The 144,179-nt window shown below is 33.2% G+C and overlaps 2 long non-coding RNA genes across 2 annotated transcripts; one reads left to right on the forward strand and one right to left on the reverse strand.

The window, feature by feature from the left end:
• Window positions 1–13,121: 13,121 nt before the first annotated feature.
• On the reverse strand, window positions 13,122–21,698 carry LOC309625140. Its single transcript, XR_014242347.1, has 2 exons — window positions 15,278–21,698; window positions 13,122–15,244 (listed from the first exon to the last, which is right to left on the reverse strand). It is a non-coding gene; the product is annotated as an uncharacterized lncRNA (long non-coding RNA).
• Window positions 17,131–116,266, forward strand: LOC309625151. The gene is made up of 2 exons (XR_014242358.1): window positions 17,131–17,186; window positions 110,633–116,266. It is a non-coding gene; the product is annotated as an uncharacterized lncRNA (long non-coding RNA).
• Window positions 116,267–144,179: the final 27,913 nt, after the last annotated feature.

Here is a 144,179-nt window from a genome sequence, read left to right on the forward strand (position 1 = left end):
TATCAGATGGAACCAGAATGTGTAGAAATTGAAAGTCAGGGTAAAGAATTTTGAATTTATTCTAAATGTGAACTTTTCTTGTTTGTGTTTGGCTCTATTTGTATTCATCACTCGTATCATTTTTGTCAGCTGCATCTTATACATTCATTTCCATTGTTTAAAAATCCTTTGTTTAAGTAAACAATAATTTATTTATTAATCCATAGACATTTGGATAGTTTCTAGTTTTTTTTTTCCCTTTAAAAAACTATGCTACAAAGAATATTCTTGTACATATCTCAGTTCACATATGGCAGAGATTATATAGTGCATATATCTTGAAGTACAATGCAGTAGCATGTAGTTTCACATGATAATGGTATATAGTTTCCAAAATTGTCATCTCATTTTATTTTTCTGTTAAGAATGAGTCCCATATTTTTCAAAATCCTCACCAACATTAGTTACTGTCAGTAAATTTTTGTCCAACATATATGTGTAATATGGCATTTCATTGGGAGTTTTAATTTGCTTTTCCTTATTACTGATGAAGTTGAACATCTTTTTTCATGTGTTTACCATTTTAAAACGATTTGTTTTCTTCTATGAATTGTCTCTTTTAGTATTTTTCTATTTTTCTATTAGATTATGCTTTTTACCTATAGATTTTCAGGGGTTCTTTATATAATCTGAATACCTATTATTGCCACTTATGTGTCTGTTGCTTGCATTTTGCTTCATTATAGTTTATTCTTATCAACAGAAGTTATTGACTAAATCAAGTGTATTATTCCCTTCTATTACATTCAGTAAACTTAAAAAATTACTTAATAAATATTTTCTTATCCAGAGATTATTAAGCTATTCTTTTATAGTTCTTATGAGTTTTAAGATTTTGTCTTCCAGGTTTAAGACTCTAACTGATCCATTTTGATTTGGGGAGCATGCAATATTTAGTAAAAAATCAAATTTCATGTTGCTTTATAAATATATATATATAACCAATTAATAATAATAATAATAATATTGTTGAATAGATATTTTTCTTTCCAACTCTTTCACATCTAATGTTTTAAATAGAAATAAGTTTATTTCTGCATAATCTATTCTGTTCTATTCTATTTGCCCATTCTTGTGCAAACACCACAGTGTATTAATTGCTGTAGCTCTTACAAAATTTTACTGTTTTGCAGAATGATTTCCCTCACCTTATTTTTATTCAGGAGTGTCTTTGCTCTTTCTTGCCCTTACCCCTTCCACATAAGAAATTAAATTAACTTCTTAAATTAAAAACTTTCAAGAGTCATTACTAAGATAATAGAAAATCGGTACAAAATTCCCAAACTAGTGGAAGAAAAAATAGTAATGAGAAAACTAAAGTTCATTGACAATCCATATGTTTCACATCTTTACCAGCAATTAGTTATTACCTATTTTTTACATGTTAGACCTTCTGCATGGAATTATACTGATATCCATTTCCCTGATGAAGGCTAGTGAAGTTGAGCATCTTTTAATATGTTCACCTGTCCTTTTTTTTTTTTTTTTTTTTGGCCATTCTTTGTGAATTGTCTGCTAAGTTATTTTGATCCTTTAAAAAATTGGAATATATGGCTTTTTCTTATTGGTGCATAGAAGTTTTAAACATATTCTGTGTAAAACTCCTTTTTCAGGTATATTTTGGGCAAACATCTGCTCTGTGGCTTGCCTTTTCACACTTTTCAGTGGATTTTTTGATAAACAGAAGTTCTTCATTTCTTGTGGCCCAATTTATCAATTCTTCTCTTTGTTATTAATGCTTTTGATACCCTGTTTAAGAAATGACTATGGGCAAGGTCATAAAGATATTCTATATATATATAGAATATATATATAGATTGATATATAGATATACATATCTTTTAAAATATTGTTGATTTAGCCTCACACATTTAGATTTACAATTCACTGGGATGTTTCTGTTTATAGTGAGGTTCACAATTAATTTTTTGCATGTGAGAATCCAGTTGATTCAACAACTTCTGTTGAAAATCCCACCCTTTTCCCATATTTGTTCAGCATAAACTTTGTCATAAATCATACAACTGGGTATGAGTCCAGGCTCTACTCTGTTCTATAGGTCTATTGAACTATTTTGGGGCCAGTACCTCACCTTCTTATTTACCATAGGGTGTTAATAAATCTTTACATCTGGTCATATAGTCCTACTGTTCTCTTTCTTCTTCAAGATTAACTTGGCTATTCTCTAAACTTTGCATGTCATGTAAGTTTTGAGATCAACTTATCAATAACCTACCCAAAACCGTTCTTGAAATTTTGATTGTGATTTCAAATAAATCTTATAGATCAGCTTAGAGAGAATTGACCGTTTATAATCATGCTTATGGTCTATTCTTCCATAATTAGTTCCTTAATTTCTCTCAATCATTCATTTTAGTTTTCTAAGTAGAAGTCTCACATACTGTTTGTTGCATTTTTTTCTTGGTTATCTGATTTATTATGCTACTGAAAATGGCTCCCATGTTAAATTATATTTTCTATTACTACTGACATGGAGAAATAGAATGGATTTTTGTTTACTGACCATGCTTCCAGCAAACTCGCTATTAATTTATTAATTCCAATAGTGTGTGCAGATTTTTTTCTATATTCACAACCTTGTCTGGCAAATAATGATAGTTTAAAAAATTTTCAGTCCTTGAACTCTTTATTCCTTTATTGCACTGTCTAGAACCTCCAATTCTCTTATGCTGTGCCTCTCTTACTGCTCCCTTAACTCAATTTCAGAAGACTAGATACACTCCTTGTTAAATGCATTATATTTCTCAGCATTGTTTCTTCATGTCACTTAGCACATTTTGCAATTTTATATCTGCATGACTATTTCATGTCATTTCTCCTCTAATAGATTGACTATAAGCTCCAAGAAGGCAGGGATAGTGTATTATTTTTTTACCATTATGTATATAGCATTTAGCATTGTATCTAGACAAAGTAGACGTTAATAAATATTTATTTATTGGGGGAATGAATGGATGACTGAAAAAATGAGATATATAATATGTATTTTTATTAAAAACCTTAGTAAAACATTTTAATGTGTTTGTAATACTCTGTAAAAAATGAACTCCTTCAACTTTGCTTTCTTCCATTTTAAAAAATTTTTCACAGAGTAAATCTTTATTTATGTTTCTTATTTCCAAAATCATCCTGTAGATTTCAGAAATTGACATTTCTTTGTTGAAAGGACAAACATTTCTTATTGCCTGCTCTCAAATTGCTTTTAAAAAATTTTGCACTAAGATGAACTTTCACCTTTATTATAGCATGTGAAGTAGTAAATTTCTAAATTTTTGTAAAACACTACACATTTTTATGACTTTTGCTGAAATATATATTACTTCCATATTTATGATGCTGCTATGTATTTTTTTATTTTCAAATGAGCTGGACACAATTGAAAAATACTTCAAATAAAAATAAGGTAATAATAATGACAAGCAGCTACTATTTATCAGGTGTGGTTTGGTATACATCAGGGATTACAAACTTTTTCTATAAAGGGTTAGAGATGAAATATCTTAGGCTTCATGGGTCATATCGTCCTTGTTGCAACTACTCAAATCTAGCATAGTATAAAAGTAGACATAAACAATATGGAGCAGGATGGATGGGGCTTTGATCCAATAAAACTTAGATCTATAAAATGTTAGATCTATAGATCTATAACTAGATCTATAAATGTTAATCTCAGTAACTTTTATTTCTAAATCTCTTGATTATTGTTTCTCTTTTTCTTTTTAGAATCATACAATATACGACTATTTCTCATCTTGGTTTATTCCTCTCTGTCCTTGTTAGTCAAGATCTTTATTCATTGTTTTCATCTCTTTTTGCTTTCCCTAATTCTGTGAGCACTTATCAAATTTACTAGTCATTTAATTTATTGAATTTAATGCATTTTTATTTTCTAGCGAATTACAGGGTTTTTAAAATTTTTCCCCTTTTATCTTGCCATTTTTGCTTGTATTTCATATTATTCTAACTTCTAATTTTTTAGCCATATTTAGGAAAAAATATGTCTCTAATTGGGAGTTTGTGATTGACACGTACACACGGCTATATTTAAAATATATTAACCAACATGGACCTACTGTGTAGCCCAGGGAACTCTGCTCAATATTCGTAATAACCTAAATGGGAAAAGAATTTACAAAAGAATAGATACATGTGTATGTATAACTGAATCACTTTGCTGTACACTTGAAACTAATACAACATTTTAAATCAATGATACTTCAATATAAAATTAAAATTTTAAAAACATAAATAAATAAATAAATTTCATTAAGAATTCTCTCCATATTTGAACTATTTCTTCTCAGTCTCTTGACTGAGTAACTTTTAAAGGTACAGCTATTCTCTGCATGTTTAGGATAATTATTTCTTTTTGCCTCAGTATTTTCTCATGAATTCTAATTTTTTCTGTACACTTATTTTGTACTTCTAAAATACTGTCTTTACACTTTATCTTTCCATTCACAGAACCTTAATGACTTCTTATTTTATTGGTATATTGTGTTATTTTCTTTTTTATGTTAACCTTTTTTAATTGAGGTATAATTGACAAACAAAATTGTATTTTTTTGGTCTAAAATAAAAATTTTAATAATAATATTATTATGAAGCAAACAACTGTGTAACTACCCTGTATAGTTGGCTAGCATCTCAGAAGCCCTCTGCCTGCCTCATCCCATTCAAAATTACTCTTTTCCCTAAAAGTAACCTGTATTCTGACTTTTCATGGTACTAACTTTCTGGCTTATGTTTATAATTTAAACACCTAAGTTTGCATACTCCAACAAGATAGTTGAGTTTTTCCTGTGCTTTTTCTTTCTATTTATTGTATGCTTATTTCCTGTCTCATTTATTTCTGCTTTATAAAATTTTATATTTTTAAAGTATACAATGTGATGATTTAATATACATATACAATGTGAAATGATTACCACATCCATCACTTCATTAAATTATCTGATTTATGAGAATGCTTAAATTCTACTCTCTTAGCAAATTTCAAATATACAATGTAATATTATTAACTGTAGTCACCATGCCGTACATTAGATCTTTAGAACTTACTCATCTTATAAATAAAAGTTTGTACACTTTGACCAATAACTCCCCCTTTTTCCTTAGCTGCCACCGTGTCCAGCCCATGGCAACTATCATTTTACTCTTTATTAGTTTGCCTTTTTTTTTAAGATTCCACATGTAAGTGTTATCATACAGTATTTATCTTTCTCTGCCTGGCTTACTTCACTTAGCGTAATGCCCTCTAAGTCCATTCATTAACTGAAAAATTTTTGCATAGCAAGGAAAATAATCCAAAAAAATGAAAAAGCAACCTACAGAATGGGAGAAAATTTTTGCAAACCATATGTATGATAAGGAGTTAATATCTAAAATGCATAAGGAACTCATACGACTTAATAGCAAAAAATGAATAACCTGATTAAAAATAAGCAAAGAACCCGAATAGATATTTTTCTAAAGAAAATATATTAAGACCCACTAGTACATGAAAAGATGCTTAGCATCACTAATCCTCAGGGAAATGCAAATCGAAACCACAGTGAGGTATCACTTCAGACAATTTGAGATGGCTATTAACAAAAAGACAAGAGATAATGAATGTTGGCAAGGGTGTGGATATAAAGGGATCCTTGTACATTATTGGTTGTAGTGCAAACTGCTGCAGCAGGAATGGAAAACAGTATGAAGATTCCTCAAAAAATTAAAAATAAAACTTCCATATGATCCATTAATCCCATTTCTGGGAATATATATGAAAGAAGTGAAATCAGCATCTCAGAGATATTTGCACTCCTATGTTCATTGCAGTATTATTCATAATATGAAGAAGTGGAAGCAACCTAAGTGTCCATCATAGATGAATGGATAAAAAATATTGTACACACACACACACACACACAATGAAATATAATTCAGCCATAAAATGAAGGAAATCCTGCTATTTGCAACAACATGGATGAACCTGGAAAGCATTATGTTAACTTATAAGAATCTTTATAATGAGATCACTCTAGCTATTTCTCCAATTTTATTTCTGTACACATTTCCTATACAAGTAAGTTTATATATTCAGTTGTTAAGGTTTCAACCTTTGTATATCTGCCTCCAAAATTGGCTTTATCTGGATTGCCCTTTTTACTTTTTCAATAATTATATATTTTCTAGAGTGTTTCCCTATGTACAGCTCAAGTTATATCATGTTGGGAAATTTTTCTTTGAGGTTTTAGCCCTTAATATTGCTCTTGATTTCCTGAAGGAATTATTTCCTGTTATCATCCTTCTGAAACATGTATTTATCATAAACCTGCTAAAAGCCAATAATTAACCAAGACCCAGTGAACACAACAGTAGATGCAGATCTTTTGCTCTTCACCTCATACAGTGATGACATCTACCATTATTATTATTTACTGTGGCATGTTTTACATATTTTATTTTATTCCCATTTAGCCTAATTTTACAAATGTGCAATTACAGAATTTGTGAAGTTAGGAAAGTTACCCTTGTCAAGAAGGATTCAAATAAAATTTCAGATTCCAAATTCCTATACTGTTTACCTGGCTATTAATTATTTTCCTACCTACTCATTCAGCCATCCAGTTATCTGATTTTTTCCATGATTTATCCTGTCCCAAACACAATTTTGAGAACAGGCACTGTATCTTTGCGTTATAATATCTTGCAGAATTTGCAGCACATATCAAGACGTAGTAAATGTTTGCTGTTGAGAATGAAAATAATCTATGTTTATGGAAATATGTTTATTGAAAACTTTACATCGCTTAAATTATGTAAACTTTTTGGAAACCAAGCAGGAGAACATCTGTTCTGTTATGGGGCTTATTTAGCATAGTTTCTTTATACTTTCAATTGAAAACTTGCTAAATTACAGACTACTTCTTTGTGAGAGTGATAGCTATTGTTATTAAAAACACTGTTTATTCATGTTCTTGGAAACTCATGTTTAAGCAATATATAACAAGGCATATCTGACAGCTGCAAAGTGCAAACCCAAACATATCCCTACAATAATGCTTAGTAATATGCACAGAGAAAAGGTACATTTCAGCACATGGTTATCCATGCTGAGTGATTAATGGAACCAGCTGTGATAAAAAAAGGGCTTATCATTTATAACTCAAGCTCAGCAGTCTCTCTAAAAACTGTATCTTCAATCAAAAAATGCTTATGAGGCCAATGTAAAAGAAATTCCTTCCATAGATACTACAAAATGCTGGCTATGAAAATTAACATTTTGCAAAATTTTAGAGAAATCTAAAAAATTAAATAGGTCTGTAAACATTTTAAAGCCAATGACATGGCCATGCATTGTGAGAAAGTGCTTCTTGAGAGGCATCTGTCCTCAAGTTTATTAAAGTAAAATGGCTCATTAGGTGTGGATACCATGAATGAAAGTAACAGAATAATTTTATTTTTGGTTTGTTGGTTTTATAAATGCTAATTTGTTTTTTGAGCAAAACCTATTTTAATATTCAGTAAATTACAATCTACCAGTCAATTTTAAAAAGCATATAAAATGTATGTAGTCATTATAAATGGAAGTATAACATAATAGCTAATAGCACATATTCTAGAATCCCAGCTCCATCACCAAGAATGTATGTTCTTGGTTAAGTTACTTAGTTATTTGGTGTCCTGTGCCTCAGTTTCCTCATCTGTAAAACAGGCATGATAATAGAACTTGCCTCAGTAGGGTTGTTATTAGGATTAAATGAGTTAGTATTTTAAAGTGTATTACTCATATATATTATTCATATATATAATCTATCCTCTCAAAAACACCATAAAATAATTTAAAACATAAAAATTTGAGCATATTTCTGTTCATCAATATCTAATGTGATCTGAATTAATTTTTCTCTAAAGTTTTTATTATAAAAGTGACTGATAGTTAAAAAAAGAAAATGCAGAGCAATTTCAAGTAAAGGTAAAATAAACCGTCAATAATTACCTGATAGAGATAATCACTACATAACATTATTGTGTTATTTTCTATTTTTTTCTATGCATATATTATCACATATTTTAAATCATATATGATATACAATCTTGTGTCCTGTTTTTTCTTATGTAATGCTGCATCAAAGGCATTTTATGTTGTTTTGAATATCTTTCATCTTTCATAAACAACATTTAAATGAAAACATACATTTCATAATAAAAATGCATCATGATTTATTTGATTATTCCTATTTTGGGGCATATAAAGTTTTATTCAAATCTATTACATGTAATAAAAGCTTTGTGCCTACATCTTAGTTCAGATATCAGATTATTCCATTAGAATAAATTAGGAGTCAAATACTGATTCAAGTGGTCTTTCTTCAATCTCTTAGTCATAAGTGTAGTCTACTGAGATAAGTCCACTTTTAGTATTCATCTGGTCTACGAATGTGGCAGAAATCCCAAGATTCCCTTGGAGAATGATCGAATTTCAGGAGGAAGCTGGTAAAATGACAAAGTGGTTCCTCAAATGTGCTTGGTTCTTGGATAAGTTGAAGTCCGAAATTAAACTTGTCTCTCTTGATATCTCTTTGTGGTAATTTGGGAACAGAAAGAATTATGTGTCCTAACAAAAAGGAGACTGTCATAACAAGGATCCAGGGTATTTTATAACTGGTGTTCAAACTGGGTTGTTGAATTTGAAAGTGGATTCTAAGGAAATTGGCAGTTATTTTTATAGTACCTTTCTTTTAGATACTGGAAGCAAAATATCTGATTGTACTATCAAAAAATTTCCCCAGTTTACAGCCGTAAAAGATGTGGGGAAACTATCAACTGATCAGTACCAGCATTAAGAACATTTTTACAGCCTGAAAAAATGGTAACAGCCTTTGGAATATACCAGGTAATTATGGGACTTCATTGTCAAGAATGCATCATCTGCCTGGACACTGACTTGTGACAACAAAACTTACCCTACAATGGAAGTGCTGGATGCCCCGAACAGGTCATCATCCCAAACCATCCAAGTCATATTTCAGGCGTGGCATCTACATGGGATCTCAGATTGTTCATGTTGCTTGCAAAGGTACCAAACTGAAGATGGTATGAATTACCATCTTAATAAGATCTAGAAGACAGCCTCCAATTCTTAAAATTTGATGATCTGCCATTTCTGACATGATCCTATCAAGTTCATGCTTGTAGAATATTTCTTAGATTCTATTTCCTTGTGATGCTTGGCTAGTCATTGTATGAGGTAAACTAAAGCTATGGGTGACATCTAGCCAGGGCAGAAGTATAAGGCAAAATCAAAAACTCTTCTCAAGAAGAAAACTGAATAGTATATGCACATCTGTCACAACAGGGTAAATCAATTATGAAAGAAAGGTCCCAGAACTAGGTTTTTCTAGTAGACCATGTACATCTTTAAAAAAATCTGGTTAACTTTTAATTTTTGCCTTCTAATAACTTGTCATTTTACAAATTTATTTCCCATGAATAAAATCATTAAACAAAAAGGGCTACTTTTTAAAAAAAGTGATCCATTTTTAAATGGAGGCTTCTCGTTGAAATTCCTTTGTTGTGAAAAAGATTAAGGGAATACAACATTTTTTAAATGGTACTTTCACATCTGCTGATTTAAAAACTTTTTGACTTATTTTGAGATGAATATTTTTATTAATTTATAAGCATAATGCCATAATTTTAAAAGTTACTGTTTGAAGGCATTAGCATATTTGATTAGCGTTAGCCTAGGGTACCATGTATGATTTGCACAATCCAAGGGGATAGGATCCCATTAATTTATTCCATATATTCCAAGACAGAAATCATGACCCCATAAAATATATAGTACAATTTTTCCATCACAGTATGTGGTAACTCTAGTTAGTTTTAGCCATCAGTAACTCTAAAAGATTCTTAAAAACTCAGTAAAAATATTCTTAATTGCCACTTCCAGTGAGAAATTTTTCTACTCTAGAAAGCGCAAAATATCTACTGATACATTTTTCTGCTCCTTGGACCAATTTAATCAAATCATATTTACTGATCACCACAGGTAAAAATGCTAACCTTTGGTGATACAAAGATAAGATCAACACAGTACCTTCATTGAGGAACTTACAATTTAATGGAAGAATTTTGGTAGAGTGATTAATGCACCAAGAGCTTTATGAATATAGGGCAGTTGTTCTTTGCCTTGAACAAAGAGCTTAGAAGTTTTTCAGGGGGATGAATTTCTGAGAAATCTCAAAGGATGATCCTGGAAAAGAAAAAAAAAAAAAAAAGGATGGCATTTCAAGGAGAAGAAACAGAATGGCAATAAGCAAAGTAACACAATGTTTCACGTAGTGTTATGACACTACAATCAGTTTGATGGTCCTTGAACACAGATGGTGTAGTGGAAGTGGCAGAGATATGCTCATTGTTAAGCAGGAGAAAAGTGGTGGAGGACATTGAAGGGCAAGGCTTGTGCTCCATCTTACATGATAAGTAAGAATTGAAAAGATTTAGGAAGTGAATGAGATTCTATTGCTGGCCTGAAAAAAAAATTGAGAAGAAAAATCAGAGAGAGATAGCAGTCAGGAACCTATTTAATAACCCAGGGAGAATATGATGAAGGCCAGACTGCTAATATGAGGGAAAGTGAGTAGGAGATGAACTTGAGAAATATTTAGGAGGTAAAATTGACAAGGATTTGCATTTGACTGATAGTAGTTTTATAGGGCAGACACAACTCAACAAAATGTAAGTGGAAGGACTTAAAGGAATTAAAAATAATCTAGTCCGATGAAAACATTTGAAGTGTTTCTAGATAAGTAGGTCTCAAACCTGGCTGCACATAAGAATCACCAGGGGAGATTAAAAAAAGATGAAGCTTCATTCCCTCCCAAGACCAATTATATAAGAATCCCCAGTGATGGGATTCAGGCATCTGTATTTTTAAAAAGCTTCTCTAGTGATTCTAATGTGTATGCAGTATTGAGCACCACTGTTGTTTAAGTCATTTTCCAGATGTGCTTTTGACTTACAAAACAAAAAAGAAGTATATGGAAAATGAAAATAGCATTAAGAACCAACTTGTGTCCTATAGTCATTATAGGAAGAATATGAAGCTCAATGCATATTTTATAACCACACTAATCTTATAGGTAGACATTAGTGTCCAAGTGGATTTCTCAAGATCATCCAGGTGTTCGGCAACACAGGCTCGATTTGCACCAGAATTTGTCTGACTCCACATTCCATATACTAAAATTGCCTCTCTACTCTATCTATAGCTAGATAGTAATTGCTTTACTCTACAATTTATTCTTATAATTATTTTTAAAAATTATAGATATTTGAAGTGTTATTCTTTTCCCCACATAAGATTTTGGAAATTCTACGAAAATATTTAATAACTTGTTCCAGCATATTTACAGTAAATAGAAAAGTGGTCTTGGGAGAAACGAAAGTTTGGGTGATAAGGAAGTTAGTAAAAGTGAATACCGGCTCATGGGTTTTTTTGTTCTTTCCAGAAACTAGAAATACTGAGAAGTTCAAAGAAGAACATAGAAAATACCTTGCTCAATTCATCTAGAATTGACTCTGTCACTGACTTGGCACATTCCATGCCGTATTTCCAAAAGAATGAAAGCTCTGTGAAATAAGGGATTTTTTTTTTTTTTTCTGTTTTACTCACTGATTTCTTTATAGTCAAGGAACAATACCTTATATACGACATATCATGTACTGAACATTCTGTATCAAATGTCGCTGGAGCAGAGTGCTTCATATTATCAAAACTCCATTTTAAATACCCCCAATTTAATAGAAATTCCTTTGGAGTATATTGTCGAATAAATCTTTACCATCTGTTGACTTTTCTGCTTCAGAAATACATACTACATTTTATCTTGTTTTTCCTTTGCCTTCTGTATGTATTTCTTTATGTGTAGCTACTTAATCAAATTGTTTTTCATCAGTATTCACTTTGGTTTTTTAAAGCCCTTTTTACAACAATTCAGGTTTCTATACTATTGTATTAATACTTGCTATGTCTAATTAATATATTAAGTCTTTAGTGATGTTTCCTAGGTTCTCAATATGTTTTCTCACGTTGGGAATTTTACTTATTTTTGTGGTTGTTTTGTCATCTCATCTTTAAGATCTTTTGCTTTTATTTCATTGATCTACAGCATTTTGGGGGGGTTCCTTAAAATTTCCTCTTATGGTGGTTTTCTTTGTATATCTTTTGTTTCTTTCTTCTTTTCTTTCACGCTGTAGTGTTTTAAATATTTTCTACTTTATATCTTTCTTGTGCTTGGGTGTTTCTGCCCATATGTAATTTTTCAAAACCTTCAGATTATTTTTCCATTATATCTCAGACCAGTTTGATTTTTTCCCCACAAATATATTGTGAGGGCTAGGAATTTGGCATTCTCTGACATTTCTGTAGGTAAAGAAAATGGTAAAGTTGGAGGGCTTTGTTTAGAGAGGTTGTATTCAGGCTTTGTTACAACACTTGAACTCTGCTCTCTGGTCTTACGAAGTTAATTTTTTTACACAATGGTGGATGGCACAAATTTACTTGTTATATACCATACTCTTATGGTATGGATTGTTTTGCCAAGGAGATTTCATTTCCTTCTTAGAGAATCAAACTCATTATTTGCTTTTCTTGACTTTGCTGTTTTCTCCCCAGCAGCCAGTTTCAATAGTCCAAACATACATAGACTTCCATTTAATTGAAAATTTTGGCATTTTTCTGAAACTTCGCAGATTTGATCATCTCAACAGTGTGGATTCTGGGGAGTCCATGCATGTAGAGGTGAAATCTTTCTCTGGTTCTTTGTGCCAATCCAAAATCCTTTCCTCACTTCTTTGATCTCCACTTTTTGAAGTAAAATAAATTATACTTTGTACTTTTTTTCTTTTCCTTTCTTTCTTTTTGTAAAATTTTGATTTAGTAGCTGTTGATATAGATGTTTTCTATTTCTTTTTAGTCTTTTATTTAACTAACTTTGTTTCATTTGAGGGGAAGGAAATCTGAGACTTCCACTTTTTTAATCTACTTTTTCTTTAGAGACATGAACATATATTACTAATTTTAAGAGAAAGAACTAACTGAAACTGAGAGGTTAAGCTGTTGAAGGCTACAGGAAGCTACAAAAACACTGTATGAGCAGGAGAATAAAATAATATATGTAGACGGGTGTGAAGGTAAGTAAATTTGTGAGGGGGGTCGGAAATATGAGGAATTTCATGCTTAAGCACTACACTTTTTAAAAACTAGAAGGAATTTGGTGAGAAGGAAACTCAGGTTTTAGTAGGTGGTAGAATGAATCGAAGAAAAAGGACCCTGAGAGAAGATAGTGCAAAGTACTCTTTACAGAAAATTTTTTTTTTTTTTTTTTACTTTTTTAATTTATATTGGTGTATAGTTGATTAACAATTACAGAAAATTCTTGACAGAGCTTTTATCTTTCCTTTCTACTCCTATCTATACAGGCTATGCAAACTTTTTTTCCCTTTTTGTTTGTTTGATTGATTGCCTTTCTTTCTCTTTCTTTCTTGCTCTCTTCACTATTAGCACGCTCCATGCTATCTGGGGATTCAGAGTCAACAGCCTCTCTGCAAGGTGAGGTAATCTTAAGTGACAGTGAGGTATTGCACCATAAAGTTAATTATTCAACTGAATGGAGAGGGAAGCATTAGTGCAGTTAAGAAAAAATCATTTGTTTGCTTTCGGCACATGTCTATGATGTTGCTCAATGAAACAGTTATTCTCCAAAGTATGATCTTCCTAGATTTATATAAAACTAATTCTTGTCACCTGGGCATAGGTTCAATAATGGTAAGGGAAGAGTAAAAATAAATTTAATTGTGCTTAGAATTATTAGGAAAGTCAAGTATAAAATATTTCCCTTAAAATATATATCCAGGACATGCTGGAAACCAGATACATTTAGCTTTACATGTTATAAAAGATAGAATTCAAAACTTTAAAAAATGATTTATTAATATAAGGTATATAGCAAAAGGTGCTCTGACCTTGGTAAGCTTTAAGTATTTCTTGTATTTCTCATCATAGGTAAAACTAATGTAATCACTTGCTTTCAATGTTAATGTGTGTGGAGAAGTAAGAATTGCATTTATCTCAACTATATATGTCAGAAACCAGAAGACTGAAAAATGATCAAGTGCATTCATTTCCCTTTACTGTTGTCTAAATTCTGACTTTATCCTACTCTTACAATGATTGAAATTGTGATTAAGAAGAGTGAGGTATCCTTGCTTGGTCTAGTGGCCCTGCATTTTTTAAATACCCTGCAGTGTATCTTTGCACCTAGATTTGTTTTTGGTTTTTTTTCCTATTTGCTTCCATTTATATAAAGTACAAGAACAGGTGAGACTAGTTTCTGCCATTACAGGTCAGGAGGAGGCAGAGAGGGATTCTGGGATGCCTGGTGATGTTCTGTTTCTCAATCTGAGGTTGGTTGCGTGGGTTCCTGATTGTGAAAGTGCATCCAGCTGTACATTTGTGACACGTGCACTTTTCTCGAGGTATATCGCATTTCAATAAAAAGTTTTTTTAAATTTGTAAAGTGCTGATTTCCACAAAGGTGTATTTGTTTTCTACATTTTTATTCTGGCATCTGGATAAGCTGCAAGGCATTTAATGTAATCTCAAATCCATTCATCCATTGAACCCCCCTGTTGTGACATACAGTGAGAAGAGGCAGGTGTTTCTTAAGCTTGAGGCACACATATAAATTACTTGCCCTAAATTTTTTATTTGAGCACAACTTGAATGATTCATTTAAAAATATTTTGTCAATTTAAATTAGTTCCTTGAATCAAATACGAATGGAATCTGCCTTAAAAACACTATATTCCTCAAGCTGTATATACACACAGTATGAAATAACAACAACTCATTTTTGTGGCTGTATGGACACTATGTGAAAATGTACTTCTGAAATCTGCTTAGATGTGCGACGAGAATTGACTGATTATTTGTGGTTGAGATGATTTTGCATGGTGTCAGGCACTATCAATACTTACATTCTTTGTCCAGATACCATGTACACCAATGGCATGAAAAAACAAAGGAATAATTGAAACAGCTTTGCTGAAGATTGGAGGTGAAAAGCTTTATCGGATAAATACAGAGCAAATGCCATTTTTAGTGTATTTATGTATTCTTTTCCCATACCTACATGTGTATTTATGTATTCTTTTTCCATACCTACATATGTGTTTTATGATGGAGGAATATTTTGCAAATATAAGCTTTGTGTGTCGGTTGTATGAAGGAAGTGGTAGAAAATTATTTCGGAGAAGAAACTAGAGAAGGTTATGAAGAGCCTGGAATTATGTGCTACAAAGTTTTATCATTTTTTTTTTTAAGCAAGTGGAGAGTCACTGAAAAGTTTAAAAATAGAAGAGGCACTTATATGGTCAAATTTACATTTTTCATAGCTCTTAAGATGGTAATGTTGAGGACTAATATGCTTGTAGTGAGACAGAAGGTAAAGAAACTATGACATGATTGTAACATTCAAGGTGAAATAATGAGGAGTATAGGCAAGAAGCATTCTGAGAAAAGGATGGTTAAAGAAATAGAATCAAGTGAATCTGTTAATCATTATTTGATTATGACAGACGTGTCTAGAATAACTCCCGAGTTTTTGGTCTATGTATTAAAGAAAACTATTAACTGTTAACCCAGGTGAAAGATGGGAAGGTGCCTATAGACTATCATGTAGAGATACTTCCTGGTTGGTTATATGGGTCTGAAATGTAAGGGCAGATTTTAAGATAGAAACCAGCTTTGATAACCCTTCACCTATGGGTAGTAGCAGTTAAATATTGTGTGTTGTTGAAAGGGCATACAGAGCAAGAAAAAATAAAACTAAATATAGACCCCATTGATAAATGCATCACAAATTGGAACACACACTGGATTTATAAAAATCAGAGTTACTGCTCCCTCCCATTCCATATATCCTTTCCCATTTGTTGCCTGTCATATTGTGTGATTTCCTTCTTTGCCCTCCTTTAAGGACCACATTGCTTGAGTTTCATTTACGAAGGTATTTGTTTCCTTTCATTCTGTAAATAGTGCTTCCTTGGGATCCACTTTATAATTTTGATAAGAAAGGATATTTGTCCCAATGCACTGATTAATATTTCCCCTGATGTGCTTCTCCTGTTCATAAGGTGAGCTATAGTGCTATATGGAGTCTTGTTCAGCACTGTTTAGCAAAAAGTGATACACGATATCATGTAGGCTAAATTATGTTGCTGTAACAAATAACATCCAAATATCAGTGACTTAAAGAGAAAATGTTTATTTCTTGCTCATGCACTGTGCTGATGCCCTGCCCCACATGATCTTCACAGCAGAACCTTGTGATGGCTTTCACACATCATTTCTATTCATTGTTTTTTTAACATCTTTATTTGAGTATAATTGCTTTACAATGGTGTGTTAGTTTCTGCTTTATAACAAAGTGAATCAGTTATACATAGACATATGTTCCCATATCTCTTCCCTCTTGTATCTCCCTCCCTCCCACCCTCCCTATCCCACCCCTCTAGGTGGTCATAAAGCACAGAGCTGATCTCCCTGTGCTATGCGGTTGCTTCCCACTAGCTATTTATTTTACGTTTGGTAGTGTATATATGTCCATGCCACTCTCTCACTTTGTCAACATCTTACCCTTCCCCCTCCCCATATCCTCAAGTCCATTCTCTAGTAGGTCTGTGTCTTCATTTCCGTCTTGCCACTAGGTTCTTCATGACCTTTTTTTTTTTTTTTCCTTAGATTCCATATATATGCATTAGCATACGGTATTTGTTTTTCTCTTTCTGACTTACTTTACTCTGTATGACAGACTTTAGGTCCATCCACCTCATTACAGATAACTCAATTTCGTTCCTTTTTATGGCTGAATAACATTCCATTGTATATATGTGCCACATCTTCTTTATCCATTCATCTGTCGATGGACACTTAGGTTGCTTCCATGTCCTGGCTATTGTAAATAGAGCTGCAATGAACATTTTGGTACATGACTCTTTTTGAATTATGGTTTTCTCAGGGTATATGCCCAGTAGTGGGATTGCTGGGTCGTATGGTAGTTCTATTTTTAGTTTTTATTGTCCAAAGCAAGTCACATAGCTAAGCTTGATGTCAGTGGGCCAGAGAAAGGGGTAACAAATATTTTAAAGAATACAATCTGCAGCTATGCTCTATGCTTATTTATGTTATTACACTGTTAAAACATCTCAACCACCTTCCTGTTTTCTCAGGAATAGCAACATCCAATGAATTTTTTTGAGGGGAGATGCTATTTATAGATGCCTCTCTATCTATGACTCTGTTAGTGGCTTTTTATGCTGGTAATTTCTTCCTTTAACGTAGTTGTAACTAAAGTTTAGAGACCCGGTCTCCTGATGGACATAGCAAACACAGAATCACATCATAAGTTAAATCCCTGGTCTAGTTTCAGCAGTGATTCACTTTAGTTACGTCTGCTTCCAAAAAGGAGTACAATTTCTTTAAGCTAGGGTCTGCTTAACATTTTAAAAGATTATTGTCACAATGCTGGTTCAACTTTTTCACTATTTTGGTTTATTGTGAGATAGTTTTTACTACATATATGGTGGCTAAAATCCTCTGCCAGGTTTAGCATGGAAATAATGATTTATTATTACCCTTTGCTTACATATTTCTTTTTTTTTTAACATCTTTATTGGAGTATAACTGTTTTACAGTGGTGTGTTAGTTTCTGCTTTATAAAAAGTGAATCAGCTATACATATACATATATCCCCATATCTCTTCCTTCTTGTGTCTCTCTCCCTCCCACACCTCTAGGTGGTCACAAAGCACCGAGCTGATCTCCCTGTGCTATGCGGCTGCTTCCATGTGAATGTAGATATACTTTCCACTTTACAGTCTCCTCTTAAATATTAAAATAACATCAGTGTTCAGTTCATATCCTGTTATTAGATAACAGAGAATACCATTGATCAATCAGTCCTATTCCATCATACTAGGAAAATTCTGCATAACATGCTTATGTTTATTTCTCAAGGTAGAAAACACTTAAATTAATTGAAATATTTTAAAAGATATTATTGATCCTGTCTTTCACTAATTCAATAAAATATCCAATTAAGTAGGTATCTATCTATATGCTACCCCAAAAATGATATTGTTGCATCATTACTTTGAATGCAGTCACCTCTTTTTGGTCTAATTTGTACTTTGTCTACTGACAACGAAATGGTCCTCACTCCCTTACAACTTATTTAAAACGGCTTGCCTTCTGCCTTTATACTGTGGAATTCCCAACTGGTTTCCCTTTTACTAAACTTGTCTCTAAACAAAACTGTTTCCTACTTGACTGTAATGAAAGTCATATTTACTATTACAGCACTAAAATAATTCTGTATTTACGGATAACCCCATTCCCTTCAGCCTCATGAATCAAAGTATTCTTATTCCTTTTGAAAGCCTTTAATCTGTGCCATGGTATCAGCCCTTCTGACTCTTGACCTATTCAATCATGTTTTTTGCCCCCAGATATATCTCTTATAGTTCTCCTTCTATTACACTTATACTTTTGCAAACCCACTATTTCTGATGATCCATTATTTTATACTCATCTCCGCTTTCTTAACTTCACCATCAGATCTCCGTGAATGTGAGTCAAATAATCAAAATTGGAAGTTGACAATAAAATATATGCGCTAGAAAATTGCCAGTGTAGTCTTTCAATATAAAGAAATCTTGATAATAGATACTGAAATGCAAGGATAATTAATTCAGATTTTTTGTATATTCTATATTTATATACTTCATAGAAACTACAATCAACATGGTTTCTAAAAACACATGTATTACATTAAATAAACTTCTTTAAAAAATATTCGATTACACTTTGGCAATGATATATTACCAAAGCCATATGGATACAACATTTTGGAAAGCAATTTGGATACAGCAATGCATCCATATATTCTCTAATAATTTAAGGAATTATGAGTATGGTAAAACTTAATAAATGTTCTTCCAAGTGAAGAACAAGTTATATTCTACCTTCAATAGGCAGAATTTTTACATGATTTCCTATTTGAGTTAATTTTTAATAAATATTTATAACTTGGAGTATAATATTATTAACAAAATTTTTATTCCAATTATATAAAATCTACTTTGTTACAAAAATTAAATCGCTGTGCAGTTTAACTATATAAACTCTATTCTTTCTCCAGATTCAATGAAAATATTAAAGCCAAAATATTTGTGGGATTCTGAGTGGTATGGTAACTTGTTATTCATAAATTTCAGATTATTAGGAAAGAAGGGAAATGTTGGGTGACTGAAAAGAGATGTTTTTGTTCACAGGAGTTATAAGTTATTACTTTGAACAAAGGAGAGTTAAAGACATGTTACTTGTTCATTCAGCAACTATTATTCAGATGTTATAAGTGACAGGTGTTGAGGATACAAAAACAGCATCAAATTGTGTAATGCTAGCTACTGTGAGGCAAACTACAAAATCCCAGTGGCTGATACAGTAAAAGTTTATTTCAATTTTTCCCTAGTGAGAAGTCCAAAACTACGTTTCTAGTATACAGGTGGCACCCTCTCTTACCGTGGTGATGCAGGAAACCCACCTTATTCCAGCATTGAAGTTACCATTGTCATGTGCATCAAGCCAGGGGACAGGAAAATGGCACAGAGGACAAGTGGAAACTTTGTATGGATAAGGCTGTAAAAGTATGTATAACACTTCTACCCACACCCCATTGGTTAGAACTTAGAGCTACACTCAGTTACAGGAAAGGCTGAGAAATATTGTCTAATTGCGAGCCCAGGAAGTAGATAAAACAGGTTTTGTGAATGACCAGTCCATCTCTGCCACAAAGATGAAGAATATATAGTATCTTAACTTTAAGGAACTCACAGTCTGTTTGGATAAGCTGGTAGATGAATATGGTACAGAATGAAAATAACTTAGATAAATATATGTAGATGAAGAGGTACAAGAGAGAACAGGTTCAGTTTGTTGCTGGAAGTCCAGAAAGTTTGGCAGCGATGGACTGCATTATTTGAAAGAGGTTGTAGAGAACGTGATTCTTGAACTGAATTTTAGTGAAAAATAAATGTTCACCAATCAAATGTTGCCAGGGACAAGAGAATTTCAAATCAGTGAAAAATTAAGAAAAAGCTTTTGGGAGAATGGCATTGGACATCAGGATCAGTGGAATTGTTTGTATGTTTGGAATAATATACAACACAATTTTCTGCCTTGAATTATTTTTTGTTTGCAAATAATATTGCTGCTGTTGCTTAATTTTGGGGTAAATTCACTTGACATATTTTTGTCATCTTTCATTTTTATTCTATTTAAGTAAAACAGTGATAAACAAAATATTGGAAATTATTGTTTCAATTTAATCTGAAGATTTTCTCTCATGCAGTTGATCAATTACTATAACAAGTACTTGGAAATGTACTTTGTATATTATGCATTCTGATAATTTCCATTTTTATGTTTCATATGAACCAAGTTGAATTTTCTTTTATATTTGCTAGCAATTTAAACAGTGGTGGTTATCTGTAAGCAATCAAATTCATTTCATTTTATATGTATAACTTATCAAAGAACAAAACAAAATTATATCATTTGACTTTCCCTTATATGAGAAACATAATTCAGCCTCCCTTTTATTTTTTATAACCTACAACTCAAGATTCATTAAATTAAAATGGGATTAATGATTAGACATTTAGTTTGGTTAGATATTAACTTTTACTATCAATATGATATTTTAAGGTATTCTCTTTGAGTTTTTAACTTAATTTAAATTTATAATAATCTTTATACAATTTGTTATACCTGTTTCTATATATTAGTGTATTCCTTGTTCATTTTGCCCCATGTATACTTTATTTTCTCGCCCTGTTGTTCCTAACTTTACTTTTCCATCTTTAATATTTTATTTTAGAGCAGCAGTAACATTTAAAATGTTGGTTTGAGTGTACAAAGGTAAAAATTAAAGTTTAATATTCTGTCCTCATTCTGAAAACTTAACAGTTTTCTAGATATTATCTACTTTCCTTCATCCCTTAGTTTTTTTTTTTTCCTTTCACTTTTAGACTGCTCATGTTCAGTGTCTTCTCCAAAATCTATATCATATTGTATCCAATTAAATAACTTTCTTTATTTGAATCATTAATTTCTTTCTTTTTGGATAGCAGCCGTGAATTTACAAACATGAAGCATAGAAAACAGAGGGCAGTGCCTGGGCTAGAGTAGAAAGAAACTCACTAACAGAGGTATGTTTTCTCTTAAAGGTAGTTGTACCGGTCATTAGCCAAAGCTTTATTTATTTATTTTTCATCCTGCTGGGGCTGAGCTTTTGTACATGAAATAAAATGGTGCTGTTGGACACTTTCTTCTGCTATTACCATTTATCTTTTGAACTGAATTTTGTCTCTTTGAACATTCAGTCCAAATTTTCTTCTGGAGACTTTGGTCTGAATATCAATAAGCCCTGTGAGTTTTGTAAGCAAAACTGTAAGTAAAACTGATCTCTTCTTTGATGAACTTCTGATGTGAGGGATTCAGAGATTTCCCCAGGATCAAACACCTCCGCCTTCCCCCCTCCACCCCGGTAAACCTCCTCTTTGGAGATATCCTTCTGAATACAAAATGGCCTTTGCTCACTGGGTTTAAGTACAAACAAATTTGAATCTTTTGAAGACCAAGATATTGTAGCAACATTCTCTGAATTAGGATCAAGTTCACAATTCTAACATTTAATTTTGCACTCTATTCCAATGCACAACTGGGCAGATTCCAATAACAAAGAATATCATTTTCAGCAGTACCAAGAAGATATGTTCTCAGACACATTAATCTCAGACACATTAATCTCCCAAAGCAAAGTTTCCCTATTTTTGCAGCTTATTGACATATGCCTCTCAATGTCATATTTCACTTTTTTTCTCAACTAACAAGTAATCATCTTCCAAGAAACAACAAAGAGTTGCTTGTTATTTGTGGTAACTGCCCATAAAGTCACAGTTCCACCAACAGCATATTCCCATGTATCAGAATCATCTGTTAATATTCACATTTTGAAGTGATAATTTTACTAACTGGAGCAAAGATATGGTTTTAATAATTTTTTTGTGTTACAGAGACAGAAAGATGCGTTATAATCTTTATGTAGCAAATTAAGCTTTGTGTTAAGAAGGGACAGATCACTTGTGTTTTCTTATTATGTGTCCCTGTTTTCATATGCAACTCAAGCTGAATTTCCATTTCTTGCTGTTGTTCCATTATTGCAAGGAAGTACATTGATATCCAAATAAAGCCCTTGTTAGCTCGGTTTGGATCAGTCTAGAAAAGAAAAACTGCAGGCTGTAGGTGTTTTGTTTACTTCCGAGGATTTAATTATTGGATAAATTGTAAAACTATCAAAGATATCCCTGTCTTCCACTATCAGAGTAAGGTATAGAACCAATACCCTGCAGTTAAGACTAAGAGATGGTCAGTGTATCCCCTAAGTGGGAGATAAACTCTCGCTTCTCTGTGGTATCTTGGCACTCTATTGGGTACAAATTTAAAACGGCCACTCATCAGACTGGTGATTCGTGCGGAAAAAGCCAGATCCATGATCCTATCGTGACATGTAAGCAATGTAAACATATGTATGTACGCTTCCTATCAGCATCAGAATTCCTCTAATTATGATATTGGCCATATATATATCACTCAAATAGTCTCTCATAAACAAGAACAAAGAAGGCATGAAATTTATGTCCAATATGAGTGTTTATCAGAATGTTATCTATATAGTCCCACAGTTTAATTTTGAAATCAAAGGAGCAAGTGTACAGTTGTAGATGGTTGTTGGGTTGAGCTGGAATTCAGTTGTGTCTGTGCAATATGTGTACACATTCTTCATAGATATGGCTTTGTTAAAAGGACCCAAGAGACATACCTGAATATTAGCCTTAAGTGACAGAATATTGGCAACCCATGGAAGCCTAAGTTATTTCCTCTGATTCACTTGATAACATCAACAAAGACCCTTTTAGCTATAATCTGCACAGCACCTTACCCCAGCGTTCTGCTTGCTGTCAACCACAAAGAACCACACGAAGGCTTTCATCCGCCACTGTATTTGCTCAGACACATGCATTTCCAATCTTAATTTTGATTTGGTTAATTCATGTGTTGAATAGAGAACACTATTAAATATTTACTCTTTTATTTTGGGAGAAATGGTAGTATAATTTTCTAAAATCTTGTATGTTATTGTTTTTCCTTTGTCTGCTCACAGACACCACAACTTATTTAGGTATAGACTCCTTGGAACCCTTTCTACTCTAAACAAGGTAGATACTGATGATACTGCTTGAATATCTTCTGGAATTTGATGGTGTAGATAAAAATTCTGAAGCTATTATGATTCTACATTTGCATCGTGCATATACTTTTTGAGGTTAGATATGAGATTTTGTTGTTTAGCCCTGAAATCATAATTGTCCAGTGCAGAAAGATTTTCTTCTATTTTTGCTTTGATCATCAAATTTGTTTAAATTATTCTGGCTTTTTCTTTGGGAAAACTATTCAACTTGAATATTTTTTTCTAAACTAATCTGTCTTTTATTCCTCATTATATTTTTAGCACTCTTTGGTCCTTCCTCATATTCTGAGAAATATTCTCAATTTTATAATAGAAAAAATTTTCAATGGTTCAGTTTTCACTTGCCAGCATTTTCTCAAATCAGATTTTAAATTTGCTATTATGATTTTTGTTTTCTGGATTTCCTATTTCAGTCAAATTCTACATTGCATACTTCCTCTTGCCATATTCCTATCGTATAGAGGCCATTACTGTTTTAATTATACTGGGAATACAGGAAAATGAAACAAAAAAAAATTCTTTTAATCTCTATTAACTTAGAGTCATGATTTTCCTTAAAAATTTAGAAAAAATAAGTTTTCATTTTGCTCCCCTTTTTCTCATCAATGGAGAATAATCCTTTTAGAGTCTTCTTCCAACAGACAGAATCATTGACCCTCTTAGTGTTTACCTACATATATGTGGATTTTATATCCTATAAAGGATATAAAGCTGAAGGACAAATTAATGGTCATACACACTAGCTTTTTATCCAGAGACCAGCATCACAGTTATCTTGTGTGACACTATTAACTAAAGTAGAATCTTCAGTTAGAGCTGCCCAGTTCTTTGTGTTTAATGGAAAGAATAGTGCTGTCTACACTTATTCTATGTCCAGAAACAATATACAAAAGGCAGTGCTCTCACACAAGGCATACCCAACACAAACTTTTCTTAGTACTCTTCTTTTGTTTTGTCCCAGTATATGCAATTTTATATCTTAGCTTGTGATGTTTTTCCAACCATCTCTTCTTTATCCTTTCTATGTTGTATGCTGAGAGTTTCAGTCTCTGAATACACATTAAATTAGAAGGTCCACTTGACAACAGGAAGGAAAAAATGACTTTGGACACTTCAGAATAGAATCTGTAGAAACAAAAAAAGGCTACTTAATTATCAATTATTGGAATATCTACATACCCTATCTAGAGATAGATGGTGAAGCAAAATCTAAATCTTTTTTTCCTACATCTTCTTGGTTGGCAGACTTATACTAAATTCAGAGGCCTTTACTGTATTCCTCATTGAACTCTCTAAGAGCTACAAGTTAGTGGACATTGTGCCTGGAGTCTCTGGACTTTGATCTTCTATAGTCTTTAAATCAAGCTTTATATATTTTTAAAAATTTTGTAAGTTTTTAAAAAGAAAATTTGGACAATGATGACAAGTTAATCAATAGCAACTAGCTAACATGACATTATGATTATGCTTTATATGGAAGCATTTGATCCATTTAGCCTATGTTCTTTTGGGAAACACCCATGGAACTTTAAAAATAAGTTTTGTGCAAGTTATCTTAACCTCATTATTTACATGTAGTTGATAAATACATGACTGTATTAATTGAATTTTTCCTCAGTGATTACTTTTCAATGTAATAATCACAAATTACAGAAAATGTAAATTTTATTTTGTCTAGTACATCTTTTAATGATTTATCCCAACATGTTTATTATCTATTCTCTTTTTAATAAGGAAAATATTATTTTGTATTTTACTGAGAAGACAATTTTTTCATGTATGTGTAGTTCATTTATTTCAGAACCATGTTTTCCTCATAAAATTCAGACCATTTTTCATTTTTTCTAGTGCTTTGAATGATATTTATAAGCCATTCTAATTGTCTTGTTAAAAACTCATATTTGAATGAAGACTATTTACAAGCTTAACTTAGACGTGGCTGCATTTTCTTTCTCTCCTTTCTATTACATACAAATACTTGCAGATTCCCTTAGAACCTCTGATAAGATTGATGGATGATATATCCAGCTAAGTTTCTGGTATTTAGCAGTATTGCTAAAAAATCAATAACTCTTTGTACAGGTAAAGATCTATCTAAATCTCCCAAACAAATAAAAGAGTACATTAAGGTTGGGTTTTAAGAAAAGACCCTGTGATTTAATTTCTGCTACAAAGATCAAGTAAACTAAATGTTTTTGCCACTTTAAGGCAAACTTGAAGCACCTCTCGCCCTCTGCTGAGCATTTGCCTGCCTGTTTAGGTCAGTGTTTGCTGTAAGGAACCTGGTCTTATATCCTGACAAACCTAGAAATTGGCCTGCTGTGGGCACCTGGCAATCAATGATAGTAGCCGGAAGGAGGCCGATTCCTCAGAATTCATCTCCTAAAAGTCAATTTCCTGAACGGCTGCTTCATCTTTTGATAAAATCAATTTGCTAAACTTAACTATAGATTCACCAATATTATACCATTAAATATTTATAGGGCAATTTGGATATATGACAACAGCTTCTCTGTCTGCCCTTTGATCTTCAGTCTTTTGGAATCAATACCTATATACTTAAAGAGAAAAAACGTAAGGTCAACTAAAACTTCACAAAAGCCTCCAGTATCCCACTGAATTATTATGTTAATTAATGTGAATTATGGTACACTTTATACTTAATATAAGTAACACAACACCTTATAAATAATTAAAAGTAACAAGTAAGTTAATTGAATTGGCTATTTGGCAGTTGGTTTTCTATGAATTGGCTTTGAATAATTGGGTTTTGCTAAGTTAACTAGATTTAAGAGTGGCTCAGCTCACCAATCCTGAACTCTTCATCATATTGGCAAATCTTTTGTACCAAAATATTAATTGACTAATATATTCTGAAACTGGTGATTGCTGTTAGGCTGGTCGAAAACATTTTGGCATTTTGAAAGGCTGCCTTATATTTGGTACTGTTACCAGGACAACCTCTCACTATTTATGGTCCCTGGAGTTGACAAGTTAATTAACGAAGGAAAAGATCAGAATGGCTTGTTGTAACTTAGGAGATTTCATTATTTCCATAGGTAATGAGCTTCATAGAAAGCAAGCTTCCTGATTTCTTATGCTCATCCCAAAGAAGTACATTTGTTTTTTAAATCCAGAATCAGTAAAATCATACACACAAATACATACAAATGCATACATACACACACATGCAATTCCTTCCATATTTGGTATCTTTTATGCTAAGTTTTAGAAATAGTCTTTGGAAATCCTCTTTGTCTTCTAACATGAGAATTTTCTTTACTGTCTGGTATGTGTGCCGTTCAGTACTATATTAGTCATTATGGCAGCCAGAGCTAAAACAAAATATCATAGACTGGGAGATTTAAACAACAGACTTTTATTTTCTCACAGTTTTGGAGCCTGAAAATCCAAGATTAGAGTGTCAGCAGGGTCAGATTATGGTGAGGGCTCTCTTCCTGGCTCGCAGATGGCCACTTTTTCACAGTATCCTCACATGGTTGAGAAAGAGAGCAAGTTCTCTGGTATCGCTTTTTATAAGAACACTAATCCCATTATGAAGGTCCTATTCTCATAAACTCATCTAACCCTGATTACCTCCCAAAGGCCCCATCTCCAAATATCGGGGATTAGGGCTTTGACGTGAATTTTGGGGATACATACAGTACCATAACAAGTACCTCCTTTAAGTAATACACTATCTAAACTAGACCTGAATAGATAATTCTAGCACCAAATCCTTGTCCATATCATCACTGACCAATAGAACTTATGTGATGATGGAAATGTTCTATATCTGCACTGTCCAAGGGGATAACCACTAACCACATATAGCTACTGAACACTTGGAATGGGGTTACAAAATGAATTTTAATTTTGTGTAATTTAAATCAAATTTACATAGTTTTGTGTAGCTACCCTATTGGATAGTACACTCAATTCATTCTCTGACCAACATCAATATACCAGATATACGTATATATAAATATAGGAATACAGACTAAATATGAAATTTAATATATAAAAAGAGAAAAATTTTAACATTACTTAATGAATTAAAACACCTAATGTGAATAAAAAGAGTATCATAGTAGTAGCAGGATAAATTAATGTAAATATTAATTTTGAAAATACAATTTTAAGTGTTTATGAGATATCAAAAAATACAAATATAAGCTACTAGATACCCTAAAATATATTTTAAAAGCATAAGAAAAATAACCTGCAATAGCAATTATTTTGACTAATTGTTTTTTCACATATATGTATTCATAAGTGTGTGCAAATATTCATTTGTAATTAAATGTAAAGCATAGTTAAAATATCAACTCATTAAACAAGCATGATGATATTTCTACATCTTGGAAAGCTACTCTTTGATTAACTTTGATTCATCCTTTAGTTGAATGATGATCACAACTCTGAAAGATAAAAAAACCAAGAAGTTTATAATAATCCTAAAATTTGTACATATGCATGCACTTTATGCCAATTAAATTATTTTGAAAATATGGAGCAATTTATAAATGTCAGACATGGCATCATCTCCTGAGAATATAAGAAAAAATATGAATTAGTTCTTGGATTAAAAAAAATCATAATTTAGCTGAAATATACATGTAAGAAAGAATTTACAAATATAGAATTGAAATCATAAGGCTATACCCAGTGGGCAGTGGTGGTACAAATGAAGGGAGATTAGTATATTCTATGCATGAGGTATGAGGATGGTTTCCAGAGAGAGAGTTGTATACTTGCTTATTTACCAGTCACTGATCAAGAATTCCTCTTGGCATTTCTCGGCCAAATTAATTGCCCCTATTTTTGTACCCCTGTATTTTAATCATACACTTTGTAGAATAGTTTTCATTTTAGTTTTATTCTGTGCTATGTATTATTGATTATCTGTTTTCTTGTTTGAATAATAAATTCCTTGAGGTAGTATAGGATATCCTTTTTCATTTGTGTACATCCAACACCTAGTTGAGATATATATATATATATATATATACTCACACATATATATTCAATATTTAAGTAAATAATATATATGAACATATTCAGCATGTATACTTAGCAAAATATGTATTTTAGTTTCACAAATATCACTAATTTAGAATAAAGAGAAGACAAAGTATTAAAATATGATTCAAAAATAATTAAATATATTTAAATTGTACTTTTTACATTTTTATTGTTACTTAAAATTTTGAAGCATTTTTCTATTATTTATGAGATTTACTATAGTACAAATTAATGAGACTTTACTAGACTATATTCTGAGGGAAATATTTTTATTCTATTCTCCCCATCAAACAAATGGCTTTTATCTTCATAAAATTAAATATGTAGGTAGTCATTTCTTATCTCATGACAGACTTTAAAATTATGTGAAATAAGGAAGAATGTTCTTCATTAAACATTATGAACATGACTAAGTTTTACAAATGAGAATATACTTATTAAAAGCTTTACATATATGGATGGATCTACAGGAAAAATAAATAAAACAATCATCCCATTAAAAAAATCTTTTTAGAAAATGCATGGAATAACATAGCACCACATATAAAAATAAAGCCAATAAGTGTCATGTGCAGTAAAGTTGTACTCAGTGAAAGCATTATTATCTTCTCAAAATAGGCATATTAATATTAGCATAAAGTATATGTTTAAGCCTAGTACTATGAATTTTTTAAATAATTCTAATATGGACTTGTTTATTCTTCTGTTCTTAATTCAATATTCAAGTGTAACGAGAAGTTGGAGGCCTTATTAATGAGGCAGAAAAGTTGCAACAATGATCCTTGAAATTACCTTTGAATTAAGAAATATCTGTAATCAAGAGCAAGAGTAAAAATATGCAAACTGGTTTTATTCAGTCACTGAATATAAGGAATTGACCATTTAAGATCTCAATATCTCAGCATTTTAATTTTTATCTTTTTATAGAACTATGTAAAGCACATTCTCCCGTCATTAGCTAATAGCCTGAGCAAATTTACAATTGTTCATTCTTAATTATAGGCGCATAAAATACACATCAGATAACACAGTGCAGATGGTCAATATGTAAATATGGAAGGTCCCTTAAATATAAAATTAACACAGAAAACTATAAAACCTTTTTTATACAACCTTTATTCAAGGTAATCAGTTCTTTCTATGCCATGTGCTATGGCAATGAAAAACTTAACTGGTATCTCTTGGCTAGAATCCTAAGAAAAAGGCAGCTGTTCATCAAGAGCATTTTAGTTTTTACCAGAGACTCACTCTCACACAGAATTCATGTGGTACATTGGATCTGTCCATCTGCTGACTGCTGTATTCACAGTTGACTAATCATCTGTAATAGAATTCCTGTCTAGTTGTTTGTGCATAATACCATATTCTAATGACTCCAGATAATCATTTATCCTGTATGGATTTAGAGCAAAACATCATGCTGTTTCCTCTGGAGAAATGCCCTGAAAACAATGTTAAAAAGGAATTTCATTAGAAGCAGAAACAAAACCCTATACATTTAAAAGCATTTCTTTTAGTATTGATCAATTATCAAACTGCTGACATGGACTTATACAACTTCAGATCTATATGAAGTCATAGTATTCCAGAGGTCTTCCAATGCAACTTAATATGGTTGATAATAGATAATGGTAACCCCTAACATTTATTGAGGGCTCAGTATGGGTCAAGGACATTCTAAGAACATATAGGTATCAACTTATGTAAGATTTATAGTACTTTATAGTACTTATAGTTATTTCAGTAGTATTATTGTACTGATTATAAATAATTATACTTATTTAGAACATTAATACTATTATCCTAATTAGTATAGTACTACTATTAAATTTTAAGAGGAAATAGCAATTGGAAAAGAGGTACAGTTTCTTGACCTAACTAATTATTCACTTATTCAGCAAGCATTTAATTTTAGTTCACAGATTGTATATACTAGCCACTTTGATATATGCTTAGATATAAATAATAAACATGTTTAACTTGGGTTCTTTTGCCTTTATGTAGTAAAGCGGATATAATGTGCTAGCAAGAGTAGAAGATATTGTCTATGCACCCAACTGTACTGTACATTTGTTTGTTTTGCTGACTCAGTGTGTCTATTTCTGTTCTTTTGGTAACAACATCTTACTCTGCTTAGGGGAACCACCCTTGTCCTACTTTCAGCCCACATGATTTGAAACACACCTAACCTCCAGCATCACGGATAAACAAGTAAACTATGTCTGGCCGATTCGAACAGTCCATCCTTCTGGTCACAGTAATTAGTTCAGAGGTATAAACCAAGTCAAGCCAAGAAGGCACTCTTTGGATAGTGTGAAAATCAGGAGGAAAGGAAAGTTCATTTTTTCTTTGGATCCGAAAATGAGAGGATAAACCAAGCTGAAATTGCTGGAGTCTATAATACCAAGAGAGCTACAGAGGAGAACAGCCAACACAGAAGAAAGATATGAGCATAACAGGAACAGAGAGACTAGGTCCTGGTAACACTATTGAAGGACTAGATTCAGCTGTGCTTTAAGCCATCTCTGGATCTAAGTGTTTAGTTGTATTACTAGAAAAAAAAAAAAAAACCTTTATTTTACCTGAACCAGTTTAATCTGGTTCTCTGTTTCTTGCAACCAAAAGTCTTGTAATTACACACACACATAGCCAAGGCCTGGAGAATCAGAAAAGACATTGAACCTTATATATGAAAACACATGTAATTAAGCAGATGAAAAAGGCAGGGGGAGGAGTTCAGAGGAAAGGAAGAGCGTGCAAAAAAGAATCACATTTTTGAAACCTCAGATATGAGAAAGAGAATATACTGTAAATACTTGTCAAATCTTTTATAACTGTACAATGCTATTTATGTGCCGAGTTTGCTAGGTGCTGGCTAAAGAATGCTAATCAGGATAAAGAAAGTCCTTATTCTTACAAAGCTCAACTTTTATCAGGTGAGCCTGAAATCATACAATATATTATGAAGATCAAACAATCTAAGTTTCATTATTACTCTAGCTTAGAATTTGAGAGAATAAAGGAAAGAAATCAAGCCAGACACAAATTTCAAATCCTGCAGTGAATGGTTAAGTTCTGTGTTGGTGGTTAGTTGCATGGATCTGATCTTTAGAAGATAGTTATCGGCCACAAACACAATCAGTGACTCAGCCAGACAGAAAACAAGCCTTCTGACTGCCAGTTTTCTTTTCTTCACAACATTCATGAGCATATCAGAATTAATAAACATTATTTACTCTTACAAGCTCCAGAAAATGCCAGCAATAGTTTAGAACCTTATATATTTCATTTTCCTATTGATAATCACCCCCAGATCTCTTCATACTAAATGAACAAAAATGTGGATCCACCTTTTTAATGCTTGTGCTCTCTCTCCCTCTCTCATTTCTCTCTCTGTTTTTCTTTGTCTCTCTCACCTCAAATACATATATTTCTCCTCTACATGTTTCTCCTTTTCCTAATATTTATTCAACTAGCCTAACTTCTTACTTTAAGGTAAACTTTAAAGTATACATTTAAGCCACCCACGGAATTGTGGAACTAGTCATAAAAATATAAAATTGCATATTCTCTTCAGTTGACCTTGATTTTCTGATTATAATAGAGATATCGTTAGTATTAATTGATGACACAGTGACTTACAGTCAGGTGAAAGTCTAAAATAAACTTTAGGAAACTGAGCAAACCTATACTACTAATAATATCTTATTAAGTTATTAAACAAGAGCAGAATTTGTCCCAAGTGACAAGAAATCACTGGGACTTTCAGAAAAAATTTAATTAATCTAGTTAAATTTGTGACAAACCAGCCCAAAAACATAGTTTATAATACTTTAAAATTTTTCGTCATCTTACTCCTCAATATGTTGATTTCTGAGAAAAAAAATGTTTAAAATTTGAACATATTTGCTTTACCAGTAGTTTTCTAGAAATATCCAATAGCGCAAATTGAACCAACCTCTCCTTTATATCCGTACAAGTTTTTATACTTACAATACAGAGGACAGCTTAGTTTTGCCAAGATATTATTTAGCTTTTGTTTTAAAGGATGCTTCAGGATTTTAAAATTTAAGGGAAGATCTAGCTTCATTTTCCAACAATACTTTAGAGGTCCTAGTTTGCTCAACACTGACATTTATTTTTTTAATTTTCCAAAAGTAGTATCCATGAGTACATGTTCACTTATTTCAGTATTTTAGATTACAGATAAAATTTCCTACATGGCATTAATTCACTTCAGTAATTACATTATAGCTATTACATTATTATTATTCTCCTTGCGGGTTTATTTTAATCTACCAGATAAAATATAGTGAAATCCTATAGTTCTGCTCTGGAAGACCTTCTCTTCTCATTCTACAATCTCTCCCTAAGTGATATAATCTCACCAGAGCTTCAGACACCTCCAACTGCCCAACATACTTAAATCTCCAATGTTAGCCTCTCTGCTAAGATAGAGTTGACTATCCAGTCCCCTGTTGGAGTGTTACAAGGCATCCCAAATTTGAAATCTACAAAGTAAACCTTAGGATCTTTCTTCTCTAAACATATTTCTCATCCAAATCGCAGCATCACTCATCTTTTGCATTGCCAGAAATGTAAGAGTTGCCATTGTTATCTATATGTCCCATGCCTGCTCTCAACAATCTTTTCCCACATTTTATTTTATATCCTAAATATCCTCAAATCCAATTATTTTCACCTCTGCTCTTACTATCCTAGACCAAAGGTGCAATCAACCAAGATGACTTCTTGTAATACCCTTTGATCATTGAATATTCTTGTCCCCACAATCCAACCTCTACCCTTCAGGTCTAATTTTGTCTTACTAAGCTACATGGAATTTATTGCTTCCAGGAAAAATAAATCAAAACCTTTACTGAGTGCTGGTGTTGTCTCTACAGTTCTTTCTTTGTTTTTCTTTTCCAGGTACCATGCAAGATTTTACATTCCACAATGGCCAGAACAATATCTCCCATGCCATATGATGGTCTTACAAGGTGATGTATGTTCCTCCCATCCAGAGGTGGCATCTAAGTTTCCTCCCATTGGATCTGGTCAGACCTCTGACCACAATCTTAGCTTTTTAGATTTTGTGGCAGATTCTATTCAATGGCCACAGCCTCTGACCCTGCTTGCCCCGACCCCCCTAGAAAAAATAGTAAATCAAAACTAACATTGCTTCCTGTGGGTTGATGGTAGAGATTACAGCCACCAAGCTAAAAGGATGGAGGTTCTTCTTATGTTTCCTTTTAATTCACCTCTGCAGAAACTGGATGGATCCTAGAGAAGAACTATAAACTATCACAGACTCAGATAAGTAGTGGCCCTGATTGCAGATGCCGTGCTGGACTTGATATTGTTGCTAGAGCAGATTAATAAGGACTTAAGTACATAATGTGCCATTAATTTGGTAAATTTATCATTTCCCATTTGCATTAGAAAAAGTGACCAGAACAGCTTGAACTTATATTAGAACATTAAAATATTTATTTACATGTTTTTCTCAGAGATAAGTTATATCTGCTGCTCTGTCAGAAGTGGATGGTCTGAACATCCCACAGAATATCGCCTTGATGATATCAAGCTGATTGGACAGGACCAACAGGAGGTGGTAAGTACATTGGAGGCCCTGATAAGACACATGCACCCCTGAGATGAGAAAATAAATCTATGAGGATTCAGGGACGTGGCATTTCTGTGAAGTGCCATAGAGATCCATTTGTCAGGAGCCTAAGGGAATATGTCCTTCAAATCAGAAGACAAATGGACGCATCTTGCAAAGTACCATAAAGAAGGCTACTTTGAGCAATTTACTTAAAAATTCGGGTCCATATTAAATTTCTGGCTCTCCAGATTAGTCTCTTGCTACCCAGATTTTACTCTTGTACACGGTACTTCCTACTTTTCTAGCATGCTAAAGAATTTACTTATTTTACTGTCTATTAAATATTGCCTGTTTTCTCCTGCTAGTATGTAAGGTCCACAAGGACGGGGGTCTTCAAAATGTATCCCATATACCTATATCAGTGATTGGAATATAATAAGTGCTTAATAAATATTTTTTGAATGAATTAATTAATTATTTTCATATTTTAATAATTACTATTGTTTGTCTAGGTAAGTAGATTAAAATAACCTAATCTGCCATTGCCAAATTGGAAGTATTTAATTTTCTTTTATCTGTACTAATAAGAATTAGAGAGCTGCATATTTCTTTATAATCAAATTTTAATTTAATATAGTAGAAAAAGTGGATCAATTAAATGTTATTTTTAACTGGCTAATTATATTCTGATATCAGAAGTGTTGATATTATGTTGCTTTTTGACAAAGGTGACAAGTAATATTTCATTAATATTTAAAATTATATTTTCTAACTTTGAACCAAGATGCTCAGATATTAGCGTAAGTATTTCACCAGTGAAATTTTCCAAATCATCCATTAAACATATACTACATTTCCTCTTCCTGGCTACCCTGTGACTTGTCTTGGTTTAGCATTATATACCTCCAAACATCATACCCTTAATCACCAACACCTCGTACTCTACCAATCTCCTTCTTAGCCACCGCTTTTCTTCCTTTCTAAAGTCCCTTATCGTCTATAGACAAATATATTTTCTGGTGAGTACTGGTCATTGTAAAGTTTTTAAGAAAATGAAAATGTTAGTGATCTTTTTCTCATTACGGGCAGGCTGAAGTTAGAAATGAATGAGATATTCTGCACTGGAAAATCGCAAAGTATAACCAAATGGAATCTGTTTTTCTTAAAGATTTTGTCACTTCTCCCAGTCCCAGAAAGGACTTTGCTGCCTCTTATAGTTTTCTTAGGTTAGTCTCAGGCTGAAGAGAAGTCTCCAGCTAAGAACCCATAGCAACACACTCACTTGCCTTTTTCATGATGTGTTTTTTGGGAGGGAAAGTAGCGGTAACATTGTCTTTCACCTGATTCTTAATTTTTCTCTCTGCCACCCTGTTTCTGCTTCTACTTCTCTCTCTCCCCTTTCTCCTCATCTTTTTCTTCATCTAGTCTGCTCCTTAATCTGTAATATTTTTGGCTTAATAACAAAATCTCACTATTGCTTTGCAAAAAAATGTTTCATCGTTGAAAATCATTTGGGAAACAGTTAATTTTATGACATCCCTGAAAAAATTTTTAATTCATTAAAATTGTAAAGCCTTTGAGTTGTGTATTTTTTTTTTAGTAACTCACTGTTTGAAAATACTTGTACTGGTTCCCCATTTTTCACATAATGTATCCTGCATATGTTCATGCATGCAAAATAATACACATCTGTGCCTATTAAAATTCACAGTAGAAATCAGAACATTCCATGCATAATTTTTATTAAGTGCTTTTTGCTCAACATTATTATTTTTCCATGCTAATACATATAATGTAATCAAGATTTTAATTGATCTTCATTATTCATTTAATGCTTCAGAATGATTTAGTTAAGTTAGTTTTAAGTTACCTATATAATATTTACCTACGAAAGGGTGATACCATATACAAATATTATTATTCATACATTTTTGAACATTATTCAAATTATTCCCTAAGGATATATTTATAGTAAATGAATTGATATACATTGTCAGCTACAGCATGACTAAGGAAATAAATAATGAGGATATAATCCTGAAAATAATTTTCTTTGACAAAGTGCAACATTCTAACTTAATTTTTTATTATATAAAATGAATGTTATGAAAAGTAGTTTTATACTTGCTGTAAAGTAAGAGTTGTTGTTAAGGCACCCATGAATCGCCATAATATAGTCTGTACAGTTAATAACACATGAACAGGCATCAACTTAGAGTTGATGATATTTAACATAACCTATGAAAACAGAGGAGTTATAGTGTAAAATGTAGAGGTATGGGATAGAGCAGTTGACAATGTCATTCACATAAAGATAAAATATGTAACCGATACAATATGTATGGCTATAATGTTATTGTATTAGGGTTAAAATTATTTTAGCAGTTCTTGCACTATCTCAGAAATGCACTATTCTGAAGAAAGGTGTTCTAGACAAAATATAAACTAATAAGTGAAAATGTGGCCATAATGTGCCAACAATGAATCCAGTCCTTGTAGTGATCTTTCAAAAGTCAGAGATCTTGCACAATAAATGACCACAAATGTTTTTCTGTACTTGCAAGGCATCTACCAAGTTGATTCAAAGATTTTATATGAACAAAGAGTGAGAGTCAGATATCATCTACTTTTTATCTTACACCCTGTCATGTCTTAACTTCTGTTTCATTTCACTCTGAAATACTTCACCAGAAATAATTCATTCTAGCAGCAACTCATTCCATAATCTCTGAATCTGTACTCTATTTGGATGTGTAATATAAATGTAGACAGGAACACATCCATATGAATAAAATCTGTTAATTGGTTTATAGATCGACCATCCCCAAGTGTATACCACAAATCTGTATGATATTCCCGGATCTACTTTTATATTTAGCTTCAGAACTGGATGAAAGATGGGTATAATTATGTGGAGCCAGATGGCTCTCTTGTGACTACACATTTACGGAAGCTTTTGCAGGTTGTTTATTCCAACAGGATTTGGAATAATTCAACCTCACATGAGGTTTTTCTGATTTTTTAACTGAAAAACATAGGAAATACTTTGTTTACTTAAATAAGACATCTTTGAGAACAGAACATGTATATTTATAGTTATTACGCATCAAATGCCTCTGGAAAATTTTAAGTAGGACTATAGTTTTGTGTACTGATCTTTTTCATTTTTATGATCATTGCTAAGCACATATGAGTTTGTACTATGCAATTAAACTGAAATATCGTTAAGTAGGATCAAGCTATACAGTTTCTGAACGTGTGGTGAAACATGAAGAAGGCATTCACGGTGAGACATACATATTATGGTCAAATCTCAAATACGTTTGCTATTGAAATATATAATTACAAATCAAAATAATCTAAATTTTTTATGTTTTATTCTGGAATGTCTTCTTTAGTGGGAGTTTGGGGTTAAATTTTATTTTTCTGGTTATTTTTTGGATTATGCTTATAATTCAACTATCTTTTAATCATTATATTTGATTACATATGTAACAAGGGTTTCCTTAGCGTTAATGTTACCAGGAGGCAAAGGGGTTGTGAACAGGAATTGTAAAAAGTGCACATGAAAGATATCTTCCTCTAAATCTAATGCTGTTCACTTTCTTTAAGTTCACTCTCATTTAAAAAAAAAAAAAAAGACTAGATTTTGTGTGAATTTTTTTGTAAGTCCTGGCCTTTAGTTTTCCATGTATGAGAATTTGTAGATCAAGTTTCACACTGACAAGAAATATGACTGAAAGATGGGCTGATCTAAAGATTGAACTACATTTTTTCAGTCATTCTTTTGATTTCATCTCACTTAATCTACATTCTCTAGCCATTTTAGCTTTCAGTGGGAGAAAACACTGACTTTGTGAAAGGGGAAGTGAAATATGAAGGTTTATGTTAATCTCAGTGTCCATTGTTGGTGATTCCTATTTCTCTCCTGTGCCAGCTCTTTGAGCTTTTCTTACTGACCAATACAAACCTAACTCAGAAAGGAATATGAATTCTTTTGGTCACAGATTAATTTGGGTATCTGTTTTTTTGGAACAGTTTTCTCTGGTTTATTCCTTTTTATTCCCTCTCATTCCTATATCTTGGACAACTATTTCTCCACTGGTATCATGCCAACCCTCTCTACATATGCAAGCTTATCACATACTAAAGAAACAATATCCTCCATTGCTTCTGAGTTCGCATAATATTACTTCTTTCTTTTTCACTCTAAACTAATGTAGAATGGGAAAGATAATTCTACAGTATTTCTTATTGGGCCTTCCAACATTAGAGTGGAGACAAAATTCCCTTTCTTACTCCTCCATCTTTATGGGTGAGAGCAGGATTATAACTCCCTAGATAAGGAAAAGGAAGCAATATAAATTAAATAAAGCTTCTGCCTCAGGAAAAAAAAATGTGTGTTCCACTCATTCACCCTGAAAAAAAAATGTGTGTTCCACTCATTCACCCTAAGTAAATTTTTGGCAAGAGAAGAAGTAGTATGTTCTTAAATGTGTGTTTGATCTCCCTCCCCTCCTCTGGACCTTCATACTGGTAGTGGTGGAGGTTAGATGGAGGTTAGATAGGTCATGGAGAAAGCTATGAGAAGGACTTTTCCCTTCTTTCTTTTAAAATCTTGGTTTGAGAACCATACAAAAATTAGTGGCAGTAGTTAGGTAAGCAGTGACATAGTGTTCCTGAACAGAATAGCCTAAGGCAGTTCTCCTGGGAACCTACAGCCTGGATGTAATGTGGAAGAGACCCTGAAGTCCCTCCATACCCCAAGGAAGGATACAGGTGGTAGCTAAGAGTCTGACTGACTAGCTTTTCAGTTAATGTAGTAGAAGAACTGCATTGGGAGAAAATGACTTTGAACTTTGAATGTGCTAGGTGATCTGATTGGCCCTGGAGGAGGTGGATTTACTATGAGGCTAATGAAACTGAAACTTAAGAGCCCCTCAGTGTATGGGCTCCTTCAAAGGCCCTAATTTTGTATCCAAAATTATTTTGTTATTTTTCTCTAAAAAATTACCTAAAATTACATAAGCTCTGCAACCACAAAACATGAATCCAACCCTGGGTCCAGGGATTAAATTTGAATCATTACCGGATATTAAGTGTAGGGGTAGGGAGGTCTCTCTCTGTGGGAGACCAAAGCTAAACCACTAAGACACAATTAAGAGAATATATCATTAACTAACTATGGACTACAGCAGTAGACACCAGAATGTTATATATGAACAGGACAAATCAAAATTTATAGGACCAAAGCAAGATGCCCTACTGCAAGGCAGCATAATACCAGAAGTCTTCTCTTCATCCAAATGCCATGATGACTATAAAATTTCTCTATACACACGTGTAATCTCTGTGAAGGGAAGAAGGAGGTTTGAAGATGGAGTTGAAAATTTGAATTAACTGAATATGTACTTAATGTAATATTCATGGATCTAAATGTTTGTTGAGAAAAATGGAATTGCAGTAAAATAAACTGACCAGAGAATTTAAGTTAGATCATTCCAGAATAGGCCCAAAATATAAAATAATACATATACAATGGAATATTACTCAGCCATAAAAAGAAACAAAATTGAGTTATTTGTAGTGAGGTGGATATACCTAAAGTCTGTCACACAGAGTGAAGTAAGTCAGAAAGAGAAAAACAAATACCGTATGCTAACGCATATATATGGAATCTAAAAAAAAAGAAAAAAAAATGGTACTGATGAACCTAGTTGAAGGGCAGGAATAAAGACGTAGACATAGAGAATGGACTTGAGGACACGGGGGGGAGGGGGAAACTGGGGCGAAGTGAGAGTACCATTGACATATACACACTACTGAATGTAAAATAGTTAGCTAGTGGGAAGCAGTAGCATAGCACAGGGAGATCAGCTCGGTGCTTTGCGATGACCTAGAGGGGTGGGATAGGGAGGGTGGGAGGAAGATTCAAGATGGAGGGGATATGGGGACATATGTATGCATATGGCTGATTCACTTTGGTGTACAACAGAAACTGACACAGTATTGTGAAGCAATTATACTCCAATAAAGATCTATTAAAAAAAGAATGTATTTACAAAGAACCTTCCTTTTTGGAAAATGACCAGGGATGCACAAATAAAACTTTCTTCTTTCAATGAAAGCCTCATGTGACTTGGAAATCTATCAATGGGCCGGGAAAATTTTAAAACTTTTGAAGGCACAGCTAACTACCACGTCCTAAACAACTCAGCTGGCCATCAGTTAACTATGGTTGCTGTAATGAATTACCAAAAACTTGGTGGCTTTAAAAAACATCAATTTATTATCTCATAGTTATACAGATCGGACATCCACACATGTCCACCAGGCTAAAATCAAGATAATGGCAGTCTGAATTCCTTCCTGGAGGCTCTGGGGAAGGATCTATCTCTTTGATTTTTTCAGCTTCTTGAGGCCTCTCAACTTTAACCATAGCATTAGGCCTTGGTGGTGGCCAGGCAGGGAACTCCCTGCCTTCAAGTAAAATCATCTTTTGTTTTATCTGCCTAAATAAATAAATTAAATTTAGCACCCCAATTAACATCTTATTTTCTTATTCACTGTAATCATTCATGGATTCAAATCACAGCTACAGCTGAGTTGGGAGTACTTGCAATAACACAGGTACAGTTTCCTGGTACTGAAGTGCCTCCCTGCAGATAAGCCTCACTTCTTGTCACCAAGGGCACCTCATGCAGGATTGTGAGCTAGAAGCTGTGCTGCGACTCTCAGTGAAGATCTTGAGGCTGTAGATGCTGCATGTCCTGTCCTGCATTTTTTCTTAAGTAAACCTAGTGCTAGGATAAACTCATCACATCCTGGAAACTCGTTTGCCAGTGTGAACCTGATTTCACTGTTGGTTGTTGTTTACCATAAGCATGCCATGTTCAAATTGTTATTTCTGTGATATATGTGAATAATTTTACTTTTATTTCTGCTTTACTTAATATCACCTTAATCATTAAACATATTGTATTTCATATTTTCTGTACTCTAAATTTTAATTACTGCTTCTCTTTTAAGAATTACTTGTTAATACAAAGAAACATGTCATTATTACTCACTTCCTAAATTGATTTTTAAACTTTTATTTTCCAGTTTTAACTTTTACACTTTCCCGTAGAAATTTTAGGTGTTATTCTTGTTGATTTCTTGCCACGTATCTGTTTTGCATTAATTTTATTTCAAATTTTACATAATAAATCTCTTGTAATTTAAGCATATTTTATTATTTTATTACTATTGATACATATTGTTTCATATAAGCAGAAACTATTGAAAAAATGGAAAACTCTAGAAAAATATATAGGAAACAAAAATCATCTCTTGTTTCCTACCTCTCTTTTGTCTCTAAGTACAAATATAGTTATGTTCTTTCTCCAAGAAAGAACTGATTTTAAAGTGTACAAACTCTTTAATTTTGTTTTTCTACATATTAAATATTTTTAATGTGATCTTTTATGGGCAAATATTTTAAAATATAGCTTCTACTAATAATAAATTTAATGTTTCACCAAATTTTGGAATTGTATGTCATTTCCAGCTTTTGCTGTTACAGAAATGTTATTATAGTATTTGGTCCAATACAGAAATTATATTGTGTAAAGTAAATTAGTTTCTGAGTATATCTGGATTATTTTCAATCGTCCATAAATTACTGTTTATAAGGTCTCTTCTTTCTCTTAGATTCTGCTAGTGCAAGAGAATCAATCTACCAAATGCCATAATGTCAGAAATGTTAGGTATTTATACGTAAATACCTAAAAGCTTCATGTAGTAAATGAACATGTCTATTTAAAAGCTCAAGTTTGTAATATTTTGTATTTTTAGACTCAGTTACAGATAGACTTTGTGGGAGGATAAAACATAGAGGTTTTGTTCTTATTATTTTTATAAAAAGAATAAAAGGAATTCTATTTTCTTCATTCTTGGAGGGTAGTTAAGCTTTGTGTTCTGAGTCCATCTAAGCTTGGTAAGTGACTAAGAGGGTTTTTTGTTTGGTTTGGTGTTTTAAACTTTAGGACATTCAAACTGAAATTTTTACATACTCAAATGAAAGTTTCCACATTTTTTTGTTGATTTGTTTTGGGTGGTGTTTACCAACGAAAATAAAGTTTTACTGTTGTTGTTTTCAGAATTTTTCCTAATTCTGGGGAACAGATTTTTATTTCTCAGCTTTTCAGTATACTGGAGTACAGAGAACAATCTCTCTGTCCATGCATGGTGCCATGGAAGTAGAAGACTGGAAGTGAGAATGTCTACAAGGCATGACTAGGGAAGCTTGAAATTAGAGTCAGGTTTCACCTAAGCAAAGACCCCGGAGATCTTAAACAAACGTTGACAAAAAATATTTGCCTTTTGAAGATGAGCACAATAGCCGTGGCCAGGGAGGACCAAGACCAGGGTATCTTTTTTGAATAATTATGACAGCTGAGGCTATTGAATAATCCAAGGTAGGAGGAGGTCCCACCATCTCCTGAACCTTGAGATATAATACCCTGTCCACTGGGAAGGTATGACTTCAAAGTAATTTTATTCAATTGAGGTAAATAAATACATGTGCAGTTGAGTGGTAATCACTTTTGATACATCTTCTGATATGGTTTGCATGTGATAACACTGGCAATAATATCCATAGAAAAAGTTGAATTTCTGCTAGCCATACTTGCTGTCCCCATCCAGGGAATTTATGGGAGACCTCCTTGTTAGACTTTTACCCTAAAAATTGAAGCCCTCCCCTTAGTATACCAATAATCTCCCTTCTCAATAGAAAATCCTTACTGCAAAGGAAATTTCAAGAAATAATTACCAGATATGTGAATTTTATCATACTACATAACTATGAATTTCTTTTGAACCTCTGGTATCTATTCTCTTGTTGATATTTATCTTTTTATTCAGTACCATAATAGGCCACTTCCTGAGTCTCCTGGTGTTTGAGGAAACAACACTCTAGCTTACTTGTAGAAGCAAAAGCTTCCTAGTCAATCTCTGGCACCAAAAATATGTTTTCCTAGCTTCCCTGTTTCACTGTGTCAGAAGTTATTCTTCATTTTATCTGAAAAATCTATCAAACTTTTAAAATTTACACTTTTATTGCCTTTGCCTTGATTAGATTCCCTCATTGTATTCTGTTCTTCCCTTATCATTGTAGATCTCTTTGTAGTCAACTCTGTTGGACAGCTATCTTTCATTCCCCTATTGCTTTATTCATTTTATCTCCATTCAGAGAATATCTTTGTGAAGCAACCTGCTTTTCTATTAAATATACATAAGGACCATTAATGTCAATTCAGCAGAAGTTTCGGTCTGCTGGAAAAAGGATGCATATAATTCACATGTAGTTGGGGAGTTGATTATTCATCACATTTCCTGGCACATGATGGTTTTTAATAAATTATGTCTCAACCTTTTAAGTTTGTGGGCTGAGCTTTGCATGAATACACGTTCATAATATCTAGCACCAAGTACCAAAGAAACGGCTATTAGTGACATCACTGAATCACTCACCTCAACAAATCTCTTGTAGTCATATATGTCATGTTTGAAAGTTTTGAGGTTTGGAGGTTTTTCCCCTATGAACGTTTAACTTTTTTTTAAGTTTTTTTTTCGGCAGCAGATGAGACATGTACTTTGAAGAAACATTGTAGCTACTACTTTTCAGAGCCTTGCTCAATGCTAATAGAAGTTTGGAGTAATCCAGTGATAGAGAGGTATATGACACATCAAGGGTAGATACACTCAGATAATACTTTGTTTTGGAAATGAGACTCTGGGTTCTTAACAAAAAGGAAAGTGCAAAACCTTTTTGTCCTTTGATTTAGTTTGTATGTACCCTAAATAAGGAGAAATTGAGAGATAGGTGTCAGGGAAAAGGAATTTAAGGTCTCACTTTATGAAAACATATTATGGGAAAGAATAAGTAAATACCAATCTATCAAATACAGTGGAATGTTATAACTTTATTAGATTGTTTCCTAATGGATTTTATGTTTCAGCCTCTCCATATGCTGTATAGTTTAACTTATTATTTGGATAAGGAGTTCTATTTTTGTTAAATGTTTTATTTAATTTACTATATCTTCATCCTGCAGACAGTGACTGCATGTTAGGCATCAGTCCATGTTGTTAGGAATATAAAGTCAACAAGGCCACAGTCCTGGCTGTTAAAGGTGTTTCCAGTGTAATAAAAGGCAGTGACAAATAAGCCTTTACAACATATTGTAAGTGCTACGACCAAGGAATGCACAGTTTTATTATAATATAGATTTGGGCCTGCAGATCCAAATTTTAGATTGTAGAATACTTCCTGGAAGAGGTGACATTTGGGCTGAATTTTGAAAGATGACAATATTTTAGTTTAACAAATACCTTTTGTATGCAATATAAGTAAAGCACCACCACATTATTACTCTAGCTTGGATATATTCCTATCACTTCTGTCTGGTACCCTGTCTCCTTTTGTGTGCCATAATAAAGTGCCATTGCCTCTTGGTGGACTCTACTTCACACGGTTGGCATGAGGGACATGGGGAAAGTAACTGATTTCAGAGCCTATGATTCATTGATTTAATTTCATTTCAATCCTCAAATTCTTAACTTGTTTCACTTATACAGATAGTGTTGCTTGGTGTGCTCTACATGAATTGTAGTCTAACAAGTTAATTTTTTCCCATTGTTCTTAAAGTTAAATATCCAAGAGACCTAACCAACAACAGTGTCAGGTTACCTTTGATAATAGTTCGGATGTTCTCATTTTAGACCAGGCAGGCCTAGAGATCAACGGGTAAGTAAATGTCAAATAATGATTCCGTGCTTTTGTTACAATTCCCAATGTAAGGAAGATGATTAGCTGGTTTATGAACCAAAGGTTTAATAAATTCCAATATATTGATTGACAGCAATGTCTTTATCTCCTGTCTCCTAACAACAAACAGTGGTTCTTAACGGAGGAGGGGTGAGTTTGTTCTCCTTTTCCTCCCTCCACACTCACTGAGGGACACTTGTTAGTATCTTAAGACATTGCTGGTTTTCGCAACTTGAAATAGGTGTGCTGTTATCACTCAGTGGGTGGAGAGGAGGGATGTTGCTAACCATTGTGCAATGCATAAAATGACCCCTCAGAACAAAGACTTATCTAGTCCCAAACTGTGATAGTTGTAAATTTGAGCAAACTTGCAACAAAGTAATACAGTTTTTCTTCTGTGTTCCAAAAAACAACCTCTCTGCACTTCATCTGGCTCAGATTACATCATTAGCATAAATACATTTACATTCTTTTCATTAGTAAAAATTAAATGTACAAGCTATAACATTTTTAGACTTTGTAAGATGAAAAAGGAAGTTTACAAGAGAAGCCTACAGTACTTTTAAGCTTATGAAAGATGATGTAATCTTAAAGATTCTAATTTTTCCATAACTCAAAGATTTTTGCTACATAGTTTGTAAAACCATGAGACTCTTGGCTGCTTGCCTAGTATGAGATGAGAATGTAGATGCTGCTTTGTGAGCATTTATGTGAGTTCAGATTGTGTAGATAACACTGCGCTCTTTGGCACTATCAGACACAAATAATCTTTGCTGACATGGGTCTTTTTACAAGTCCTCCATACATACATAATGTGTCTTTTCTGCTATCAAAAAAAACAAATAAAATAGTCATTTGAGATCTATCTTGTACAGTAACAATAATTTTCATGGTTGTTTAATTTGAGACTTGTCAAAGAGAAATCACACTGGACACTTTTTAAGCAAGGAAGCCGTTATGCAAGACTATTGCAGTAGGAGTCACAGCTATTCCAACAGAGGAGAGATTGAACTGGATTTTCCTGAAACAAAAAATTGAAGAATTTTTAAATATTTGGAGCGAGTTAATGGAAAAGTACTGACATTAAGAAGGAGGATGGTAAATGGGATTAAGCCATCTGTGTTTGCTAATTGTCACTGAAATTAGGTTACTACCCTCTCACTGAAACTGAAAAATAGAAGTGCTATCCCCTCTGATGACTACATTTCAAAGGGGTGCTCCCAAGTTCTCAAGAAAGATGTTTTCTGGGTTATAGAAGATTTACATCTCAAAGGAGCAGAGAAAGTATTTACAATTGCCAGTTTTCTAAAGTAAATGTTCCAAGAAAAGGGAAGTCTTGGGCCTATAGTCAGGAGGTAAACCTGTCTCAAGTTTAGTTAAGCTGAGGGGAACATGAAGACTATCATGGTTAGACTCTAGTAAAACAAATCATTAGTTAGGAAAGATTGAACTAACAGCATGGAATTCTACTAATTTTATAAACAATGTATTCAAAATTGTATAAAGATGACTTTTAATATGAATACCAATACCTATTTTTGAATGTTTAAAGGCTTAATGTATTTAGAATTTTAAAGTAAGAAGTATGCATTTTATAAAACGAAAAGATATCTATGGAGGGAAATATTAAGTCTTTGATGAAAGATGAAATAAACCTTAATTTGAAAACCAACATCTTCCATTATCTGCATTTGGATATCAGAATTATTTTCATCCTGAATTTATGTTGTTTCACAGATATTACTGAACGTTTTCTTTGTTCCCAGGCTTTTTCTTATTCCAACCTCTTGTAAAATGGAAGGTTGTTTTCTAGTGTGGCAGGCTTCTAAGATGGTCCCCAAGATTCCCATGTCTTGATGTACTCATACTGTAGAATATTCTCCCCGTGAGGCTGGACAGGACCCATGAATATAATAGAACACTTGTTCCCTTGGTTAGGTTACATCATATAGCAAAGGTAATGCAATAGACAATCCCATGATTACATTATATTTTATGTGACTTTGTTGTAGTGAACTGAAGAAAAATTTTCCTACTGGCTTTAATGAAGTTAACTACTTTAAAGTTACATGGCTGGGATCTGAGGGATGGCCTCTGTGAGCTGAAAACCACCCCTGACCAGCCTCCAGCAAGAAACAAGGGACCTCATTCCTATACCACAAGGAGCTAAATTTTGTCAACAACCAATTCCAATTCTGAGCTCACCTTGGAAGAGAACACTGAGCCTCAGGTAAGACCATAGCCACAGTTGACATCTTGATTTCAGTCTGATAAGACCCTGAACAGAGAACCTATGTAACCAATGTTCTGATACACAGAAACTGTGAAATCATAAATTTGTGATGTTTTAAGCAACTAAAATCATGGCAACTTCTATGCAGCAATAGAAAATTAATATATCTAATAGTATATATATATATATATGTATATATTTTTTTGAAGTATAGTTCATTTACAATATTATGACAGTTTCAGGTGTACAGCATGGTGACTCAGTTTTTTTGCAAATTATATTGCATTATAGATTATTAAAAGATATTGGGAGTAATTCCCTGTGCTATACAGTAAATCCTTGCTGCCTATCTATTTTATGTATCCTGGTTTGTATCTATTAATCTCATATCCCTACTTTGTCCCTCCCCTACTCCTCTTCCCTTTGGTAACCTTAAGTTTGTTTTTATGTCTGTGGGTCTGTTTCCGTTTTGTGTATATTTTAGATTCCACATATAAATGATATCATATAGCATATGTCTTTCTCTGACTTATTTCACTAATCATAATATTCTCTAGTTGCATCCATGTTGCTGCAAATGACATTATTTCATTCTTTTTTATAGCTGACTAATATTCCATTAGATATATATAGCACATCTTCTTAAGCCATTCATCTGTTGATGGGCACTTGGGTTGCTCCCAAGTCTTGGCTATTTTAAATAGTGCTGCTCTGAACATCGGAGTCATATGTCTTTTCAAATTAGTGTTTTCATTTTTTCCAGGTATATACCCAGGATTAGAATTGCTGGATCATATGGTAGTTCAATTTTTAGCTTTTTAAGAAACCTCCATACTGTTTTCCATAGTAGCTGCATCAATTTACATTCCCATCAACAGTGTAGCAATGTTTTAACTGCAAATGATTTTTCAGTCTCTGCAGACTGAATATCAGTAATTCAGATTTTAAATATTACCATTTTTATCAGCTGTTTTTCTAACAACAGTTGTTTTCTCCAATGAAGTTCATGAAATACACCTTGCTGTAGTTATAACAAAAGGTAGGGCATTCCTTTCTCTTTTCATGGTCATACTTAATTAGCATTTCTCTCTGTGTGTCTTTGGCCCAGATGATTCTGTTCAGTATTCTAGCCATACTAGTGTGGTGATAGAAGTCTTTATAGATGTGTTGCTCAGACAAGAATAACTTAGACATTGTGGACCAAGCTAAAAATGGATTTTCCTCTTTGGATAGAAACACAGATCCAGTTAAAATTTATATGAAATGCTATTAAATGTTCAATCAGGCATTTTGGTAACTCAAGATTTCCTCATTCAAATAGTTTATGCTAAAATCATGAGCAAAAATAATATAAGTTTCATAAGAAAGGACATGATTTAATATTAAACCAGTTTCATATTTCATATTAGAAAAATGTAGTTTGCATTATTAAAATACTTTCTCTTTCTATCAAAATAGAATGAGAAAATGAGACTGAAATTTTCTTTTTTGGGAAGACAGTCTTCTATTCTCCTGCAATTATGTGAATTACATTAAATTTTCTAGGAAAATAAGGACAGTTAGAAACATAAAAATGATTTGAGAATGGACCAAGGTAAAGAATTTTATCTGATATCCAGAACCACTTGCTGAATAATGCTGAATTTGGTTACTAAACTAAAAAGGAATGCCATTGTCTTAACCACGTGTTACCCTCTTTGTTCCACGTCCATTCTGTTTACTATCCTTTAAGTTTACATTCTATAGAATTAATATCTGACACATTGAGTGAATCAATTTTGTTGACTTGAACTTTGTCCTCAAGGTTTTAATGATATAATCCAGCTCACTCCAGAGAAGCTATTTTTGCACTTTGTAGAGCTATGTAATTTTCTTGTTAGATAATATCTAAATGTAATGTGTTTGAAATGATCCCCATACCTAGAGTAATTTGTATACATGACACTGTTCATTCTCAATTCTTGCTAAGGTGTAAGTAAGTAAGTAAACATAAATATTCTGGTATGTACACATGTAAGACTCATAGGGACATAGATATATACATAAACAAATACATACGTTAGAATACATATAGAGATACACATAAAATTTTTTAAGTGTGAATAAATACACACAGAAATAGTTTGTCTTTAAAAGTAAGTGTAACGACATTTAGATATCCTTCAAATCACTAAAGTTGGGGGAATAGAACATTCGTTCTAAAAATGAAAAACACAGTGTGAGTTAGTAGAAAGTGAAGTAGCTTGGGAATAATTGGATTTAAATTGTCATCTCATTTTTGTCACTAGCTTGCTATATGATTTGGGGTAATTATCTAACTGATTTGAGGTTATTATCTAACTTATCTGGGTCCTAAATATCCCCAATCATAAAATGACAGGGTTGAATAAGACCAGAATATGTCCCTAATGGTTCTTGTGGAACATATATTCTCCTTGAGATAATAATAGTATTCTGCAGGCAAGAAAAAAGTGTCCTGTGGTCAAATAAGTTTGGAAATGCTGAGTTAAACGAAGTAAAAGAGCTTTCTTCAGTGCATGACTTTTTAGAGTCTTTAAAATGCTAATGTGCATTGAAACTCTGTGATGAATTTTACTATTCAGTGATTCTCCCAACTCATTTTACCAACTTATTTTTAATATATTTTTTGCATAAAACCAGATAAAATCCAGTGGGATCAGTGTTTTCTGAAACAAATTTTGGGAAAAATTATTCCAGAAATCTTATTAGTAAAAAGCAAGAGAAATATCATACCCTAAAAATAACCGTAATACTCATATATTACCTACACAGTGAATGAATTTTTGCATGTAAAGTAAATGATAAACTGAGTGTATGCAGAAAATGTTTTAATGTTATTTAATATAAAAGATATCTGCCATGATGACTCTAATTTACTCTTCATTGTGTTTAAATATATCCCTTTTTATTGAGGTAGGATCAAAGCTTTAACATTTCTTAGTTAAAGTAGGATTCTCTAACATTTCTGAGTTCTTTAAATAGTCAATTTATCAGCTAAGCTGTATGCTTTAATTCATCTCTCTCTCTGTCTCTCTCTCTCTGTGCATATACATATATATATATGCATATGTACATTATATACATAAAAGATATGTACATATCTTTTCCATTTAACAAGCACAATTTAACACAATGATTTTCAATCAATGATTGTTTAATCACTGTTTATACTAAAGGACTCATTAGCTTGAAAATTATATAGTTCTTCAAAAATGTGTCTCTTTCAGTAAAGACCTAATTACCTAAGAAATTCTTCTTAAGAAATGTTAACTGATGAAGTAAAAATAAATAAGGAACATTTATAGTAACCTATTTTTTAAATTAGTAGACTTTACTTTTTAGAGCAAGTTCCAGATTTACAGGAATATTAGGCAGAAAGTACAAAGTTCTCACTTGCTCTCTTTCCTGCACCCTGTTTTTCCTTTCATTGATATATTGCATTGGTATGATATGTTGTTACATTTGATGAACCAATACTGATACATTATTATTAACTGAATTACATAGTTTACATTAAGTTTCACTATTTATGCTGTACAGCTTTATGGTTTTGCCAAATGCATAATGCCGTTCATCTTCCATTACACTACCTTTTTAACTCAACACAACCATCAGAGTGAGCCTTTTAAATTGTAAGACAAATCATGTCAGTGCTCTGTTAATAACCCTTCAATGTCTTCCACTTTTATAAAAGTAAAAGTTGAAAGAGATACTTTAGATTCAGTGATACAAATAGGATGAAATTAAAAGTTTGAAAATATGTATACCATGGAAAGACAAAGAGAAAAAAAAACACTGGAACATCTCTTAAAATATACTTTAAGAGGAAAACAGTTTTATTTTGAAGAATAAAAGGAATATAGATAGATAGATCAATATAGATTGATAAAGATATGAATAGGGTTTCAAAATACATGAAGCAAACCTTTACATAATTGAAAGGAGAAATAGGCAATTCAACAGTAATAGTTGGAAGCTTCGATATCCCACTTTTCAACAATGGATAGAACTACCAAGCAATAGATCAAAAGGAAATAGAAGATTTGAATAACACTAAAAACCAACTAGCCCTAACAGACGTTTATAGAACACTTAACCAATAACAGATGAATAAATATTATTACCAAGTCAACACAAAACATTCTTCAAGATAGACCATATGGCCTTCAAGATAGGCCATAACATGTTTTAATAAATGTAAGTGAACTGAACTCATACAAAATATATTCCATGATGACAAAGGAGTTAAATTAGAAGTCAATTATAGAAGAAAATTTGGATAACTCACAAATCTGTGGGAGTTGAACAACACAATTCTAAATATCCAATGATTCAAAGAAGAAATCACTAAAGGAAAAACAGAATGTAGTTTAAGATAAGTAAGAATGAAAGTATAACAAGAAAACGTATGGGATGCAGCTAAAACAGTGCTTAGAAGAGACTTATAGCTGTACATACCAATATTTTAAAAGATATAAAATCAATAAACTAGCATTCCATCTTTTAAAAAAAGAGCAAACTAAACCCAAAGCATGCAGAAGGAAATAAGTAATAAACATTACAGAGGATATAATATTAAAAGAAATAAAGAATAGAAAACCAGTAGAGAAAAACAACAAAATAAAAATTTAGTTTTTAAAATGATCAATAAAATTGGGAAATCTTTAGCTAGACTGATGAAGAAAAAATCAGAGAATACTCAAATTATTAAATCAGTAATGAAAGATGATGCATCACTACCAATTTTAGAGAAATAAAAGGCATTATAGAAAATGCTGTTTAAAAAATATATGTCAGTAAATTAGATAATTAAAGTGAAGTGGATTCCCTTTTCTCCACACCCTCTCCAGCATTTATTGTTTGTAGATTTTTTGATGATGGCCATTCTGACTGGTGTGAGGTGATATCTCGTTGTAGTTTTGATTTGCATTTCTCTAATGATTAATGATGTTGAGCATTGTTAGTGGGAATGTAAATTGATACAGCCACTATGGAGAACAGTATGGAGGTTCCTTAAAACAGTAAAAATAGAACTACCATATGACCCAGCAATCCCACTACTGGGCATATACCCTGAGAAAACCATAATTCAAAAAGAGTCATGTACCACAATGTTCATTGCAGCTCTGTTTACAATAACCAGGACATGGAAGCAACCTAAGTGTCCACTGACAAATGAATGGATAAAGAAAATGTGGCACATATATACAATGGAATATTACTCAGCCATAAAAAGAAACGAAATTGAGCTATTTGTAGTGAGGTGGATGGACCTAGAGTCTGTCCTACAGAGTGAAGTAAAGTCAGAAAGAGAAAAACAAATACCATATGCTAACACATATATATGGAATCTATTAAAAAAAATGGTCAAGAAGAACCTAGGGGTAAGACAGGAATAAAGACGCAGACCTACTAGAGAATGGACTTGAGGACACAGGGAGGGGGAAGGGTAAGCTGTGACAAAGTGAGAGAGTGGTATGGACATATATACACTACCAAATGTAAAATAGATAGCTAGTGGGAAGCAGCTGCATAGCACGGGGAGATCAGCTCGGTGCTTTGTGACCAGCTAGAGGGGTGGGATAGGGAGGGTGGGAGGGAGGGAGATACAAGAGGGGAGAGATATGGGGACATATGTATATGTATAACTGATTCACTTTGTTATAAAGCAGAAACTAACACACCATTGTAAAGCAATTATACTCCAATAAAAACGTTAAAAAAAAAAGAATAGAGCAAGAAAATATTAAAACAACAAAGTGCCATTATAGAACAGACATATAGTAGGATCAAGTTTCAGAATAGTAATATCTGTGAATGTACAATGCACTCCATTTAGAATATGGATGCATATGGTATTGACTTTGTCTAAGGGGTTTTCAGTGTAACACGGTATCTTTTTTAATGGTCAGTGTGCAGTCTAATACTTGATACAAATTAGTTGAAGTGACCCACTCAGGGCTGTTTGGTGCACAAATATAGACTTGGCTTTATTTGTTCCCTCTAACTTCACACTTTTGCTGTACATCAGTGTATACTGTTTGTAGTGAACTCTGAAAATAAATAATGTCCTGAAGGAGGACAGAATCTAATATGGTAGAAAAATATATGTACATAACCATAATCCAGGACAGACTATTTTAAGTGCCTTAAGACACGAAGTGCTATGGTTTTACAAAGAGAATATTGAGAGAAATTCATTCCACCTTTGAAAATATAGTGTGCCTCTGGGCCTCACATAGTAATAAACTTTTGCTGAGAATGACATATGTTTATAGGCCAGTGCTGCTATATTTATTACTAATGGTAAGTTTTATGGTTATAAAATTGCAGTAAACATTTTGAGAATATATTTTAATACTATGATTTTTAAAATAACAAACAAGAATGACTCCATTAATCACTGAAAATTGAACTAATACTATTAATAAATTTTCCTGCTCTAAGTTTAGAAGAAATTGAAGAAAATACAATTTTGCAGTAGTTCTATTGGGAATACATACTGTAACAAATATACAGGTGAAAATAATCCTTAAAAATATTAGAAAATCTTGATTTGTATCCACCATGGTTGTTCTTCTCACCTGAAGAAACTGCTTTATTTAAAGGATTTTAGCTGAGTTTCTTAAACTGTTCTATTTGAAAATTTTGTAACAACTTTGCTGCCTATAGAGGTATTAGCAGAGACAAACTTGTGAAGGCATTACTGGGATTATAACTATGGGTCATTGAGGGGCACCAGTATTTTTCTAGGAGGCAATGTACCTAACGATTTGAAAATGCATGTCCGTGTACATTCTGGAAGTATTACTCCCATTATAGACTGCCCTTAGAATGGCTTGAAATATTCCAGCAAAGGAACTGAAAGCTAGTAGAACCTTATTATTGATGAGTACAGAGGCAAGGGCTCCTCAAGGCTTCCACTACTGCTAGGAAGAGAATCAGACTAGAAGCACTGCAGGAGTTAAACCAAGCTGGTATGTAGAAGTTCATAGAAGAAGGAAACTTTGTTATTTGAGGATTCCAAAAGCCTCACTATCTAATCAGGCAAAAATAAACCTTGCAATGAAGATATAACCTCAAGGGTGACCTTTAAGGTATACATTTATTATTTTGTTTCTTTTTCTCCCAAGTTTCCAACTAGGTTGTAAGAATAACTTTTTTATTGTCTAATTTACTTAATTAGGTATAGAAATCCATACAAGTAGAAATGGGTTTATGTCTACTTGGGACAGATTCAAAGGTAAACTGACCGTAATATTTCACTTGTGAAGTGTTTGTTTGAACATAACTATCTAACATGCCTAATATCATCATATAGAAAATGTATTTATAATTCAAAACAGAAGTATTCTATCAGATGTTTTTACTAACTATAGTATGAAAGGTAACCAACATATGGAAATTACTGCAAAATCAATGTTACTTTAAGTCCATAATATACTTTGTCTCACTTAAACTAGTTCTTCAGTGGAAGTGTTTAGATGTTGATAACAGCGTCCATACTCATGATGTTTTATTTTTAAAATATTATATAACATTTTGTTTGTAAATGATGGATCTTGGACCTGGGCCTTATTTAAAATGTCTGTTGAATTGATAAATAGTTTTGAATGCCCCTCCTTTTTTATGCTAAATTTACAAAGTTGAGAAATATTTGTTCCTTCTCTCAGCTTATAGCTAGGAGGAGAAGGCAAAGGTATACACACATAATTTGCAATTTAGTATGATAAGTACAATAAGAGATGCAAATAGAGGGAGATTTTGGACCAGAGAAGAGGGAACAACTCTATCTGACTTTTGCAGCAAGAAAAGATTTTTTTGAGATAGAGTAGCAATTATTCAGGGCCTTAAGAAATAAGTAGAGGAAAAATGTTTTGTAAGAAATGTCCACAGCATTTATTGAAAATGAGGGGGAACAAGAATGACCATAGCATAAGATTTACATTATAGCAATTCAAAGTATTAATTCAGTGGCCTTGATTACATTCACAATGTTATGGAACTGTCACCAGTATTTCCAAAATTATTTTACCACTCAAAAAATAATTGTATACCCATTAAGCAAAAATTCCCCATTTATTCCTCCTGGGAGGGAGGATCCTGGTAATCTGCTTTGTGTACCAATGCATTTTTTTTCTAGTCTAGATTTTTAATCTGAATGGAATCATCCAATATTTGCAATTTTGTGTCTGGCTTATTTCACTTAGCATAATGTTTTCAAGGTTCATTCATGTCATAGCATGTGTCAGAATTTCATTCCTTTCTAGACTGAATACTATTCCATTGTTTGTATGTACCATATTCATTTATTCATTCATCAGTTGATGCACATTTGGATTGCTTCCACCCTTTGGCTACTGTGAATAATGCTGCTATGAACATTGGTGTACAAATATCTGTTTGAGTCCCTGCTTTAAATTCTTTTGATTTTTACCTAGGAGTGGACTTGCTGGGCCACATGGTAATTCTACTTTCAACATTTTGAAGAGCTCTCAAACTCTTTTCACAGTGGCTGCACCATTTCACATTCCCACTAACAATATATGACATTTCTATTTTCAATACATCTTTGTCAATCCTTTTTTTTTTTCTGCCTTCGTTGTTGTTGTTATAGCCATCCTACTAGGTATAACATGGTATCTCATTGTGGTTTTGATTTGCATTTCCCTAATACTAATAATGTTGAGCATTTTCATGTGCTTATTGGTTGTTTCTTATCTTCTTTGGAGAAATGTTGCAAGTGTTATTAGTCTATAGATTTATTTTGGTAAACTTCTAAATTAGGATTTTTATAAATGCTATAGTAATTCACAAACAATAATCTGGTAGTTTTCCTTCTTTTTTATGCTTAAATAGCATTAAGGTTATCTGCTTTTTAAAGATTTATCAGGGTAAACTCATGACCATATAATTTCTTTAAGGGAGTATATTTTTGAAAATTACTTATTCTATAAAAATTGTCTATTTAGACTTTTTATTAGTTTTTGGTGAACTTTGTTAAATTACATTTTCTAAGACATCTGTTGTTTATACAGATTTTCCTATTTATTTGCATAATGGAGATTATAGTGGAGATCAGAAACAGAAGGTAGTCATCACTGAATATATTTTATGTATTTGAATGGAATTATATAAATATTTTACATAATTTAAAAAACTAAAATAAACTTCTTAAAAACCCTAAGAATGGAAAGCAAACTAAAATTAAAGAATCTTACTTCATATTGAATTGGTGGCACAATATTTTTGTAAATAACTATTCCCAGAGATGTAAAATATACTAACAAACTGTACATAACTATTAGTGGGATATATACTAGAAACAAAGAGATTGCAAAAAAGACTTCACCTATAATTAGTAAAAATGATATTGTCTGTGAGACTGTTGATACTGTTATTTTGAGGCTGTAGTGTATATATTTGGGTATAAAGCTAATGACTAGTTAAGTTAGTGTTGAGAGTAGCATTTTCAGCATGTTTGAGAGGAGATAGGGATTCAAGATTAATGAAGTTAACCAAACATTTTATATAATCCTACTTGTGTAGTGTAAGTCTTGGTATAAACTTATGATATATTTAATCTTCAACAATATATCATAGATCTTTCTAAAAAAGACCTAGAAACAATGATGAACCTGATAGCACTGAGTGCTCAGAGTCTCAAAATACTAGTTTTTACTAAGAGGAACCAGGGCTCCTTGAATAAACTGATAATTACAGGTATGGGGTAGGAAATAAAGAAGATGAGTTTGGATATAATATGTCAAAAAACTATAAAAACTAATAGACATATCAAAAGGATTCAGGAGCCAACTACCGCAAAATTAAACAATGAATATATATATACTTATATTTATATATATAATATCTGTTTATATGTAAATATTTATATATAAAATATGTATTAGTTTTATATAAATATATACACAAATACATGTATACATATATACTATCTCTCTCTCTATATATATATATACATTTAAGTGATTGAAACACATAAAATTAATCCATGATTTAATAATGACACCCTAAAAGGGAGAAAAATGAAAGAAATGAAACTTCATTTGGAAGATTCTAGGGAAACTTTACACAATTCCAAAACTAGTAAAAAAAAAAAAAAAAGGGAAACATATCCCTGCATTTTCTATAAATTGGTACCTGAGATTAAAAGGAAAAAAAATCATAACGAGAAGTTTTTTAATAAAAATAATATGGCCTATAAATGAAGAAGAAATAATAGAATTAGAACATTGGCATATTGAAGCTCCTAATGTTTTAATGTGTCTGGGCAGTATTATATACAGATGGCAATATCATGAAAAGAGAGAGACCACCAGACATTATGGAACTGCTCACAGAAATACACAACATAACATAATAAAGAGACAAACGCATAGAGAAGAGATCAGATTTGTGGTTACCAGAGGCCTGGGCTGGGGAGAGGGGGAACTGAATGAAGGTGGTTAAAAAATACAAACTTGCAGTTAAAAGATAAATAAATACAAGAGATATAATATACAACATGAGTAATATAATTAACATTGCTGTGTTGTAAGAAACTAGTGAACAGAGTAAATCCTGAGTTCTCATCAAAAGGAAATTTTTTTTTCTTTTCTTTTGTATATATATGAGATGATGGATGTTAACCAACCTTACTGCAGTAATCATTTCATGAAGTATGTAAGTCAAATCATTATGCTGTACACCTTAAACTTATATAATGCTGTATGTCAATTATATCTCAATAAGACAGGAAGGAAAAAAAAAGAATCTCACCAAAAGAGAAAAATAAAATTTAAATCTGGTCAAGGCTTTAAGTCTAATTACCTTACCAATTTACAAGAAATACAGGAGATGGATAAATAGGTTAAATCATACTAAGAGGGAGTAATCAGCAAAATCCACATAATGGGAAACTGTATCAGAAAAATAGTCCATTTTCTTCAACAAATACAAAAAAAGAAAAGGGAATTTATAAAATTACGAGAACATTTTTAAAATAAGAGGAAAAAGGAAACAAAATGTCAATGAAACTGAAAGACCAAAGAAATAGACAAAATTACCCAGAGAATGATCAAATATTGAAGAAAGAAGGCATGCATAAATAATATATGTAAAAGGAATATAACTCTTCCTAGAGAAGTGAAATGTTAAAAGCAAATGTTATATAAGAAATTAATGCAAAAATTCTGAATCCTAGACAAATTTATATACTAAATATATGGACTTAAGAGAAAATAGACTATGAAAAGTTTTCTTGTCTACATTTTCCCAGGACAGGATATTTTTAGTTTTTAAGTTACCATGAATTTGATAGGTAAAAATTAGCATTTCATATCTATGTGTATTTTTCTCCTGCAGGAGAGGGAGGCTATTTCCATATATATATGCATCATCTTCTTCTATTTAATATTTTATGACTTGCTTTTTTATATACTTTGCCAAGTTTATTTGTAATAATTCTTTATAGATTAAGGTTGTTAATATTTATTATGTATATTAATAATATTTTATGCCAATTTCTCATTTGTCTTTTTAAAGGACTCATAAATTTAGTAACACTCCAGTTATTTATTCAAAGAAAAATTTACTTAATTCTTGATGGTTTAACTGCTCTTTCTTTGGAGCTAACACAGATAGTATAAAAAATACCTTAACTAAAATTTAATGCAATCACTTAGTACAATGCAATCATTTAATATTCTGTTTAAACAGTGTCTTCATTGTTTAGATTTCTAGCATTGGGCTGAGGATAAGGGATATATGAAACACAATGGGATTACTTTTGGGGCCTTATGAGGGAAAGTATAAACCAAGTCCTTTAACAAAAAAACAAAAAAACACTATTTTATTTATTTTTTTATTTATTTGGCCACAGCCGTGTGGCTTGCAGGATCTCAGTTCCCCAACCAGGGATTGAACCTGGGCCCTGGCAGTGAAAGCCCAGAATCGCAATCACTAGGCCACGAGGGAACTCCCTAAATCAATTCTTATAGCTTCTTTCTTGGTACAGGTCCCTTAGGCTGCTTACAGGGGTTATTCTTGTAATCTTGTGGTGAGGTAGGATGGAAAGGGTTGGGGCTTTTTAGAAAAAGGAGGAAATCTGTGGGTCTGCCTTAAATTGTAAAATCCTTTATGTCTGACACTAAGGTTGACTTGGGAGGTGCAGTGCAGGAGTCTTACCCAGAGGTAGAGGTAGGAGAATTGGGTATTGGTTGAGTGATTCAAATTCCTTTTGGGTGTGCAACAAAATATTAATTAACCTCTTTTTATTTTTAAGTACATGATCAACAGCATTCTAGTTACCTCAGATGTGCAGATGGACTAGGGATAAATGAAATATGTTGTCTAAAATTACCCTAGCTAACTCAGAAACCATTCTGCCATAGCAGCAAATACAGAATGACAGCCAAATCTGCCAGTCTTCGTGAGTAACATTTTTTTGCAAGTAACTATGAAAGACATGAACTAATATAGCTAGTTAATATTACCAACAATATTCGCATCAACTTACAATTTGCAATAATAGTGTTTTTAATTTTCAAGTTATTTGTTGCAAATATAGTGAACATCAATGTTAACATGTAAGATATCCACCTCTATTACAAATATTTGAAATCATGACAGACTTCTTATTTAAAATCTAGACCCCCAAGTACAATTACCCCAAATTTTCCCCTCCTATTTGCTTCCCTCAGAACACGGAGATACATGGATATCCATGACTCTAATTATTTGAAACTGACATAAGATTCTTTGAAACTAGTAGAGTATGAAAAGACTGTGTATAGATTTATGTGTATATGTTGTCTGTGTGACATGCAAGCATAATGTGCATATGTGTGTGCATGATAGCATACCTGCGGGATCTTAATTCCCCAACCAGAGATTGAAGCCATGCTCCCTGCAGTAGAAGCGCAGAGTCTTAACCACTGGACTGTTAGGGAAGTCCCCATACATGCTTTTTGTGCATGTCTGTATAGATGTGTATATTGCTTCAAATCCAGTATCAACTTGGCTGCCTTCAGTGAATATTGTAAACCAACAGAAGCATCTGTTTCCTGTAATCTCTGCTCAAGAGAACCTGAGGCCAAGTTAACAGTTGCTAAAACCAAACTGTATCACAGTTATATGCAAAGATTAATCATCATGTGATATTTAAACCTCAGTGGGGCTGATACACTTTCATCAGCTGCACATGGATGATGTATTTTCAACATGAAATTCTTAGCATATGAAAACAATCTCACAAAAGTCACTTGGTAAATAATCACTAGAAAATAATAGGAGAAAGAAGGTTTTTATTGTTAAAGCATATTAATTTTTAATTTATGTTAACTGACACTTTAATATTTAATTTAAAAAAATTTGTTACTGTTCTGAGACTAAACTGCTAATATCACAGACTAATTGCAGAGTTTTATTTTTACTTGTGTGTCTCATTATACTATGCGGATAAATGCCAGAAAGAAAAATCTGTCCTATGGAAATTATGTTCACTCTGTTCAAGTTTTTCTATTTTAACATCTTTAGATTTATCTAGTTTTCCTATTACAAAATAATCAACTTTACTTGTAGTTCAACCAAAATTATTCTTTACAAATTTAAGGCTTTACTTCTACTTACATAGGCGTATTATTTTTCTAATATTGCTTTTAGAAAGGTAGTTAGATAAATCCTGCTATTCATCTGATGAGAGGTACAAAATATAGGGCTCAGAATGAGCTGCCAGTAACTTAATGTGTGAATTTATCTCAATTTTGGCAAGTATTCTTAAAATATTGAAAGATAGAAGTATATGTTGTTTTGTTGTATAATTATTGATAGCTGTCTTTCAGTGCAGGGAAAATGGCAAACTTTGAATAACGACTAAAAGCTACTTTCCCTAAAACATTAGAACATTAGAATATGCCATATGATACTTTAAAGATATTTTAAAGATATTTTGGGGGCATTTTATAAATTCTAAACTCAAATTTCAAAGTACTATGAGAAAAAGTCTACTGAATTTGTGCAAGCTTTATGTAAAAGGGGAGGGATAAGACTGGAAGAAAGGTATGTAAGTGTTAAGCACCACGGATAAAGTTAAGTGTACCTCCCAGTGTTTAGCAGTTGCTCCCTATGTCATGATGTCTATGACAGTGTACGTTCAGGTTTGTATGTTGAAAGAGATAGTGAACGTATGTTCGTGCATAATTGTGGGAAACTGAAAGCATTTATACTTAAAAACTATTTGCCATGTTCAATATAAACCACAAATGCCCCATATTTGCTTCCCACTCTATATGAACGTGAAGAAAGTCCCAATGGAAGCTCTGCTTTAACAGGAATGCTGGTCAAATGGTTCTTGCAACAGTAAAAAAAAAAAAAAAAAAAAGCCAATAAAAGTGTTATCCACAATATAAATCAGACAGAAGCTTGAGTAAAATTTACCATTGCAACATGTATGCATGTTACCCTACCAGCTTAAGAAATGGATAGCAGCCATTCAAGGGAGGAATGTGGTTCTTTAGGACTTCGCTAGAGCCAACCCTAGACTCCAAGATAATGCTCTGTGGCTAAAAGGCTGAAGGGAGCCTTGCGATCCTAGGAGGACTGTAAAAAAGATGATTTACCAAATAATAATAAGATTTCTCTGCATTTTGTTATTAGTAACTTTGAAACTACTCTTCATATCCTTTACTAATATGTATGTGATGAGTTAGTTCTACTATGGAATATCTTGGTTTAAACAATCTGAATAAGTTGAGCACAAAAAAAATTGTGTCTCTGTCCTATAATGGCACATGTTGAAAATCATGCACAAAATCATGTCTCACAATGTCTTCAAATCATTTGATTCTACAGTTTGAGACATCCTATTAAGAAGAAAAAATCACAAACCGCATGTGATTTTTTTCACTTTTTTTTTTGTTAAGTGGACCACTTGAGTTCATACATTTATTGAATGTTTACTATGTGGCCAAGACTATGTGGTGATTAGGAATGCAATTACAATTATATATAGTCCTGACCTATAGGAAATTACTTTCTAGTGGAACCAACTGGATTTCAACAGAATGTCAAATGTAGAGGTGCTGAAGGATTACAGGGGAGAGAAACATCCAATGAAGTATCTGTGTGGGAGGAGGTTTGAGAGGAGTGGAGGCCAGAAGGGGTAAGAAACTATGTAAATGATGTTTTGCTTAACTTGAGTTTCCTTGGATAAGTCGGAGAGACACAGATTCTGGTTGCGGCTGGCAGTCATGATTTGATGCTAATGAAATGCCAGACTCTTTTGTAAGCCATTTAGTCATGCTTCTTAATGTTATCTAGAAGACACTGACAAAAATGTCCATTTTTATATATTTGTGATTCAATTCTACTCCTATTATTAGTACTACACTGTAGGTATTGTGTGTATTTCATTTAGCATGATGTCCTCAAGTTTCATTGGTGTTGTAGCATATTACAGAATATTCTTTTTCAGGGCTCAATAATATTCCATTATATTTATAAACCATATTTTGCTTATTCATTCATCAGTCAATGGCCTCTTGGGTTGCTTCCATGTTTTATTTATTATGAATAATGCTGATATAAACATGAGTGCACAAATATCTCAAGACCCTGTTTTCAAATCTTCTGGGTGTATACCTAGGAGGAGAATTGCTGGATCATATGGGAATTCTATTTTTAATTTTTGGAAAAACTACCATACTGTTTTTCACAGTGGCTGTACCATTTTACATCCCCACCGACAGTGCAGCATGGGTTTCAATTTCTCCACATCCATACTAAAGCTTGCTGTTTTCTGTTTGTATGTTTGTTTGTTTGATAATAACCTATTATTAGGTTATTAATATTATTATTAATAGGATAACATCCTATTGGGTGTGAAGTGGTATCTCACTGTAGTTTTAATTTGAATTTCTTTAACAGTTAGTGATGTTGAGAACCTTTTCATATATTTATGGCCATTCATATATCATTCTTTAGGGAAATGTTTATTCAAGTTCTTTGCCCATTTTTGAATTAGGTTGTTTTGTTGCTGTTGAGTTTTGGGAGATCATCTGGGATATTAATATATTTTGGATATTAATTCACTCTCAGATATATGATTCATAAATATTTTCTCCCATTCTCTACTTTTTATTCTGTTGATCATCTTTTAATTTTTATGAAGTCCAATTTGTCTATTGTTTCTTTTGTTACCTCTACGTTTGGTGTCATATCAGTGCCAAGTCCAATGTTGTGAAGCTTTCGCCCTATGTTTTTTTCTATAAGTTTTATTGTTTCAGATATTTTATTTAGGTCTTTGATTCATTTTGAGTTAATTTTTGTATATTATGTTAAGTAAGAATCCAACTTTGTTCTTTTGTGTGGATATTCAGTTTTCCTAGCACCATTTGTTAACATTGTCCTTTCTCCCTTGAATAGTCTTGGATTTGAATTCCTTTAGTGCATTTTTTGTTTCAGTTATTGTATGTCTCAGCTCTAGAATTTCACTTTTGTTTTTTTTTTAGATTTTCTATCTCTTTACTGATATTACCATTTTGTTCATACATTATTTTCTTTATTTCTCTACATCTTCCAATAGTTCTTTGAGCATCTTTACAATGGTTGTTTTAAAATTTTGTCTGGTAGATCTCCCATCAGTTCTTTTTCAGAAATAATTTCTGTGAATTTATTTTTTTCATTTGAGTCAGCCATATTATTTTGTTTCTTTATATGCCTTGTGATTTTTTGTTGTTGTTGAAAACTGGGCATTTGACTCTAATAAAGTGGTTACTCTGGAAATCATATTTTCCCCCTTCTCCAGGGTTTTCTGGTTTTGTTTTGTTTAATTGTTGTAGGCTGTCTGAGCCAAGGGTCAGCCTGAGGTGTAAATTTAAGGTCTTCTCAAGTCTTTTCTGAGCCTTTCCCGGGGCATGGACAGTCATTTTCTAATTTTCCCCATATTTGCAGATGTTTTAAAATGTCTTTTCTTCCTTAAAATCTGGTTCTCAAAAGGGGAAAAAGAGAAAAATAAAGTGAAAGGGTGAGAAGAAATACTCCAGCCCCTTAAATCTCCTGGCAGTCTTTCAGCTGGAGGGGGAGATACTTGCAACAGTGGAGGAGGTACAGCAGTAATGGTCGCTAGTTTCTTTGTCTCTACCTCTGCAATCAGAAGCAGGAATCAGCTATCAGATCTCAGATCTCTGCTATTTGGAGGACAGGGTTATTTTTGCCCACTCTGGCTCCTGAAAGTTGTGCGCACGCTGCACCAGGAACCTGTGCTTGGCTGCCTGCTAGGGGTCTGGTGATAGGTAACATGTAGCTGCTTCTGTGCTAAAAGCTGAGATTGACCAAAGTGAACTACAGCTGTCAGTCTTCCCCTGGAAGTTGCAAACCTTCAATAGACTCCAGAGCTCCAAAATAGTTGTATCAGACAGATGATGCCAGTGCAATTGTTGTCTAGGTGTGGAGACAGATCCTGGGTACTTCCTACTCTACCATCCTCCCAGAATCCTCTCTTTCTTCTAATTACTTTTGAATTTTAATTTGAAATTTATTGAAAATCTAACATGTTACTGGCACTGTGATAGGTACTAGAATTAAGGCCTAGTTTAATAGTAGCTCAAGATACAGTGTCTACATGTATGTGGCAAAATGATGGGTATCATGTCATTTATCCACTAAGAATAGTATAATTTAATGAGTTACTACAGTGAATTTAGGACAGACATAATTGTTTCATCTGTTTAGAAAAGGTGGGAGTAACCTGCAGGTGAAAGCAAGCGTGGTGCACAGAAATGAAGAGGATATCTGAGTTGAACCTTCATACACCAAACAAATACTGAATGTCCAAAATATTACAGGCACTGTGCTAGGTGCTAGGCTTACAGGGTTTCTTTAGAAATAAACTCAATCCTTAACGGAGCTTGCTACAGTCTAATAAGCACCTTGAAGGGTAAATTTCTGTACCGTATTGCACTTTGAAAAATCAATTCCAATTCTGACACCAACTAATGATTCTAACACCCATTCTAATATGGAGGGAGGGTGATTTTTTTCCCACATCGCTAATAATTCAGCAGTAGTATCTGGGTGTCCCACAATTTAACTCAATGTTGACCCTATCTACCTGGAGATAACATTAGATCCCACAAAATAAGGACTCAGTTGTAAAAGACTGCCCTCCCCATCCACTTTGGATGCCAATTTCAAGTCCAGGTTGTTACCTGTGTTTCTGAGCCACTGGCTATAGATTGGAGGTTCTAAGACCTCCTCCTTGGGTTCCATTAATTTGCTAAAGCAGCTCACAGAATACAGAGAGACATTTTACTTAGTAGATTACCAATTTATTGTAAAAGGTTATAACTCAGGAACAGCCAGATGGAAGAGATGCATAGGACAAGGTAGAGGGAAAGGCACCTGGAACTTCCATACTTCCAGCACCTCCTTATGTTCACCAATCTGGAAGCTCTCTGAACTCAGTCCTTTGAGTTTTTAATGGAGGCTTCATTACATAGGCATGACTGATAAAATCATTGGCTACTGGTGATTTATTCAGTCTCCACAATCTCCAGCTCCTCTCCCTTCTCAGGAGGTCAGGGGGAAGGAAGGGTAGCAGGGCAGTTGAGAGTTCCAACCCTATAGTCACATGGTTGATTCTCCTAGCAACCAGCCCATCCTTTGGTTACCTGGGGCCTTTCCAAAAGTCACCTCACTTAGGAAATTCCAAGGGTTTTAGGACTAGAAAATGTTTCTGTGCCAGAAAAGGGAGGAAGACCAAAGATACATTTCTTATTATAAATCACAGTATCACAAAGGGCGAGTAAAATTTTATCAAGATTGATACAAATAAAAGAAAGGGAAAGCCTGTCTGGTAAAGAATACTGCTAGTATAAAGGCAAGAAGACTCCAAGTGTCCACTTTTCTCTTATTTATTAACTGACCAGTGTTGATGATGCTGAAGTCTGAAGGCATTAAGCGTTTCATTTAACACCTTTAGCCTTAGGACAAAAATTTCTAATTAGGCCATAGTGGTTGGATGTATATTTATATTTCATTCTGTAGTAAAGAGCATTGCTCTTAAGCCTCTGTAAAGGCCTTTTTAATTTTTCTAAATGATTTGAGATCATTTGAACTAAATTAAAGATACCCACTTTGTGTTCAATAAAAAGCTGAATTGCCTGAGAGTTGTGTTTTCTTTTCTTATTTGCTTCTGCTTCTCTAAAACTCTTTCCCATTTTTATTATTCCAAATGTTTGCAATCACTTGGTGGCCTTTTTTTATTACAGTGTCATAGTTTTTCTGAGCAACTGAAGGAGAGATTCACAAAACAATCGTTTGCACTAATTCTGAAATTAGAATGAAATAAATGAGAAATTAGTAATTTAGAAAAATACATTTAAAGTATTAAAATTACTCATCCCTGAACCATCAGAGAATTCTTCTATAACTACTGAGAAAATTCTTACACTTTACCTATCTTTTGGCATGTATATTTTAGAACTAATTTGCATCAGCAAAAGCTAGGGATTTTACAGATGACTGATGCCTGTGAAAATGAGATTTCTCCCCTGAACTTGCTTTAATTAAAATGCTGTAAGTAAGGGAACATTTTAATGTGCCAATCTCCATGTTTGGTTAGTGCTGACTTTCTAGAAACATGGCTTTAGTTTGCATATCAAAGAGCTCTTTTGCACAGGTTCTGCACTGTTTACACACTGGCTATTTAACACTCCAGGTAATTTCTTATTGAATAGTGTTGCATAAATGATGAGCAAAATGAATGAGGTCTTTAGCTACACACCTTTTGTTCTTGTTTTTTTTGTTGCCTCATTTTTGATATTATATAAAGTACTTAAATTGGTAATGATAAACTTCTACTTATAGGGAACTTTAGGTTGAATATAGCTTAGAGTTGAGGACCCAGAAAAGCCATATTTGAAATGACTTTTCATCTTTTTTTTCACCAGAATTACAACTTTGATAAACGCCATGTCCTCCTACTCATAGTAACAGAAAACTTCTTTCTCCACAGGTTATGTTCCCTGTAGTTTCATATCACAGGAATGTTCATAGGCAGTTTGGTCAAGGTTATCTAGTAATAACCCAGAGAGAACAATTTTATCACCTTGTGATAATTACTTGTGGACAAAACAAACATTGTACATTGTACCCACATTTAGCCCCCTTAACACCTTATATTTGTAAGTATGTGTACCCTTTATTGGCTAAAATCTATACTCATATCCATAACATTTAAATTATAATATACATATTTATATATATAGGTTATAAAATATAAATATAAATTATTATATTGAGATCAACCACTGATCTCAATTTCAAAAGCAGTAGCTTACTTAAATTTCCTGAAATGTGAAAATAAAAAGAAACAAATATGTCTGTAGCACTATGAGCTTCAGTTTCTCTCTATTTTGTTTTTCACTTCTATAATTAGAGAGACATTTCCATAGAATATCTATGCACATTATTGTTTAAAAAGGCAAGTGATGTTTATTGTATACTTACTTTGTCTCCAGGACTGTTCTAAATGCTTCAATATATTAGTTTTTGGAACCCACAGAATGAACCTATAAGGTAAGTATTTTAATTGTTTTTATTTCAAAAGTAAGAAAAATGAGGCACTTACTAATTACGTTAACTTCTCTGTGGACATGATCCGTAGAGAAGTAGTTAAGCCAAGAAATGAATCCAGACAGGCTGACTTCAGAGACTCTGCTTTTATTGCCTTAATCTTATGTTTAATGAATTGATTATTTTTCTATATATGTATTTGTTTATTTCTCGACCCCCCCCCAAATAAATAAATATCAGAGATATCAGAGGCAGGATATATCTCAAGAGTTCATGTTCTTAGTCATCCTACTCTAGTATCTGCCAGATCTGAGAGTGAAATGAGGGCTGTAATGGGAAAAGTCACAATTAGAATGGGAACATATCCTAAATTGTGTAGAGTGGATCTCCTACAGATGGATTCTTAGCGAGCTCTGCTTCCTCTCTCCCTCTCTCTCTCTCACATTGTATTGTGCAATAGAATACATAAGAAATGTACATACTCTTTCTATATATGTATATGAAGGATTACATAGTGAGCAACATTACAGCTCAATTAATTAAACATTTATGGAATTGCTGAGGCCTTTTGCTTCTCTGTGATCCAACTTGCTCATCCTGACTTTTGTGACAATTCTTTTCTTGATTTTCCTTTGTACTTTTATTAGCTATATATGCATTCCTAAACCATACAGTTTAATTTAGATTGTTTTAAACTTTATGTGAATAGAATTGTTATTTTGATGTGTATGGTTTTAAATTTTTATTTTAGTTACAATTGATATAAAGATATATATTCAATTTTTATGAGCCTATAATTTTTATGCTATTTTCATTCAGAGTTGAATCAACATTCTAATATATTATATATTTAAAATTGATAGAAAAAAATTCCACATTATTTATTTAATCTAGAATGTTTAAATAGTATTATCTATATTTGTTTCTTAAATAGTTCAAAAGAGCTTGTGCATTGAATGTTATGGTAAATAGTTCTATAAAACTTGTTTTCATCTTTTTCTTTTATGTTGATTATTTTGTACCTAGATTTGATGTGGATCAATTTTTTTTTATAATGTTACCCATGTGTTTTCATATTTATGTAAAATTCTAAATACTTATCTGTTAAATGTGTTCATCTACTCCCTATTTGTGAATTACACATTTCTCATTCTTAATTTGTGATCTTATGGCTGAAATCTCTTTTATTTTAAACTCTTTGATTAAATTAGCCAATAATTGAAAGGTATGTAAGCATTAATTGGTGAATAAAACTTTGATGACATTTCAAAATAATAATAGCATCTTGAATATTGTTAGTTTGTCTTTATTCTGTAATTGAAATCTTGATGTTTATTTTGGCAACAAAAATTCTTTGAGAAATATTTTTAAATTACTAATTGGCTGAAATTATTTATTCATTTATTATCTTTATTTTTATTGCTTTGCAATAACAAAATATACCCTTTAGTATTTCTCTTTTAAAATTCATTTATCTATATTTCTATGTTGTTAAATTTTCTTAAGGTTTTCTCTTTTAAAATTTGTAGTGTGGAAAGCAAAAAGATAATATTTAAACAGTGTTTAAAGTAAATTTATATTACTTTAAAACAAAATTGTCTCATTTTAGTGGAGTAATGCTTTTAGTCAGTATGACCAATATATTTATCTAAATCATTAACATTTTGTGGCTTTGCGGAATACAATTAAAAATTTGCAATATAATATTAGAACTAAAATGTATTTATTTGAAAAGATTATTTTGATATAAAAATCAATCTAGGGCTTCCCTGGTGGCGCAGCGGTTGAGAATCTGCCTGCCAATGCAGGGGACACGGGTTCGAGCCCTGGTCTGGGAGGATCCCACGTGCCGCGGAGCAACTGGGCCCGTGAGCCACAACTACTGAGCCTGCGCGTCTGGAGCCTGTGCTCCGCAACAAGAGAGGGCGCGATGGTGAGAGGCCCGTGCACCGCGATGAAGAGTGGCCCCTGCTTGCCACAACTAGAGAAAGCCCTAGCACAGAAACGAGGACCCAACACAGCCAAAAATAAATAATAATAAATAAATAAATAAATAAGCTCATTAAAACAAACAAATAAACAAACAAAAAAAAACCTTAGCAAAAATCATTCTAAACCACTTCTAACAAGTAATCCTCTTTCCTCTTTCACAATGTTGAAGACCTGGAAGAAACAGGAAAGCTGATATATACATAGTTTTATAGTTGCTCTGTAAATTACCTTGTTACCAAAATTACCTCTTTTCAGAACCATTTTTATTAAAATATTTATTTATCTTCAGGGAAAAAGTTAACATTTAATGCATTTTAAAATAAGTGAAAAAGAGCCTCTGTCTTATAAAACACTATAGAATTCTACTTAAAAGATCCTTCATTTAACTTCCAAAAGTATCAGAGGATATATCTTTTCCCAAAAGTTTAATAACATGACATCGGGAGGAATCAGATATACAACTGGAAACTGTGTCTTATAAATTCTGCTTAGCGAGCAGTTTTATCAAAAGAAATGCAAAACAGCCTTTCATTTTTCTTCACAGAATTTGTTAAGTGATGAAGGAAAAGTTAGATTTGCTTTCACTCTAGGCAAATTTGGTGAACAAGTTAGCAAGTCAAAGTCCCTATGATATGATGACTATCTTTTAAGGTACATATTTCATTACTATGATTCTCGGACTCTCTTTAAGCACATGGAATAAAATTCATTTGTTGAGTAATACTAAGTATGTGCTTGACTTTGAGTCAGGAAGGGGGATAAAAAATGTTAATGTATTTGAAGAATTAAATTTATCAAGGAGTTATTTTAAAATATAATGAAAAGATTTGGAATGATAGTGGAACAACTAATGTATAGATGAGAATAGAATAGAAATAGAAAAAAAAGAATAAAAATAAAGGAATAGAATAGAAAGTTATGTTTATTCTTTGTATGCAAGATTTTCTATTTTCACATTTTAATTGTTTATTTGAGACGGAAAATAAAAGCAGTAATTTTCCAAGGCATCAAGCATGTTTGAAAGGCTCAGCTGTCATTCCTATTATTAAAGAAGTTACTTACATAAAATCTCCTTACAAAGAAATATAGAATCATTGAGAAAGTAAATGCATAGAATGCATCTTAAGCTTTTACAGAAAATGAAATATATTCAATAGTAATAGGTAATAGACATAATTTTCTACAAATTAGCAATGATTATTTACAAGTTTAAAAGCATGATTTTAGAACATTATTTGTGTTTAATAAAATTTAATATTTTATTTAATATTTTAAAAAGAAAAAGTATTACTTTATTGTAAATATTTTTTAAATATAAGAGAGTAAAAAAAAAAAAAGCATATCACACAGCCTAGTACCTAGTTAATATTTTAGAATGTATATTTCTATTTTATTTTGTGTTTGTGTGTGGGAGAGAGAGTGAGAAAGAGAGAGATTTGACAATTCATAACCAAGGATGTGCAATAGCAGCGAAAATATTAGATTATGTCTGGAAGCTAAGGAAAGAAGAGATTAAAATATAAGAACCTCAACAAGTTTTTCATATATATGAGATACATAGGCTAAGATTAATAAAAAATGAACAAAAATGATTAAAAATCTCTACTGACCAAGGAACATACAAGGCCTTGAGAAAAATATGTGTGTGGATAATTCTGTATCATTGAAACTCCATGCTTGAAGGGACAAGGATAAGGAAATCAACATAGAAATTTTCATTTGAAGGTGTTTAATTGCTGTTGTCAGGAGAAATTGTGAAAGACTTGAAATGCACTGGTAGATTATTGGGTATCTTCCTCCTTGGTTATCTGATTCTACAGGTGCTTTGCACCTTTCATTGTCATTGAGATATTTTACAACTCTATAAATTGTAGATAACCTGCCCTTCGTGAAGATTATTTTTTCCATGGATGTGTAAATTGTGTGTTGGAAGACAATGACTTATTGCCATGTGGATATAAAAAGGTTTTTAACATTTTTTACTTCTCTTTTTAAATTTACTTCAGCATTTCATATTTAACTGTATAATTCTACTCAAAGGTTTCCTTTGAACTTGTTGCAGTTTTTACTTTCAGTCTCCCTTATTAATTAATGAGTTGAATATTTGGCATGTGAATCATTTATATTCCTGTGAGAGTTACAGTATTACCTTCTTTAAAAATACTTTAACATTTTTGGGTGTTATTAACTGAGATGACCAGTGGATTCACCTGAAGCCAAGTAAACCGTCTTGTTGGAGAAATGTACAATATGAGCTGCTTAAACTCAGGCACTACTTTTCTTGGCTTCCACAGGTGAGTTTCAAGCACAGATAGAACTTTAACTCTGCTGATTCTTTGTTTTCTAGTACTTTTTTACCCTCCTCTACCGATTTTGTTTTGTTTCTGTTTCTGCTTTGCTTACATTTAATAAGTGATTCCCCAGTTGTGACAGTAATGATTGGGAATTTGGTTTTATGATGTGATCATGTGGCGATCTGTAAATGGATTAATAGATTTATAGAGATCTATTCTCTGTTGGGTTAGAGATGACAGTGAATTTGGTTTGCTAGTCTTGTCATTATTTATTTTTTGTATATTTGCCTATTTTGAGTACACATCAATCCACTGGAAAGCAGAATTACTCTTTGATATCAGGACCAATGAATTTGACCAGTGACCAAAACTGTATAATTCAAGCTATCTCTGTGTCTACGTACGTGTCTGTAGTTCAAAAAAGCCTTTCCTTCTCATTATGTGATTATATAAAATTGCCCTATCTTCAGAGAATATCAGTAAATTAGATTATAAAGGAATTATTTTCTGGTTGGCTTATAGATAAATACTCCTAAAATTATCAGAAAATAAGGAAATTGAACTTATAATACTTTAAATATATTTGAAAAATTATTCCTACAGGAACTCAGAACTGTCCTAAGAATCAAGTATATATGATTTTAGATAAATATAAAGTAAATGAGACTAATTTAATAATTTTACCTTAATAAAAATGTTTGTTTCCTCTGCTTTGTCAGTGTTAATTATAATTCAAGTCAAAAAGCTACAATTCTACTTTGATTTACTTTTCCCAAACATATAGAAGTTTACTGATGAAATAGCTAACATAAATGTGTGCTCAACTAAATAAAATCATTATTTTGACAAACTTCTTATTTCAAAGTAATGTTTTAGAGTATATCAGATTGAAGATAATTTTCAAGATCTTTGGGCAACTTAAATCTTTGGACTGATATTGAAAGATTATCAGATACTTGTATATATTCTAGTTAATATAGAATAATTACATCAATTACAAGCATAATTTTAAAGTTATGTAATTCCTTCACATATTTATATGTTATAGAGGATATGTAACTTTGGTTCATGTCAGTGGATATCATCATTTAAAAAGCTTTAAGAAGCTGCATATGGAGTTCTTTGGCTGTAGAAAGTTGTTTTACATATATTTATGAATTCTACTGGAAAACCAAAATGCTTGGAATGATGAAAGATCTAAGTTATTCACCCCCCAGTTTTATCTGTGAAATAAAAGTTATTCATCGGATTAAAAGTTATAATCAATTTTGTGGTTGATATTCTGCTAAGAATAATAGTGAAAAAAAATACACCTGTGAATGTATTTTAGATTTTCAAGGAAAAAAGAGTAGTTTTGTCATAAGGTAGCATTTCTAAGCCTTTTTTTTGTTTTTTTTTGCACCTTGTACCCTTTTACGACTGTTAATTATTGAGAATTGAGGACCCCAAAGATCCTGATATTTACTATATTAAAAATGAAAGCTGAGAAACATTTAAATGTACTTATTTGTTTATTCACTTGAAGATAGGAATAATTAACACACTGCATGTCAACATGACGAACATCAAAATATCAATATAAATTTAATTTTGCTCTTACAGATCCCCTGAGATCTATCATCAAATAAAGTGTCAGATTGTTCCAGAATGTGAAAAAGCATAATAATGAAGGACAAAACACAGAAAGTGATATTTTGCTTTGGTTTATAATACCTGAGTCTAAAAAGAAACTATGAAATATGTTAAAATATTAGCAATTTTTTCTTTATTTCCATTAGCTTGTTTCCTTGGTTTATTGACTAATTTCTTTTCCTATAATAGGTAGAAGAGATTCTGTGTTTTATTGGATCAGTATTCTATGCTTTATGTTGATGATGTTTTACCACTGATTATTTAATGAAAAAAACAAAGAACCAGTGTTTCCTCACTTATAAAAGAGCTGAGATTCTTTACAACCATGTTATGTTCTATGTGCATTTGCCAATTAAACAGATAATCAAGTATTATTTCTCAGTCACTCATGATTCAGATCTCTTGACAAATTTTTAATTTTTGCCTTCCCCAGATCTGCTTTTATTTGGAGAAAAAAAACCCTACAGAACTTTCAGGATATCTCTTACATGTAAAACTATCTTTGAAAAGTTTCTCAGAGGGTCTCTGGAAAATGACAGTTTTTTTCCCCATCTTAGAGAAAGAGGTATCATAAATAATTAGATTTGTTGGATTATTTGCATGGAAAGAGTTGTTAAGTAAGAAGAATGGCATAGACATCCTAAATTTAAATTTGAATAGGTAAAATGTTATTAACATGAATATTTCAGAAATTATCTGCTTGATGGAAAGTTTCTAGAAGTTTGCCAATGCTCTCACTGTACAGACTATGTTTTCATCTTCAAGGAAAATATTGATCAAGACTTTATGATATAATTATGTTGAATTTTCCTTTACTTGTCAGAGTCCTAACGATGTTTTGCCTGGTATTAGGCAACAAAAATATATGTCTTCAGCCATAACTTTTCTTATTATTTATGTCTACTTGGCCATAACCTTATTTCTTTACTTTGAATGTACACCTTCTAGGCTAGAGGTTTTCAGTTTGGAAAGCACATTCAACTTTCTCATGAAGTTTTATAATACTAGAGATGTCTCAAGCCTTCTCCAGAGTTACTGAATCTCTTCACCTGATATTCTTTGTATATATTTTGGTATATCTTAGAATTATTTCCTGTTTTATTTTAATATTTTTTCTTTTTGAAAATTATGTTCATTTAGGCTTATAAATCAGATGCGTAACTTTTTTTGACTTCATTGAAAATAGGTATATTTATTATCATTAGAGATTTTTTGTCTAAATTTTTTGGGAATAGTTTTATTAACTTCCTTTTTCATGCCATGGAAACAACCCTATTTCCTTGTCAGCTGCACTAATTTTATTGTGAACTCTAATTAGACTTTTCACATTTGAAATTTATTATTAGAAAAAATAATAGAAATACCATAGGCTTTTTGTCTGTAGCACAAATAGTATTTGTTTTACTCTGATATATGCTGGATATACAATTATCTGCTGATCAGAGTTTCATCTTAAACAAAGAAGAATAATTTCAAAGCCTTAAGGAAAAAAACGATAGCAGGTACTTTAAACTCAAACTTGGACTTTTCTTTATAGCTTCTGAGCTGACATTGTTTAGACAATATTTAGACTGTATCAGTAGACCGAATCAGAATTTTCATGATTCCTTTAAATCAAGAACATTTATGTTGGGTTCATGCTAAACCAAGATGGAGAGGAACAAGAGCTAACTACATAGGATTGATTAAACCGATGAAGAAAATTTATTGTGGTTATTTGCTTGTAATATTGTTTGTATTGTCTTAATGTTCTATTATTCATATATGTAAGGAAGCTCATTTAAAGCTACCCCATTTTAATGATGTGACTTTGCTTTTGTAAACTGAAATGACACACCCTGACATCCCAGAAATCATAAACACTTATAAAATCTAATTACTTTTCATGGCAATATATTTATTTGCATAGGTTCATTAAGCATCTTATTTTTTTCCATGATATAATTGGACAAATTGATCACATGGCTAAGGTCTTAGTGGAGTATCATATTTAAAATGATGTTCATTTAATCAGTTATGACCAGCACTTTAAGGAACTAACTTTGGCTGTACTTACAGAGTAAATGCCTACAAAACCCTCCTAGAAAAATTGTCCTGGTGCCTTGCTTATAGGAGTCCTAGCCTGATGGTTAGTAAGGAAGGTCACCTTTTGGACCAGGAAATTTAGAATATTTTGCGAATCCCTAGAATAGAAAGATTCACCCCAACTTGAAAGTAAATTAGGTGAAATTTGGTAGAGTTTCTTGGACTTGTTTTCTGGCCTCAAACAAAAGAAACTTTATAAATTCAATCTTAGATTCTTTATGGAAACTTCTAGACAGAAGTTAATTTTGCAGACATTAATTATTCAATACTGTATAACTCTAGACTTAAAAACAGTCTCAAGGAAGTCTATACAATTAATCAACACTCTTGCAGCAACTTATGTAAAAAATCAGTCCAAATCAAATGAGACAGGCTGATTTTTGGATTAAAAAATTATTTATTAGAAATTATCATAATCACAGGGAAGAGTTGGTGCTGTAAAGAAAAGAAAATTTTTTTAAGATTTTGAAACTGAGAAAAAAATTCTGGGCTTGCTCTTTTCTTTTCTGGGTCACCCGATTCCACGGAGACTCTGCACTTTTCTTTGCTTTTGAGCTATTCCACTATCAGTTGTCTTATTAGCTATTCTACTGCCAGTTGTAGAAAACTGAGAGTGGTGCAAATGATTTCTTTACATAGAAATTCACATTGTATCTAATCAAATGCCCTGTGGATATTGACCAGTTTCATGAATTTTTGCATCTATTTGTAAATTCATTCCAGCATTCTTCATCTGACTGTGTAAGTACGGTACTTTGAATTCTACTCTGAAACAGTTGAAATATTAATGAATTAAATACATCTTTGATGCTTGAACCATTTCTATTTGTATGAACATCATTATGATGAACAGACTCTAAGGTAAGCACCCCCCTCCCATGATTTCCCAGCTCCTAGGGTCCACACCATTGTGTAATACCCTCACATTGAGTGCAGGCAGTATGTATAAATTGCTTCTAGCCAACAGAATGTGGCACTTCTGTGGGGATATAGGGATGTCACTCACTTCATTACATGATATATAAGACTTCATCTTAGACTACAGTGAAAGATTATCCTTGCAGGTTTGAGGAAATAAGCAGCTATGTTGAGGAAGTCTTTGTGGCAAAAAAACTGGGTGGGGCCACAAGGAACTATGAGTGGCCTCTAGGCCCTAAATGTGGCCTCTAGCAGACAGATAGCAAAAAGCTGAAGCCCTCAGTCATTCAAACACAAAGCAATTACTTCTCCCAGTAATCTGGATGCTTAGAAGTTATTCTTCCCCATGCTAGCCTCCAGATGAAAACTCAGCTTGGCCAATACCTTGATTGAATCCTTGTGAGACACTGAGCAGAGGATGCAGCCATACTATGCCAAGACTCCTGATCAGAAACTATGAGATGATAAATCTGTGTGTTATTTTAAGCCACAGAATTTGTGGTAATTGGTTACATATGCAGCAATACTGAGCAACTTATATAGTCATGATTTTACCTTTTGTTTTTAGTTATTCTTTAATAATGTGAATTGGTACAGTTAAATTGCAATTGCTACTGTGCATGTAGACAAAAGGAGCAGAAAATGTATGGTAGATCAATTATCTCTGCACTGCAAAGCAAATGTCTTAATATGACATGATTGTTCCTGTTTTACTAAGAAGGTAACCAACAAAACTGGAACTAGGTACCCCAGGTTATGTGGCTACACCTTACAGTAAGCAACAGAGTTTAGGAGAATTGTACAATTCTGAGAGATATTTTTCAAAGGATTTATTTTCTTTTTTAACTTGTAGTTGAAAAAAACAAAATATCCTGTACCAGGAAGGAGGAAGGCCATAATCAATTGACCATATGGTGTACTGGCTTTTGCAAAAATAGAGCAGAAACTGCTGAAGGCTAAAACAATTCATAAATTATATTCTTCTTGTGGGAATACCATGGATCTGATGCATTCCTTGCTTATTATATTCAGCTTTAAAGTTAAGAGAAGATTTACAAAACACTTAGAAGAAAAGATAGATACATTTTAAAAATTAGTACATAGGGATTGTGTTCTATTGAAGGACCTGCTGAGTACTAAAATTAACTAATTATAGAATTATGTTGTTACAGCACTTAAAATATGGTAACAAATATTGAATAATATAACATTTCTGAAATAAAATATAAGTAATATAAAATGATTACCTCTGAAATATTATAGCATCTTTTTCAATATGAGGAAGAGATATAAAGTTATGGGGAAATAAAAAACATGCTAATTGATTGACCTTAACAAGAGAAAGTAAATGGATTTAATTTATTCCTGAATAGGTCATTAGAAAAATCTTTAAGGCAGAATATAGTGGAATTAAAACTTAAATATATTATCTAAATCATTAGTGAAGTTCATGAGGCATCATCCACACACTAAAAATTCCATGATTTATAAAATCTTCCTAGCAATACTGAGCAACTTATATAGTCATGATTTTACTTTTTGTTTTTAGTTATTCTTTAATAATGTGAATTGGTATAATTAAAGTGTAATTGCGACTGTGAATCAAGTTTTTTTGTCATTGACTTTTTAAAATTCTCTGAAGTTTAAAGAATGGGATGAGTTCAGAGGACAGTAAGCATTAAATGTAGGAAAGCTGTGAGATAACATAGATATTAGAATAATCTATTGAAACAACAGAAAAGAGAAAACTAAACTCACCATACAAAGTTTAGAGACTTAAACCATTCAAGACAATGTGTGAAACATTTTTTGCCAGCTGACTTACTGAGTTTATTTCAATTATTTTTGAATATTTTACCTTTTATGATTAATCTTAAGTCTTTATAGTGGAATATCTTTGCAAATTTACCTCATTCATATTCAGGAATAAATATACTAACATTATTTACTCTTCGGTGTTTTTATACATGTATAGGTTTTGCACTGGTAATACCAGTGGTGATTTTTTTAATCAGAAAATAACTAATACAAAGTACTAGATAATTCTGACTGTCAATGCTTGTGTATTTCCTTTCTTCCCAATGACATTCAGTGCTGTTGTCAAAGTGATCACTTTTTCTGGCTCTCTCTTCACTCTTCATTTTGCATTTCATGGTGTAACATCTCCTTTCCAGCACAGCACTAATATTGGCACCCCTTCTAGTAACTAACCCCTTAGCCTGACCTGAAGTCTTTCTTGTTAGATGAAACTGTTAAAGATTGCACCTTTTCTGATTTCAGAGCAACACTGGTTTGCTCACTAAGTATTTGTGGAATTAATAAAACCATTTCATGCTCCTGATTCTTGCTTGCAGACACAGTAGCAGCACAGGCGCTTTTATCTTCCCTAATCTACTCTTTCTCATCCAGCATGTCCTCTGTCTTCAGAGCCTATCAGCATACAGGGTAGAGACAAAGCTCATGCAACCACAGTGCTGGAGATGTCTGAAATCGTTTTCTAAATTGTGTAATTATTTTTGCTCCAAAATATCTTGCTGACTTCTTGCACTTTGTTGATAGTTATTGTTTTCTTTTTTTCTCCATGTAATTTTTGAATATAAGGATGATTTTAATGATAAATAATTGATTTTTCTCTCATCTACCCTAAAATATATATTCCTTACCATCCTTATCTTAGGAATGAGGTTTGTGAGTCCCAAGGAAGGACAGGAGACCTGCTTCTCTTATTATAAGAATTGCCGCCCTCCTGATGACTTACAGAGTAAGGTCAGGATAGGTGAATATCTGTTTACTGAGCCTGGGCCATTTTGGATATAGAGATGGTTAAGGATTACACCAAACTTTGCACCATGTTTGAAATAATGCAGGGGATCCAACTCTTTTCTATCTAATTAAATGCACAAAGACTCAAAGAAATCTAAATAACTTATGGTTTCTTTTTTTCCTGACTTATTATTACAGCTTTGTTAGAAAATGTGATTTGGCAGAACAAGTGCTAATGTTTCAGACAAAAGATCAGAGCATTAAGATTTGTGTTTATGACAAATAAAAACTGGAACTAAAAGAAGAACCCTGGATAAATGAATCCTCAGGGATCAGAAATGATTTGTCAACTAAGAAAGGGAAAGAGGAACATTGATGCATACCATCAGGGACTGTAATTGTACTTTTTTTCAGTTTGTTTAATCTATACCACTTTCCCCATCCCTTCCTAGATTACTTTGAATCATATCCAATGAAGCATCACTTTAACTGAAGATATTCAGTAGGTATCCCTAAATAACATGCACTCTTAAAAAACACATCACTATAAATCTAAAAATTAACACTAATTTTTAAAGTCTTCAAGTATTAACTTTCCTCATTTCTTTATATTTTTAAGTATTTTAAAAATTGTGGGGCTTCCCTGGTGGCGCAGTGGTTGAGAGTCTGCCTGCCAATGCGGGGGACACGGGTTCGAGCCCTGGTCTGGGAAGATCCCACATGCCGCGGAGCGGCTGGGCCCGTGAGCCACAATTACTGAGCCTGTGCGTCTGGAGCCTGTGCTCCGCAACGGGAGGGGCCGCGGTGGTGAGAGGCCCGCGCACCGCGATGAAGAGTGGCCCCCGCTTGCCACAACTAGAGAAAGCCCTCGCACAGAAGCAAAGACCCAACACAGCCTTAAAAAAAAAAAAAAAATTGTGGTAAAATATACATAAAATAAAATTTACCATTTTAAACATTTTAAAATGTATAGGTCTGTGGCATTAAGTAGATTTATATTGTTTTACAATCATTACCATCATTATTCTCTGCAACTTTTTCATCAAATACCTATTTTTAAAATTTGTTTGTTTGAATCATTACTCAAACAATTTTCATATATTGTGACTTGGAAAAATGACTCAAATGTTGTTTAATATTTCAAGTTCCCGTATATCTCTTTTTTTCTTGAAATATTTTATTGAAGAAAACAGTTCATAAATCTTATAGAGAATCATATTCTGGACATGGATGATTGTAGGCACAAAGTAATTTCTTACGACTTGGTAGTTAGATTTAAAGTTTTTATAGTACTCACATTTAATTATTTTTGACAAGACTGCTTCATATAAAATTCTATGTACTTCCATTCAGGAGCATGATGGTTAATTTTATGTCAACATGACTGGGCCATAAAGTAACCAGATATTTGATAAAACATTAATCTGGGTGTGTCTCTGAGGGTATTTGTGGATGAGATCATGGTAGACTAAGTAAAGGGGATTGTCCTCCCCAATGTGAGTGAGCCTTATCTAATCAGTTAAAGCCTGAGTAGAATAAAAAGGCTGACCCTTACATGAGTAAGAGAGAATTCCTCTTGTCTGACTGATTGAGCAGGAATATTGATCTTTTTCAGTCTCCAGATTGGAACTGAAACATCAACTTTTTTGTATTTCAAGCCTGCTGGATTTCAGATTGGAACTTATACCATTGGCTCTCCTCATTCTTGGACCTTTGGACTCAGACTAGAACTAAACCATCAGCTCTCTCCTGAGATCTTGGAACTTCTCAACTTCCATAGTCATGTGAACTAATTCCTTGTAATAAATCTTTTTTGATATATATATCATGTTGATTCTGTTTTTCCAGAGAATCCTGACTGATGCCAGGGATACATATGTCTGGTTGCCTTTGCTTTTGTGACATTGCCACTAATGATAATTATTAGATCTCTTAATTAAGGATTGCCAAATAGAGATATTCTAATTCTTATTCTTATTTGTTTACTTATTTATGTAATATTTCTATAATTAGAAACTTTCACTGACCAAAAATTTATTTATCCTTATATTCTGAACTATCAGAATGAAAAATAAATGGAGAGCAAAGGAGACAATCAACAAAATAAAAAGGCAACTTACAAAAATGGGAGAAAATCTTTGTAAACCACATATCTGATGAGATTCACATCCAAAATATATAAAGAACTAATACAACTCAGTGGAAAAAAAAAAGACATTTTTTTCCAAGTAAGACATACAAATGGACAACAGGTGCATGAAAGGGTGTTCAGCATCATTCATAATCAGGGAAGTGCAAATCAAACCCCAAATGAGATATCTTCTTAAAGATAGATAGATATAAACATGATGTTAGAATGGCTATCATCAAAAAGAAAAGAGATAACATTATATATCACATTGCATATATTTGCACAACATGGATGGACCATGAGGGCATTGTGCTAAGTGAAATAAGCCAGGCAGAGAAAGACAAAACAGTTACGGTATCACTTATATGTAGTATTTTTTAAAAAGATGAACTCATAGAAACAGAGTAGAAAAGTGGTTGCCAAGAACTGGGGGGTGAGGGAAATAGAAGTTAGGAAAAGGATACAAACTTTCGGTGATAAGAAAAAAAAGGCACATATAAGAAGTTTAGCTTGCATTACCCTTTACTTCTTTTTTTTTCCCCGGAAAGATTATTTAAACATATTTATCATTTATTTTTCTATTTTTTAAATATAACATTGCATAACATACTACACATTCCATCTTGTTTTTTTTCACTGCAGTACATTGTGAAGAATACTGCATAGTATTATAAAAATATATAACTCATCAAGAAAATATCTTCATAGAAAGGTTTTTGAGGAAGTAATATACTTGAAATTGGTCTTTAGAACTGACAACTGTGTGTGGAAAAAAATGGAAGAGTCAAAGTCTAAGTATGTGGAGGTCAGTTAGAAAGGTACTAGATTTGTCTAGATGAAAAGATGAAAAACTTGAAATGGGTAGAAATGGCTAGAAATGAAGAGGCACAAAGTTAGAGTAGATGGTTTTGGAAACATCAGATGTGGGTAGTAAAAAAGAGACATTACCTAAAATAATTTCAAGTTTGCAAAATAGGGTGACTGAGAGAATTATGGTGACATGAAAATGAGTGAGAAATGCATAATACTTACTGAAATTTATTATACATTCAACATTCAATTTTGAATCTATTTTGTTTTGTGATTACATCTGCCATATTGTCTAATGGTTTGTGAAAATGAAAGACTGGAGAAAAGTCAGACCTAGAGAAATACAAATTCATTTTATTTACATAAAAGGAGAGATCAATTCAAGAGATTGAAGAGAATGCCAATGAAAATAATTCAGAGCAGGGAGTGGACATAGAAAAAAGAGAAAGAAACGAACAATAAAGAATTATAGAATCAAATAAGGCAAAAGAAGGAAGCAAGTATTAGACCAAAATATAGTTTGATCAATGTTTGTAATGAACAATAAATTAATTTTTAAATAATTTTTAGTCTATAGAAATCAAGGGGCCATTTGGTATCAGTAGTGTTTGTATTCATTTGGGAGAAATATTCAGAAAACCATATTGTAGTTATATTGTACTTATTTATGTGAACATAGAGCATTTACTTGTCAGCTAAATGAGATTTATCCCCTTTGTAGTCATTTAAGGAACTTAAAATCCACGATGCTATAGAACATATTTTACAAGGAAAGTTCTCACTTTATTTTGTTTCTACACGAGTCTCGTATGGAGGACAAACTGTTCCTACCCACATATGGAAAACTTAGTAATATATATCATAATAATTGGGAAAAGTCAAAATCAAACAGAAGGAATATGACACAAAAAGTTTTTTACCTATGTTTCACAGGGAGTGTAAAGTTGTAGCTGAGACAGTTAGAAGTTTGTTACCTAGACATAAAATGTACAACGACTAAAAAGTACCTTTTAGAGTATAAATGCTGCATAGAAATTTGCAGTTAAATATATTACTAGTTTTCTTCCTAAATTTAATTCCAGAACTATAGTTCCTTGCAAATATGTATAACATGTTTAGATTAAGGTACAATTGTATTAGAAATTTGTTCTGATTATTTTACTTAATACCTTAAAAACTTTGTTTTTATGCTAGCATATTTATGATAATTCTATGGCATTAATAAAATAATAATGCCTTATCATGATTTAAATATAATGTAACTATATCCAAGACATTACATAAATTCCTGTGACTATATTTGTCTTATAGAATATAAGGCTAAAAATGACTCAGCTTTCTAATTTATTATTTTTAATTCCACTTGTGTTTCATTTCAATAACTATTTCATAATTAACATGAATGTTCTCTGGAGCCTTGAGAATATTTTCCCAAATGATTTTTGCATATAGAGCTACTTGCTCTATAATTATGAGGTTTGTTCCAATGAATGGTATCTTTTTAAATTTGAAGTGCTGCTATAAAGTATGAAAAATACAGATCACAAAACTATTTGTTTATAAAAAGAAAATGGTATTATAAAAAAAGATTTGAAACAACTATATATTTCATCTGTTGTATTTAAGTATCCACTTACTAATTCAAAATTTTCAGTGTAAACTAAAGTTGTTAAGTGAAAAATATACAGTATCCTTTCTTAATGAAGGAAAAATAAACGGTTGGTGAGGCTTAAAAACATAATGTAGAAAAATAAAGCAGAAGGAGTAGCTTGAATAGCCAAAAAGTCTCTGGGCTGATATCCAGTATGAGACTTGAATAAACCAGTCTTTGGCAGAGCATCGTTAGGTTGTTTGCATAATATTCATTGCGTTGAAGCTGAACCTCTAGATGCAGGAGTAAATTTTTCTTATACATCTGCTGCAATGCACTAATGTTGAATAAGTTTTAATTTCTAAAAGTCATATAAATGTCTCTAGGTTAGAAGTAAACTGCTTGTCAGAAACAAAAAACACACATGAATATTACCTAGACTCAGTACAAAATATAATATTTTTGAAGGATTTTAAAATGTGTCCACAAAATGCCTAATAAAATAGGTGTCCCCAAATCAGACCATAATAGAATAAAAATATGCAACGTATTTGTCAACAATTAATGAGATATATAATTATAAATAAGGTTAAAGAATAATGTTCTGCATACAGAAGTACTTATTATGACCCATAATGGGTAGAAAACTGGTATGAATTGAAACAGGTGAAAAACAATATAAAGAATAATAGAGTATTTCAATGTTAGTCATAAATTAAGAATTTGTTCTGCTTTCATTGTTGTATTATTACATTGTGAGCCTCATTTGCTATAAATGGGGCTTCGCATGCAATTACAGGAGAAAAAAGATTTTTGGTCTTATAATGAAACTATTTGACAAACATCCATCAACTCTATTTTTTCAGAAAATTATTTTATCTGCTCCAATAGAAAACACACAAAAATATTTTAAGTTAAGTTTGGAGCATTTTCCCCAAATTATGTATTGTGGATCTCCTGCCCCACTGATGAGTTAAAGTCAAATAACTTTGATATACTGCCTACAGTAGCCCCCATTTAGAAATTTGCAATGTATTATATTTGCATGTGAAAGGTCAGAGGATCTATGTTAAAAATCCTGTTCATTTTTTAAACATTGTGTTTAAACAGAATATAAACACTTACAGAACCTCCATAAATGTTTCAAGAACTAGTTCTTTGAATATAATTTGGAAAATATGGAGGTAGAAATTACCCATGTTTTAATTATCTTCTTAACCCGTAATGACAAAACTATATTAATTTTTTGGCTAATTCTAGCTAAGGCTTCTATCTCCCTTTCCAAAAACGTGTGTTCTTTCTGACTCTATCATTTCTAGTCTTCTGATTATCTTTTCTAGATCTTTTTGTTTAGGCACTGAACGCAACTGGCCAATTATTAATATTTTATGCAGTTTGTTCTAGAGACTGTCCTCTCAAATATATATATCTAGTTCCAGGAAACTCTTCTCTCAACTATTCAGTTTAAAATATTGTATGCTACATAACCTTATGGAAATGTTTTATATTATAATTTTATTATAATTACTTAGTATTAATATTTATATTATAAATTTTCAAAACACTAAGACATCTTTTGCTTTTTGATTTTGCTTTCCTGATTTGTGTACTGAACAAATATCCATAAAGCACTTAAAGCATTTTAGGAAAAAGGTACATTATAAATATTAATTTGTGAAATAAAACTCTTCATTTGTAGACTGTCAAGAAACACATACTATAATTTAAAATGTATTTATAAAAGACATACCCATTGAATTCACCTACTGATATTTACTAGAGTATACGTCAACAAATGAGAAAAAAATTCTCATGACCAGCACATCTTAAAAGTGAAGACAATCAAAACATGAGGGTGGGAAAAGTTCTGATACAAATGAACAAAAGGAAAGAAAGAATATAGTAAGAAATACTCAGAAATATAAATTTCATTTAAAGTCGTGGCATTTTTCAAGATATCAAAAAGTAAATTTCACTTACAGTGCTTAACACAATTATTGGTAATTTTAAGTTCAACAATTTTGGTTATCTTCTAACTTATATTGTTAATATTTCCTAAATTATAACAATTTTTAAATATATGCACCCACAGCTTTTGGGGAAAAAATTAACTTATGCTAGTAGAAAGATCCAGTTTGAAGGAACTTTCCCCTTAAATATTTCTTTGTAGATGTGTTTTTTTCCTTTTCTTTTAAAACTCCCTGTGGTAAAAATTTTACATGCTTCAGCTACCAACACAGTTACTGAAAAAGATGTGTAAAACGTTTATCCTCAATGCGCTATGGATGCAACATTGATCTTAAAGTCTCTGAGGAAAACATATAATGGGGTTCATGTAATTTAATTGGTTCTAAAGTTGATATCAGAATGTATAATCCACATTTTTAATAAATCCCATGGGAATTTGAGTTTTAAAAGAAACTTATTTTATATTTTAAAAATTTATCCTACTGAACAACGTATTTTTTTTTTTTTCTTTCTCTCTCTGAACTTAGATTCTGCTGCTTCCCATGGAAGTATTAAACTGTGTAAAATTAAACTATACAGTTGTCCTTCAGTATCTGCAGGAGATTGGTTCCAGGACCTCCCATGGGTACCAAAACCCACTGAAGCTCAAGTCTCTTATATAAAATGGCATAGTATTTGCATATAACCTTCACATATTCTCCCATATACTTTAAATCATCTTGTATTGCTTTTCGGAACTTTTTGAAATTAAATTTTTTTTTTTCTTTTATCCATGGCTGGTTAAATCTGCAGATGCGGAACCCACAGATACAGAAGGCTGCCTTTATAATATTAAACTATATTTTACATATAGTTTATATAATTTTTGTTTTCAATATTTAGGACAATTTACAATGAATTATCAGATTTTCTCTAAAAAATAAATGGTACTTGAATACAAAATAATAAAAATTCAAAGAATTTGTCACATAAATTTTGGAGAATAAATAACATATATTTGATAAAACTCTAAACAGAAATATCAAAAATATTGTGATCTTCTGTTTATAAAACCAAATGCATGTAATAAAGTTGGCCAGAAAGTTCAGTCACTAGCATAAGAAATGTCTCAATAATTTCTGCACTGATATCAACAATGTGCCACAAACAGAACTTTGTACCTCTGATATTACTAAGAATTTTCGAAAGAAAAGACCAATTCCTTACGAACTAAGATAATTAATGATAATCAATTAGAGCAGCTATGGATGAAGTTTGCCCTTCTTTTTTGTTTTTCAATTAGAAATGTTATTCCAAAAGAAATAACTATGATTTTTAATAATTTATCATTTGAAAGATGTATAACAAAAGTAAAATTTAGAAATAGCAAACTTTTTAGAAGAAATACTTATATATCAAAATAATTTATTTGAAATTGTATAACCATCCATATATGGAATTCTTAGTTATTCAAGAAAGATTATAATTGACATTTTTTACAGTCCACTAGATTCTTACTGACTCAGCTTCAGGAAACATCATTCATATTTCTAGTATATATATATATATATATATATATATATATATATATATATATATATATATATATATATATATATATATATATATCGTCACTAACCCTAAATAACTCACTATGCAGTGGGAGAGACAGGTTATACAATGTGACACATTAAGACCTGTGGAATGAATGAAACATTATAGGGACATTTGGATTGTAGAAAATAATGGACTGGTTGGAAACCAAAAAGATGCTATGATTTTGTAAAATAATAGAAAGGTTTCTAACCTTAAAGTAGAATTTCTTTTGTAGAAAACGAACCTACAGGACATATATTGTCCTTTCATGAATAATGATCATAAAGGCCTTAACAATCCCTTCAGCTTGACCAAACTTCAAACTTTAGACAGGCTTCTTCCTGACTCTAGGACCCTGATCCTACTTTTCCTAAATCCTTACTTTAGAAAACCTGCGATTGCAAGTTCTTTTCTGCCCTTAGGTGATTTAACTCTTTTTAAAAGCTTCTTACCAGTTTGATAACCCAGAACTGTCTTTTTCAAGGACCCTAGAGCCATCCCTTTGAAAAGTAATCCTCAAGGGGAGTAGTGCCCTATCTTTCAATCTCTGTGGAAGAACAGGAGCCTAACTTCAGAGGGTGTCTCACTCTAGACTGCAAAACTACCTTCTTCTTCAGGTAACTATCATGAAAATATGAGACAGTTTATTTTTACTGTGGGTAAAGACAATTAGCAAACACAGGTGGCCTGTGATCCCTCCACCACAGCTCTTAACCCTCTCCCACACTTTATTTCAGTGGAGCTGAATTTCCACAACTGGCTTATGCTCTCTTCCCTATTGCTGGCAATATTAAAATAAAATCAACTTCTGTTACCTTGCATGGCACAATGTTTTCTTTAGCAATAGGATTAGTTAATAAAGTGCCAAATACTTTTCTTTATACATCATTTTAAACTATAAAGATGTCCATAGCTTGAACAAGTTATGTCCTAGCAAAGCAGAAATTAAAAGCATGAATATAAATCTTGGTAAAACTGTGCCATTATTTTAGCTTAATCCCTCTGTTAAAATTAATAATGGAGGAGAGATGTACAAAGGAAGATAAAAATATATTTTTAGACAAAGGTGATGACTATAACCATTCATGTTTTTCTACTTATGCATTCGTCTATTCAACAAATACCTCTGTATACACAAAGATATAAAGTCCTTTGCACACCTGAAATCACTTTTCCATTTATTATACAATCATAAACAATAAGACACATTTAAATAATACTTTAAATCAGCAGATAAATGAATAATACAGGTCACAACATTTGAAAGTTTCAGCACATGGCATTAGAATTAGGAAAAAGATTTGTGAAAAAGTAGAAATTACTTGGGGGGGACTTCCCTGGTGGTGCAGTGGTTAAAAATCCACCTGCCAATGCAGGGGACATGGGTTCAAGCCCTGGTCTGGGAAGATCCCACATGCCGCGGAGCAACTAGGCCTGTGCACCACAACTACTGAAGAATTTCTCAAAATTTGACTCTGCTGATGCCATTCATCTTGTTTTTTTTCATTGTTTTCGACTCATTATTTTTCTCATAACACTTTGTCATTTCTTCAGATTATAGGTGTAGGTATTATAGACTGTTTAGTTTGTATTCAGTGTTCAGTCTTCACTTTTTATCCAGTTTTCATTACATTTTGTAAGATAAAGGGCCATAGAAGAAGAAATATTAAATAAAATAATTGTGAAAGAAATGTCTGTTTTACTTGTTTAGCAAGCTACTTATTCTTTTTGTTTTATTTATTTATTTATTTATTTTTTTAAACATCTTTATTGAAGTATAATTGCCTTACAATGGTGTGTTAGCTTCTGCTTTATAACAAAGTTAATCAGTTATACATATACATATGTTCCCATATCTCTTCCCTCTTGCATCTCCCTCCCACCCTCCCTATACCACCCCTCTAGGTGGTCACAAAGCACCGAGCTGATCTCCCTGTGCTATGCGGCTGCTTCCCAAGAGCTATCTATTTTACATTTGGTAGTGTATATATGTCCATGACACTCTCTCACCCTGTCACATCTCACCCCACCCCCTCCCCATATCCTCAAGTCCATTCTCTAGTAGGTCTGTGTCTTTATTCCCGTCTTGCCACTAGGTTCTTCATGGCCTTTTTTTTTTTTTTTCTTAGATTCCATATATATGTGTTAGCATACTGTATTTGTTTTTCTCTTTCTGACTTACTTCACTCTGTATGACAGACTCTAACTCCATCCACCTCATTACAAATACCTCCATTTCATTTCTTTCTATAGCTGAGTAATATTCCATTGTATATATGTGCCACATCTTCTTTATCCATTCATCTGTCGATGGACATTTAGGTTGCTTCCATGTCCTGGCTATTGTAAATAGAGCTGCAATGAACATTTTGGTACATGACTCTTTTTGAACTATGGTTTTCTCAGGGTATATGCCCAGTAGTGGGATTGCTGGGTCGTATGGGAGTTCTATTTGTAGTTTTTTAAGGAACCTCCATACTGTTCTCCATAGTGGCTCTATCAATTTACATTCCCACCAACAGTGCAAGAGTGTTCCCTTTCCTCCACACCCTCTCCAGCATTTATTGTTTCTAGATTTTTTGATGATGGCCATTCTGACCGGTGTGAGATGATATCTCATTGTAGTTTTGATTTGCATTTTTCTAATGATTAATGATGTTGAGCATTCTTTCATGTGTCTGTTGGCCATCTGTATATCTTCTTTGGAGAAATGTCTATTTAGGTCTTCTGCCATTTTTGGATTGGGTTGTTCGTTTTTTTGTTATTGAGCTGCATGAGCTGCTTGTAAATCTTGGAGATTAATCCTTTGTCAGTTGCTTCATTTGCAAATATTTTCTCCCATTCTGATGGTTGTCTTTTGGTCTTGTTTATGGTTTCCTTTGCTGTGCAAAAGCTTTTAAGTTTCATTAGGTCCCATTTGTTTATTTGTGTTCTTATTTCCATTTCTCTGGGAGCTGGGTCAAAAAGAATCTTGCTGGGATGTATGTCATAGAGTGTTCTGCCTATGTTTTCCTCTAAGAGTTTGATAGTGTCTGCCCTTACACTTAGGTCTTTAATCCATTTTGAGTTTATTTTTGTGCATGGTGTCAGGGAGTGTTCTAATTTCATACTTTTACATGTAGCTGTCCAATTTTCCCAGCACCACTTATTGAAGAGGCTGTCTTTTCTCCACTGTATATGCTTGCCTCCTTTATCAAAGATAAGGTGACCATATGTGCGTGGGTTTATCTCTGGGCTTTCTATATTGTTCCATTGATCTATATTTCTGTTTTTGTGCCAGTACCAAACTGTATTGATTACTGTAGCTTTGTAATATAGTCTGAAGTCAGGGAGCCTGATTCCCCCAGCTCCATTTCTCGTTCTCAAGATTGCTTTTGCTATTCGGGGTCTTTTGTGTTTCCATACAAATTGTGAAATTTTTTGTTCTAGTTCTGTGAAAAATGCCAGTGGTAGTTTGATAGGGATTGCATTGAATCTGTAGATTGCTTTGGGTAGTAGAGTCATTTTCACAATGTTGATTCTTCCAATCCAGGAACATGGTATATCTCTCCATCTATTTGTATCATCTTTAATTTCTTTCATCAGTGTTTTATAATTTTCTGCATACAGGTCTTTTTTCTCCTTAGGTAGGTTTATTCCTAGATATTTTTTTCTTTTTGTTGCAATGGTAAACGGGAGTCTTTTCTTAATTTCACTTTCAGATTTTTCGTCATTAGTGTATAGAAATGCAAGAGATTTCTGTGCATTAATTTTGTATCCTGCTACTTTACCAAATTCATTGATTAGCTCTAGGAGTTTTCTGGTAGCATCTTTAGGATTCTCTATGTATAGTATCATGTCATCTGCAAACAGTGACAGCTTTACTTCTTCTTTTCCGATTTGGATTCCTTTTATTTCTTTGTCTTCTCTGATTGCTGTGGCTAACACTTCCAAAACTATGTTGAATAATAGTGGTGAGAGTGGGCAACCTTGTCTTGTTCCTGATCTTAGTGGAAATGGTTTCAGTTTTTCACCATTGAGGACAATGCTGGCTGTGGGTTTGTCATATATGGCCTTTATTATGTTGAGGAAAGTTCCCTCTATGCCTACTTTCTGCAGGGCTTTTATCATAAATGGGTGTTGAATTTTGTCGAAAGCTTTCTCTGCATCTATTGAGATGATCATATGGTTTTTCTCCTTCAATTTGTTAATATGGTGTATCACATTGATTGATTTGCGTATATTGAAGAATCCTTGCATTCCTGGGATAAACCCCACTTGATCATGGTGTATGATCCTTTTAATGTGCTTTTGGATTCTGTTTGCTAGTATTTTGTTGAGGATTTTTGCATCTATGTTCATCAGTGATATTGGCCTGTAGTTTTCTTTCTTTGTGACATCTTTGTCTGGTTTTGGTATCAGGGTGATGGTGGCATCGTAGAATGAGTTTGGGAGTGTTCCTCCCTCTGCAATATTTTGGAAGAGTTTGAGAAGGATAGGTGTTAGCTCTTCTCTAAATGTTTGATAGAATTCGCCTGTGAAGCCATCAGGTCCTGGGCTTTTGTTTGTTGGAAAGTTTTTAATCACAGTTTCAATTTCAGTGCTTGTGATTGGTCTGTTCATATTTTCTATTTCTTCCTGGTTCAGTCTCGGCAGTTTGTGCCTTTCTAAGAATCTGTCCATTTCTTCCAGGTTGTCCATTTTATTGGCATAGAGTTGCTTGTAGTAATCTCTCATGATCTTTTGTATTTCTGCAGTGTCAGTGGTTACTTCTCCTTTTTCATTTCTAATTCTATTGATTTGAGTCTTCTCCCTTTTTCTCTTGATGAGTCTGGTTAATGGTTTATCAATTTTGTTTATCTTCTCAAAGAACCATCTTTTAGTTTCATTGATTTTTGCTATTGTTTCCTTCATTTCTTTTTCATTTATTTCTTACCTGATCTTTATAATTTCTTTCCTTCTGCTAGCTTTGGGTTTTTTTTGTTCTTCTTTCTCTAATTGCTTTAGGTGCAAGGTTAGGTTGTTTATTCGAGATGTTTCTTGTTTCTTGAGGTAGGCTTGTATTGCTATAAACTTCCCTCTTAGCACTGCTTTTGTTACGTCCCATAGGTTTTGGGTCGTCGTATCTCCATTGTCATTTGTTTCTAGGTATTTTATGATTTCCCCTTTGATTTCTTCAGTGATCACTTCGTTATTAAGTAGTGTATTGTGTAGCCTCCATGTGTTTGTATTTTTTACAGATCTTTTCCTGTAATTGATATCTAGTCTCATAGCATTGTGGTCAGAAAAGATACTTGATACGATTTCAATTTTCTTAAATTTACCAAGGCTTGATTTGTGACCCAAGATATGATCTATCCTGGAGAATGTTCCATGAGCACTTGAGAAAAATGTGTATTCTGTTGTTTTTGGGTGGAATGTCCTATAAATATCAATTAAGTCCATCTTGTTTAATGTATCATTTAAAGCTTGTGTTTCCTTATTTATTTTCATTTTGGATGATCTGTCCATTGGTGAAAGTGGGGTGTTAAAGTCCCCTACTATGATTGTGTTGCTGTCGATTTCCCCTTTTATGGCTGTTACTATTTGCCTTATGTATTGAGGTGCTTCTATGTTGGGTGCATAAATATTTACAATTGTTATACCTTCCTCTTGGATCGATCCCTTGATCATTATGTAGTGTCCTTCTTTGTCTCTTGTAATAGTCTTTATTTTAAAGTCTATTTTGTCTGATATGAGAATTGCTACTCCAGCTTTCTTTTGATTTCCATTTGCATGGAATAGCTTTTTCCATCCCCTCACTTTCAGTCTGTATGTGTCTCTAGGTCTGAAGTGGGTCTCTTGTAGACAGCATATATATGGGTCTTGTTTTTGTATCCATTCAGCCAGTCTGTGTCTTTTGGTGGGAGCATTTAATCCATTTACATTCAAGGTAATTATCGATATGTATGTTCCTATTCCCATTTTCTTAAATGTTTTGGGTTTGTTATTGTAGGTGTTTTCCTTCCCTTGTGTTTCTTGCCTAGAGAAGTTCCTTTAGCATTTGTTGTAAAGCTGGTTTGGTGGTGCTGAACTCTCTCAGCTTTTGCTTGTCTGTAAAGGTTTTAATTTCTCCATCACATCTGAATGAGATCCTTGCTGGGTAGAGTAATCTTGGTTGTAGGTTTTTCTCCTTCATCACTTTAAGTATATCCTGCCACTCCCTTCTGGCTTGCAGAGTTTCTGCTGAAAGGTCAGATGTTAACCTTATGGGGATTCCCTTGTGTGTTATTTGTTGTTTTTCCCTTGCTGTTTTTAATATGTTTTCTTTATATTTAATTTTTGACAGTTTGATTAATATGTGTCTTGGCATGTTTCTCCTTGGGTTTATCCTGTATGGGACTCTCTGTGCTTCCTGGACTTGATTAACTATTTCCTTTCCCATATTAGGGAAGTTTTCAACTATAATCTCTTCAAATATTTTCTCAGTCCCTTTCTTTTTCTCTTCTTCTTCTGGGACCCCTATAATTCGAATGTTGGTGCGTTTAATGTTGTCCCAGAGGTCTCTGAGACTGTCCTCAGTTCTTTTCATTCTTTTTTCTTTATCCTGCTCTGCAGTAGTTATTTCCACCGTTTTATCTTCCAGGTCACTTATCCGTTCTTCTGCCTCAGTTATTGTGCTATTGATCCCATCTAGAGTATTTTTAATTTCATTTATTTTGTTTTTCATCGTTGCTTGGTTCCTCTTTAGTTCTTCTATGTCCTTGTTAAATGTTTCTTGCATTTTGTCTATTCTATTTCCAAGATTTTGGATCATCCTTACTATCATTATTCTGAATTCTTTTTCAGGTAGACTACCTATTTCCTCTTCATTTGTTAGGTCTTGTGTGTTTTGACCCTGCTCCTTCATCTGCTGTGTGTTTTTCTGTCGTCTCATTTTGCTTATCTTACTGTGTTTGGGGTCTCCTTTTCACAGGCTGCAGGTTTGTAGTTCCCGTTGTTTTTGGTATCTGTCCCCAGTGGGTAAGGTTGGTTCAGTGGGTTGTGTAGTCTTCCTGGTGGAGGGGACTATTGCCTGTGTTCTGGTGGATGAGGTTGGATCTTGTCTTTCTGGTGGGCACGTCCACGTCTGGTGGTGTGTTTTGGGGTGTCTGTGGCCTTATGATTTTAGGCACCCTCTCTGCTAATGGATGGGGCTGTGTTCCTGTCTTGCTAGTTGTTTGGCATAGGGTGTCCAGCACTGTAGCTTGCTGGTCGTTGAGTGAAGCTGGGTCTTGATGTTGAGATGGAGATCTCTGAGATATTTTCGCCGTTTGGTATTACGTGGAGCTGGTAGGTCTCTTGTGGACCAGTGTCCTGAAGTTGGCTCTCCCACCTCAGAGGCACAGCCCTGATGCCTGGCTGGAGCACCAAGAGCCCTTCATCCACACAGCTCAGAATATAGGGGAGAAAAAAATAGAAAGAAAGAAAGAGGATAAAATAAAATAAAATAAAGCTATTATAATAAAAAATAAGAAAAAAAATTATTAAGAGTAAATGTATTCAGAAAAAATTTTTTTTTAATTTTTAAAAATAGATTTATTAATTTTTTATAGTAAAAAATAAGAAAAAAATTAATAAGAAAAAAATTTATTAAGAAAAAATTTTTAATTTTTAAAAAAAAAATATGAAAAAACTTATTAAAAAATTTTTTAATTTCTAAAAATAGAAAATACGGAAAAAATTATTAAGAAAACATATATTAGGAAAAAAAAAATTTTTTTAAGTAAAAAAAAAAAACAAAAAAAAACGGACGGACCTAACCCTAGGACTAATGGTGAAAGCAAAGCTATACAGACAAAATCTCACCCAGAAGCATACACATATACACTCACAAAAAAAGGAAAAGGGGAAAAATTAATATATCCTGCTCCTAAAGTCCACCTCTTGAATTTGGGATGATTCATTGTCTATTCAGGTATTCAACAGATGCAGGCACATCAAGTTGTTTGTGGAGCTTTAATCTGCTACTTCTGAGGCTGCTGGGAGAGATTTCCCTTTTTCCTCTTTGTTCGTACAGTTCCCAGGGTTCAGCTTTGGATTTGGACCCGCCTCTGCATGTACGTCGCCTGAGGGCGTCCGTTCCCCGCCCAGACAGAATGGGGTTAAAGGAGCAGCTGCTTCGGAGGCTCTGGCTCACTCAGCCAGCTGGGAGGGAGCAGTACGGAGGAGGCGGGGCGAGCCTGCTGCAGCAGAGGTCAGCATGATGTTGCAGCAGCCTGAGGTGCGCCGTGCGTTCTCCCAGGGAAGTTGTCCCTGGCTGGATCACGGGAGCCTGGCAGTGGCGAGCTGCACTGGCTCCTGGGAGGGGCGGTGTGGAGAGTGACCTGTGCTCGCACACAGGCTTCTTGTTGGTGGCAGCAGCAGCCTTAGCGTCTCCTACCAGTCTCTGGGGTCCGCGCTGTTAGCCGCGGCTTGCGCCAGTCTCTGGAGTTCGTCTACGCGGTGCTCTGAATCCCCTCTCCTTGCGCGCCGCGAAACAAAGAGGCAAGAAAAAGTCTCTTGCCTCTTCGGGCGGCTGCAGACCTCCTCTCGGGCTCCCTCCCGGCTAGCCGCGGCGCGCCAACCCCTTCAGGCTGTGTTCACGCTGCCAGCCCCAGTCCTCTCCCTGTGATCTGACTGAAGCCTGCGCCTCAGCTCCCAGCCCCCGCCCGCCCCGGCGGGTGAGCAGACAAGCCTCTCGGGCTGGTGAGTGCTGCTCGGCACCGAGCCTCTGTGCGGGAATCTCTCCGCTTTGCCCTCCGCACCCCTGTGGCTGCACTCTCCTCCGTGGCTCCGGAGCTTCCCCGCTCTGCCACCCGCAGTCTCCGCCCGCGAAGGGGCTTCCTAGTGCGTGGAAACCTTTCCTCCTTCACAGCTCCCTCCCACTGGCGAAGGTCCCGTCCCTATTCTTTTGTCTCTGTTATTTCTTTTTTCTTTTGCCCTACCCAAGTACGGGGGGATTTTCTTGCCTTTTGGGAGGTCTGACGTCTTCTGCCAGCGTTCAGTGGGTGTTCTGTAGGAGCAGCTCCACGTGTAGATGTATTTCTACTGTATCTGTGGGAAGGAAGGTGATCTCCGCGTCTTACTCTTCCGCCATCTTGCCCCTACTCCTGATAAAATCTTTATGTTTCATTGGCATGCGAGTAAATTTGGGAACCAAGAATCATGAAGATTATTTTCTAGGAACAATGTTTTTTGGTGCTGGATTTCAGAAGTGTTTGATATCAAATCCTTTTGGTTAGAGAAAAAAGAGAAAATATGGCATCCATATGTTAAAAGAACAAGTTGTCATTTGGAAAGCTTTTCCCATGGAGGTTAATGATCCTTCTGTCTTCCAAGAGTCTGTAATTTTAAATATGTGCTGTTCAGAATGGCTACTCTATATAGATGATATTTTGAGTTCTATGAATAATGACATACTCAAAATACTCAACAGTCTGAAAAATTTAGGCATGAATTGTTACTTAGCAAATACCAGTTCTGCTGAATCACTAAAATAATTGAAGCACATAGTATCCCAGATTGGGGGAAAACAGACCATAAGAAGAGATCTCCTCTGTGTGAAATTAGATGAATTATTTAACATATTAGTGCCTCAAAATCTTTATCTGTAAAATAAGTATTGTAATAAAACATATTTAGGGTTACTGTAATTAAATGAGATAATTTTTAAGGGCTTAGACCAGTTGTTATCAGCATGATCATTTTTATTATCACTGAGGGGATTTTTTTTTTTTATTTCTCCCGCTTTTCCTGGAACTGAAGTTGTGTCTAAGAGTGTTTTTCTAGGAGTGCTCTATTATATTTACCACAATAAAATGGGCACATAAAAATGAAAACAAAACTGAACAACAATAATAACAAAAATAAAAAATATAAGCATTGCTTCCTTAGATATTATTTCATCTCCACTGTGATAATATACACAGTCACCTAAGGCTCATTCCTGTGGGGTTTTTTCCCACTTCTTTATTTTTCAGTATTTCATTTTCTCAAACATATAAAATAAGAGATACTCATTTTGCTTGTTTGGTAGATATAAGTTTTTTGCCTAACAATTTCTCTAGAATAGACAAATGCAGTGCATGGTATGTGGGAGTATGGGACAGTGTGACTATCAATTATTTTCTACTTTAGCCTTGTTGTTTGACTTTATCAATCCATTCAATCTTCCATTAATGGTAATTTCTCTATGTTTCTGGAAATAGTTGATTGATACCTGACTTCTCTAATGTGGTCACCTAGTGTTACTTATGTGATTTTATGAGTATTCCAAGGGAGATATGGCAAAGAGGGAAGGAAAGGGAGTAAACTGTTGCTAGCTAGTTAATATTTTAATATGACACAATAATTGTGTTTTGTTTCTTAATGGCAATGATAAGTCTTTCTAAGGTAACAAATCACACAGAAAAAAAAAAAAAAAAGAAAAGAAAAAAGCCAAAAAACCCTCCGAGCTTAAGAATATGCTTTCTCATCAATAATAATGAAAAAGGATAGAAATATTTCACTCTGAAGATATACTGAATTTTTAAAAAGCAGTATGATTCGATGGTACAGCACATTACATTAAAATCAAGCATAAACATAGTCCTAAGTTTTCACGCATGATTTTCCTAGAATAATCACCATCATCCAAAAAATTTAAAGGGATGATATTGTCTTCCTGCATGTATTTATTCCTTAAATAAAACTGAGGTTCTTTTACTAAAAAGTATATTGAGAATATATATTTGAAAATACAACTATATTCTTTGCCATGGTCTGCTCCTTTAGTTTTCTAGACATCTGTGTTCATTCTTCTTCTTATTAAAAGAATATACTCAGCCAGTTCTCAAACAAGGCAAACCTAAAGTTTCATCCAGGTTCTGCATCCAGGTCTATATCTCTGTGTAATGTGCAGCCTTCTCCATCAGCAACTTTTCTGAGGTTCTGGGACCTTCAAAATTCTGGGAAGAGCTGTCTACTGTTCTCTCTGGGCCCTGGTTCTGCTTTCTGAGAGCCTTTTCTTTGTCACTCTTCACATGGAATGGGTGATAGAACGTATATCCTCTTGGAGACTGTGGACTTTCCACAATTTTCTTCTTGGGGTACAGTTTTAGAGAAATATGGGTTGCTTTACAAGAAAAGAATCATAAGCTTTAACCCATATTTCAGTATAAAAACTTCCTTTCTATGAGAAGAATAGGTATCAGTTATTCATTAAATTGAATGTAATAAACCCTCTTTCTAAACTAACCTGTCTCAATTGTTTGCTCGCAGAGACTCCTGGGGTTGTTTGTTAGTGTATATTAAATTGGCTGTGTGCCCAAGCCTCCTGATGGATTGTTTTGTGTATGTATGTGTCTACACAAAATACACACATGTATGAATACTCTGTTATATATAAGTATGTATATGTGTGTATATGTGTATAGAGTTAAGTAGATATAGATATTAAGACTGGGGCAACTTAAAACATTTTATCTTGATGTTTATCTCTGATTAAAATGTTCTTTTTCTCTTTTGGCATTTAATGAGTCCTAGAACAGGGCTAAAGGGTCTAGGTAATGAAAAGGTATTTAGTTCTTGACCAAGAGATTAAAGCTAATAGTTTTTAAGTATCTTTTACCATTAAAAAAATGAGAAGTTGAAAAACTTCCTTTTAGTAACTTCCATTTGCTTCTTTTAAGTAAGAGTAAGCAAATGACATAATACGTAATTCTGAATTTTTGCATATTATTACATTCCAGAAGGAAAGATATTCTGAAAAGAAAGGTGCATTTTGAACTGTGAAGAGTTTTGTGCCATCTAATAAAGAAGCTCAATGAAAGCATAAAAAGCAGAAAATGGAATTACTGGTGTACTTAAATAATAATTAAGGCTTTCTTTCTAATTTATAGACTAATGTATCATATTCATATGCCATCTTACATGAATTATAGAGTATTTTTAAACATAAAATATAATGACTTCTACCTAAAAATATGGAGTTAAAACAGTAAGAAAAAAACTTTATATATTGCTGTTATACATTACTCAAAAGAACAATGAAGGCCGACACATGCTAAATAAGTTGGTGTGGTGAAGATGGCTAGTTGATCCACTGTGTTCATTCCGCATTGCTCACGTGACCATCCAACAAGAGTAAGTTCACAACCTTCCCTCCAGCTGAGTGTGGCCATGTGACTAAGTGTTGGCAAATGAAATATTGGCCAAAAGTGATGTTTGTGATTCTGGTTTGTACTATTAAAGCATATCTTTTCATTACTTTGAACCATTTCTTGTCAATTGGAATACCAGTTGATATGATGAGCCATTCTGACAATATAGATAATGAAGGAAGAGCAAAAGGACAGAAACAATTTTTTCCCTTTCATATTCAACATAGTTAATTCAAATTAATATATATTTAATTAAAATAACAATTAATAAAAATGGTATGTAAAATAAATAATTTAATAAATTTTACAAAATGCATTTATACTGTGATTTCCATTAAACTGAAAGAGTTTAAAGGTCTTGGCAACATGCTTACCCAGTTTTGAGAATTAAAGAAAAAAAGTGTATATTTACCTATAATTTACAATATTTCATTTTAGAGATAAAATTTTCTAACATTTTTTCTGCTGATATTTTCACATTTTTGCTATATGCAATAATATCATGCAATAGATTGCAAACATGGAAACTAAGTGAAATGTAAATAAAAATATGCCCCTGGTTATGGACTAGAGAAAGAAAGTGAAATATTCATGAAACAATGGAAATACTTGCAATAAGATACTTACTTTTCATGCATATTTTGAAGTCCCTTGGAAGTTTGGAAACAATTCCATTCAGAACTTTGTTTTGTTTTGTTTTGAGCACTAAGTCATCAGAAGGAAGGGAAAACACCCAACTGAGTTTTAACAAGAAAAGACAGGGGAAAAGATTGTATTTAAATAGTAGAAGTGATTCTAGACTCAAGTAATCAGGGAGTAGGGAAGCACATAATTTAAAGACATAAGCAGAAATAAAATCTGAAGCACATTTTAAGGAGATAATTTTAATGTACAAAACTCATTTACAAAACAATTTGTACTTTCAAGCATTTAAAACTGCTACTATATTTACCTTAGTAAGTAATTATTCCTTAAGAACACATTGTTACCCATTGGTTCACCCTTTTTATTAGCCCAAACTTCTCTTTTCCCTCTACACGCTATTGTTTGCCTTGTTAGTTAAGTTTATGAATAAGATGGAAAACAAGAAGAAATCATTCTTATAAAAGTATTTCATATAGATTTCCTATAGGAAAAAGAAAGAACATGTCCCATTAAACCATTTGATCTAAAAGTCCAGATACTCTATTAACCAAAAAATTATGGCTATCAGGTATTCGTTAGATCTCAGCTTCATAGCTGGGAAGTATTAATTGTCATATTTTCAATTGGGTAAGGGTATGTCCACCGATTGATAAACTTTGATAAAGCATTATTATTTATCTGTAATTTCTTTACTTCACGTGCTTTTAAGGTTAATATGAGAAGATATTTTACAGACATTAATTTACAAGTAATAACATGCAAAACTCTAGAAGATAAAGATATCAAAGTCCACAAATGAGAAAGGGTAGAAGAGACTTACCGATTTATGTTATATTTTTACATTTATGCATACATCACCTAGTGGTATTTATAAAATATAACCGTATGAAGCTAAAATATAGTTTTCAATAAAGATAGGATAAAACATTTTAAATGAAAGCAAAACATTGTGTAAGTTTCATTGGCGGCATTCTTTTATTCCTTGGAAATACATAAAATAAGGGTTTCAATGAAGGGTATTTTGAAATAAATGAAATATAGCATATCTTGGATATACTAATTATATTGAGCAGATAGTAAATATCTGCTTATGTTTGATCCGCTTGAGGCATCACTTGTTTTAGGACACTCCAGAAGTTTTTTAATTTATCTTTTTCATGTAAAGTATATTTGGGAGGGGGCGAGGGGAAGGAATGAACTGGGAGTCTGGGGTTAATAGATGCAAACTATTACATATAGAATGGATAAACAACAAGGTCCTACTGTATAGCACAGGGGACTATATTCAATATCCTGGGATAAGCCATAATGGAAAAGAATATAAAGAAGAATGTATATATATGTATAACTGAGTCACTTCTCTGTACAGCAGAAATTAACACATTATAAATCAACTATAGTTCAATAAAAATAAATAAAATATATTTCCATTTATAGAATGCAACTTTATTAATATGTCTATTCATTTCTGTATGTTAACTGGATTATTCAAATTTTCTCTCTCCAATTATTTTTCTCTACTAAATAAGTTGGATTCTGAAAGTGATATCAATATTGCCATTCTTGCTTACTTTTTTCTTGAATTTGCCTGAATATCTATTATGTGTTTTCAACATTTAATGTTATGTTTTAGGAGATTTTCCTGTATATAATGTGTAGAAAAGTTGATTTTAACCTAACATTAAAATCGGTTTTTAAAAATGAATTTATTTTTGCATACATATATAAGTATATGTGCATGTATGTAATACATGTGTACATATGTAATTTTACTCCTTTCATATTAGTTGATTTTAAAAATTAATTTTTACTTTGTTGCATTCTCTTTTACCTTTTACTTATTTTTGCTGATTTTAGTTTTATTCATCCTCACCTTTACTCCAGTTAGGTTGGAAGGCTCTTTTAAGCTTTTCCATTTGTCAACTCTTTTTATTTTTTCTCACATTTTCAATGTCAATGATCATTTTAGTATGTTTTCACCATATCTATATATATCACCTCTATCTTACAACAAAAGCACTCCATGGTGTCATGATTTCCCTACCCAGAATATAACACTGTATAGATGTTTAGTCACTCAACTGCCAATGCTCGAAAATCTTTATAATGTTTTTATTTTTCTCCTCAATCCAACGCCCAAATCCTAGATGTTGCCAAAATACTTTGGTAATTTCAGTTACAGGTATTATTATTTTTCCCTTGCAATTTGAATCTTTTATTTCAAGGAAATATTTTCAAATAGCAATTCAAGTCTTCAATTCAGGAGAAATATATCCATGATTATATTATTTATATTCTTTGTTTTCTTCCTCAGGGAGAGCACCTGGGCTCTGAAATCTCTGCATTAGAGATCCCTTATCCTTGCACACCTTGTGAAAATGCTGTCATTTTCTGGGATCAAGAATATCTGGTAGATCATCCTAGGTAAGGCCTCCAAATGGAAGTCGCTCCCCTACTCCAATAAGGTAAAATGCCTTCCTAACAATAGAAAGCACACTTTTACTTTAGTCTTCTTCCTTCTGTTTCTTCCTCAGATTTTGTTTCATAGGAGAACAAAATCTTTCCGTGTGAGCTCCTTTACAAATCATGACTTCCCCTTTTGCCAGTCTTATATTCTTTCACATATATTTTTTATGATTTGGAAGGAGAAATATGTTTGAGAGAGTATAAATAAATTGAAAGTCTCAATAGACAATAATCTGGTTAATGAAATTGTATTAAATGATTTTTTTAATATTAGGAAATGCATTTTATTTAACATCTATATTTGACAATTTTACACATTTGCTCAAAGTAGAGCTAGAAGTTTTAGAGGAAATTTTTTGAATATCTGTCTAAAGATTTAGTATTATACATGCAAATGCATTAATTTCACTGTTTAATTTACAGCAAAAAAAAAAAATCTATGTAATGTAAGTAGACTTTAATATTTTGTAACAGGGAATTCCCTGTCAGTCCAGTGGTTAAGACAGTGCTTTTACTGCCGTGGGCCCGGGTTCAATCCCCGGTCAGGGAACTAAGATACCACAAGCCATGTGGTGTGGCCAAAAAAAAAAATTTTGTAACAAGTTAAAAATTACCTGTGACTCTCATAGCATAAAAAATATGGCCTCTCTATCATCAGCCATTCTTTTCTTTCCCCTGAAAGTAAATAATGTACATTTTCTGAACCCTAATCTCCCATTATTATGTGAATTCAGAAAAATATAACACCTTAATATATCCGTATACTATTATTGAAAATCTTAAGGATTAGCCTCTTATATGTACCTTCTTTTACTGACTATAATCTCCTTGATTGTTGAATGAACGCACTGTGCACGCATAGTAATAGCAATGAATTGCAAATATTAACACTGTCTTAACCTGAATAATTTTCCATGGTTATACATGGAATATATGCAGTTTTTATCCAAAATAAACCAAATTCTTGGTAATTCAATTGCTCCAGGAACTATTTTTAAGATCCTATATTGTGAAACTCTACTAAATAAACCAAATTGCTAATGTATGTTCACAAAGATTAGTAAACTTAAAATTTTCATTTTACTTGTCATAAATACTTTTTGGATTATATATTTTAAATAATGCATTAAATCATGGTGATTCTTAGATGCATATGTTGAGTTCAAATTCAATGTAAAGGTCAACTGAATATTTCCACAACAGGTTCATTCTAAATTGATACTGTTAGGAATAAGTCCACGCAATCAATGCTCATATATAATGCCAAATATAATTAAAAAGTGATTAAAAAAAGATAAATATACTCCCACCTTCTTTGTTAGCATGAAGAATGATAACACGTATTCATGATATAAAGGTCTAAATTACATGGCAGTTCAGAAATGACAGAACACAACAGTTAATTTTACTTGCCCTTATTTTAAAAAATGAATTTACATTTTAAAATGTAAATATTTTAAAATTCAGGCATAGTCATTAAATATATATGTTAGAATTTCTATTTGTATTGTGCTTTTAAATGTAAGTGTTGATTCTCAACAGGGTGGTTGAGAATTTGCAGTTGATATCAAACTATCGGTTCTGTTCCAATTGATTTTATTCTTAGTAAAATCAATATGTGTTTCTTGCTTTTACTGTGCACAGAAAAAGCAGACAGCAATGAATCACATGAATGTCTTCCTGATTTATTTACATAAGCACAGTTGGTACAGCTGGTCAGTTGTGCTAACTGGCCTATTTGCCATCTAAATGATTATGCTCTCTTTTCCAAAGGATTAAACCATACAGGTGAGAAAATGTCTTTTATTCTGAAATCAAGCAGCTGTAAAATATCCAAAATTCTGAGGCGTATCAGGGGACTGAAGTCAATGGGTTGATACTGCAGAAATCTGTACTGCTACTTTACTCAGGCATCTACCAGGAGACTGCTGTTTTTCAAGCATACATTCTTCAGCCAGACTCAGCAAATCTTAAGTCAGAATCCTGACAGGCTTTAACTGGATTTCCTCACCATCTGTATACCCTTAAAATGACATTTCCCATGAAAAAGACTTCCTTCCCAGTGATTTGGGTTCTGGACTTTTGGGAGCTGCTATATTCACAGAGGACCAGGCAAAAGTCTTTGTGAAATGCATTAGCACAAATTTCCTCTCAAAATAGAAAGATGTTTAGAAAATGTTACCATTATTAAGATTGAATTATGTAATAAAAAGTGATCTCTTTTTTTAATTATAGATTTCATTAGGTACCCTCCGTATGAAATTAATTGTAATAGTCATTGTGTGAGATACAAAGGAGAAAATGAAAGAAATAAGGGGGAAAAATAAAGAATATTTCTCTTATGAACACACCTTGTGTTTAAATAATGATTCTTTCATTTACTACTTGTGTAGATTTAGGTAAGTGGTTTAATGTTTTTGACTATTAATTTACTCATTTCCAAATGCCAGTAGTAATATGTGAACTCCTTATTGTGAGAAATAGGCACTTGTAAAATATCCAATAGCGATCTGGCTACAGATCCCAGAGGAAGCCTCTAGAGCATAAAGATCTACAAATGGAGGTAGATCAGTGGTAGGCAGCGGTCTTGTTGGGGGCAACAGGGCAGGATACTCGCGCTGACTATAGGGGCTTTTATGGATGCTGTTACCTATAGCAGAGGACAGGGAGTTGAATAAGAAAGCACACAGACAACACACTATTGCAGGAGTTACAGAAGTGAGAGAGACTGAATTGTGATCCAAAGTTCCTGATGTCTGTAAACCAGTGAACAGGGAGTCTGAAAGTCAATTTTTGAGCATTCAATCATGTTTCTTTCAGGTATGCAGGGAGAATACCTACCAGCCTGGAACACTGCCATCATTTCTCCTATTCATAGACCTACATACAGCAAGGCTCAGGGATAACTCATTGTATTTAAACCTAAATAATAATGAGAAATGAATGAACAGAAGATCTAAACAGAAATAAGAAAAACAAACATCATATTTTAAAACATTCATTAAAGTCTATCAGGTAAACTTAAATAAAGGAAAGGTATACCATGCCCTTGAATTATCAGAATTATAGAGATTCACGTTCTCCTAAATTATCTATTTCTTAAGGGCCCACTGAATGGGCACAATAATTTAACAATTTTTAAGACATAGAAAACCTCAAAGATTCTGAAAAAAAAAATGTTCAGATAGCTTATTTTGAAACACACTAAAAAAATAGAATTATCAGAAGAGAACAAAAACAAAGCAAACCAAAAAGGCCTATCATACAAACTTGTCAGTGTAGCATAGTGGATAATCTATACATTTAGCTCAATAAGAATGAAAAATTCTATAGCATTTCTAAGCTTCAAAAGCAGATTTTAATTTTCCTGTGTAAAAAAATACATTTGAAATAATAGCAAAACATGTACTAAAATTAGAAGAGACCCCACTATCAACACATTAAAACTTGTATATACAATTTAATTAAAATAATGCAATATATTTAAATAAATAAATTGTTCAGCAGAATAGAGTCTACAAATACACTGAAATTCATATATAATAAATGTTTTACTGCTTATTCATAGAGGAAACAATGGATTGTTTTATAAACACTTTTTATAGAACTGGTCTTTCTCAGAAAAATGCAAATTTAAAAGTTATGAGACAAAAATAGATAAATTTACCTGCATATAAATAACAAATTGTTATATAGTAAAAAAAAAACCACCATGAATGATGTATAAGAGTATCAAGGAAACTAGACTTGCAACACATATAACAAAGGGATAAATTTTAATCTTGTAACAGGTCCTAAGAATCATTCAGAGAAATAAACCAAGGGAAAATAGTCAAACCTCCCACAGGAAGACAGCATCCATTTGGTAAAGCTTTCAGCATTAAAGGAATAGAAGGTTATGAAAGAAAAATTGCAGTTTGCCCAAACCCAGATTCAGTATTTAAGGCATCTTGATATCAGAACAAGAGCTAGATCTAGGGCCATGTAGACCTCATAATGTCCTAAATTTCCAAAACCCAAAACTTAGTGGTAACTGCGAATTTCTTGGATTAGTTGGTTATTGCTGAAATTGGATTCCAAATTTCTCTTTTATGGCCAAACGTCTGTATATTTTACTAAATAATAACAACCCCAATCCAATTTTTTGGAAGGAACTAGATGGCATAGCTTTAAGGCTTTAAAGGAGATTTTGATGAACCCATCTGCCCTTGGGCATCACAATTATCAGATTCCCTTTTACCTTTTTTATATGAAAAGGAAGGGAATGCCCTTGGGTATTCACCCCAAAACACAGGGAACACCATTGACCCACAGGGTACTGTAGTCATCAATAGGACTTTGTGGCGTGAGGATACCACCCTTGCCTTAGAGCTTTTACTGCCATTGCCCTTTTGGTTAAAGCCACCAAGAAAATTATTGTGTTCCCATTTAACCATTTTAGTACCTTATGCAGTAGACACTCTCCTGAATTCTCATCACACTCAACATTTCTCAGTCAACCACCTCACCTCCTATGAAGTCTTTTTGTTAACTTCTTCTCCTCTTCTTTCCTGGCAGGGACTCAGCCAAAGAAAAGCCATGGACTCATTGTTTACTATAGTCCTCCAAACTTTCTTTTTCCCTCAAAAAAAGAGTTCTCCTTCCCTTGCTGTTTGGGGACTTATGCTTCAACTCTTCTCTATCAAACCTAAGAAAGTTCTCCACATGTTTAAGAGTGCATGAAGTTAGGTTGGACCAATCCAGATAATACAGGATAATCTCCCTGCCTTAGGTTCATAATCATAATCATATTTTAAAATGCCATTATTCCATATAAGGCAACATATTCACAGATTCCATGGACATCTTTGGAAGGCCATTATGTTGACTACAACAAACATATTAAAGAAAAGAAATTGAAAAAATGTTCAAAAGTAGAATCAAAGGAGGTTAATATAATACACACTAATACACAGAGGCATGAATAGATATATGTGTGTATATGAGTAACTGTTAATTACTTCTTTTATTTCTGACTCCTACCAGATATTTCTGTATGTGTTATTCCAATAAACCAATCTTACAAATTACTCCATGCTTTAATGGAAAATTTTAAAGTATTATGGTTGAAAATATTCATGTTTTTAAAAATTCCAGTGAATATTGCTTCATATCATATACCAGTTTCTCATTAATTAGCTTTTAACTCATAGACATCATCTAGCAATTTCTTTTAAACGTGTGTATTAATCAAAGTTATTTTAGTTGTAAACAGCAAAACTAAGTCTGGACATTTTAAGTATAAAAATATAACTTTTGGAGTAAAAATAGCATAATTTACAGAATCAAAGGAAGAGTTGAAAGCTAAACCTTCAGAAGGGCAAGTACCAGGGAAGATTCTGGGACCTGAGAAACAAGAATGTCCATGGATCTCCTCTTGAGAGGGCTCTCAATAATAAGATTTAGATTCAAGCCCTCTTGGGTTATGTTTCTCTTTTTCATGTTTTAAAGTTCTGGGACAGAGCATATGATTGACCAAACTTGAATCACACATTTATTTTCCCGTTGACCTATCAACCATTGACATGGGAAAGCGAAATCATGTGTGTAAACTCGCTCAGTGGAGGTCCACTCATGTGCATTGAGGGACATATCCAGATAAGAAACACTTCACTACAAGCCAAATAATCACTTCAAAAAATGCCTGGCATAACCTGCATTGAATAAAATACCTGCATGAATTATCAGCCAGGTATTATTTCAGACATAAATAGCTTTTAAAACTTCATTCATCACTTAAATATTCATTGGTATGAGTAAACAGTGCTATTTTGAAAATAAAGTTAACCTACAATAAAATGGATGCACTGTTACAAATTTGGAAATGCAGAGTAAATTTCCTAGATTTATGGGACCAAGTCAGATTGTCTACTTATGTCTTTAGAGAGGTCTATTTCTACATTTTGTTTTCCTGTTAAATATTCCTGTTAAATATTGCCCCTTCAATGCTACACTAAAAATGACACTATAACTTATATAAAACTCATATTCTAAGACAGTAGACATGACAAACCAAAGAAATCTGACCACCTACTTTATATTTTCTCTATTTTATTGTCCAAAGGCATGGTTAATATGATCTGATAAGAAATATGCCTTAAGGTACTCCATAAAACGAAAGAACAAGCAATGTTATTAGTCAAGAAAATATATGAAGATAATGGCAATATTTTATTCCTTATTATATTAAAGCCTATCCCTGTTATTTTCGGTACCAACATCCAACTTCCCATATTGGCCATCCGGATAAAGTAAATGACATTATATAAGGGACTGACAAACTTTGCTGCAGATAGCGCATATGCTTTCCTTGAAGAATACTTCACATTCTTTATACTGTGCCATATGTTTTCCATCTCGCTGACAATTACTGCATTAATGGAGAATGAAGTATACTTATCTGAAAATATCCATCTACCTTTAAGTCATTACTTGAGAATACGGGAAAAATTAAAAAGACACACAGTTTCTGAAAAGCCAAACACATTTTTCTACATGGTGTAAAATGCTTTAATTAACTTTTATTTTCTTTTGATACCCAGACCTTTTATAATAGAGAATTCCTGGGAATTTAGTTATCTTCATAGACACTAATGCTTTATTTACGTATTTTATTTGACAAGCCTTTGCTCTGTGCCAGGTGCTATTCTAAGTGTTTCTTATGTATGAGGTAGTCTTATTATATTCATCCCATAGGTGAGAAAATTAATGCACAAAGAGCTTAAGTGATTTGCCCAAGTGCCAAAAAAAAATGTCATAGCCATTTATATAGAGGTATAAGACACAAATTAAACTATGTCTGGAGCCTGGAAAAAGCTATGTGGAGTGAGAGTTAAATATTTTTGTTCAATTCATTTATATTTATTCCACTATAGGCAAATTATTTTAACTTACATAATATTTTTAGTATTGTAGTGAATTGTTATCCTTAATGAGATATTCCACTAAAAATAAATTAATATATCACAGCATTAAAACTATACTACATTTTTATTATAACAGATAGTGCAAAATACTGATTCATTTTTATGGTAATAAATATAATTTCCTTCCTTCCTATAATAAAAAGTACTGCCATTAACAACTGTCACTGAAAAAAATAAATGTTACATATTTAAATGTTACTTTATTTTATTTTTTAACATCTTTATTGGAGTATAATTGCTTTACAATGGTGTGTTAGTTTCTGCTTTATAACAAAGTGAATCAGTTATACATATATGTATGTTCCCATATCTCTTCCCTCTTGCATCTCCCTCCCTCCCACCCTCCCTATCCCACCCCTCTAGGTGGTCAAAAAGCACCGAGCTGATCTCCCTGTACTATGTGGCTGCTTCCCACTAGCTATCTATTTTACGTTTGGTAGTTTATATATGTCCATACCGCTCTCTCACTTTGTCACAGCTTACCCTTCCCCCTCCCCATATCCTCAAGTCCATTCTCTAGTGGGTCTATGTCTTTATTCCTGTCTTGCCCCTAGGTTCTTCATGACCTTTTTTTTTTTTCCCTTAGATTCCATATATATGTATTAGCATACTTTATTCGTTTTTCTCTTTCTGACTTACTTCACTCTGTAGGACAGACTCTAGGTCCATCCACCTCACTACAAATAACTCAATTTCATTTCTTTTTATGGCTGAGTAATATTCCATTGTATATATGTGCCACATCTTCTTTATCCATTCATCTGTTGATGGACACTTAGGTTGCTTCCATGTCCTGGCTATTGTAAATAGAGCTGCAATGAACATTTTGGTACATGACTCTTTTTGAATTATGGTTTTCTCAGGGTATATGCCCAGTTGTGGGATTGCTGGGTCGTATGGTAGTTCTATTTTTAGTTTTTTTAAGGAACCTCCATACTGTTCTCCATAGTGACTGTATCAATTTACATTCCCACCAACAGTGCAAGAGGGTTCCCTTTTCTCTTAAATGTTACTTTAATTAAAATTCTTTTGGATACATAGCTCAGTGACCACAAACTCACTGTTGAACTTTTTCTTGCTTTTAAGTCTTTATTTTTTCTTTAATGTAGGCAACTACATACCTAGATATAGTTTTGCTTTTTTCTTTTTGTTTTTCTTTTTAAAGAGTTCAATGATTATTTCCAAATTTATTTATGTTTCAAGACCAAGAAATATAGAGTACTTAAAATATTCTCTGTTCTGTTGTATTACCAAGAAACTGAATTCCTATTTCTCAAGATCACCATAAGCATTCTAAACTTTCCAATACTTTTTCATAAAATTTATTCACTGATGAAAATGTGGTTGTGTGCCTTTAGCATCTGAAGGCTTTGCATTATTAGTCCAACTTAAACAACTCCTTTTAAAATAAAATAAAGCTTTGTCCATCCCTTGGGTTGGATAAAGGCAATATATTGTATAAAAACAGCAAATTTTCTGTTTGCTATTGTTAGAATGATACACTCTTGAAACTTCTAATACTTTCTTTCATTAAACATTATTGTATGGAATCTGTTTTTCTCCTCTTCTGATCACTAGAATTCAATATCCTTCACGAGAAAACATTTTCAATTCCAACCCTGCAATTAATAACATGCGAGAGCAGAGCTCAATAGATGTCGGAGTTATAAAAAATAGACACCTTGAAATCTCTAATTAAATAAAGCTAGCATAATTTGCCAACAGAAATACTGAATTTTAATTTTGCCAAGGGGTAGCTTTAGGGCATCATTTAATCCAATAGATTGCCATCCAAACAACTATCAAATCAAAGACTATTAGCTAAATACTCAGTAGGAAACTGAAAGTTTGAAAAGTTTCCTAAAAAACCCCTGAGGTGAAGACTGATGATTATTTTATCTAAACAAATATGAGTGAGATTTATTTTCTTTCAGTGTCTTTGTGACCAGAACATCAAGGGCTATTGATTCATTACTCTGTGGTTTGTTTTCAGTATGAGAAAGCTAGGGTGAGAAAAACTTCTAGAGAAAGAATTTAACTGCACTTGAAATTCTATTACACTTTCAGATAACAAAAATTTTTACCCAGGACTCATTCGGTAAATGTACTCATTATGTAAATCACTGAATTAAGCATTTTTGTACCCTTATTTTACCAAAAAATAAACTTTTCTCATTCAATAAGCAATCTTGAGTGAAAACAATAAAAATCAACAGTTTATTGACAAAGTGTTATTATATATAAAATGCATTTTAATGAACCATAAAATTATAATTTGTATTGCCACAGTACACTTTACCTGATGACTTGATAAGATAGAACCAGTTACTTAAGCATACTTTGAGCATAAATTATCTGATAACTACTTAGACTTTAAAAAATTGTTTAGTACCTTTAAAGCCCTGAATAGTGCTCTAGACAATGATGGCACCTCTGGTAGATTCTGTTGGTGCCCCACTCATATCGTCTTGGTCTTCATAATTTCTAACCATGTTTGCTTGACTTCCAGCTGCCACCACCTGCATGCCTTTGTCCTTGGGCTCTTCTGGCTGACACAGTCTGCTCTGCACATAGGCAAGGCATGCAGGAAATGCCAGGAGTCATTACTGGCATCCCTCAGAAGCATTCCACAAGTGACTGACAAATTAGGAAAGCACTCTACTGATGGCAATTGTTAAAAAATTCTCCTAGAGTCCTGACCAAGGTGACCTTAAAGTTTCGCTCTGCTAGACCAAACTTCAGACAGGTTTATTCCTTATTCTAGGCCACTGACATCCTTTTTCTTAGTGTATTTACTTTAGAAAAATTTTCATTGTAAATCCCTTTTCTGCCACATTGAGATATAAATCTTTTAGAAAGCCTCTTCACAGTTTTAAAACCCCTGACTGTCTTTGGTCAGGACCTGAGAACCATTCCTCTGAAAAGTAATCATAAGGAAGATAGAGACCCTATCTCTCGGTTTCTGTAGAAGCATAGGAGCCAACCTTCAGTCTGCAACCTTGCTCCAAGTTGTAAATTACTTCCTGTTAAGAAGATGGGAGAATATTTACTTTTCCTTTGGATAAAGAAAATTAAAAAACGCAGATGACCTAAGGTCTCTACCTCACCCCGTTCTTAAAAACCCCACTGCCATTTTTTTTCTTTTCTTTTTAAAAAATTATTTCACAATTGTCGAGCACAGTCTGAAATCTGGCGTCTCTTTCCTTGGATCTTCCTTGCCTCTTTAAGTTTGTCTGGTGCAATTTTTGCTCTGACAGCCTCAATGCAAAAGACATTTGGAGAGGTCACCTTCTGTGTTTGTGTCTAGATAGTTGTTGTTTGGTTTCTCATTTAATCTTTAAGGGACCGTATCTCGATTGAATTTATGACTCAAAAGAGATGTGGGTTCTAAAGTTGTTTTAAAATGTACTATGATAGAGGATGAAAACTTTTCTACATCCAAGCCAATTTCCTCATTTTCTCCCCTAGTAAGGGGAGAAAACAAGAGTTCACACTTTGGACGTGGGAATGAGCACTCTTAGAGGAGTTCATTAAAATTTTTAGATGGGTGATAATCCTGACAAACAAAAGAGAAAAGAAAAAAATATGATCCTTTTGGTATTGACCCTCCTGAGTTGGTCTCCAACAAAGGTCCTTCTGCCCGGTGTTGCTCTTGTCGATAGAAGGAGACTGAGTTCAATTCAGATGCAAAGGAAAGCTTTATTCTTTGCTCAGAGAATGGAGAGGTGAGAGATCTGGGGCTAGAGTGCATGCTCTCCCAGAAAAACTGAAACATCACCAGCGAGGCTGCTCTATAGGGTTGTTGGCAGCAGGGAGGGGCCGGGGTTCTCGCAGGGAGGGTGCAGCTGCGCTGCTCATGACTCCAGGTCACACCCAGTGCCGGGCGTAGCATCTCTGCACACGGCCCACCACCGCCATCTTGAATTGAGTGTCATGCGCTCTGCACACAGCCCTCTGGGTTGACGTGTATGACAGCACTTTGGTGCTAGGAACTCTAGTGTGAAGGCCGAGTAAGAGGCCCTGTGAGCAAGTGAAACTAGACTAAGTCCAAAGGAAGAGAAAAGGTTAGATTTTATTTTATGACCCAGATTTTATTTTTATTTCCTGGGAATTGTTAATGGGCTACATGAAGTGCATTAATGGCTACGGAACTTTAAAAAGATGTATGTAAATTGTTTGAAATTCCTTCAGGTCAAAGAAAGAGTCTCACTACCCTCTCCTAGGTATGGATTAGACTTAGTGACTTGGTTCTAATGAATAGAATGTGGCCAAAGTGACTGATTTATGAAGCTATAGTCCAATGGGCTTCCACCAGACTGTCTCTATCTTGGGATGCTAATATTTGGAACCCAGTTACTGGGTTTTAAGAAAGCTCAGGCCATGTGTCAAGCCCAAGTCTTCAATCCACTGAGTCACTGTCAATCTTTGAGTTTTCCAGTTGAGGCCATAGGTATTGTAGAGCAAGGACAAAAATCCCTGGAGTCTTGTCCAAATTCCTGAACCACATAATTCATGTGGGTTGTTTTACAACACTATATTCTGTAGCAAATTTGTTCTGCAACAGTATATAAATGGAATATATATATATATGTTTTTATAAAAGAATACTTTTAATAAGATGTTTAATAAACCTAATAAGAAAAATGTATAGTCTTCTCAAAAGACAGTGAAAAACATTTAGTAAAATGCATCAACCTCTTCTTTCTTTCTTTATAGATTTAAGATAATTTTTTAGAGAAGTTCTAGGTTCACAAAAAAATTAAAAGGAAGATATAAAGATTTCCCCTATATTCCCTGCCCTTATGTATGCAAAGACTTCCCTCTTAACAATATTCCCCACCAGAGGAGTACATATGTTACAATTAGTGACCTACGTTAACACCGTTATCACCCAAAGTCCATAGTTTATATTACAGGTAACTCTTTGGTGTTGCACATTCTGTGGATTTGGGCAAATGTATAATGACATGTATCAACCATTGTATAATCATATAGAATAGTTTCACTGCCCTAAAAATCCTCTATGCTCTGTCTATTCATTTTTATGGTTTTCATACTTTGCCTTTTCCAGAATGTCATATAATTGGAATCATACAAGACGTAGTCTTTTTGATTGGCTTTTTTCAACTTGGTAATACGCATTTAAGTTGGTGTTGTCAGTATTCTGGATTTTGGCCATCCTAATAGATGTGTAGTGGTATCTCATTGTTTTAATTTGCATTTCCCTGGAGACATAAGATTTGGAACAAATTTTCATATGCTTGTTTGTCAACTGTATGTCTTCTTTAGTGAGATCTCTGTTAAGATCTTTTGCCTTTTTTTTAGTAAGGTTTATTTTCTTTTAAGTGTTCTTTGTATATTTTGGATAACAGTTCTTTATCAAGTGTGTCTTTTGCAAATATTATCTTCAGTCTGTGGCTTGTCTTCTCATTCTCTTAATGTTGTCTTTCCAGAGCAGAAGTTTTTAATTTTAATGAATTCCTACTGATCAGTTATTTCTTTACTGGATCAGGCCTTTGGTGTTGTTTTTAAAAAGTCATCACCATACCCAAGATCATCTAGGTTTTCTCCTATTTTATCTTCTAGGACATTAACCATTAAAAAAAAAATACACACATACATATACCCACTCATATCGAAATGGAAAACTAAAATCTCTTGAAAAGCTAGTAATAGTCATACACTTCTTGACGTATGAAACATCACTCTTCCTCCAAAAGAAAACATCATAATCAATAACAAAACACAAAACATTTCCAAAAACAATTTCTGCAGAATACCAGTTCCAAGGTTAGTAAGTGACACTTGAAAATATGACGTTATTTAAATTACCTCAAAGGGGAATCATTTTTAACATAAAACACTGAAAAATTAATGAGATAATGTTGATAGATTTTATTACATAACATTTAATAATGTCAACTAGTCCCCATGTACCCCATTCTCTCCCCAAAATGACACCCCTGGAAAATATTCATAAAAATCAGAAATAGGCATTGATATTCTACAAAAAAATAAAAATAGGTATTTGTGAAAGAAAAATAGAGGGACAAATGCTGTTAATTTACATAAGCAGAAATAGATGTAATTAATAAGTAATTTTTAATAGTAATCTCAAGAGTTATGGAAAATTCTCAAAATTAAACAAAAATGAAATTCATTTATAAATTATTAATGTGTTTTAAGATAATAATTTTTCCTTATGCTTATGAATGATTCTTACACATTATTTTGGGGAATAGCTGTTGGTTGACCCCTTAAAAACTTTGTAATATATATATTCAAAGCATTAAAGGTTTATAAAATTTGATCAGGTTTTTGTAATTTTAAGAACCAATTTTTGGTGAATATTTAGATATCATTAAAGATACAACAGCAATTTTCATAACAGATTTATTTGCAATACAGACAAAATTTTTAAAAATAACAAAAAAGAAAGAATGTTTTAACCAATTGTGATGCAGCTATACAAGAGAATAATACATAGCCACTGAAATCATGTAATTTTCACTTCAATTAGACAAATGACACAAACATCGAAAACAATAACATATGAGTAGAGCAATAGAATTTATTATTTGCAAAATAAGATCTTAATTTTGTCTCATATATAGTATATATGCATATAGGAACAGCTTTATATCAACTACATTAGTTGTAGGCCTCTATATTTGTGGGCTTACATATGTAATTTTTTTTTATATGTAATTTTTAATTCTTCCCATCTTTCTCAATATAAACTGAACAAGTATTACATTTTAATCAGAAAAAAACTCAGATATCAGATATTTCAAAAAAATTACAATTTGAATTTAAAAAAGGAAATTAACAGCCATAGATATTTTTACAGAGATATTTTTACGATTATGAAACCAATTAGGACTATTTAATAGCTTCTTTACATAGTGAAAGATGTAAATAAATATTTTAAAGTTACTGACCTATGCTTTTTTGATTAAGCATGCAAGTATTTCTCAAATAAATTAAGAAATAGGAGTCAGGGTTGTAAAATAGCAGGAAATTGAATTAATTATCACCCCCAGCATGAAATTGTTTCAAATGGTGCTTTTAGAGTTAGAAAGTACTTTTAAGTGTATTTCAAAGTTCTGTTACACACTGTCATAAACAAGGAAACAAAGGCCAAAAGCACTGCCTGTACTGTGCTTTCTTAGTATATTTTAATGTACTTGGAATAAAAACTATTTCTGTTTAGCTGATCAAAGCTGTTTTGGGTTTCTTATTAAGGTGGCAGAGCTACACCTGTGAATTTTTATAGAAGCCTGGGGAAACACTCAGCAGGATCTAACTTTTTCTTGTGGGTAAAAACATTTTCCCTGTATGTGAAAGTTTGCTCTTCATTCGGCAGATGGAATCCCCTGGTGAGGTGGGTTTTAGCAGAAAAAATACAATTACACATACATCTTGAGAATGGAAGGCATCAAAGTGAGGAATGCACAATTGAAGATGTATTCATCATGTTATCAAAAATATAATCTCTCTTTTTGAAGTAGATGATAGAGTTTTGCAAAAGCGTACTTGTATATGAAGCATTTAGCTTTGTATTCATTTTAAAGGAGTATTTATGGATCTTATATAATGTTGTTTAAAAATCCTGATTGCATTTTCCCTACTATATAGTTTAACTCGAATACAGTAATAGTCACTCTACATCCAATCTTATCTGTTTGATATGGTAAAATTTAAAACATATAGAATTCACAAACAAATTATAAAAGACATGCTTTCAAATTCAATGGTGGGATTTTTTTTGTTTTTATTTTCAAATGGAGATTTGTTTTAAAAATAAATATATTGTCAGATGCTTAAAGAAGTATTTGTATTATTGTCATGGGTGAATTATATCCCCAATTCATATGTTGAAGTCCTAACCCTCATTACCTCAGAATCTGATCTTATTTGGAAATTGGGTCATGCAGATGTAATTAGTCAAGATGAGGTCATAGTGGAATAAAGGGGTGCCCTAATCCTATATAATTGATGTCCTTACAGAAAGGGGGAATTTGGACACACATGCAGGGAGGATACCAGGTGAAGACTGGAATTATGCTGACACAAGCCAAGAAAGATTGCTGATAGACAAGAAAAGATTCTTCCTTGATGCCCTCAGAGGGAGTATGTCCCTGCTGACAACTTGATCTCAGATTTCTAGCCTCCGGAACTGTGAAACAATAAATTTCTGAGCTTAAGCTATTCAGTTTGTAATACTTTGTTAGAGCAGACCAAGCAAACTTATACAATTACCAGTAGAATGAAGTACATGTCAGAGAAAAGTATTTTTAAATTTTCAGTTGGACAAGTATTGAATAGAGGTCAACATCGATAGAGCAAGCTTACTATTGATGCTTAATCCAGGACAGTTCTGACTGATAAATTAACCTCTTTCAAAGTACTATCTAATTATACTTGGACAGCTGTAATACTGTATGTAATTACAACCAGACAATTATGAGTCCCATAGAAGTACATCTTTCAGGGGAAAAAAAATCTTAAAGACATAATCTATCTTCTGGAATTGATATATTTTAAACTTTGCATCATTTTATTTGCTGTGGCTCAGCACAGAAAAATTATGCCTCTTGTTACAACTTTCTTCCCAAATGATTAAGGGTAAAGTTTCTTCCATGTTGATGGATAGCAATTATATTAAAAATGAAAAAGTACTAATCAAGGGATGAGTCAATCAGCTTTAAAACAATTTAAGAAAAATCAATATATTTATTGAAAACAAGCAGTTTGCAGCACACCTGAAGATGAATTATTCTGTGTTGTGTAGAACATAACCACAGGCAACAACACCCCTGAAGGAATTGCAGGACTGGTAAGGGGAGGGGGAGGATGCCTCCTGGGGACCCTGGCATTTCTAATATTTAATACAAAATAAAGGATTGATGGGGCTTCCCTGGTGGCGCAGTGGTTGAGAATCTGCCTGCTAATTCAGGGGACACGGGTTCGAGCCCTGGTCTGGGAAGATCCCACATGCCACGGAGCAACTAGACCCATGAGCCACAATTACTGAGCCTGCGCGTCTGGAGCCTGTGCTCCGCAACAGGAGAGGCCGCGATAGTGAGAGGCCCGCGCACCGCGATGAAGAGTGGCCCCCGCTTGCCACAACTAAAGAAAGCCCTCGCACAGAAACGAGGACCCAACACAGCCAAAAATAAATAAAATAAATAAGTAAATAAATAATTTAAAAAATAAAAAAAAATAAAGGATTGATGAGGGACACAGATTTCTTAGTGTAAGATATTCCTGTTCTAATCGGTACATCATGTAACACTTGTTTACAATTCAGTTTACTAAAGCAAAAGTGTCTCACCAATAGTTATCCACAATTATTTGATAGGATATTGACAGATATTTGCCCAAATCCACTAGTTTAAATGCACTGACAGTTTATAAATGTCATATTTATAGAATAGATGATAAAATTAGTATAGTCCAAATAATTCTGAGACAAGAGGAAGTTAACAAGACTTGATCTCTATCCTGCATATGACATTCTCATTAATTACAATGTAGGATATGATTGACTAACATAGCTATGCCATCATTTTAATATTCTTAGGTATTTGTGTTTTGTAAATAGAATTCAGAACTAAAAAGAAGTGTAGGAGAGTTAGAAAGGCAGGAATAAAAGATAAAATGTCACCACAGTGTTCCCTAAATTACAAAAGGCAGTTTTCTTCTTTTTGTTTTCTCTTTATAAACAATATTTCCTTACATCTTACTTTCTGTCAGAAAGACGTTAAGTTTATTTTTGTTTACTGGCTCCCTGCCTTTAACATTTCTTTGAAGATCAGAAAGATCTTGCTTCTAAAACTTTTTATTTTCTGTCAGACTTTGGTTATTTGCAAATCTGTGCTAAACTTATGTTTTTAATCTATGAAGTATTGTATCCACAGAAAATCATTTAAAGTTACTTTTATAACTAGAAACTTATAGCACTTCAGCCATTGTCTTTGTTCAGGCTGCTAAAAGAAAATATCATGGACTGGGTGCCATAAATAACAAACATTTGTTTCTCCAGGTCTGGAGGATGAGAAGTCCAAGATCAGGTGTAGGCTAGTTAGGTTCCTGGCTCTCTTCCTGGCTTTCAGATTGCTGCCATCTTGCTGTGTCCTCACATGTGGGAGAGAGAGCTCTGGTCTCTTCCTCTTTTTATATGGGCACTAATCCCATCATGGGATCTCATCTAAACCTAATTACCTCCTAAAGGCCCCACCTCCAAGTACCATCACACTGGGGGTTTGGACTTCAACATATAAATTTTGGGAAACACAAACATTCAGTCTGTAACAGCAATGGTGAAAATATTTTTAAAATGTTCTTTGTTGAGAGTGATACTTTACTAGTAATATAACGTCTTTAGTGAAATTGTGACTAAAAGTCAAAGATTACAATAATTTTCGGGCTTCCCTGGTGGCGCAGTGGTTAAGAATCCACCTGCCAATGCAGGGAACACGGGTACGAGCCTTTGTCTGGGAAGATCCCACATGCTGTAGAGCAACTAAGCCCAGGCGCCGCAACTATGAGCCTGTGCCCTAGAGCCCACAAGCCACAACTACTGAGCCCAAGTGCCACAACTACTGTAGCCCACGTGCCTAGAGCCCATGCTCTGAAACAAAGAGAAGCCACTGCAATGAAAAGCCTGCGCACCGCAACGAAGCTTACCGCAACCAGAGAAAAACCTGCACGTAGCAACGAAGGCCCAACACAACCAAAAATAAAATAAATAAAATAAAAATAAATAAATTTATAAATAAAAAAGATTACAATAATTTTCAAGGCTATGTAGAAAAATTTCCTCCAAATAAACCTGCAAAATATAAAAAAAGATACCCAGCTACTCTTCTGATGAAGAATATCTAAATTCAAAAAAATGAGAAATTTTAAAAGTTATTTCCTTTTTTTTTTCTTCTGACAGAACTCCTGGGACACATTGATTTTATTGGAAATTGACATACTGTAGCTACAGGAAGATTTTAAGTACTTATATAAAGAAGTTTGCAATTAAAAAAATAATGTGATGCCATTAACTTGTTTCAAACATTGCATTCACAGTCATCTAAAGACATCCATTTAGGGAATAAAAGAAATATGATTTAATTGAACTCAAGGTACTAACTTTGTATACACCCCCTTTTCAGGATACTCCCTTTATACTTCCTCTGTCTATATTTAACTATTTTCTCTTTCTCAATCTAAGATAATGTATTTTATTATTACACTAAATAACAGATGGTGTTTGAAATCCGTATGGATTTCTGAAGTAATATATTGCTAGAATAGTTTCACAGGTGTCTAATTTTAAATAATGTGCAAGGAACAAACTAAGGGCTCTACAAAACCATGTCTTTCATAAGTGTCCTTTTAGACAGTCATTTAATAAAAAGAGGAAAACCTTCATATGAAATGTAGGGAATATATTAGTTGTATTAAAGTGGTAAATTGAACTCATACTAGATTGTTTATATTTTATTATATGTAAAACAATAAAGATATGAACATATTGCATATATATAACTAGTAGTTCTAAATAAAAGTTGTATTTTGGTTGTATTTATTTCATATTTTTCCTATTTGTGCTTTTTAATTGATGTTAAAATACATTCAATCAGTAAAAAGCATAAATCTTAACTGTACAGCTTGATGAAAATTTACAAATACAATCACCACTCAGATCATGATATAGAACATTTATTTTACCCAAGAACATTTCCTCATGCTCAATTTCAGTCAATATCCAGTCTGTTCCCTCCTTGGACACCTCTATTCTCATTTTCACCATTACCAATTAGTTTTGCCTGTTCTTGAACATAACTCTTACCAGGACAGAAAAGCTGTGTTATTTGTCAGGTTGTCTTCATAGAATAATTTAATAGCAGGTATACCTAATCACAGCCTGGAATTCCTTTAGTAAAATGTATGGCTATATTACTCCAGCATTAACACTGCTACAGTGAATTGTCAGAGCATGACCCATACACAATATGCCCCACTCCATACGGCACTGTAATTTCTGCATGAGAAGACAAAGAAAAAAAATGCCTCCGAAAATCTTCTATAGGACATATGGGCAAATGGCTATTGATGGAAAATGTCCAACTATAAACAAGTTCAACTTGCATATTTAATAGATTATTACTACCAGAGTAGAGACTTCCATGTCTTCAGCATTTGAGGAGCCTTGTGAACAGTTTCAATGACCACTTCCTTCTCACTTACTTGTGGGTAAATCCAGGTATTCACTCACAGAATCTTCAGGGAAAATCAAGGAGTCTGCCTTTAGAAATATTGTACTTTGTGTTTGTATACACTGGATCAACCTTTATGTAGAGTTGGGGCTGGAGTTTTAATGTATATGCAGAGATAGAAAATGTGGCCTTTGACCTGCTCAAAGTAAATTTAGACACTTACATACAGTAAGAACACTGGAAAGGCTGCCTTTTAAGGAAAGGAGACTGGAAGTACCTTGTCCATTTGCCCAGGGAAGCAGCAAAAAAATGTCTTTGTTGATGCCTACTTGGAGTTTTTCTTGGAAGAAAAAGACAAGTCTCTCTTGAAAAGTCAAAAAATATACCTGCAAAGGCAGTGCCAGTCTAGAAAATAGCATTCAAATATGACCTCAAGACTAATGAAACTCAATGAAAAAGTAAAGGTGAAAACCATACTATAGCAATATCTTATCAAATATTATAAAAAAGGAACTAAATACTCAACTCTGTTAGGAAGTTAATCCTAATCCCCATGACGGTGAATGTATTGAGATACTATGCTCTAATTATGTTATATGATAAGATTTTGCAGATAAAATTAAAGTTACTAATCAGTTGACTTTGAGTTTAAAAAAAGATTATCTTAGTGGGCCTAATATAATCATATGATTTTAAAAGCAGAAAATTTTTTTGGCTGGAGTGAGAAGAGAAAGTCAGAGAAATTTCAAATGTCAGAAAGATTTGATGTGCCATTGCTGGTTGAAGATGTAGAGAATTATGAAAGGAGGAATGTGAGCTGCCTCTAGAGGCTGAGAAAGGCCCACAGCTGATGATCATAAAGGAATTGCGGCCCTTAGTTCCATAAAGACTGAATTCTGCCGAAAACTTGAATGAGGTTGGAAACAGAATTTTCCCCAGAGCCTTCAGAGCCCTAAGCAGAGAATGCAGTAGAGCCTGTTCACACTGCTGACCTATACAGCTGTGAGATAATACCTATTGTTTTATGTTTGTAAGTTTGTGGTATTGTAAGAGATAGAAAACAAGTACAACAGTAAAAGAGTTCACTATTAAAAATAAACAACAACAACAAAATAATTCACCAGCGTTATTAAACAGACATGTTAGAGCAGGTCATCAAGAGGATGCGAACGTACAACTCAACATCAAGAAAACAAACAACCCAATTAAAAAATGGGCAGAAGAACTGAATAGATATTTTTCCAAAGAAGAAATGCAGATGGCCAACAGGCACATGAAAAGATGTTCAACATCACTAATCATCAGGGAAATGCAAATCAAAACCACAATAAGATATCACCTCACACCTGTCAGAATGACTATTATCAAAAAGTCCACAATAACAAATGATGGAGAGGGTGTGGAGAAAAAGGGAACCCTTATACACTGTTGGTAGAAATGTAAATTGGTGCAGCCACTGTTGAAAAGTATGGAGGTTTCTCAAAAAACTGAAAGTAGGACTACCATATGACCTAGAAATTCCACTCCTAGGTATATGTCTGAAAAAAGCAAATACACTAATTCAGAAAGATACATGCACCCCAATGTCCATAGCAGTATTATTTGCAATTGCCAAGACATGGAAACAACCTAAGTGCCCATCAACAGAATTAAATTTTGCCATTTGCAGCAACATAGATGGACTTGGAGGGTGTTATTGTAAGTGAAACAAGTCAGACAAAGATAAATACTGTATGATATCACTTATATGTGAAATCTAAAAAGTACAACAAGCTAGTGAATATAACAAAAAAGAGATTCATAGATATAAAGAACAAACTAGCAGTTACCATTGGGGCGTGGGAGAAGGTATAAACTATTGGGTGTGAAGATAGGCTCAAGGATGTATTGTATAACACAGGGAATATAGCCAGTATTTGGCAATAACTGTAAATGGAAAGTAACCTTTAAAAATTGTATAAAAATGAAAACTTTAAAAAAAAAAGACATCTTAAAAGAGAAGTCACGATCATTTAACAGTGTTTGGCAAATAATAAGTATTTGTTTATGCTACTACTATCTGTTGTCCTCTGTTGATATAAGCTCCATGAGGATGTGGTTTGTTCCTCATTCACCACTGTGTCCCCAGCTCCTGGCATGTGGCAGACATTCAAAAAACATTTGTTGTACAGCTCAAAAAAGAGAAAGGACTTCCCTGGTGGACCAGAGGGTAAGACTCCACGTTCCCAATGCAGGGGGCCCCAGTGCAGGGGGCGTGGTCAGGGAACTAGATCCCCCATGCATGCTGTAACTAAGAGCCTGCATGCCACTATGAAGATCCCACATGCCGCAACTAAGACCCAGAGCAACCAAATAAATAAATAAATAAAAGAGGAAATGACTGCTATTTGACCCTGAAGCTGGACCTGGAAAATCGGAGGCTCCTCACACTCTTTCCTGTCCTTGGAATGTGCATTCTGCTTGCCTTGGCTATGCTAAAAGCTGCCCAAGGACACAGACTTGAGATGGTAATGTGTTGTTGAGACCATTTGGACTGTATACTTAACTGAACCCAGTTAAAGCCTCTAAAGGAACTTTTAAGATTCTGGTTGGTAGGTGTGGAAACATAATCATCTTGTGGCCAACAAAGACAAGCCTCATAAGTAATTTCCCTTGATTATTAAACCTGCCACCTACCAATCTGGAGTGATCTGCCTCATTCTCTGGTCTCTCCCTGCCTTCCAGGGAGTTTTAGATTTCACCCAGGGAACTCCTGAGGTTGAAAACCAATGAGATGCAATGATAATTAGCAACTTGAAATAACAAAATAGTTAATAGACCATAATTATATTTAATGTTATTAAATGAAAGAAAACGTATAGATCATAGCAGGAAAAAAAAAGCCCACCATGGCAAAAGTAGGGCACATTTGAAACAGAATTACATAGAGCAACTAGAAAGAAAAAGTTGCAATCTTTAACATTAAACAACTATTAGATAGTTGAAACAAAAAAATATCACAAGACGGAATCAGCAGGCAAAAAACTAGCCTAGAGGAAATCGTTTCTAGTGAAAGAGAGACATGGACAATTAAATGAGAGGGACAAAAATAACGTTATTAGTTTGAGAAGGGTTGAAGGAGATCTTGTGGGAGAGGCATCATTAAAAGAAATAATGGTTTATAATTTACCAGAATTGTTTCCAGAATTATTTCTCCAGAATCTTTAAAATAGATGAAGAATGGAACATACATACATTTCTGGTCCAGAGTAACTTTGAAATCCCACGAGGCAAGAGACCTTTATCTTGGGAATGATCCTAGGTATGGCGAAGTTCCTGCTCCTTGGAAGTATCTCCCGAATCCATTGTTTTTCATGGCTTCTGCAGTTCACTCTCAGGGAGGTTATTTCTTTACAATTATCTTCTTTAACCACATCTGAGAGAAGATGCAAAATATGTAATCCCTGGAGGCTGAGCAGCTCTCTTTTAGTGATGAAGTTTGAGAGATAAAGGATGACTTCACATCATTGTTGGGCCTTTTGGTAGGCCTCCTCTCCGAAGAACGTAGACTTTGACTCGTCTTTTTCCAGTCCACTCCTGTGCCAACAGCCAATTCAGTTCCATACTTTTCTATTTCTAGACTAAATTGCACATGCTTTGAACCTGTTAGGATTCCATGGGAGAACAATATTTCTAGAATTGTTTAGTATTATATTGTCTTTTTACTTGACCATTTACCCAGCTGAAGTGAGTCACTCAGTGCCATATGAATCCATCAGGAATTTTTATAAGGGAATGGTGCCTCTTTTCTTGATCTGATGCTTGGCACTGAACTGAGTTTTAAATGTCCCATGTCACTCAAAGCATTCTTAATTTTATTTTTTATCAATTGGAGATAAGAATTAATTAAATCCCAAACGTTTCTAAAAATTTGTTATTCCCTTTCATCTCTGCTTTAAAAAAATGAACCAATTCTTTTTGTGTGTGTATGAGATTACTTTACTATCCTGTCACATGCAAGCCATAGCATATAACTCACCTTTAATTTTCTAACTTCTTTAAAGTAAAAGTTTAGTGAATACACTTTAGACCCTCCAAATGATCACATTACAATTTTAACAGAATTTTTACACTACATAATATGGCTAGATATTTTTGACTTGCATTAACTGTTTCCTTAGGCCTTCTGCCTAGCCCCAAAACTAGTGCCACATATTTTAATTTTTGTTACAGCAGCAGCTCATTCTTGGTGTTAATTTCTGTATTGGATAGTTTATTTAAGTTATGTAGCAGTGAAAAGTATGCTAAAATTTCAGCAGCTTACAAAAATAAATATTTATTTCTCTATCATATTACATAATGTTGTTGATTCACTTAAGTTCTACTCTTCTTCTTCATTCGGGGTGTAGGCTGATGGAACATTGCTGGCTGTTCTTGTGTTAGAGGGAATGGGGGAGAATAGAAAGGAACCCCATGATAGCTCTTAATATTTCTAGTTGAAAAATGGGGTCACTTTCACTCATTTTTGTAAACCAAAGTGTGTCCCATAATCAAACATGACATCAATGGACTAGAAAGTATAGTCCTCCCACAAGGAAGGGAAGTGCGTATTTTTTACAATATTATAAGCTATCAGAGGTGGTGTTTTACATTTTTTTCGGTTATTTTATTGATATACAATTGATATATAACAGTTTCAGGTATACAACATAAGATATGATATTTATATATATTGAGAAATGATCACCACAATAAATCTAGTTAATATCCATTACCTAATATAGCTACAAATTTTTTTATTGTGATGAGAACTATTAAGATCTACTATCTTAACAACTTTCAAACATGCAATACACTAACTACAGTCACATTACATCTTCATGAGTTACTTCGTTTATAATTGGACGTTTGCACCTTTTGACCACCTTCACCCATTTTGCCCACCTCCCACCTCCCTACTCTGGAGACAACCAGTCTGTTCTCTGTATCTATAAGCTCAGTTGTTGTCTGTTTGTTTGTCTGTTTTAAGATTCTACCTGTAACTGAGATCATACAGTATTTGTCTTTCTCTATCTTATTTCACTTAGCATAATGCCCTCAAGGTCCATCCATGTTGTTGCAAATAGTAGGATTTCCTTCTTTTCTAAGGCTGAATAATATTCTAATCATCTTTATCCAATCATCCATTGATGGATACTTAGGTTGTTTCCATGTCTTGGCTATTGTAAATAATGCTGCAATGAATATGGGAGTGCAAATATTTCTTCAGGATGGTGATTTTATATACTTCAAATATGTACCCAGAAGGAGAAATGCTGGATTGCATAGTATTTCTATTTTTAACTTTTTGAGAAAACTCCATAATGTTTTCCATAATAGCTGTACTGGTTTTCATTCTCATTAAACAGTGTACAAAGAATCCCTGTTCTCCACATTCTCACAAGCACTTATCTCTTGTCTTGTTGATTGATGATAGCCATTCTAATAGGTGTGAGGTGATGTCTCATTGTGGTTTTGACTGGCATTTTCCTGATAAATAGTGATGTTGAGCATCTTCTCATGTATAAGTTGTCCATTTGAATATCTTCTTTCAAAAAATATCTATTCAGAGCCTTTGCCTATTGTTTAATTGTTTTTGTTTTTTTTTTTTTTTGTCTATTGAGTTGAGTTCCTTGTATATTTTGGACATTAAGCCCTTATTAGATGCGTGGTTTACAAATATTTTCTCCCATTCCACCATAGGTTGTGTTTTTATTTTGTTGATTATTTCTTTTGCTGTGCAGAAGTTTTTTAATTTGAGGTAGTCTCACTTATTTTTTATTTTGTTGCTGTTTGTGTCATATCCAAAAAATCATTGCCAAGATCAATGAGTATTTCTTGATTGTTTCTTTCAGGAATTTTATGGTTTCATTTCTTACATTTTACTTTTTAATGTATTTTGAGTTAATTTTTGTGAGTGGTGTAAGATAGGGGTCTAGTTTTATTCTTTTGCAACTGAATATCTGATTTTCCCAGCATCATCTTTTGAAGAGACTGCTTTTTTTCCATTGAGTATCCTTGGCTCCCTTGTCAAATATTTGTTGACTGTATATTCATGTTTATTTATTTCTGGCTCTTGATGCTGTTTCATTAGTCTATACGTTTGTTTTTATGCCAGTAGTGTACTCTTGATTACTTTAGCTTTGTAATATAGTTTTAAGTCAGGAAGTGTGATGCTTTCAGCTCTATGCTCTTTCTCAGGATTGCTTTGGCTATTTGGGATTTTCTGTGTTCCCATACAAATTTTAGGTTTGTTTTTTTCTATTTCTGCAAAAAATGACTGGAATTTTGATGCGATTTGCATTGAATCTATAGATAGCTTTGGATAGTATAGATATTTTAACAATATTAATTCTTCTGATCCATGAGCTCAGGATATCTTTCCATTTATTTGTGTATTCTTCAATTTCTTTTACCAATGTCTTGTAGTTCAGTGTAGAGATCTTTTATCTGCATTTCTTAATTGGTAAGCCAAGCAGAGCTGAGAAGCTGCAAAGAATTTTCATTCTCATTGTGCAATAGAGAAAATAAATGGATTTCAGGGCCTTCCAAAAAGGAAGAAATTCAGTTGAGATTCTTGAAAAGCTGCCTTCAAGTGTAAGTATACACTGGGAGCACAACGGTCTCTAACAATGAACAAAATCCAGCTCAGCTTAGCTCCATACCAGGAGAGAGTAAAATGTTTGCTCCTTCTTTAACTGCATACCAGAAACAAAAGTAACTACTCTTATAGAAAGATAACATCTTATAGAACTGGTAATTTTTTTGAAACACAATGTCTAGTATGTATTCAAAATTTACCAGCCAAGCCAGGAGATGGGGCTATGAGAAAAAATTCAATTACGCAGATTCACAGTTAATTCTAGTTATTAGAGTTATCACAATTGAGTTTAAATATATGTAGAATTAAACTATGTGATAGCAAAATTTCACAATTTGGGAATATAGGAAGAGACTCTAAAATGTTTTAAGACCATTATTTGGGAAGTACTAAGAGATCTGATCTAGATTAGAATGTAGTTTGTCAAGAATGCATATCAAATTTCTGAAGTAAATGTTATAATTATTGTAAAAGAATGCATGGCTAACTAGGTAGAAGGTAAGCTGAGTAATAAATAATAATTAATCTAAAAGAAGTTAAGTAAAATAGAAAATAAACAATTTTTAAAAATTTAAAAATAGTAAATTATAGTCTTAAAGTACTTGAAGTATTCATTGTATTTTGCCTTTAATTTGTATGTTGATTACTGTGTTATCTTGTTCAGAAAATATATTTTACCACTATATGTTGAAAAGTTATTATTTTGATGTTTTTTCCCCACTCTTTTTAACTAGAGCAGGATGTTCATGTTTTACAATGTCTCTGTGAGTGGAACTGGTAGTCAGCTACTGAAAGAACAAACTATGGAATCAAATGTTCCATTTAGAATCCCAAGTCCACCACTTCGTGTCTATGTGGCCTTAAAATATTTAACAAAGTATACCTTGGTTTCACCATTTGTAACATAGATAATAATAATGATTATGTGGTAGATTTGTTGATGGTTAATTTTATGTGCCAATCTGGCTGGGCTAAGGGATGCCTACATAGCTGGTAAATTATTATTTCTGATTGTGTCTGTGAGGGTGTTTCCAGAAGAGATTAACATTTGAATTGGTAGACTGAGTAAAGGAGGTCACCCTCACCAATGCACCCCAACAATTGGGGTGAACATCTCCCCAATTTGTTGAGGGCTTGAATAGAGCAAAAAAGGCAGAAGAGGACGAATTTGCTCTTTTTGCATAAGCTGAGACATACATCTCCTCCAGCCCTTAGACATCAGTGTTTCTAGTTCCCAGGCCTTTGGACTCAGGTCAGGGCTTACACAATCCAACCCTCGATTCTAGGGCTTTTGGACTTGGACTTGCACCATGAGCTCACCTGTTTTTCAGACCTTCGGACTCAGACGGAATTATACCACAGGTTTTCCTCATTCTCCAGTTTATAGATGGCACAGACTTCCATGCCTCCATAATCCTGTGAAACAATTCTTATAATAAGTGTATATCTTATTGGTTATGTTTCTCTGGGGAACCTTGACTAATAAAACATCTATATAAAAGTGCTAAACACAAACCCTGGTATAGAATCAGTGCTCTTATATTTATTAGAATTGAATGTAAATTATTTAAAATCTAATTTTAATTTTTGTATTTATATTAGATTACCTAAGAGGTTTAGGGATAGAATAACATATTTAATACAGTTTTTGTAAAACACTTCAATTTACACAATACAAAACTAATATTCAATCAAATGACTTTTAAATGAACTGTAATAAAAATAGAAATACAAGTAAGGATGTTTAAAATTTGGAGTTTAGTATATCATATTTAACAGGAATTTTAAAAGATGGCTTTGAGGTTTAAGCATACAATTCAAGATTATGTTGTTATAGATTTCCAATCATAAATTAACTCTTTAGCTTGAAGAAAAAACGACTTTAAGAAAATGAAAACATATTTAAAAAGAAAAAAAAGTTTCCATTGAACAGGATAATTGTGTTCATAATGTGCCACTCAACTCAACTTCAAATAATTTCCAAACTATAAAGGCTTTGACAGAAAAGTTGTTAGTACAAACAATCTAGAAATTCCACGCAAACATTAGACATTTTCTAGAGTAATTTGATATGCTATATATTGTGAAGTCAATAGATAAGAAGACCTCACAAAGTTTTTGGTTTTATTTCTTTGTTTTTATTGTCTTCCATTATTTCTGTACATCAAGTAGGTAGGAAAATTCCTTTTCATTGGTGAATAAAATGCACTGGCCCCTAACTGATGGATTTAAAAAAAGACAAATCCTACATTCACTGATTTACAAAAGAAGTACTGAAGATTGGTTCTGAAGGGCAAGTTTTCTCAATAAAATACATTATTGCATTGAGTTTTCCCTAAGGAAGAGTTTGCCAACAGTGACCTGAACCCACTGTCGGGTCTCAGCCCATGCACTCTTCTCAAACGGTTATGACTCAGAATTCTTCAGTAAATGGAGAGGACTTTACTTTTTCTAGATTTAGAAAGATATAAAGTAGGAAACTTCTAATTATAAAGAATTAAACTGAACAATCAATCAATTATCAATTCAAATTGATAGGAACATCTCTGTTACTATTCAAAAAATAGTTATTGGCTTAAAAACCTATATTAATTTTTTCACGTTTCATAAAATATGCCTGATTGTGGCTTTGAATAATGATAATTCACTTTTGCAGTAATATCGTTTCTCTCTGACTTTTGGAAAACACCTCTTGTATTTTAAATGCTTAAAGCCAAGTCTCTGTTTCAGTTAATTGAATGAATTATATGAGTTGCACTGAGTGTATGAAATCTAGTTATGCTGGACTTTTCATCTGGGCCCTGCTATGGGAAAAATGCTATTAAATAGTACTGTCGATATTGCTATACATAGACCCTCTCTTTCCTATGGTCAAACCACTCTTTCTTTGTTTCATAGGCTGAACTGGAGTGAAAGACATGAGTTTAATATTTCATGCTGTACTAGTATGTATAATTCACGATTAAATTCTTCAAAAAGAAATAGATAAGAAGTACTGAAAGCTAAAAATGAAATATTTTTATACTTAACAGAAGCACTGCATAGAGATCTTTTAAGTCTTGTCTGCACTGATACCATGAAGAATTATGAAAAATAACAAGCCACTAAGAAAGAATCAAAGAGAGACAGAAAGGGAAACAAAAAAGAAAAAGAGAGGCAGAGAAAGAGGTAAAGAGAAAAACAGATAACTGTCCATATAAATTGCAGAAATGATTTTCTCACAAGTAATATATGAAAATGTTAGCAAGTTTTGGTACAGTATATTTTAGTCTGTTACTCATTTTGTCCTTTTCTGTTGGGGATACAAAGTGAATGATCAAGTTTTTAAAAGAGGTCATTCTAAAATATCTTTTAAAAAAAACAGAATTAAGGATAGCTGGAGTCAGTTCATTTATTGACTTAATTGTTTATTCATTTATTAATTCCATAAATCTTTGAGTGATCACCATTTACCTACCTTTCTGGTGGTTGTTAGGGGTATAGCGTTTATAAGTGGAGTGACTATATAATTTATCATCCAAACCAGGACAATTTTTTTTTAAATTAATTAATTTATTTATCTGTGGCTGTGTTGGGTCTTCGCTTCCGTGCGAGGGCTTTCTGTAGTTGCGGCAAGCGGGGGCCACTCTTCATCGCGGTGCGCGGGCCTCTCACTATCGCGGCCTCTCTTGTTGCGGAGCACAGGCTCCAGACGCGCAGGCTCAGCAATTGTGGCTCAGGGGCCCAGCTGCTCCGCGGCACGTGGGATCTTCCCAGACCAGGGCTCGAACCCATGTCCCCTGAATTGGCAGGCAGATTCTCAACCACTGCACCACCAGGGAAGCCCCAAAACCAGGACAATTTGACTGCAATATACAGGATGTTGAAGAGACAGTTAAAAAATAAAACTGTCTCTGGCAAAGCAAGGTACATAAACAACATATTTATAAGACTCGCTCTTTGACTTCAAGGTATGTCACTGTATACTTCAAAATGAACATGAAGCTGTAATGTGGTGTGACACATTTTTAACGTGAGCAGCTCCAGTATGGTAGAAGTGTGTATAGAATGGAACTAACCAAGTTATATGAGGTCATAAAATTTTTTTGAAGAAAGTGTCATTAAGCTGAGGAAAGGGTAATATTGGTTAAATTACAACTGTATAATAATTAAATATCAGACTTAGAAAACCCCTAAAAGTAAATCTGAAATCTTCAACCAAATAAAACACCCAGAATAGGAATAAATTATATAATACCTTCATAAGAAATAAACAGAATTTTGTTTGTCTGTGTACCCAAAATTATATGGTAGGTAGAAAGAAATACCTAATCTGAACCCTAGGTCTGAATTATTATGAAAAACTGGTAAAGTAACATAAAAAATTCTGTTATCCTGATAGAGTATTCTGATTGGGATTAATACTATGAGTCACAAGACAGTGTTTCCAGTTATAAATACAACAGACAGTAGTTCTGTACCACCTTTTTTTGAAGTTGATACCCCACTATCCAAAAATTTTCTCCTGACCTATCCCTCATGTTCAGTTCCAGTCAGAAAGTTAAACTGGGATATAAGGATTTTGCTATCTTATTATACACCTAAAAGGATGTTTGGAAATTCCTGAAAAAGAAGAAAATCCAAATAATACAGGAATTGTGCCTTGCCATGTTAGCTTCAGGCTATTTTGAAGAGTAACAAGATAACATTTTACTATCTCTTATCAATTAAGGTAAGAAACAATTATATTTATATACATATATACACATATATATGTCCAACTAATGTTTTAAAGAAGTAGTTCTTGCAAAAACTTTCTCTCAAAGTATTCTAAATATATTTTTCGATACTTGTAACTCCTCTCTCAATATTTTTAATTGCTAGTATTTTATATATCTTAATGGGTGATTGTAAGTTAAAAATAAACTTAACTTTGAGGGTGAGAACTAGATATTTCCTAAGAAATCTATTCTTGTTGTATAGAAGAAAAGTTTGAGATGCTTCATACAAAGCAGAACAACTAGTTATTATCCAAGAAGACTTGCTTCCTCATCCATTTCATGACGCATATATATGTTTTTGTTTATTGCTTGTTAATATGCTCATCCAATGACTATTTTATAAATTCAGTTAGTAAATCTGTGCTGTTTGGTTTAATTAAATACCAGTTAAATAACCAGAGCCATCAGTTTATGTCATTGTACTTCAGAATCCTTCATCTAAATGGCTTCCATTTCCAGTATATTTCAACTATCCGTCTTCATGGCACAGCCTTAAACTCTGCCATTGTAGAAAACTGTTCTACTTCCAAGGTGATACTCATGGCATTCTCATCCCTTCACATCCCTTGATTTCCATAGTTCCTAATTCTTCAAGATCATTCAAACCCTCATAATTCATTCAGTTCATCAATTCCCTTCTATTACTCTAATCAGCATCCCCTGCACCTTACCCTGAAACTCCCTAATTTCTCTTTCATTGTAATACTCATCAAGCAACGACAAATAATCCTGCCTTACCTGCCACTTTACTTGCTAACAGTTACTGCCATGGAGTTGATATCCTATGAAATAGTATTCAAATCCCACAAAATAATCTTAAAATGTTCTTCAATCCTTTTGTTTATATTTCTTTAGTGGCTGTTTCTGTTCTTCTCTTCTCTGAATTCCTCACACTTTTTTCTTGAAGGAAGATGATCTTAGTTCATGCTGTATTTAAGAGAATATGGCAATATAGATTCATGTCTTTCTCTCCTTTTCAGCATTTCACTGAGAAGAGAGATATTGAGAGAACACAACTCATTTGAAAACATGAAGTTTCTGCTTATAAATATGTTTATATAAGCAGTCTTTATCAGTTGATTCCAAAAGGTTGTGCTTTCCTGCATGTTATTCTGTGGAGTACTGGCCTTCAGCTTCACTTGTTAATCTCTGAAATATCTAATCTCAGCATCCTGTTGTATTATTCTGCCTTATCTATGGGGATGGCTAAAGTGCTAAGGTTGGAAGTATAGTTTTCTCATTGGAACTTTAGAGAAAACAGCCACTTTAATGATATAGTGCTATGCCATATTTTGTGCAATACTGCTAAACATTTTCTGAGCAGCGAAGTTTCCTTGTTTATTAATTAACTGCTTCCATGTTCACTGATATACTCTCAGTGAACATTGTGGGTGCCACATTTGCTGTTTATCATTTTAAGCTAAGGGGATATATTCCACTTATGAACATTTTAGATGTTATCAAAGCAAAGCAAATGTAAAAATTTTGGAATTCAGAGTACCTTTTTTTGTCCCTCAAATACATTAATTTAGAAGTTCATTTATTCATGCAATAAATACTTATTGAAAATGGTGGTATATAAAAACAAGCATAGGTTTCAGATTATAAAGATCTGTGTTTGATATTCAACTACCTTACTTAGTAGTTATCTGACTAAGGTAGGTTATATAATCTCTTTGAGCTTCAGGTTTCACATCTGAAAAATGAAAGCAATGATTGTCATCTCATAAAACTGTGAGGACTAAGCTAGAATACATGCCCAGAATACAAATGTTTAAAACAAGGCACGTGTTGAATATCTTTTCTTATTACCTGAATTTCATCTAGAGAAAAAATACCTAGAGGAAAATTATGCCAACAATAGCACTAAGGCCAGGAAGGGAGGGATAAGAGTACAGAGTTATAAGGTTTTTATATTATATCAAAATTCTGTAATATCCTTTGAATGTAGTTTTTTATAAGTTGAAAATGTATAATGTAAACCCTAAAGCAAGTAATAAAAGCAGGTAAAGATAATAAGATAAAGATAAAAATGAATCATAAATAATATTCCCTTAATCTAAAGGAAATCAGAAAAAAAGGAAAAGAAGGGGAAAAAGTAGAAATGTGGTACATTTAAACACAACCATATCAATATTCACATTAAAAGTAAATTAAATCCCAGCTAAAATCAAAGATTGCCAGGTTGGATAATAATAAAGCAAGAAGCAGCTATAAGTCATCCATAAGAAACCCATACTAGACACAAAAGACATCAATAGCTTACAGTGAAAAGAGACTGACAATACATGCCATGTTAATACTCAATAAGGAAAGAAGAGTGGTTATATTAATATCAGGAAAGGTGGATTTCAGCAACAGAAAGAATATTACTAGGGATAAAGAGACAATTGTAATAATAATGATTAAGGATGCAATCCAAAAAGGATGTAAACCAAAACCAAAACCAAATTGTTCATACATCTACCAACAGAGCTAAGAGAAGTAAAAAGTTATAAAAGAACAACATAAAAGATAAGCTAGGCAAATCTGGAATTTTCAACAGAGCTCTCAATACTTGCTTTCAAAAATTGATAGTTCAGACAGACAGAAAATCATGAAGAATATAGTAAACGTGAACAACACCAACAACCAACTTTTCTTAAAATTTATAGGACACTCTACCCAACAACAGCAGAATGCACACTCATTCAATGGGCAATTTGATCATTTACCAAGATATACCACATCCTGGACCATAAAACCAATCTCTATAAAGAGTTCAAATCACACAAAGTATGCTTTCTTATTACAATGAGTTACATTATAATCAATAATGGAACTATATCTTAAAATATCAACTATTTGTAAACAAAAATTTTGTTTTTATTTATTTTATCTTTTCTGAGTTCAATATTAATTTATTTGATGCCTAAGGATTGCATATTTCCTGTTAAAAATATTTGAAATTGGAGTCATCATTCCTCAGTCCCACACCAAAACTATTCTTTTTCCCTATCTCGTGAACACAACCACCACCCACCCACTGGCACCTGCCAGTAACCTAGTTATTACTGACTACTTCCTTCTCCCTCATCCTATATTTCTAGCTTTTTTCAAAGTTCCATTGATCCCACTTCATTAGTGTTTTTTTATAAATGTTAATATTTATGAGAAAAATACGTATGCATGATAGTAAAGCAATTAGTACAGAGTTTATGATGAAAATGAGTAATTTCCCCTCCTGCTCTTCCCTAGATTTAGTACCACTTTCTACAGTACATACACAGCTTTTCTTAACATTTCTGATTTTACCTCTTTTTTTAATACATTTTTAAATAACCTGAGTGTCAAAGAAAAATGGCAATGACTATTAGAAAATATACAAACTGAATGAAAACAGTAAACAAAACAAATAAAATTTCTGGGATGCAGCTAAAGCAGTGCTAAAAAATGTATAGCATTAAACACTAATATTAGAAAAGAAGAAAGGTCTCATATCAATAAACTGATCCCATATTAAGAAAATAATAATACAATAAATACAAATTAAGCACAGAGTAAACAGAAGAAAGAAAATAATAAAGATATGAGGTGTAATCAATAAAATAGAAGACATAAAACAGTATAAAACACCAGGGTTTATCAACCTCAACACTAACGTCAATTTGGGCTGAAGAGTTATTTGTTGTGTGGACCATCCTGTACACTGTAGGATGCTTAAAACATCCCTGCTTCTATTCACAAGATGCCAGTTACACTCTTTCAGGTGTGACAGAAAAAAAAGAATGTTTCCAAGCATTTAAATATTGCCAAATGTCCCTTGAGAGGGAAAATTGCCTCCTCATCTGCTGGTGAAACAACTGCCCAAACCACACCAATCAGAAAAAAAAAAAGGTAAAAAGTATGAGTGACACTATTACCAGTATCAGGAATAAAATACATGAAATCACATATATGATAAAAGGATCGTAAGTTAATATTCTTCACTAATATTTATAACAATAAGTTTGGTAAATTAGATAAAATGAAAAATTCTTGAATGACACCAACTCTCAAAGCTCACCAAGAAGAAATAAATAACTCAATAGCCCTGTATTTGTAAAAAGAATTGAAATAGTAGTTTAAAACATTCCTGCAAAAATGTTAGTCCCAGATTGGCTCACTGGAGGATTCTTCCAAACATTAAAGAAAAGAAGACATACAGATGGCCAATAAACACACGACAAGCTGCTCAACATCAATAATTATTAGAGAAATGCAAATCAGAACTACAATGAGGTATCACCTCACACCAGTCAGAATGGCCATCACCAAAAAATCTACAAACAGTAAATGCTGGAGAGGGTGTGGAGAAAAGGGAACCCTCACGCACTGTTGGTGGGAATGCAAATTGATACAGCCACTATGGAGAACAGTATGAAGGTTCCTTAAAAAACTAAACATAGAACTACCATATGTCCCAACAATCCCACTCCTGGGAATATACCTGGAGAAAACCATAATTCAAAAAAATACATGCACCCCAATGTTCACTGAAGCACTATTTACAATAGCCAGGACCTGGAAGCAACCTAAATGTCCATCAACAGAGGACTGGAAAAAGAATATGTGGTACATATATACAATGGAATATTACTCAGCCATAAAAAAGAATAAAATTGTGCCATTTGCAGAGATGTGGATGGACCTAGAGACTGTGATACAGAGTGAAGTAAGTCAGAAAGAGAGAAACAAATATCATATATTAACGCATATATGCAGAATCTCGAAAGATCGTATAGATGATCTTATTTGCAAAGCAGAAATAGAGACACAGACATAGAGACCAAACATATGGATACCAAGGGGGAAAGGGGAGGGTGGGATAAATTGGGAGATTGGCATTGACATATACACACTACTATGTATAAGATAGATAACTAATGAGAACCTACTGTATAGCACAGGGAACTCTACACAATGCTCTTTGGTGACCTAAATGGAAAGGAAATCCAAGGAAGAGGGGATATATTTATACGTGTGGCTGACTCACTTTGCTGTACAGCAGAAACTAACACAGCATTGTAAAGCAACTATACTTCAATAAAAAAAAAAGAAAGAAATCATACCAATTCCATATAAATTCTTTCAGAATTATCCATTTTAAATACAGCAGTGTGTACATGTCGATCCCAAACTCCCTAACTATCCCTTCCCCCCATCCTTCCCCCCTGGTAACCATAAGTTCGTTCTCTAAGTCTGCGAGTCTTTTTCTGTTTTGTAAATAAGTACATTTGCATCATTTTTTTTAGATTCTGTATATAAGGGATATCATATAATATTTCTCTTTCTCTGTCTGACTTACTTCACTCAGTATGACAATCTCTAAGTTCAACCATGCTGCTGCAAATGGCATTATTTCATTCTTTTTAATGGCTGAGTAATATTCTATTGAATGTACATACCACATCTTCTTTATCCATTCCTCTGTCGATGGACATTTAGGTTGCTTCCATGTCATGGCTATTTTAAACAGTGCTGCATTGAACATTGGGGTGCATGTATCCTTTCAGACCATGTTTTTCTCTGGATATATGCCCAGGAGTGAGATTGCTGGACCATATGGTAGCTCTATTTTTAGATTTTTAAGGAACCTCCATAGTGTTCTCCATAGTGGCTGTACCAATTTACATTCCCACCAACAGTACAGGAGGGATCCCTTCTCTCCACACCCTCTTCAGCATTTATTGCTTGTGGATTTTTTGATGATAGCCATTTTTCCTGGTGTGAGGTGATATCTCATTGTAGTTTTGATTTGCATTTCTCTAATAATTAGCGATGTTGAACACCTTTTCATGTGCTTCTTGGCTATCTGTACTTCTTGGTTGGAGCAATGTCTATATAGGTCTTCTGCCCATTTTTTGATTGGATTGTTTGTTTTGATGATATTAAGCCTCACGAGCTATTTATAAATTTTGGAGACTTATCCCTTCTCAGTCACTTCATTTGCAAATATTTTCTTTCTCCCAGTCTGTGAATTGTCTTTTCATTTTGGTTTCCTTTGCTGTACAAAAGCTTTTGAGCTTAATTAGGTCCCAATTGTTTATTTTTGTTTTTATTTCCATTATTCTGGGAAACAGATCAAAAAAGATATTGCTGCGATTTATGTCAAAGAGTGTTCTGCCTATGTTTTCCTCTAGGAGTTTTATAGTGTCTGGTCTCACATTTAGGTCTTTCATGCATTTTGAGCTTATTTTTGTGTATGGTTTTAAAGAATGATCTAATTTCATTTTTTTACATGTAGCTGTCCAATTTTCCCAGCACCATTGTTGAAGAGACTGTCTTTCCACTATTGTGTAGTCTTGCATCCTTTGTCGTAGATTAATTGAACATAGGTGCGTGGGTTTATTTCTGAGCTTTCTATCCTGTTCCATTGATCTATATTTCTATTTTTAATCCAGTACTATACTGTTTTGATGACTATAGCTTTATAGTATAGTCTGAAGTCAGGGAGCCTGATTCCTCCAGCTCTGTTTTTCTTTCTCGAGATTGCTTTGGCTATTCGGGGTCTTTTGTGTCTCCCTACAAATTTTAAGATTTTTTGTTCTGGTTTTGTGAAAAATGCCATTGGTAATTTGTAGGGATTGCATTGAATCTGTAGATTGCCTTGTGTACTATAGTCATTTTGACAATATTGATTTTTCCAATCCACGAACATGGTATATCTTTACATCTGTTTGTGTCTTCTTCAATTTCTTTCACCAGCGTCTTACAGATTTCGGAGTACAGGTCTTTTGTCTGCTTAGGTAGGTTTATTCCTAGATATTTTATTCTTTTTGATGTGATGGTAAATGGTATTGTTTGTTGAATTTTTCTTTCTGATCTTGCATTTTTAGTGTATAGAAATGCAACATATTTCTGAGTATTAATTTTGTAACCTGAAACTTTACCAAATTCATTGATGAGCTCTAGTAGTTTTCTGGTAGCATCTTTAGGATTTTCTATGTATAATATCATGTCATCTGCAAACAGTGACAGTTTTACTTCTTTTCCAATTTATATTCCTTTTATTTCTCTTTCTTCTCTAATTGCTGTAGCTAGGACTTCCAAAACTATGTTGAATAAAAGTGGCAAGAGTGGACATACTTGTCTTGTTCCTGATCTTAGAGGAAATGCTTTCAGCTTTTTACCATTGAGTGTGATGTTAGCTGTAGGTTTGTCATATATGGCCTTTATTATGCTGAGGTAGGTTCCCTCTATGCCCACTTTCTGGAGAGTTTTTATCATAAATGGGTGCTGAATTTTGTCAAAAGCTTTTTCTGCATCTATTGAGATGATAATATGGTTTTTATTCTTCAGTTTGTTGATGTGGTGTATCACACTGTTTGATTTGTGGATATTGGAAAAATCCTTTCATCCCTGGGATAAATCCCACTTGATCATGGTGTGTGATCCTTTTAATATATTGTTGCATTTGGATTGCTAGTATTTTGTTGAGGATTTTTGCGTCTGTGTTCATCAGTGATATTGGCCTGTAATTTTCTTTCTTTTGTGATATCTTTGTCTGATTTTGGTATCAGGGTGATGGTGGCCTCATAGAATGAGTGGGAGTTTTCCTTCCTCTGCAATTTTTTGGAACAATTTCAGAAGGATAGGTGTTAGCTCTTCTCTTAACATTTGATAGAATTCACCTGTGAAGCCGTTAGGTCCTGTACTTTTGTTTGTTGGGAGTTTTTAATCACAGTTTCCATTTCAGGGCTTGTGATTGATCTGTTCATATTTTCTATTTCTTCCTGGTTCAGTCTTGGGAGACTGTACCTTTCTAAGAATTTGTCTATTTCTTCCAGGTTGTCCATTTTATTGGCATACAGTTGCTTGTAGGAACTTTTATATAGGAATCCTATATGTAGATTTCTTTGCCTGTGTATGTGCTTGTGTGTTTAAATTATAACAAATATACTCTGTAAAGCTACATTAATATCAAGTGGAAGTCAAAATAACACTAGAACACTTGGGCCTCCATCAAAGAGGATTTCTTTTTAAAATTATTGGAGGCTTTTCAGTAACATAACCAAAGTGACAAAACTTGCTTTGTTTTCAAAGAATATTCTAATTTATAGTATTTTTATGTTTTTAAAACATTAAAAATTACAGAAAATCACACACAAAAAAATAGCATGTCACAGTTATCCAGATTTATTTTCTCAGATGATGACATTTCTCAAAAGAAACACAGAGATTTTTTTTTGCCACGTTTTTTGGTCAGGTTGGTAGCTCTAGTTTGAGTTTCAAATATATTATGATATTATGCAAAACTTAGGTCTTAAGCAACAAACCTGTGGTAACTTTCAAGTTTACTAAATCCTGCCTAAATTCATTATGTCTTAAAAACATGATTTACCACACCTCTGAAAGATCCCAAGAGGGGACAGGATTTTATTTGCTGTCACACAAGACCTGATTTATTTTTTCCCCCATGACTGATTTTAGGGACCATCTCAGAGTAATACTCTTCTTGACGTTTAAATAGCATACAAAAAGCTGCATATGATTCAATACACAACATGATAAATTTTGCCATATGGTACACTCGTAAAACCATTACCACAACTGAGAAAATGAATATATCCATCATTTCCAAAAGTTTCTTCCTGCCTCTTTATAATCCTTTGGCCAGGCTTTTCCCTGCTGCTCCCACTCTGTCCAGAGGCAACCAATTATTTATTTTTTGTCATTATAGAATAGCTGTATTTTTTTCAGAAGTTTGCATAAATATAATCCTATAGAATTATTTTTTATCTGTCTCTACTCATTCAATATAATTATTTTGAGACTTATACACATGTTGTATGTATCAATAGTTCATTACTTTTTATTTCTGAGTAATATTCCATTTTATGGACATAAAATAACTTTTTTATCTGTTCACCTGTTCATGGATAGTTGTGTTGTTTCCAGTTTGGAGCTATTATGGTTAAAGCAGATAGACATTTATATGCAGGTGTGGATATATGCTTTCCTTGGCATGAAATAACTGGGTGATTTTATGTATATGTTAAACTTTTCAAGAAACGGCACTTTTATAAAGAGTTGCATTATTTTACATCCACACCAACAATGTATGAGAATTCCAGTTTCTCCACATCCTCACCTACACTTGATATGGTCATTATTTTTACTTTTATCCATGCCAATAGGTGTACAGTGGAAACTCGTGTTTTTAATTTCATTTCCTCAACGACTGATGATATTTAGAAATCTTTCATATCCTTTTTGCTTTCACGTATCTTCTGTGATGAAGTGATTGTTAAAATCTTTAGCCCATTTGTAGTATTTGTTTTCTTATTATTGTGTTGAGAGAGTTCTATGTTCTACTCGACATTCTTTGCCACATAAGTGATTTGAAAATATGTTCTCCCAGGCTACGTGTTGTCTTTCATTATTTAACAGTGCCTTTTCAAGAGTGGAAATTCTTAATTTTGAAGAAATTCATCTTATCAATTTTTTTTGTAATTTATGGAGAGTGCTTTTATTATTATACCTATGAAAATTGTGGTTTTTTTTTTTTAATTTTTATTTATTTATTTATTTATTTTTGGCTGTGTTGGGTCTTCGTTTCTGTGTGAGGGCTTTCTCTAGTTGCGGCGAGCGGGGGCCACTCTTCATTGCGGTGCGTGGGCCTCTCACTATCGCGGCCTCTCTTGTTGAGGAGCACAGGCTCCAGACGCGCAGGCTCAGTAGTTGTGGCTCACGGGCCTAGTCGCTCCATGGCATGTGGGATCTTCCCAGAGCAGGGCTCAAACCCGTGTCCCCTGCATTGGCAGGCAGATTCTCAACTGCTGCGCCACCAGCGAAGCCCAACAAGATGCTTTTAAATTATCTTTTCGACAGTTGATATGGTCTACCTCAGTGTAACTTTTCTTTTGGTTTGAAATACATAGTTTTATCATTCAGATGTGCTATGTTTAGGATAAAATTCTTTCAGATCTTAGTATCTGAGGTGTAGTCTCAGCTGCATCCTATATTTATGTCAGCACTCTGTACCTGATAAGAGGCTTTTAAAATTGTTTTTAAGAATGATATTCAGACTCTGGAGTAATAGCACAAAGTAAAGGGATCAATCAAATGTAAACCTTGACATTTCCTGAAATACCACCATAAAACCAAAGAGACACTGTAGAAATAGCATGTGATTTGTCTATTATGACACACTGCACTTTTGGGAACTGTGCGAACTAACTAATCAAAATGATTTAACACTTTTGTTTTTTACTCTTTTGGAAACTTCTAATGAACTTTTCAGTATCTATTAAACTGGAAATTAGTTTTCACTCAATATCTACGTAATAATTTTTTAAAAATAAATTTTACTCCTTTGGCTCCTTGAATTCTTGTGCATGTCCAACCTTCTTGAATCAGTCCAAAACAAATGCTGGGCCCAACTCCCATTTTTGGAGCCTATAAAGCCACGTCCTTGATTTTGGGATTTAAAATTAACTAAGCTTTGGACTAGTAGTATGGGAACTTGTCAGTAGACAATTATTATAGTTCCAAGAAAAAGACATGGGAATGTAGTTCAGATATGATATTGAAAGAGTACATGTATGAACAGGCTAAGAGAAAATGAGAGGACACTTTTTAGCCTCAAAACTAGAAGTTATACTTTGTCTCCTATTAGATTTCTTACATGAAGCCACCTCTAAAAGTAGCAAGGGTTCATAGGTGCCAGGAAGCTGAATAAAAATATATAATATGATCTAGTTTAACATTTTGGCTATCCAACATCGTCATATGCATTTATTTTCAAACTTACACTTTCACAGTATATTGTTTGGGCCAGATTCTCTCTCATGTCTCATCCAACAGAGAATAGATACATATGAACTATTAATCGATTTCAGTGATCA

The sequence above is a fragment of the Balaenoptera borealis genome (genome assembly GCF_965194805.1).
Source record: "Balaenoptera borealis genome assembly, chromosome: 3".
NCBI classification, from domain to species: domain Eukaryota; kingdom Metazoa; phylum Chordata; class Mammalia; order Artiodactyla; family Balaenopteridae; genus Balaenoptera; species Balaenoptera borealis.